The sequence below is a fragment of the Lampetra fluviatilis genome, chromosome 22, assembly GCF_964198595.1.
Source record: "Lampetra fluviatilis chromosome 22, kcLamFluv1.1, whole genome shotgun sequence".
NCBI lineage: Eukaryota > Metazoa > Chordata > Hyperoartia > Petromyzontiformes > Petromyzontidae > Lampetra > Lampetra fluviatilis.
Genome location: NC_136296.1, coordinates 13,581,538 through 13,698,887, shown reverse-complemented (window position 1 = coordinate 13,698,887; position 117,350 = coordinate 13,581,538). Strand labels below are relative to the sequence as shown.

At 56.1% G+C, this 117,350-nt stretch overlaps 7 protein-coding genes across 16 annotated transcripts; 2 read left to right on the top strand and 5 right to left on the bottom strand.

Moving 5' to 3' along the window:
• The first annotated feature begins 2,620 nt into the window (after window positions 1-2,620).
• PKD1L3 (polycystin 1 like 3, transient receptor potential channel interacting) lies at window positions 2,621-43,095 on the top strand. Its single transcript, XM_078866633.1, has 47 exons — window positions 2,621-2,939; window positions 3,231-3,389; window positions 3,797-4,048; window positions 4,157-4,267; window positions 5,221-5,371; window positions 6,214-6,446; window positions 8,417-8,682; window positions 9,304-9,448; window positions 10,298-10,519; window positions 10,840-10,925; window positions 11,215-11,402; window positions 12,141-12,610; window positions 12,945-13,134; window positions 14,154-14,274; window positions 14,455-14,584; window positions 14,679-14,870; window positions 14,975-15,120; window positions 16,835-17,005; window positions 17,243-17,368; window positions 17,487-17,687; window positions 18,365-18,483; window positions 18,894-19,008; window positions 19,703-19,840; window positions 20,274-20,493; window positions 20,762-20,887; window positions 20,993-21,081; window positions 21,246-21,476; window positions 21,648-21,749; window positions 21,863-22,041; window positions 22,231-22,377; window positions 23,119-23,318; window positions 24,101-24,297; window positions 24,409-24,766; window positions 25,988-26,246; window positions 27,311-27,524; window positions 28,228-28,318; window positions 34,660-34,809; window positions 35,202-35,390; window positions 36,412-36,611; window positions 37,879-38,027; window positions 38,293-38,426; window positions 38,813-38,940; window positions 39,638-39,798; window positions 40,351-40,561; window positions 41,384-41,485; window positions 42,325-42,456; window positions 42,995-43,095. The coding sequence occupies exons 1-47, from the start codon at window positions 2,621-2,623 to the stop codon at window positions 43,082-43,084; spliced, it is 8,310 nt and encodes a 2,769-aa protein (XP_078722759.1). The 3' UTR covers window positions 43,085-43,095.
• Window positions 43,096-46,919: 3,824 nt separating this feature from the next.
• On the top strand, window positions 46,920-56,082 carry EIF2B4 (eukaryotic translation initiation factor 2B subunit delta). Of its 3 annotated transcripts, none has more exons than XM_078866584.1 (12): window positions 46,920-46,994; window positions 49,576-49,705; window positions 50,688-51,035; window positions 51,602-51,684; window positions 51,901-51,992; window positions 52,762-52,876; window positions 53,110-53,186; window positions 53,312-53,414; window positions 53,526-53,653; window positions 53,865-54,042; window positions 54,586-54,766; window positions 55,647-56,082. In XM_078866584.1, exons 2-12 carry the CDS (start codon window positions 49,576-49,578, stop codon window positions 55,841-55,843), a joined length of 1,632 nt encoding a protein of 543 aa, XP_078722710.1. In that variant the 5' UTR covers window positions 46,920-46,994; the 3' UTR covers window positions 55,844-56,082. The 3 variants fall into 3 exon arrangements, with proteins under 3 accessions (XP_078722710.1, XP_078722708.1, XP_078722709.1); XM_078866582.1 differs by lacking the exon at window positions 46,920-46,994 and adding an exon at window positions 48,618-48,667; XM_078866583.1 differs by lacking the exon at window positions 46,920-46,994 and adding an exon at window positions 48,656-48,712.
• Window positions 56,083-56,391: 309 nt separating this feature from the next.
• AK2 (adenylate kinase 2) lies at window positions 56,392-62,714 on the bottom strand. Of its 2 annotated transcripts, XM_078866581.1 has the most exons (7): window positions 62,142-62,714; window positions 58,970-59,095; window positions 58,628-58,738; window positions 58,286-58,380; window positions 57,667-57,739; window positions 57,340-57,535; window positions 56,392-56,514 (listed from the first exon to the last, which is right to left on the bottom strand). In XM_078866581.1, the coding sequence occupies exons 1-7, from the start codon at window positions 62,259-62,261 to the stop codon at window positions 56,501-56,503; spliced, it is 735 nt and encodes a 244-aa protein (XP_078722707.1). In that variant the 5' UTR covers window positions 62,262-62,714; the 3' UTR covers window positions 56,392-56,500. The 2 variants fall into 2 exon arrangements, with proteins under 2 accessions (XP_078722707.1, XP_078722706.1); XM_078866580.1 differs by having other exon boundaries at window positions 56,392-57,535.
• Window positions 62,715-64,474: 1,760 nt separating this feature from the next.
• On the bottom strand, window positions 64,475-70,471 carry LOC144938599 (hippocalcin-like protein 1). Of its 2 annotated transcripts, none has more exons than XM_078866579.1 (4): window positions 70,231-70,471; window positions 67,829-68,231; window positions 67,429-67,534; window positions 64,475-67,093 (listed from the first exon to the last, which is right to left on the bottom strand). In XM_078866579.1, exons 2-4 carry the CDS (start codon window positions 68,204-68,206, stop codon window positions 66,996-66,998), a joined length of 582 nt encoding a protein of 193 aa, XP_078722705.1. In that variant the 5' UTR covers window positions 68,207-68,231; window positions 70,231-70,471; the 3' UTR covers window positions 64,475-66,995. The 2 variants fall into 2 exon arrangements, with proteins under 2 accessions (XP_078722705.1, XP_078722703.1); XM_078866577.1 differs by having other exon boundaries at window positions 67,829-68,228.
• Window positions 70,472-70,930: 459 nt separating this feature from the next.
• CPSF3 (cleavage and polyadenylation specific factor 3) lies at window positions 70,931-82,623 on the bottom strand. Its single transcript, XM_078866576.1, has 18 exons — window positions 82,536-82,623; window positions 80,103-80,166; window positions 79,313-79,410; window positions 78,892-79,020; window positions 78,193-78,370; window positions 77,814-77,903; window positions 76,953-77,103; window positions 76,407-76,582; window positions 76,054-76,212; window positions 75,303-75,449; window positions 74,759-74,911; window positions 74,259-74,367; window positions 73,914-74,012; window positions 73,629-73,723; window positions 72,845-72,932; window positions 72,639-72,708; window positions 72,408-72,507; window positions 70,931-72,124 (listed from the first exon to the last, which is right to left on the bottom strand). The coding sequence occupies exons 1-18, from the start codon at window positions 82,601-82,603 to the stop codon at window positions 72,017-72,019; spliced, it is 2,082 nt and encodes a 693-aa protein (XP_078722702.1). The 5' UTR covers window positions 82,604-82,623; the 3' UTR covers window positions 70,931-72,016.
• Window positions 82,624-83,816: 1,193 nt separating this feature from the next.
• Window positions 83,817-93,989, bottom strand: PPM1G (protein phosphatase, Mg2+/Mn2+ dependent 1G). The gene is made up of 10 exons (XM_078866575.1): window positions 93,711-93,989; window positions 91,880-91,949; window positions 91,683-91,768; window positions 91,210-91,336; window positions 90,191-90,696; window positions 89,959-90,096; window positions 89,039-89,276; window positions 85,972-86,101; window positions 85,264-85,366; window positions 83,817-85,105 (listed from the first exon to the last, which is right to left on the bottom strand). Exons 1-10 carry the CDS (start codon window positions 93,819-93,821, stop codon window positions 84,857-84,859), a joined length of 1,758 nt encoding a protein of 585 aa, XP_078722701.1. The 5' UTR covers window positions 93,822-93,989; the 3' UTR covers window positions 83,817-84,856.
• A 1,569-nt stretch (window positions 93,990-95,558) lies between these two features.
• Window positions 95,559-113,783, bottom strand: LOC144938596 (zinc finger transcription factor Trps1-like). 6 transcript variants are annotated; one of them, XR_013637858.1, is made up of 7 exons: window positions 113,239-113,781; window positions 105,998-106,618; window positions 102,584-103,197; window positions 101,968-102,322; window positions 101,251-101,373; window positions 98,315-101,076; window positions 95,560-97,389 (listed from the first exon to the last, which is right to left on the bottom strand). XR_013637858.1 is itself a non-coding variant. In XM_078866571.1 (7 exons), exons 3-7 carry the CDS (start codon window positions 106,577-106,579, stop codon window positions 99,544-99,546), a joined length of 3,207 nt encoding a protein of 1,068 aa, XP_078722697.1. In that variant the 5' UTR covers window positions 106,580-106,618; window positions 108,621-108,743; window positions 113,239-113,781; the 3' UTR covers window positions 95,560-99,543. The 6 variants fall into 6 exon arrangements, 5 of the variants coding, with proteins under 5 accessions (XP_078722698.1, XP_078722697.1, XP_078722696.1 ...); XM_078866571.1 differs by adding an exon at window positions 108,621-108,743 and having other exon boundaries at window positions 95,560-101,076; XM_078866572.1 differs by having other exon boundaries at window positions 95,559-101,076; window positions 101,968-102,319; window positions 113,239-113,783.
• Window positions 113,784-117,350: the final 3,567 nt, after the last annotated feature.

Here is a 117,350-nt window from a genome sequence, read left to right as displayed (position 1 = left end):
GGGGGAGATGATTTGGGGGAGATGGTGTCAGGTGGAAATCGGGTGAGAATGTCTCGGGTGAGGTTGTGTATGAGGTGAGGTTTTGGCGTGGCCCAGCGGTAGCGCATTCACCGCTTGCTGCAGAGGTTTGCGGTTCGAGTCCAGCGGCCGGTCTGGTTAATACTGCTAGTGTTTTACCCATTAAATATATGCCACCTGCTTCGCAATGGACCTTAAAGATCCCGTGACTTTGTAGAAGCGTGCCATTATGTGCCAAGGTACAAAATGTCGAAACATGAATTACTTTCATAACTCTTAATTGCATAGCAATCGTTGCACCCTACTGCGAAAACTTGGCAAGACCCTCGACAAAAGTAGCCTTGAGACTCGGTAGAGGCTTTTCTGGGTAAACAAGCGGAATAAGGTGAAAAATAAACATGAGGATCGTGTGTCCTATGCAGGAGAGGCGATCAGGGACGAGGCTTGTGGGAATGAGAACATCGCGATGCGAATAACACGAGCGGAGATGAAGGGATGCCGCTCCTGTTGGGTGAGGCTCCCTGGACAGGGGGAGGGATTGGTGCTCGCGGGACTGGACAAGATGCGGGATTGGAACGCCCAGACATGCGGATGAGAGACAAATGCGTTTAATTTCATACTTGGCACAGATGTCCCAACGCCAACGTCTTATGTGTGGAACCCACGCGTCGGAAGGCTGTGTCTGGGAATTTGGGGCGCCTCGGTAGCCAGATGTTATCTGCCTCACCGGGTATATAGGAGGTCGTAGATTCAATCTCAATCCTGGTGAGTATTTTTGGAGTTTGCGGTTTTTTTCCCGTGATCACGTGGATTTGTGTCCGGGTCCTCCAGTTTTTCACTCCATTTTTAGAAACATGCGTTTAAAGTATTTGGCTGCTATAAATTTTCACGTGATAAGCCACTTCGTTTCGCTATCATTTGTGGCCAGGTAGCTTCTGAAAAAGAGCGAGAGCTCAGTGGGCCTTAGCTGGTCCAGAGTCGACACTGATCAGATCTAAATCCCATCTCGCGTGTTCTACATGTCGGGGCAGCATGGCGACGTATTCGTTTGAACCAAGCTTCACAATGTGTTCTGTTGAGCTGTTAAAGGGTCATCGGATGTGATCCGTTTTGATCAGGACTTCATATCTCACCGAATATTTTCCAGGTCACTGGTAGACAGACTGGAGTAGGTACGTGAATAGTAGCCACAGCGAGAGGCACTCTTTACACGATGTCGCGGCATCCAGAAATATTTTCCTTGAGTAACCAACCCGAACAGACCCGAATTGAGTCCCTGGTGGTAACGAGAAACCGGGTCGGCGATGGTCGCTCTGCAGCAGGCTCCACTATCTGTCACAGCCCTTTTGTGGCTCTTATCTCAGCCGCCCAGGCCTGCGGGCGGCTCATCCTATTGTCTAAACAGCGGCTCTCTGACTGCGGACAGCAATTACAAAACAAAGGCAAGTGGAATCATGTGAGTCACCTGGACAGTTGGTTACGGTGACGGGGCCGTCTCGGATGAGTATCAAGAGGATCGCGTAGAGGAGCTGCAAGCCACGTGAATGGGGAGAGGTGAGAGTGGAACGTTTCCTTTGGAGGGGTTTGGTGTTTGTGCCCTCAACTCGGTGAACATCGGCAGCTGATGAGGTCCCCTCGTGATCGTCCCCTCGCTGTGTGCCCGGCCGGTGTCCTGGTCTCGACACATGAACCCGTGGGTTGGTAACTCAAGCAACGAGGGCCTCAACCACAGATACACTGCACTCCTGGGCTCTTTCGGTAAAGTCACGTAGATATAACAATTAATAAATAGATCACGACGTTTCGATCGCAACAACAGCAACCGTCTTCAGGTGAGAGAGAGATTAAGCTGCTGTGACGGGGCATTGTGTAGATCCGAGGGGGGAGGGGCTCGCCCGTTTAGTGAATTCCTGCAGTCACGAAAGTTTAAAATCAACACAGAGACGCTATTTTATTTTAACTAAACAATTTTTATTTTACCAGGTAAGGACCACGGAGCTATAAGCTCAATGAAGTGGCTTTTCATGTGGACATTTATCGCAGCCAAATACTCTAAACGCATGCACACTCGAAATATACAGCATGCGTCAGGGTCGGAATTGAACCCACGAACTCCATACGAGGTAAGGGAGTAGTTAGCATCTCGCCACTGCGGGAGTGTTCGTGAAGTTCTCATGGCGCCGCCCGATGTTGTGTCGCGGCGCGGCTCACAGCAGCCGGCCACGGCCTCGAGTCAGACTGCGTGGGTTTCCTGAGCATTGGGGCAGTGCTCGTGTCTTGCAGCCCTGAGCCAGAAATGTCCACTTTCCTGTTTTGACTTCCCCACAAAGTGGTGCTGATTTTATTGACCACAGATGGATGATGGCCTGAGTCGAACCCCTAACCAGAATTGGAACTCACGACGTTCAGATTGTGGGCCAATCGCTCTACTGCTGAGCCACCCGGCCAGTTTGGACAATTCCTTTTATGCCAAATGCAGGACCCTCCAAATGCAGGAGTCTTGAGACAGAAAGTTTTCTCTGCATGAATCTCTCTACTCCAGGTTGTTGCTGCTGCCACAAGGAGCCAGCCCCCTTCTCGGGGGTGGTTGGATCTCCCCGCGATGGGAGCTCGTGGCGGCCTCGTGCCCACGCAGCTGTCGTTGCTGCTCCTGCCGCCGCTGCTGCTTTTGCTGCTGATGGCGGTGTCCACGGCTGCGTGCCCCGCGCCGCAGTTCCCGGCCGGGAGTTCGTGCTTCCTCCCGGTGACCGCGCCGCCGCTCTCCTTCTGGGGGGCGCAGCGCGAGTGCGAGCGGGCCGGGGGGCTCCTGGCCACGCTGCCCGACGCGGTGACGCGGGCGGCCACGAAGGAGCGGCTCGTCGGCGAAGCCGAGCGCAGCTGGTGGATCGGGCTGCTGGCTCGAGACGACGACGACGGGCCAGGTGAGCGAGGCCGGCGCCGGCGCATTCCCTCAAACGGAAGTGGCTCCTTAGACGTTGAGCAGCAGACACTCAGTGTGCCACTCGGGCTCACCTCGTGCCGCATTCACACAGCAGTGGCTCACCCAGTGGCATGTTCCGTGTCACACGAGGAGGCGAGGCAGATGAGGTGGCACAATGGCACTGCTCCCTCCCGGCTCCTCCCGTCTCTCTGTCCCGCACCTGCTGACAATGCACTCCCTTGTCCCCCCACAGAGTCCCCGTGTCTCTGTAATAGCGTGTCTCCTGTAACAGCAGGGCCTCCGCGCTGGCTGGACGGCGCTAACGTGACGGAGCCCGACTGGGCCCCCGGGGAGCCGGCCGGCCGCTGTGGCCTCCTCTCGGCGGAGGCTGCATTCCGCTGGGCGGCCAGCGATCGGTGCGAGCAGGAACGGCCTTTCTTGTGCCAGATTGGTGAGGCTCCCAACCACCCTGACCCCACCAGCCCAGTTTCTCAATTCCCCCCACTACCTCTGTCTGCCCAGCAGTATAGTCGACTGACATGTCACATGCGGTTGGGTAAAGTGTGGGTAACTCCAATCATTTCCAACACGTCTGGTCACCGTGGTAGAGTAGCCCAAATGCTCTCGAGTTCCTTCCAATGGAGCCCCTTCCACCAGCAGTGGTTTTAGCGACACAGTTGCAGGGTTGCGCCTGCACCTTCTATTCAGCCCAGACGCGGAATGATGGCACCCCGTGTACAGAGCGTGTCCCCGTGACGCGTGGTGCCGCCGCCGCAACCCTGCATTGGTCACGCCGTGTCGCCTGATGGCCTCGTGAGACCCAACGGGGCCGTCTCTAACTCGGTGTCTGCGCCGCAGACCCGCGCCAGGCGCTCGCCTGTGCGGGCACCAACGCCACGCTGCGCTGCGGCTCGGCCCGCGTCGTCACGGTGGAGGTCGCCACCTTCGGCCGCGGCAACGCACACTTCTGTCGGCTCAACGCCAGCAGCCCCGATGGCCTCGGCCCAGGAGCCTCCGCGGAGCCCGACACCCCCGGGGGCCAAACGGGCCCCGACGGACACACGCAGGAGGACGGCTGCTCTACGGTGAACGTCACGGACCTGGTCGCAGGTGCGTGGCACTGCACGGTGGCAGGACACGCAGCCGGCAGTCGCATCCACGCTGCGTGAGGGGAGGGGTGCAGGTGTGCAGGTGTCCCCGTGTGTCGCGTGTCTCCAGGTCTCTGTCGCGGTGTGCAAGTCTGCCAGGCCGGAGCTGACCCGGCCCTCCTCGGGGACCCCTGTCCCTCCAGAGGCAGCTACCTCACCCTGTCATACAGCTGTGTGGAAGGTGAGGCGTGGTGAGGGTGAGGCATGGTGAGGGTGAGGCATGGTGACGGTGAGGCATGGTGAGGGTGAGACTGTGGTGAAGGTGAGGCATGGTGAGGGTGAGGCGTGGTGAGGGTGAGGCTGTGGTGAGGGTGAGACTGTGTGGAAGGTGAGGCGTGTTGAGGGTGAGGCATGGTGAGGGTGAGACTGTGTGGAAGGTGAGGCAGGGTGAGGCGTGGTGAGGGTGAGGCGTGGTGAGGGTGAGGCGTGGTGAGGGTGAGGCGTGGTGAGGGTGAGACTGTGTTGAGGGTGAGGCATGGTGAGGGTGAGGCGTGGTGAGGGTGAGGCGTGGTGAGGGTGAGGCATGGTGAGGGTGAGGCGTGGTGACGGTGAGGCGTGGTGAGGGTGAGACTGTGTTGAGGGTGAGGCATGGTGAGGGTGAGGCATGGTGAGGGTGAGACTGTGGTGAAGGTGAGGCATGGTGAGGGTGAGGCGTGGTGAGGGTGAGGCTGTGGTGAGGGTGAGACTGTGTGGAAGGTGAGGCGTGTTGAGGGTGAGGCATGGTGAGGGTGAGACTGTGTGGAAGGTGAGGCAGGGTGAGGCGTGGTGAGGGTGAGGCGTGGTGAGGGTGAGGCGTGGTGAGGGTGAGGCGTGGTGAGGGTGAGGTGTGGTGAGGGTGAGGCGTGGTGAGGGTGAGGCGTGGTGAGGGTGAGGCATGGTGAAGGTGAGGCATGGTGAGGGTGAGACTGTGGTGAGGGTGAGGCGTGGTGAGGCTCTGTATATGTGTAGGTGCACGTGTGCTGGGTTTTCATGCGATGGTATTGTCATGCATCTGCCAGTCATCTCAGCCCTATCACCAATAACACTCGGCCCTCTTCCATGTCCCACTTGCCTCAAAGTGGACCTAACCTTGCCCAAGATCCATGGCCATGTCACCGCTAACATCGGTTGTTGTTCTTGTTGTTGTGCGTGCAGCATTGAGGGTGACTGTGGGGGAGGTGTTTGCTGTGGGAGACACCGTCCCCATCGCCATCGAGTGGCTGCTGCCCGAGGCGCTCGGCGCCAACTTGAGCTGCAGCGTGAGCCTGGGGGACGGGCGACTCATCGAGGCGTCCCGCCTGAGCGGGTGCACAGCGCACAACAACAACAACACGGCAACAACACGGCAACAACACAACAACAACACGGCAACAACACAACAACAACACAACAACAACACTGCAACAACACAACAACAACAACACGGCAACACAACAACAACACGGCAACAACACAACAACATAACAACACAACAACACGGCAACAACACGGCAACAACACAACAACACGGCAACAACACAACAACACGGCAACAACACGGCAACAACACAACAACAACACGGCAACAACAACACAACAACAACACAACAACACGGCAACAACACGGGGTAGCAGCGAGGCAACATGGCAACATTTTAGCAACACGGCACAACAACAACATCATAACACGGTGAATCACGGCGACATGGTACAGCTACAAAGCAAAGTAGGTCAACCAAACAGCACAACACAGCAATGCGCGTGTGTGTCCACGTTTGTGTGTGTGCGTGAGTGTGTGTCCACGTGTGGTTGTGACGCCGTGTGTGTGACGCCCTGTGTGTGTGTGACGTGTGTGTGTGACGTGTGTAGGGTGTTTGTAGTGTGTGTGTGTAGGGTGTGTGTGTGACGTGTGTGTAGGGTGTGTGTTACGCCCTGTGTGTGTGTGACGCCCTGTGTGTGTGTGTGACGTGTGTGTAGGGTGTTTGTAGTGTGTGTGTGTGCAACGTGTGTGTGACGTGTGTGTGTGTGACGTGTGTGTGTGTGTGACGCCCTGTGTGTGTGTGACGCCCTGTGTGTGTGTAGGGTGTGTGTGTGTTGGGTGTGTGTGTAGGGTGTGTGTGTAGGGTGTGTGTGTAGGGTGTGACTCCCTGTGTGTGTGTGTGACGCCAGGCTGCTGAGCGAGGTGTCGCACCGCTACTCGCTGCCCGGCACCTTCACGCTGCAGGTGGAGTGCGCGGCGGCCGAGTGGCACGTGACGGCGCGCCGCTCGCTCGCCGTGCAGCAGCCAATCAGCGGCTTCTCCCCCGCGCCGTGCCTCAAGCGGCCGCAGCAGTGGCAGGTGGAGGCGGAGTGCGTGGTGCGCTTCGGCCACGACTTCCCGCTCCCCGTGTCCCTGCTCGCAGGTGAGGCGGGGGGGGTGCTGGCCTGGGTAGAGGCGGGCGACACTGGACGAGGTCGTTTTCGGCGACCCCAAAGCTGACCGCCCACTTGGCTACTCGCACACCGCCGCCCGCTTTGGCTGTAACAGGCTGCTGGGGCAAGTGCTACTCGCGAGAGCCTATAGAGGCTGGCAAAGCACACGAGGGGGTGTGTTGCCAACGCGACGCCCAGCCACCTTTGTCTCCCTCGTAGTGATTTTTACACACAGCACCAGGTACTCAATTAAGGCTGAGTCGATCTCGGGAATCGAAGTGGTGTTGGTCGTGAGCGGGAGTCGAACTCAGGTTGCCGATTTCGTAGCGCAGCGCTGCACTACCGCTCCCCGCGCGGATGAGACACACACACGCGCACACACACGCACACACACACACAAACACACACAAACACACACGCACACACACACGCACACACACACACGCGCACACACACGCACACACACACGCACACGCACACACAAACACACACACACAAACACACACGCACACACAAACACACACGCACACACACACAAACACACACGCGCACACACACGCACACACACACACGCACACACACACGCACACACACACACAAACACACACGCACACGCACACACAAACACACACACGCACACAAACACACGCACACACAAACACACACACACGCACACACAAACACACACGCACACACAAACACACACGCACACACACACGCACACACACACGCACACAAACACACGCACACACAAACACACACACACAAACACACACGCACACACAAACACACACAAACACACAAACACACACGCACACACAAACACACACGCACACACAAACACACACGCACACACAAGCACACACAAACACACACAAACACACACGCACACACAAACACACACACAAACACACACACAAACACACACGCACACACACACGCACACACACACGCACACATAAACACACACGCACACACAAACACACACGCACACACGCACACATAAACACACACAAACACACGCACACACAAACACACACACACAAACACACACACAAACACACACGCACACATAAACACACACGCACACACAAACACACACGCACACACAAACACACAAACACACACGCACACATAAACACACACAAACACACACACACACGCACACACAAACACACACGCACACACAAACACACACGCACACACAAACACAAACACACACGCACACACACACGCACACATAAACACACACAAACACACGCACACACAAACACACACACACAAACACACACGCACACACGCACACTATATCTATGTTTATATTCTGTGCGTTCGTGCTGCTTAATTGTACTCTGCAGCCTGATCGAGCATCACAGACTTTCTTATTTTTATGATGATTACCGGTTGTTTATTCAGAAAATCTCAGGACTCATTTTCAGGAGGGTCCTGCCAGGTTTCCTCAAAAGAGGGTGATGATGGCTACGTGTTTCAAAATTGCGTCATTTGCGGTGTAACTTTTCTAATTTGTCAAGTTTGTACCGTGAGACTGGCACGTGATGTCCAAATCTTGTTCGATTGACGTCACGAGATCCCGAACGTCCACTTTGAAGCAGATGGTATATAAAGTGTTTTATGGTTGAATGCACCCACAGTAAATGCTTACCAGGGCGGGCTGCTGGATCTGAACCGTGTAGATCTATTCACCACGATTGGGCAGTTTACTTTTTGTATGAACCGAGCAGGATGGAGCGCTGATCGTAGAAAGGTTTGCCTGCTGGGTCGACTGCCGTGGCTGCGTTTGTATCGTCCGTGTTCTGCATCCGCTCTCACGAGGCGATCTGCACCGCGACCTCAACCTCCTTGACGGCCGCTCTGTCCGTAAGACCCGGACGCCGGGACCGCCGCCGCACGGCCCCCACCGGCACTGAACAGAACCCCCCTCCTCCCCACCGGCTCCCAGGGACCAACGTGAGCTTCCAGCTGGTGGCGCGCGACACGGTGCTCGCGAGCTGGACGGCGGCCGACGGCGCGGAGACGCAGAACGCGACGCTCACGGCGGCCATGCAGGAGCGCGTGGGCGAGGGCGAGCACGTGCTGCGCGTGCTGGCCACCAACAACGTAACGGCGGGCGGTGCCCCCGTTCAGGCGCCGCTGCTGCTGGCACTGCGCCGCCCCGTGGGGGACCTCCATGCCACCGTCACCACGCCGCTCGTCGAGGTCGGGCAGGTGAGAGGCTTCGGCGCGCACGACGCGTCTCCGCTTGGTCTGCCGGCTGGACGGAAAATATTTCCGCACCCGGCGGAACGCATCCAGGAAACCTCTCGCTGTGACGGAGCACGCTGCTAGCCACGCGCTACCTCTTCTGTCGTTTACCACCTGGCCTCCTTCTCCAGGCGGCATATTGGAGGAACAGTCCCCCCCCGAGCCTCCACTCCTGCTCCCCACTCCTGCAGCTCTGCCCTCGCACAGCACGCATGCTTCTGCGTACTTGTGCGCACGTGTGCACGTGTGTGTGTGCACGTGTGTGTGTGCGCGTGTGCGCGCGTGTGCGTGTGCGCGCGTGTGCGTGCGCGCGCGTGTGCGTTCGCGCGTGTGTGTGTGCGCACGTGTGTGTGCGCGCACGTGTGTGTGTGTGGAGAGCGGTAGTGTAGCGGTTAGCGCTGTGCGGTACTAACCCGGCCATCTGAGTTCGATTCCTGCTCACGGCCATCAACAGTAACAATTTTCTGAATCAGTCCTGTGCCTCCCCTTGGTCAACTCAGCCTCAAATAGTGGTCATCGCTACTCGGGAGACAAAATCTATTAAGGCTACTCGCGGGATCTTTTGTCTTCGTCTTGTGTGAGTAGGAGATGCAGGTGGAGGTGCGTGTGGAGGCTGGCACCCCAGAGCGTGTGCTGTTCGAGCTTCTGGGAGTGAAGGGACTCGTTTCGGAAGAGAGGGAGGCGGCTAATGCCAGCCACGCGATCTACCGCATCCCCGTCAGCCAGCAAGGTGGCACAGACACACATCCAGACTGACGCGTACACACGCACACTTTCCTACACCAACAGACTCACCCGAAGCCACCAAAATCCTCCCAGTTTCCCACCCAGACTCACTCAGACTCCCTCAGATTCACCCAAAGCCACGCAGACTAACTCACACTGAGCCAGACTAATATGTGGATATGATTTGGCAAAAATGGCTGCACTGGGTGGGACGCACGCAGGGATGGGTGAGGGCCCGTGGAGCGGTCCCCACGGGTCTTGCGACTCAGGGCCAGGACCTCACAGCGGGTGGTGGGAGACCGTGAGGGCAGATCTAGGAGGTCGCCGCGTATTAACCTTGTAGTAGCAGCAACAGCTGTGAGATCTGGCGGAGAGGACAATGCGCTGATAACACAGAGTGATTACACAGAGTGATTACACAGAGTGTAATCAGCGCAAATTGTCCTTGCAGGACTGGAACGCTTGATGTGTACTTGTCTGTGCAAGTTTGTTTGCATGTAAATGTTCATGAGCTTGTTGGTGTGAATGTGTGTGTGTGTAAGGGGCAGCGGTAGTGTAGCCGTTAGCGCACTGTGCTACCAACCCGGCGATCCGAGTTCGGATCCCGCTCATAGCCAACACAAGTGATGATTATCTGAACCGGTCCTGGGCCTCCTCTAGGTCGACTCGGCCTCAAATGAGTGCCTGGTTCTGTCTGCAAACATCAACACTGGAGAGACAAAGGCGGCTGGGCGTGGTACTGGCCACATCACCCTCTCGTGCACCGTATCGGCCTTCATAAGATCTCACTAACAGCAATTGCCCCAACGGCCTGTGTGGGTTACACGGGGGTCTTTGTGTACGTGTGCGACAGATGTGTTCTCGGTGCGCGTCACGGTGAGCGACCGCTTTGCCAACGTGTCGGCGCTCGCCGGGAACGTGACGAGTGTTTGGGGCGTCGCCGAGCTATCTCTGGACGCGACGCTGACCGTCACGGCCCCTCCGGGCCGCGCCGTGTTCCGTGCAACTGCCCGTGACCGGGACCACCTGCCCCCCGACGTTCGCTACAGCGCCAACTTTGGGGACGGTCGCGCAGGTGAGCACGACACCCTGGAGCGGTGAGGGTGGCGTGGGGTTTTCCTGACTCATCTCATCTCTCGGGTGACTCACACGAGGATCACTCGTAAGAATCGCGTTTGAATGACCGGCGTTAGTTATGTGCGGATGCGCCTTTCGGTTAATGAAAGGAAGCAGGACGGAACAAATGCATGCATAACATCTGTAGCAATGAAGTCGCCCTGAATCATGACAACTCGTAGATTTACTGCGGTGATTGCTCGACGAACGTCACTGCTCAACCATGGCCGCGTGGTAACGGAGCGATGTGGCTGATGCATTCTGGGTCACCTGTGCCAGGTTCCAGTCAACTGAGGGACCTGCAGATCCGGCACGTTTATCGACAACCAGGGACCTACCTCGCCCAGTTCAACCTGAGCAACCAGGCACGCCCTGTCCGCACATGCACCCTGCACCTTACACCCTGCACCCTCCACCCTGCACCGCAGTGTTATCTTATATACAGGGTGCATGCACTGTGTGTGTAATGTAACTGAGGAATGTCTCTCATGTTATTGACGCTGTAGGTGAGAATTGTGTCTCTCTGGGTGTGACGCTGTAGGTGAGCGCGGTGAGTGTGGTGACGGGTTGTGACGCTCTAGGTGAGCGCGGTGAGTGTGGTGACCGGTTGTGACGCTCTAGGTGAGACTCGTCTCTCTGGGTGTGACGCTGTAGGTGAGCACGGAGTCGCTGGAGGTGAGGGTGCACGTGGAGCCGGGCGAGGGGGCCGACTGTGGGATGGTGGGAGTTGCAATCGCGGGGGGCGCAGCCGCGCGCGCTGACGCTCTCCCCCACGCGCTGTGGCGGCCGCTCACTCTCCGTGCCATCGTCACGGCCAACTGCAGCCGCACCGCCTCACTGCGGTAAGCCACAGGCACTCGTTCCCTTCAGCCGTGATGGCTGCAGTCACCCCGGATCACTTCAAGTTGCACGAGCGTCACTGTGGCCAAAGCCGCCAATGCCACCACCACATCTCCTCACCAGCACTCCCTCCCCTGCGCCAGATCCCACAGCTGCTCCTGCAGGGTAGAGACGCAGCGACCTCCGACGTCTGCCCTCACAGTCTCCCACCGAATCGTATTTACAGCGCTCACGGCCATGTTCTCTTGCGGACATCTGTATTGCTTCTCCTGTCTTGCCACGAACTCCCGAGCATCTGTCTCAGAGCCCTGAGTTCAAATATCAGCGACTTCATTTCGGGCTGCTTAGTTCGGGTCCAGTTCAGGAATGCAGATCCTCAAAGTACCCTTCTCTTTGCACTCGGACTCACGCCACTCCTCTCGCAAAGCGGTTTCCCCAGGCATTCACAAACCATACAAACCTGCCCTGCTGAATGGGCACGCCTCTTGACCACCTGCTCACAGCGCCCCCCCCTCCCTCCCCCACATGATGGACATTAATGCCTCGGTACACAAAGTTCAATCCCACCCCGACCTCCTCTCCTCCCATCCACGACTCGCGATCTGTCCACAGGAAGCCATGACCACCGCAGATGGCCAGATTCACGTGCGCATTGAGGAGCCCACATTCTCAGAGCGGCTGCCAATGGAATTTGCATTTGACGCTCGTGACCACGTCGGTTCCTCGCGTTTGTGTTGAAGGCTTCTGCGCTACAAATGGCGGCTGGTTTCCATGGAGACAAATGATGCCATCCGCTTTCCCATCTCCGTGGAGACTCACCACCCCGAGCTCACGGTGCCGGGCCGGACCCTGGCACCCGGACTTCACCGCGTGGTGTTCACGGCCTGGATGGGAGGAGGAGGAGGAAATGTGGAGGAGGAGGAAGAGGAGGACGATCGCTGGGAGGGGGGCGATGGCTCTGAGCCGCCTGACTCGGCACCAGACTTTGGCCGCGCCGAGGCATTTGTGTCGTTGCGCCCAGGGTCGCTGGTGGCGGCTATTGTGGGTGGCGCGGGGCGCACAGTGAGCAGCGGCCGCCCCGTTCTCCTCGACGCCTCTGCCTCGCACGACCCGGACCTGGGCCCCACGGCCATCGAGGGTCTCGCCGTTCCCACACGGAACCCCCAGGCCGTCGCTGCGCCGACCGCTCTCAACTTCTCTTGGGCGTGCGGTGAGTGGCTCCCACAATCGCGATGCCCATGATTACACACGACGCTCGCACCCTGTTAGCGGTAGTCACGCTCGCGCAAGTTTGAACGCGAATCGGCACGCTTAGTCACACATTTTGGCCAATGTACAGGAGGCGTCCGCCGAGCTCCGTGGCGTTATGCTCAGGGAAGTATTTGAGCGTTCGCGCTGTCGCTGCCCGTGGTCGTGAGCTCGAGGTGCACACACAGCGGTGTTCTGTGTCCCGTGCGCACGCGAACCGAAGCCCGGGCTGAATGGGCAGGCTTCCGGCCGGTTTGGACCGGGAGCCACTCGTGCTCTGGTCTTGATCCCTGCAGATGCTTGTGAACCCTCGTGCCTGGAGGCCATCTCTCTGAGCCGCCCGGTTTTGGAGCTCCCCTCCGGCTGCCTGGTGGCGGGATCGGAGGTCACGGTGAAGGTGACGGTCTCCGCACCAAGCAAGCCAAGTGCCGAGGCTGAGCAGATGCTGATGGTGGTGACGGGGACCGTGCCAAGAGTGGAGATCGGGTAGGGCATGCTGTAGTTGTGTCATGCTTTGATTTTGTCGTTCTTGAAAAAAGCTTCTTACGTCAATGGGCCTTACTCGAGCAATAAACTTCTGATTCTGGGAGGCACGGGGCCCACGCGGGGGGCACGGGGTCGGAGCTTCGAGTGTCCAAGCGCCGTCTCCTGCTGCATCGCTCCCATCCGCCCTTCAATTCACGGCCGGGATCCGCAAGGCCCAGGCAACTTTTGAGATCGAGGCCACTGCCAAGGTCGGATCCTCCAGGCTGGCTGATTAGTTATGCTGAACAAAGCTCATGCTTTGAAACAAAACCGATAAATTGACTCTGCATAAACGAATTAACCCCTCAAGTCTAATTGGACCTCAACCAAGCGGTTCGAAAAGGAGTGTTGGCACACGCAATAAGACAAATGCTGGGAATTTCATAGCAAGGCAGGATAAGAAATGCAGAAGTCAATAAGAGAACGAGGCTGATGAGTGCTGTAGATATGATAGAGCAAAGCCGCTGTGCTGGGTGGGAGAGGGCCGATTGCATTGGAGCGGTCTTCACGAGTCCGGCGACCTAGGGGGAGACCTAAGAGTGGGTGGTGGGGGGAGACTGTGAGGGGAGATCTCGGAGGATGCTGTGTAGCAGCTGTGGGATCTAGTGGAGGGTAAAGAGCATTGGTGAATCATGGGACCTCCTTTGCCAGTACCAAAATATGAGAATAGGTTTTCCCCTTTTTTCTGGCAACAAAACAGCTGTGTTAAGATGTTAGAACACCAAACTGAAACCTTTTGCAAGGGATCATGTCTGCATTAACCACAATACGTGTGGTCTTTAGACATGTCATGAAGGTTATCATTACGAGATGTATTACATGTATCCCGTTTGAAACACAAGCCAAGTTCTCAAAGTTCCCGCACTCCGGGGCCAAAGGCAAGAGGTGAGAACAAATCCTGGAGTCGGCCTTGTGGCCAAGCGCAGCTCCCGGGGACCCTAGACTGCCCCTCCTCCCCAACGTGTCTCCCGTGTCCACAGCTGCATCTCGAACTGCGGGGCCAAGGTGATCCCGGGTCAGCGGCTGGCGCTTCACTGCACGTGTCACGACTGTCAGGGCCCAGTGTCCTACAACTGGTCCCTGAGACAGCGAGAGGAGCAGGTACAGATGTTCGAGTGCGAATAGAGAGACGTCGTGTGTGGAGACCTGGGTCCGTGTTAATTGATGGAAACCTGGGTCAGGGTTAACTCACGGAGACTCCTCTCCAGCAAGCCATCGCCACGCGTTGCACAAATGCCACGGTGCAATTACGGAGACTGTATGGTGGTTGTGGATGCTTAGGATGCAGCACTGGTGGAACGGGATGTGGACTGGGCAGCGGTGAGCACCACGGGACGGGAGCAGCCGTACCTCGTGTTCACGCCGGGAGCTCTGAGCAACCACACGGGAAACGGCATCATCCGGGTCACAGGTGAGACCCCACCTCGTGCTCCTGCGTGCTCCTGCGTGCCGCTGTTTGCTCCTACGTGTTGCTACGGAGTGACACGTATCGCCTTCCTTTGCAGTGTCCAACCAGGGCGCCGTGGCGCTGGCTGAATTTGCGGTGGTGGTGGTGCCGCCCCCGCGCCGCGGCCGCTGCTCCGTGAGCCCCGATGCAGGCTGGGCGCTCTCCACGCGCTTCTCCGTGCTCTGCTCAGAGTTCAGCTCTCCTGAGCCTCCGCTCGTTTACTGCTTCACCGCCGAAGACGGACACGCGTGTACGCACGCACGTGCATCCGCACGTACACACACACTCGCACGTGCTCGCGCGTCACCTGCTCGCGCGCGCATGCCGACTGACGTGTCTCCTGCGGTGTCGCAGCCTCCCTGCTGCAGTGCGGAGCGGAGCCCATGATGGAGGCCGTGCTGTTGCCCGCGGGGGACCCAGCGCATGGCGGGCGCCTCCTGCTGCGTGTCTCCGTGACGGACGCGCTCGGAGCTGCGCTCTCCCAGCTCGTGTCGGTCACGGTGAGACGCCGCCGCCCCATCTCGCAACACGTTGTCCGGTCTGTCTCCTTGAGGCACGTCGCCGCTCGTTGCAGAGGTTCACGGTTTAGATCTGGCAGGCCGCCCTGGTTAACACTGCGATTGTATTAACCACAAAATACTTTGGGCCGTCTGCTTCGCAGGGCATGTTAAAGATCTCGTGACATCATTTGAAGAGTAGACCATTGTGTACTGGCGTCACGATAAAAAAAAATACCAAATTAAAAAATTCCACGCACACTCACACGAGTGAGCGAGTGAGTTGGTGACCTTCAGCGTACTGGTTGAACAGTGTGGATGATGACATGAACCAGTCTGGTAAACCTCAACACGGGAGGAGGAGGAATCAACGAGTGAAGTTCATGGGAACAGTGACCATGGCAGTAGCGATAGAAGTGTGAAGAGGAGCCAACTGACTGCCAGTGGAGTGAGCGAGGGACCGGAATTAATTGGTGCTGAACCCTCACCTTGACGGCTTTACCTGCTGAGATCACGGGTGGTGGGTTCAGGGTAGGATTACAGTTGGTGGGGTGAATGTGTGGTCAGTGTGAGGTTAGGGCCAGTGGGATCAAGATTTTTGTGATGAGAGGTGAATGGTGTGTGGTTAGGTGGGTGGCCTTTGTGGTGTGGTGAGGTGCGTGGTGTCTGTATGTATGTGTAGTGGTGATACGTGCTGGCAGGGGGGATCGTGAGGCAGCGCGTGGTGGGTGGTTACATCACGGTCCGCAAGCGGGTGCTCACATCGCGGTCCACATAGGCTCCGCCCCCTCGGGAGCGGAGGGCTATGTAAGGCGATGTGCGCAGGCACTCGGGGAGTTGGTAACCGGTGAATACAGAAGAGGGAGGAAGAGATAGGCCCTGGGACCCCTAGCCCCGCTGCCCTTGTAAGGGCCGGGGCTCTGAGAGGCTCAGAGGCGAGGCCTTGGGATTCACGGTCCGACGCCCTTGTAAGGGCTCGGGCTGTGTAACTCAGTGGTCGAGACCCGTGGCCTGACAAGGCGGGTCTGATAGCTCCCCGTGGGGAGAGCGTAGCCGGAGAGCCTGAGGTGAGGCAGAGATAGGTACGCGTACCCCACGGGGGAGACGGAGTGCGTGGCCGAGTCAGGCACGTGTGACATAGGTGTTATCTCGGTTGGGACTGTTACATGTGCAACCGTTGTGAATAAACAGTGCTGCCCCGTCAACTCGTCTCCCGCCATTATTGAAGATACTACATATGCACCGCACGTAGCTAACCATGCAATCGAAGGTGCGGGGGAAAGACAACAAACTAAAGGCAGAAAGTAGTTCTAAAGAAATTAGTTTTCAATCTAGATGTGATGAGGTGAGTGACATGTGTGGTGAGGTCAGTGGGATGAGTGGGGTGGTGAGTGGCGTGGTGAGTGGGGTGGTGAGTGGCGTGGTGAGTGGTGTGGTGAGTGGGGCGTGTGGCGAGGTGAGTGGGGTGTGTGGCGTGGTGAGTGGGGCATGTGGCGTGGTGAGTGGGGTGAGTGCGTGGTGAGTGGGGTGTGTGGCGTGGTGAGTGGCGAGTGTAGCGTGGTGAGTGGTGAGTGGGGCGTGTGGTGTGGTGAGTGGGGTGTGTGGCGTGGTGAGTGGGGCGTGTGGCGTGGTGAATGGGGTGTGTGGCGTGGTGAGTGTGGTGTGGTACGTGGTGAGTGGGATGAGTGGTGAAGTGAGTGGTGTGCTATCCACGTAGGTGGGCGTAGCGCCGGCGGAGGGTGGCGTGGGCCTGGACGTGGGCGACCCACTGGCGCTGGTTCACACGGAGAACGTGGGCGCCCTAGCACAGCTCACCAACGCCGTGGCCTCCGTGCTCAACCAACCCAGCAGCCAGGAGGAGGGGGAGACCCCCCCGCAGAATGCAAAGGTGGGATGGGCACGGATGGGAACACGAGTGGGAACGGGAACGGGAGCAGGGAGAGACACAATGCCGAGCAGGCGCACACGCCGGTTGGTTCTGTCTGCATCCTGACGTTTGCTATTTCTTCCATTCTGTGTGATAACTGATGCATCGCTGCTTGCTGCGTCCTGTGTGCTGCCTGCTGTGTGTTCGTCCGTTGTTCACCGTGCACCGTGCGTGCGCCGTGCGTGCTGGGGGCTGCAGCTGAGGGAGAAGATGATCGTGGCGCTGGGCGAGATGCCGGTCCGCGGGGTGCAGGGTGCTCAGCAGCTCTCGGAAGCTTTGAGCCAGATCACCGCCCGACCCAACGAGCTCAGCCACCGAGCGCGGGTACCAGCGGCACGGCCGCAACTTGCACCGATACCGCAACCCTCGACCGTGACCGCGAGCGCCGCCGCTGCCACGTCACCACCGGCGCGCGTCCGTGTCGTGCGCGTGTCCCCGACAGCTGCGAGCCAGCGCTACGCTGTCCACGCTGAGCGCGTCCCTCCAGGGCGCGGCCGTCCGGGACGGGGAGGAGCGGGAGCGGGAGCAGGGCGCCGCCGGCATGGAGCAGGGCGCCCGGTGCCTCGTAGCCGTGGCGAGCAACATCCTCCAGGTCACCGGGGAGACGGCTCACGGCCGAGGAGAAGACCGCGACGCGGGCCAGGTAGCGGCGCATCTGTGCGCGCGCGTGGCCCTCGCCCCACCCCCTTGTGCGCCGTGCCAGCCCTCGGGGGCACTTGCCCCAACAACCTGCGTGGGCTCCACGGGATTCTTTGTCTTGTGTATGCGTGTGGCTCAGCGGTAGAAGGTGACATCTCGGTTGTTGAGGATTGACTCGGCCAATCGGCCAACTCGGGCCAATTTGTGGGGAAGTCGACAACAGCTCACCTGTGAATGGATTCACCCCCCACCAAAGGAATGTGGAATTTCCTTGACTGGCTCAGGGTAGCAAATCACTTTGACTCGTGTGTGTGTGGGTGCGTACGTGTGCGTTCACTCGCGCGTGTGTGCACGTGTACTCGTGCGTGTGGGAGCGGTAGTGCAGCGGATAGTGCGCTGCTCTACAAACACGGCGATCCAGGTTCGATTCCCGCTCAAGGTCAACACAAGTGACGATTATCTGAACCGGTCCTGGGCCTTCCCGAATTAGACTCAGCCTCAAATGAGTACCTGGTGCAGTGTATAAACATCGCCACTGAGGAGACAAAGGCAGCTGTGCATCGTGCTGGCTACCCACCCCCTCACGTGCCATTCCGGCCTTCATAGGTGCTCGTTAACAGCACTTGCTCCTCCAGTCTGTTAAGGCTATACATGGAACTTTGTCTTTGTGCGTGACTCAAGGTGTCGAGGCAGGCTCTGGAGGCCCTGGACACTCTGCAGGGTGTGCTGCTCTCAAAGCGGGTCCCAGGGGAGGGCACGATGCTCGTATCCACGCCGGCTCTGACCCTCGCGATGGACCGGTGCGTACCGACCATGCACACCACGCGACCACGCACACCGCCCGAACCACGCAATGCAATCCAAAGCCTGTCCACGTTCGCATTAGACTCGTATATCCGTGTCTGTTAACTCATCAGCACAATAGTCACCCTATATATGTTGAATGTTCCTCTAACTTGATTTTGTAATTGTACGATGATCAGTCTAAAATAATCTACTGGAGCCGACTCGCGCTACAGGAACTATATCTCATTTAACACTGATTTATGCTGATGCAATATTCTCGATTTTTAATGTGACACAGTTTTTTTTGTACTGATTTCTATTTGCTTCGATGGTGGTTGACGTGGTTGTTGTAGTTATTGTGGTTGCTTGTGGTTGTGGTGGTTGTTGTGGTTGTCGTGGTTGTCGTGGTTGTTGTGGTTGACAGCCGTTCTGGAGACTCGATGTCCGGCTTCGCCATTGGAGGATCCCAGAGCTCGGAGGCGGCCTTCACCCTGCCCAGCACGCTGCCTCTCCCCTCTGCAGAGCCTGTCGATATCCAGGTGGCCCTCACCTCACCCTCGCTGATCAAAACTCAACAAGGGCAGCCTCACTGAGCGATATGGCTCTCTTTCAGAAGTGATCCGGCGACAAATGATAACTCGACCAGGTGACTTGTCGTGTGGACATTTACGGCGGCCAAGTGCTCTAAACGCGTGTTGATTCTAAATATGGAGGGAACAACCGGAGGACCTATAGAAAAAACCAGACGACAACGCGGAGAACACGCAAGCTCCATAGATGCCGCAGGCGTCAGGGTCGGGATCCAACCCACGACCTCCAGCATATCGGGCGAGGTCGTGAACATCTCGCCAAAGCGGTGCCCCACTCTCACCTCACTCGACTCGACTGTTGCGCTGTTTCTTTGTACGCTGACCACCAAACGCTCACGTATCCATGAACCGGTCCTGGGCCTCCCCTAGGTCGACTCAGCCTCAAATGAGTACCTGGTGCAATGTGTAAACATCGCCACTAGGGAGACAAAGGCGGCCGGGCGTGGTGTTGGCTACCCACCCCCTCGTGTGCCGTGCCGGCCTTTATAGGTGCTCGCTAACACCACTTGCCCCTACAGTCTGCTAAGGCTACACGGGTTTTTTGTATTTGTATCTGTATGTGCGTTTGTGTGCATGCGTGTGTGCGTGCGTGTGTGCGTGTGTTCGTGCGTGCGTGTGCGTGCGTGTGTATGTGTGCGAGTAGATGGTGAGCTTCGTGTCGAACCCGTTTGCCTGGTCGGCGGAGGGAGCGGAGGTGAGCGGCCCGGTCAGCAGCCTCTCCCTTCTCTCCGCCGTGGACCGCGCTCCGATCCCCGTGCACAACCTGAGCCAGCCCATCGAGGTGAGGGCTCCACACAGCAGGGGGGAGGTGCCAGTGGCCAATCCGAAGCATGGGCCGTGGATATTCCCCGGAGAAAACGGGTTGAATATTTTTTTATTGACGTGAGGACCAATTTAAAACGTTTAAAATATCACGACTGACGTCCCACCTCTTGGAAAGTTTCACGAGCGGCCTCTGGGAGATGCCGTGTGAGCCCTGGGTTCGCGACAATGTCACGGGATATTCAAAGTCCGCTGGGAAGCGGTAATACGCTTTAGTTAATGCACACCCCGGTATTAACTGGGGCGGCCCGCCGGAACGGCTGGGCTATTGCTCGGCCGCGTCACGGCCCACGACGCCCCGAGGTGACGCGTGCGGTCGCGCACGCGTCACCCCGGCGCTCGTGTTGTTCAAACCCCGTGCCATCGTCCGCCTCGCCCTCGCGCCGTTGCAGATAATGCTGCCGCAGGCCGCTCCCTCGGAGCCGAGCCGTGCGCTGGTGCCGGGAGACGGGCGGCTCACCCTGCTGCAGGTGAACGTGACGCGGGACGACCTCACGCTGGTGGTCACCGTGGAGACGGGCGGGCAGGCGATGCGCCTCGCGCTCTTCCTGTCGCAGGGAGAGGAACCGACAGAGCGGCGGCACAACCTGAGCGTGTCGGTGGACACGCGCGGTGAGGCACGGCGGGGTAACGCGACAACAACAACCGCCATTCGCCACTAAGTGGCGGTGACGTCACCACGACGCTTGTGCCAGGCCATGTGCACCTTGAGGCCACGTGAAGTGTCGAACGCCCGCTGGCAGGAGTAACACGCACGCGTGCACACACGCGCATGCACACACGCGCATGCACACACGCGCATGCACACACGCGTGCACACACGCACGCGTGAGGCGCAGGATCACGCGCCGGCACCCCCCTCCCCGCTGTCGCCGTGCAGGCACCGAGTACACGTGGCTCGTGGAGCCCGAGGAGCTGCCGGGCGCCGGAACTTACTACGTGGGCGTGCAGGCAGAGCACGTGCAGGCAGAGCACGTGCAGGCAGAGCACGGCGCCGATGGCACAGGTGGGGGACCCGCTCGGCAACGTGCGGAGGATGCCGTGGTTTGGGGGTGCGGGTTGGATGGGGTTTGTCTGACGCGGCGGCTGCTGCTGTTGTGGTTTTTTGCAGGAAACGCGTCGTTCTGGGTGGGAACGTTCGCCACTCGCTGTCTCTACTGGCACGAGACGCAGCGACGCTGGGCAGGGGATGGGTGCAGAGTGGGTGCTTCCCACGCCACGCTGCGTCACAGCACGGACCACTTCATCACCCCACACCATACCAGAGCGCATCGCATCTCACCAGATAACACCGCGCCTCGCTTACCCCCAGCACGGCACAATACACCGCAACCGCACCGCGTGACCCGCTGTGTGTGTGTCAGGTGGGCCCCCTCACCACCGCGACGCTCACCCACTGCCTGTGCTCTCACCTGACGTCGTTCGGCGCGGGCTTCCTGGTGATGCCCAATGTGGTGGATGTGTCGCGCACGGCCGAGCTCTTCGCCACCGTGTCGGAGAACCCAGTGGTGGTGAGCGTCGTGGCCGCCGTGCTGCTCCTCTACCTCCCCATCGTGGTGTGGGCACGGCGCAAAGACCGCCAGGACCTCGCCAAGGTGCATGCGCGGCGCGAGCACGTGCACACGTCCGCAATAGTATCGGCGTGCGGATACGTGCAGATACGTGCAGATACGTGCAGCCTCTCGGAGCGTTTGTTGATGCGCAGGCGGCGGCGCAGGCGGCATCCCTCGCCGGAGAGTGACGCTCCCCCTGGCTGTCGGTCGCAGGTGAAGGTGACCGTCCTGGCCGATAACGACCCCCAGGCCCGGCAGCGCTACCTCGTCACGGTGTACACGGGCCACCGGCGCGGGGCCTGCACGACCGCCAAGGTGCGGGGGCCGGGGGTGGCGCGGCGGGGCGGTGGCGCGGTCGCGTCGGTAGAGGCGGGCGCACGTGCGCAGGCGGAGGGGAAGAGCGAGGTGTCGAACCCGGGCGTGGGCAGGTGACGCTGACGCTGTACGGCGCCGACGCGGAGAGCGAGCCGCACCTGCTGGCGGACGAGCGCAAGCCGTTGCTGGAGCGCGGCGGCGTCGACTCGTTCCTGCTCACGACGCTGGCGCCGCTCGGGGAGCTGCAGGCCGTGCGCTTGTGGCACGACAACTCGGGGAAAGACCCGTCCTGGTACCGCACCGCGCACCGCACGTAATACACACGGAGCGCCACGCCACGCGCACCACGCAGCGCCCCACGCACGTCTCGTGTTCTGTACACACGCGTGTCACGCCGCGTGTCGTGTCGCGTGTCGTGCCGCGTGTCACGCCGCGTGTCGTGTCGCGTGTCGTGCCGCGTGTCACGCCGCGTGTCGTACAGGTACGTGAGTCGCGTGGTCGTGCAGGACCTGGAGCAGGAAGAGCGATTCCACTTCCTGTGCGACGCATGGCTCGCACTCGACGTGGGGGAGGGGTCGCTCGACCGCGTCTTCCCAGCGGCGAGCACCACGGATCTCAAGCAGTTCCGGTGACGCGCACACTCACGCACACGTTACACAAGTGCGCGTACGCACACAGACAAGCACGTACATGCAGCATGCATGTACGCACACACGCACAAGCATACACGCACAAGCATACACACACGCATACTTACACACACATGTGCGTGCAACACGTGTGTATGCGTACCCGTGGTGTGGCCAACGCGGTGCATGTACACATGGCACGTGTGTGCACGTGGGCACGCAGTTCGAGGAGCGCACACCTCATGCTCACCGCCCAACGGCTCCCCACTCACCCTCACCACTCTGCACACTCACCCCTCGCTGACCATTCCAAGCACATGCTAGTCGCCATTCACCCTCATCCCTCACATCTCATCATCACCTCTGCATGTATATTTGACACGCAGCTGCATTTGTCACGTGTCCCTGTTCACACACCAGTGCAGGAATCACCCTAAATCTATTTTGCTGTTCTATAACTTTACTGTGCACGGCCGTAAAATAATTGATTTATTTAAAGTCACATCGATTGATGTTTGTGTACTGCTTGAGATTGTTTGCGTAATACGGTGGTGTCTGCCCCGATTTGTATTCGGTTGTTTTTGCTCCGATTTATATTTGCTTCATCGCTGCACATTATTCAATGTTATTGCTTTCGTCAACGTTGGTGACCAAAGTTGGTGACCTTGCCTGGTGAGGTCTCGCCCGCCGGTGACACCAATTAACCGTGCAATTCCCCGGCCCTGGCATCGCCTCCCCAGGAACCTCTTCTACCAGAAGACCACACGAGACTTCCGCGACGGACACCTCTGGTTCTCCGTGCTGAGCCGCCCACCCCGCAGCCCTTTCACCTGCGTGCAGCGCGTCTCCTGCTGCCTGTCCTTGTTGCTGTGCACCATGCTTACCAGCATCATGTTCTGGGGCGTCCCCACGGGCCCGCCAAATGCCAAACTCGATCTTGGTGAGCAGCCGCCTCACCGTTCCTCTCCCCCCGCCTCACTCCCACAGGGCCCCGTGTCTACAGCTGCGTGGATCTGCGTGGATGAGGAGAGGTGGCGCGGTGGTGGTCGGCCACGCACCGTGTGACGAACCCGGTGACCCGAGTTCCATTCCCGCTCACGGCCACCAATAGGTCCTGGGCCTCACCTAGGTCGACTCAACCTCAAATGAGTACCTGGTGCGATGTAAAACATCGCCGCTCAGGAGATGAAGGTGCCAGGCGTGGTTCTGGCCACCATTACCCTCGTGTGCCGTGCCGGCTTTCATAGATGCTCGCTAACAGCACTTGCCCCAACAGCCTGTTAAGGCTATATGGGAGATCTTTGGGTTTTTCTGCCTGGGGAGAGGTGGCAGAGTGGTCAGCACGCTGTGGTACAAATTCAGTGACGTGAGTTCAAGTTTCAGCCGCGGCTAACATCAGTGGCAAGCGATATCCGAACCGGTCCCGCACATGCCGTAGGTCGACTCGTCCTTGAAAGAGGACCTGGCGTGGTGTCAACACCAGCGCTGGGGAGACAGAAGTAGCCAGCTCAATGGGTACTCGCTGGCAGCGTTCGGCCCAACAGCGTATTGTAGGCTAAGCAAGGGATTTTTGTATTTGGTGATGATGAAAATGGTCATGATGGTTGTGATGTTATTATGGGGGTGGTGGTGGTGATGATGGTAGTAATGGTGATGATGGTAGTAATGGTGATGTAGATGGTAATAGTGGTGTTGGTGGTGATGTCGGCGATGTCGTCACAGGTGGGATTGAGATCACGTGGACAGAAGTGATGATCGGCATCGAGAGCTCCATCCTTATGTTCCCTATCAACCTCCTCATCGTGCAGTTCTTCCGCAACGTGCGCCCCAAACCCAACCGCCTGTCTCCAAGGCAACCGGCCCGATCCGCCCTCCCCGCCAAACCCGAGCCTCCTATCAACAAACCCGCGAGCGTTCAGGTGAGAGGAGAGCCCCATAACCAGAGCCGGACTCGGGGTCCGTGGCAGCGTGGCCTGCATGCTGCCGCGTGCTCTTCCGTGCCTCCCCTCCCCCCTCCGCGTCGCGAGCAGGAGCTGCGCAGGCTGGCACGCCGTGTGCTGCGGGCGCTGTGGCCCCGAGACGCCCCGAGGGTGGCGGCCGCCGTGGCGGACGAGTCGGACGCGTGCCGCCTCACGGGGCTCGAGATGAGGACGCTGGCGGCGCCGGAGCGGCGCGTGGCGCCGCTCGGCCGGGGACGGGGCGCGCGCGAGCGGCGCGGAGAAGAGCGCGGGGGGCCGCCCTGCGGCGCGGACGGGGAAGTGTCTCGGCTGCTGGCGCTGGTGTCGGACGCGGCACGGGCGCCGGCCTCTGCCAACGGCGACTTCTATGGCCCGGAGCGCAGGCACCTGGACTCGGTGTGCCTCGCCCTGGAGAAGCTGCCGCCCCCAGGTGTGAGAGCTGCACCCGCCCGGGGTCTCCACCGTCTCTCCCGGCGGATCCCCACCGCCGCAGGGCGATCGCAAACTCCTCCCAACTGAGGGCGAAAGCGTCAGCTCCCTCCGACTGTTTGTAACACGGGGGCATGATAACTTCTGAAGATCAAAGGTGAAGATCCTCGTGCAGGATTGTGTTGCTATTCAGAACTCGCCCTACTGAGAAGGGAGAGGCAGTGGCAGGACCATGAAGGGTCTGCAAGATGAGATGTTTGTGTCATTGTGTATGTGAGTCGTCGTGTAGGCGAGTCATCGTGTAAGTGTGTCTCGTGTAGTGTAGTGGTTAGCGCGCTGCGCTACGAACCTGGCGACTCAAATTCGATTCCCGCTCACGGCTAACACCAGTGATTATTATCTAAACCGTTCCAGGACCTCCCCTAGGTCGACTCAGCCTCAAATAAGTACAGTTGCCTCGCGTTTTATGCGCGTTTATGTAACGCGATTTAGAAATAGCGCGTTAGATTAGTTTACACTTATTTTTGTTATGCATGCACGGTTATTGAAATAACGTGTTCCAGCGCGTTGGCCACGGTGTACGGAACGCACTGCGAGACTGCCAGTACGCTCACCAGCTTCAAAACCAGGCTACAGTCTACATTATAGACTGCCAGTACACTCACCAGCTTCAAAACCAGGCTACAGTCTACATTAGTGGTTTTTTTATTCACTTTATTTTGTATTCTTATTTTTCTTCTATTTACGTGACTTTACCAAAAGAACCAAAGAATATGAATTCCTGCAGTCACGAAAGTTTTAAGTCAAAATTAATCTCAATGTGTTAAAAAAAAATTTAAACTTTATTTTCCTTTATTTAAATAGGCTATCTTTATACATGTATGGTAGTATTGTAAATATGTTACTGTAACCAGTGAAATATGTAGACGCAAGAATGAGGTTCGATAGCGTGATCTCCCTCACCCCAACCATTTACTTTATTGATTATGGGATTTAGAGTTACACGCTGTTTTTTTAAGAATACACCCCCCCCCCCCATGTAAAACGAGAGGGAGCTGTACCTGGTGGGATGTGTGAACATCGCCACGAAGGAGACAAGAGTGACAGAGCGTGGTGCTGGCACCCACCCCTTCGTGTGCCGTGCCGGTCTTCATAGGTGCTCGCGAACAGCACTTGCCCCAACAGTCTGGTAAGGTTATACGGGGGATCTTTGTCTTGTCAGGCGAGGGTGCGGGCGCCGACTCGGCGGAGCTGTGCGTGCATCTGCAGCGCGTGCTGCACGGCCTGGACGCCGGTCGCTACGGCGACGTGATGCGGGAGGTGGACGTCCTGGCCGGGCAGCTCGGTCGCTACGACAACGCCCTGCGCGAGGTGGACGTGCTGCCCGGGCGCTTCTATTACCGTGGCGACGCAATGCGGGAGGTGGACGTGCTGCCCGGGCGCCCCGGGCCCACCGCCCCTTCTGCGGCCTCCGGGACCTCGTGAGCACCGCGTCCGGCCCTCTCTGGAAGCGCATATATTTCGTTCCATTTTTGTCAATTTCCTCCCAATTTATTTCATGCCAATCGTGCATCAAGAATCCTTTCGGATCTCACGCAGAGCGGTGCAGCCCTCCGTGTTGAAGACCGGCCCGTGGAAGAGGATAACACCGAGCTACCTCTAAGAAGTGACCTCTGGTCCACACACAGTAGGGGGGAAGCTCTTTCCACTCGCTCTGCATATGAGATTGTTGTCTATCACGTGACGGTCAACATATTTTAGCTGCAGTTTAGCCATGTTAAGTGCAAATGCAAATTTAACGTGGATTTTTTTTGTGCATTCACCGAACTTGAAAAGCCAGTTGAATCACAGGCAGCTGAAACTTGGAACTCAGGAGTTCAGTGGTGCCGGCTCAGCGCTCTGACCTGCTCATGTCACCCAGCATTAATGCCAACACTGCGTTGGCATTAACGCTGGGTGACATGAGCAGCCACACAACATCGACCCTGGTTGCCAGCCCATGCGGGTAGCAAGGTCACACAGGACATGGTGTCACGTCGTAACCAAAGAGCGACAACTCTCAACGCCGAAGACCCTCGGACCTTCAGCTGCGTATATATGAATATGCGTGAACATTCGCATCTATGTTGCGTGAATTCATGTGTGTGTAGGCTGGTCAAAGTGCACATAGCCTGGCTAAGCTCTGTGGTGACATCACTGCCATTTTATGAGTTGTGTATATTGAATGAACATGCGTATTGTGTATTTTCTGAATACGCGCGTGTGCGTCTGTGTGTGTACCCCTCTGTGGAGAGCTGTGGCACACTGATCAGGGTGCTGCGCTGCGAACCCAGCAACCCGAGTTCGATTCCCGCTCATGACCAACAACAGTAATGATTATCCGAACCGATCTCGGGCCTCCCCTAGGTCGACACCACCTCAAATGAGTGCTGGCCACCCACCCCCTTGTGTGCCATGTTGGCCTTCATAGGTGCTCGCTAACAGCATTTGCCCCAACAGTCTAAGGCTACACGGGGGATGTTTGTCTTTGTGCGCGTCTGTGAAGGATGTTGCCTCACGCTGGCACGCCTCCCAGGCGAGGCGGGCTGCCCTGGTGGTGCGTCTACGTGGGCTGGGCCTTGGTGGTGGCCACCAGCGGCGTGTCGGCCTTCTTCACCATGCTCTACGGCCTGCAGTATGGCCGCAAGCGTTCGCTCGAGTGGCTCCTCACCACCAGCATCTCCATCTTCCAAAGTATCTTCATCACTCAGCCGCTCAAGGTGCAGCGCGGGCGACATGACTTACAATTTTTATCCGGTGGAATTCGGATCCCGATTTCAAATCAAGATCCAGGTGTCACCCTGGCCAAAGCCGCTCATGTCACCACCGCACCTCCTCGTCAGCGCATTCTACCCTCTGCCACATCTCATAGCTGCTGCTGCTGCAGGGTAGAGAGGCGGCGAACTCCTAGATCTGCTCTCAGTCTCCCACCACCCGCTGCGAGGTCCTGGCCCTTGGTCGCTGGACCCGTGGAAACCGCTTCAATGCCCGTTTCGGCAACGGGCCCTCACCCATCCTGCACGCGTCCCATCCAGCGCAACCATTTTTGTCAAATCATATCTAAAATACTCACCTGCCATGTTTTCTTATAGACTTCTGCATTGCTTCTCTTGTCTTGCCACTAAATTTCCAGCATCTGTCTCTCAAATGCCGACACCTTCTGTTTAAGCTGCAGTCAGGGTCCAAGTGCTGTGATCTGCACAGTAAAGCAGCTCCTCAAACGCCCTCTCCTCCTAGCACTGGGACTCGTTTCACTTCTCCCACACCGTGTCTGTGAGTCGGGTTCACGAGGGGGCTGAGCCTCCAGCAGGCGAGCTCGGCTCCTCTGACGTGATGGGGCTGCGATCCACTCCTGAACGCAGTCCCCTCAAACTTCCACAATCAACTGTCCATGTGCGCCCGCACCCTATGGCTCGCACACAGGTGCTGGGCTTCGCCGTCTTCTTTGCTCTGGTCCTGAAGAAGGGCGACGAGGTGGAGGATGGCGAAGAGCAGATTGAGGACGCCATCGCCGGTCAGTCGCGGTGCCGTGCGTGCACGTGTGTGTGTGTGTGTGAGGGTATGTGTGCGAGTGTGTGTGTGTGTTCAGTGTCCGGCAAAACAATCCCCTAACTCCTTGTCGAGCCGGATGGGCAACACTGTCATGGGCAGTGCTGTGGGGGGCGGGCCAATTCCCATTGGCCTTTCCCCTCATGGCGTTTGTGACCACCACAGCGGCCAAAAGGGGGCTCTGGACGGGTGCGAGGGGCTGGTAACCCCTTCAATTAATTACCCCTAAACCACGATGGAAATGTTTAATTAATAAGCTTGTGCCGGAGGCCCTGGGGGGACAGGCGTCTATGATGCCTCCTGGCCAAACCCCATTTGGCAGAGCCAGGAGACTGAATCCTTATCCTCGGGGCTCCTCCAGAAACAATAAAAAAACACTACGTGTGGCCACGTAGAATGTTCGAATGCTCACTGCGGAGGAGAGGCTGCCACTCCTCTGTCGGGAGGTGGACCGGTACCGCCTGGATCTCTGGTATTCAGGAGGTCCAGTGGACCGGCTCTCGCTCCTGCCACCATGAGGGGTGGACAGTCCTCTTCTCGGGGCAGGAGACTGCCAAACAACAGGGTGTGGCTCTTCTTCTGAACAAAAGAATGAAGGGGGCGTGGGAGCGTGGCGGTGAGGTGTGGGAAGCTGTAAGCCCCAGGCTACTTTGGTCTCGCCTTCCCATCAACCAGAGGCAAGGAGTGGTGGTCGAAGTTACTTATGCCCCCACTGAAGACGAACATCCGTGGAGGGATACAGGTGTAGTGAGTCCAACTGAGTCGCAGATGTTGTCTTGGGAGCAGCACTATTTATTCAATAACTCAACATAACATAACACAACTTACACTTGGGTGTTGAATGCTCATCTAGCCACGCTACGCTATCCCGGCCCGGACCACAAGCTGGGTCCCGGACCGCGTGGCTAGAGGCTTCTTTTACCCGACGTGGATCTTCATCACCAGCAACACGAAGAACCCCGAGCCCCTCACGGGGCCCCCGTGAAATCGGCCTGGGCTGGGGCTGGCTCCGCCCCTCGCCCTGCCCACCTCCTAGATCTCTCGAGCTCTTTCCCGAAGGCTCCCCAAGAGCTCTTTTATACCACGTGACCGCCCAGCGGCCCCCGTCCACAATATCATCCCGTCACGTGTCGGCAAGTCAACCAGCGTATCATGCCACAACGCTGGCTGACACTTCCTCTCGCTCCCTCACCGGGAGCCCGCACCGCACACTGTACGTGGTGCCTCCGCGCTGACCATCGCTCACCCAAGCCCCGCTAGGGCTGGTACTATGCCCAGTAAGCGGGCTACACATAATGCCAAGACATTATCCACCCGGCACCACACAGTGATAATCACAGTCACTACACAGCCAAGGCCGATGAGTGAGATGCCTGTCACAGGTGCTAGCTAAAGTGGCCCCTCGGGATAGAGTCATCTTGTTGGGTGACTTCAATGCCCAAGTTGGTCATGATGCTGGCACCTGTTCTGGAGTGATTGGAAGGCATGGGCCAGATCAGTTCAATAACAACGGCAGGAGGCTGCTAGATTTTTGTGCAGCCTATGGGCTTGTAATTACCAACACGCTGTTCTGGTATCGGCGCATCTACACAACATCATAAATGCATGCCGGGTCCAAGCAAGAACATCTGCTGGACTACATAGTGACGGAACAGCTGATGTGGGCCCATGTCCTTGACACCAGGACCTACCGTGGAGCTGATCTGCCCATTGACCATCGACTTGCCATCCGTAAGATGCGCCTGCTATTCTTCCACTCCGGTGGTGGGTGTACACCCAGGACCCCATTCAAACCCTTAGTGGCATGGTCTCAGCTAGCTGATGAAAGTTGCAAGCGAGAATTTAATCATTGCTTGCGGCTGAAGTTGGCATCGTCCCCCACTTCTCCTGATGTCGAGGGGAAATGGGCGAGGTTTAGGACTGTGGCTCATGCAGCTGCAATGGCTGCTTTGGGTACACGGTTCAGACCTCCCTAGAGACCCTGGCTGACAGAGGGAGGTGTTCAAGCTGGCTGAGAAAAAGCGACAGGGCCACTCTCATCGGCTACAGCATCCCACGTCGGAGAATGAGGAGGCTTACCGCAGCCTTCGCTCGGAGGTTCGGAGAGCCGTGAAGCGCTGCAAGGATGGGTGGTGGTCGTGGGTTGCTGAGGAGATGGCCTCAATGGCCCGCGATCACAAATCGCTCTTTAATTCCATCAAAAAAGTAACCTGCAGCGCCACACCTATTACCATCATTAGAGGAAAGAACGGTGATCAAATCTCCGACCCCTAGAAACAGGTTTGCAGATTTGCTGAGCATTTCTGTGAAGTCCTGGGGGAGGGGAAATCCCTCGACATAGAAAACATCGTAGGTGGCTGAGGTGCCATCTGTTGAGGAAGTTCTAAAGGTGATCCAGAGTCTGAGACCAGGAAAGGCACCGGGCAGAGATGATCTCCCAAGCGAAATGTTGAGGGAGGGTGGCGTTTGTGCACAGAGTGCCCTACATGACATCATAACAACAGTCTGGATCACTAGACGGGTACCACGGGATTGGAAGGATGCCCTTGTGGTCCTCCTCTTTAAGAAGGGGGACCGCACACACTGTAACAACTACAGGGGCATCTCACTCCTGAGTGTGCCAGGAAAGGTCCTGGCAAGGATTATTCAACATCGCCTTGCCAGTCACGCTGAGGAGAGGCTTGCGGAGCCTCAATGTGGTTTCAGGAAAGGACGGTCCTGCACAGATGCCATATTTTCTGTCCGTTTGCTACAGCAGAGGTGTAGGGAATTCCAACAAAACCTACATCTCTGCTTTATTGACCTGGTCAAGGCCTATGGTACCATCAGTAGGCCTCAGCTCTGGGTTGTTCTTCGTGCTTTCGGAGTCCCTGACCTTCTGCTCATGATCATTAAGGACCTTCATGATGGTGAGCGGGCCTGAGTAAAACTACATGGCCGGGAGTCGGAGTCATTCCCTGTTCACCTTGGGGTGCGACAGGGATGTCCTCTGGCTCCCACATTATTTAACATCTATTTTGACCACGTAGTTTGTGAAACCTTCAATAGCTGTACCGGGGGAATTTCCATTTGGTACAGATATAATGGGAGGCTGATCGATGCTCGGGTGCGATCAAGGGATGGCTCCCTATTGGTCAACCACGTTATGTATGCCGATGATTTGGTAATAGCTGCTCATTCAGAGGAGGAGTTGGAGATGCTGCTGCTGAGACTGGAGCATGCCACTAAGAGGTGGGGCCTTACCATCAGCCCCACCAAAACTAAGCACCTGTCTGGGTATTTTGTACCATCGGACACTCCACCCCCACAACTCCCAATCGGTGATGGGGCAGTAGTGGAGAGAGTGGAGAGTTTCCCATACCTGGGCAGTGTGCTTATGACCGGCTCCAGTTTAACAGCAGAGGTCTCACTCCGAATCAGTTGAGCGGCAATATCTTTTCATCGGTTGCGTAACGCTGTGTGGAAGCTACCTGGTCTGTCGCTCCGCACGAAGCTTCAGGTCTTCTCGGCCACAGTCATTCCCTCCCTTCTCTACGCTTGCGAAACGTGGACCCCCCTAATGGAGCATCTTCGCCGGTTGGAAACATTTAGGCTGGCCTGCCTACGATCCATCCTGGGTTTAACCAGGCTGGATTGTGTGAGGAGCTCACAAATCCTTGAAAGATCTGGTCAAATTCCCATCGGTGAGCTCCTCCGGCAGGCAAGGCTGCGTTGGCTGGGTTATATAGCCCGCATGCCCAGCCACCGTATGCCTAAACAGCTTTTGTTCGGCCGGATCGAGGGGGCTAAACGGGCGCGGCACGGGCTAGAGAAGAGATGGAGTGATGTGGTACAGGAGGACGTGGAGCTGAGTGGACTTGCCGATGACTGGTATCAGCGGTGTCAAGATCGGCCTCAGTGGACGAGGCTCGTGAAGGACGCTACTGGGCAGTTGGAGGCAGTCGCCCTCCAACAACAACGGAGGGCGGAGGAGTGGCGCTCACAACAACGAGCGGAGCGACGGGTGGCTAAAGCACAGCAAGTTGGTACAGTCGGGGGCACAGGTGGTGCATCAGCCGGTCACCTTGGTCATCTCGGTCAGTCGACCCGTGGCACCTGCTGGGTCTGCCCCGTGACCTCCTGCCAGCGGGCGTTCGACACTTCACGTGGCCTCAAGGTGCACTTGGCCTGGCACAAGCGTCGTCGTGGTGACGTCACTGCCACTTAGTGGCGAATGGCGGTTGTTGTTGTTGTTGTATGAGTGTGCGTGTGAAATTGTAGTTTACGAGTGTGTGTAGTTGTGTATACTGTATACGCAGCACTTGCCCCCAGTCTGTTGAGGCTGTATGGAGGATATTAGTCTTTGTACTCGCGTGTGGAGGTGTTCCCGGCTGTATGGGGGGGGTCTTTACCTGTGGGGGGGTCTTTACCTGTGGGGGGGTCTTTACCTGTGGGGGGGTCTTTACCTGTGGGTGCATCTGCCTAGGGGCGTTGTTTGTGTTGTGAGTGTGTGTTGTTAGTGCCCGTTGTTAGTGTGTGTTATCGTTGTTAGTGTGTGTTATCGTTGTTAGTGTGTGTTATCGTTGTTAGTGTGTGTTATCGTTGTTATCGTTGTTTGTTATCGGAGCGTAAATTGTTGTTTAACGAGTTTCTTGGCGGTTTGTTGCGCGTTTTGTTCGTTTTCGCGCGCGTGCGATTCAACGTGCGTCTGTGTACAGTGTTTGTATTACTTGTGTTCTTTGTCCTCGTGTGTGTGTGTATCTGTGTGCGTGTGTGTTTGTCTTTGTGCATGATTATGCGTGCATTGTGTTAATGTGCAGCCTTGTGTGTGTGTATCTGTGTGGGTGTGTGTTTGTCTTTGTGCATGATTATGCGTGCATTGTGTTAATGTGCAGCCTCGTGTGGCTTGCTGCGCAGTGTTTAGTCGCCTGGTGCACGGGGGGGGGGGGCTTGAATAGCGGCGCAGGCGCTCACTGCGAAGCGCCCTCCCCCTGGGTGGTTTGTGCCACCAAACACTCCGCTCCCTCAAGTTCGCATTGGCGATGGGGAAGTTGTGGAGAGAGTGGAGAGTTTCCCCCCATACCTGGGCAGTGCGCTCATGACCAAGCCCAGTTTGACACCAGAGGTCTCACTCCGAATAAGTCGGGCGGCAATATCTTTTCATCGGTTGCGTGACGCTATGTGGAAGCTACCTGGTCTGTCGCTCCACACGAAGCTTCGGGTCTTCTCGGCCACAGTCATTCCCTCCCTTCTCTACGCTTGCGAAACGTGGACCCCTCTAATGGGACATCTGCGCTGGTTAGAAACATTCAGGCAGGCTGCTTTGGCTGGGTCATGTAGCCCGCATGCCCTGCCGCCGCATACCCAAGCAACTTCTGTTTGGCCAGATAGAGGGGGCTAAACAGGCATGACACGAACAACTATCGTGACTGCAGGAATTCATGTTCTTGGTTCTTTTGGTCAAGTCACGTAAATAGAAAAAAAGGGGAAAAAAAGGAAAAAGATAAAATAAAAAGCGATCTTCATCAGACGGATGAAGATCGCTTGTGTTGTGATCAAAACGTCGTGGGTTTTTTGCTTTTATTACTTTCAATTTATTATTTTATTTTATTATTTTAAATTCATCTTATAATTGTTTTATTTTCATTTTTTTTATTCTATTTACGTGACTTTACCGAAAGAACCAATAATAGGCATGACACGGGCTGGGGAAGAGATGGACAGATGCGCTACGGGAGGTTATAGAGCTGAGTGGAATTGCCGAAGACTGGTACCAGTCATATCAAGATCGACCTCTGTGGAGGAGGTTCGTGAAGGACGCTACCGGACAGTTGGAGGCAATCGCCCTCTAACATCAACGGAGGGCAGAGGCTTGACACTCACAACAGCGAGCAGAGTGCCGGGGGGATAAAATGTAGCAAGTTGGCACAGTAGGGGGCACAGCTGGTGCATCTTCCAGTCAGTCAGTCAACCCATGGCACCTGGGTCTATCCCGTGACCTGTCAGGGAGGCTTCAACACTTCACGTGCCCTTAAAGTGCACCTGGACTGGCACCAGCACTGTGTTGACGTCACCGCCACTTAGTGGTGAATGGCGGGTGTTGTGTGGGGGAGTGGCAGTGCAATGGTAAGTGCACCCCACGACGAACCCGGCTACATGAGTTCGATTCCTGCTTATGACCTACATCGGTGACATCTTAACTGGTCCCGCCCCTCCCCTCGGTCGAGCCAGCCGGGCGTGGTGCCGGCCCCCGCCGTGTGTGCTGTGTCGGCCTTGATAGTCCGTCAAGGCTACAGGGGATGTGTGTGTGTGTCCATGTCACTACAGACCAGCGGAGCCGAGCGTTGGAGCCGGGTGCCCAGAAGACAGAGCGGAGCCGCGTGGTTTACACTCCTCCATCGAGCACACGCATGGAGCAGCTCAAGAGGCAACACGAAAAGGAGCAGCGCATGTATGGCCTACTCCGGGAAATCCTGGGTTAGCTCTCCCACTCGCCTACTCGCACCCTCCCTCTCACAGGCACTTCCTCGCACTCCTCTCTCTACCGGGAGAGACCCTAGCAGAGTTATTTTGTGTGCGTCCTTACGTTAACGCCCTGCCGTTCGGTGGGGCTGGGAATGCTGAGCAAGCCACGTGTCGGCTGGGATCTGTTTGCATTACTCCTGCGCCAGTCGCTATGCCAATCTCCATGCTAGTTTCTTTCCCAATTGCCATCTTTATGCTTTGCAATCGCTGTGCCAATTACTGTGTTAATTGCTTTGTTGATTCTTGTGCCATGCACCAATTACTCTGCCAACCTCTGAAAATTGCTATGTCGATCTCCGTGCCAATTGTCACACCAATCTGCGTTGTGATCGCCGTGCCTGCAGTGTACATGTGCTTTCTCTGGATGCTGCTGCTCGTGGCGTACGGCCAGCGTGACCCCCACGCCTACCACCTGAACCGCGCGCTTAGCGCCAGCCTCGTTGGGGAGCTGGGCAAGGGCCCCGTCAGCCTCCGGGACGTGTTCTCCTGGGCCAACGCGACGCTGCTGCCCTCGCTGTTCGCGGAGCACCCAGGTGAGCGCGGGCACCCTGGTGCTCATGCGACGTCACTGTGGCCAAAGCCGTTGATGCCACCACCGCACCACCTCGCTACGGACGTGTTCTCCCCTCCACCAGATCCTGCTGCTGTTGGGCAGCGGACATGCGGCGACCTGCAAGATCTGCCCCGATAGTCTCATCCCACCATCTGGCCTTAGGTGTTCACCGAGGTCGCCGGTTTTATGAAGACCGGTCTGATGCCCGTCTCGGCAATCGACCTTCCCCCATCATGCACACGTGGCTCCACACGGCACAGTTGTGTTTGACTGATCATACATACGACACTCACCTGCCATGTTGTCCATGTAGCGCTACGCACACCACATGGACGTCGTGCGGTCAGTTGGCGCCCGCGACTCGTGCACGTTCTTCTTTGGCAAATGTCAGTGCCCATGTAATCCGTCAGCAGGCGCCTTCTCCCCTGGTACTTACTGTCGCACTGCAGACAATTCTAAGTATTTCAGGCACTTTACCACGGTCCTGGGACAGCTATATTTGAGCTCATTCAGGATCCGTGCACGACGAAATGTGCCCGCAGTTGCGCAGTGCCAAATGCTCATCGCACTCGGCCAATAGTGACATTGATATTGTTTTGACTTCCTGTTTGCTGACCTGAAGATGCTCAACGCAGCTTCAAGTGAAACCTGCATCTAATTGCTCAACTTGTGAGGATTGCTCTTCCACTGCAGGTGTGATCTTAAAGGATAATAATTGGCACATTAAATGTGTGTACACTTCGTAATTGTGGCCGAGAGTTTCACAACAAAAACTTGGCCAGACCATTACGTGGCCCAACCTTAACACCAACAATGGTTCGTGATGCTGGCTGCGTTCAACAACAGTTCTACTGAATCCGAAATCAGATTTTTTTTTATCTGACACTCATCTTGAGTCCGTTTTAATTCATGACCACACTCGGAGCCTAAATCGGCACTCGCCAATAACCACGGCACCGCGCTAACCGTAGGTGGTGTCGTCCCCGCGGCGTGGGGCACAGGCTTCCTGGTGGGGGGCACGGCGCGCCTCGTGGGGGCCGTGAGGCTGCGCCAGCTGCGTGTGGCGCCCGGGCGCTGCCGCGTGGCGCCGCCGCTCTCCAGCGTCAGTCCCCCGTGCCGCGCGCTCTACTCCTGGGAGGACGAGGACACGCAGCACTACCACGGGGCGCAGTGGGCCAAGCAGCCGCAGCTCAATGCCACGGTGGCACCCGCTCACCCGACTCTACCCTCCTGCTCCAAATCCTCATGCCCCACCTCCTCCCCATCTTCCCCTTTCCCCCCCCCCCCTCTTCTTCCAGTGGGATAATAGACACGCACTCTCTGTGGTCACAGACAGCTCGATTAACATCCACCACAGCAGTGGTCCGTGTGTGTGTGTCTGGTACGTAATGGTGTGTGATTTGTGGAGTGGTAGTGTCGCTGTTAGTGCACTCCCCTATGAACCAGCGACCCGAGTTAAATTCCTGCTAACGGCCAACACCACTGACGATTATCACGGGTATTGGGCCTCCCCTAGGTTTACTCAGACTCAAATGAGTACCTGGTGAAATGTGTAAAAACATCGTCACTGGGGAGACAAAGGCGGCCAGGCGTGGTGCTGGCCACCCACCCCCTCCCTCCCTCGTGTACCGTGCCAGCCTTTATAGGTGCTCACTAACAGAATTTGCCCCAAGAGTCTGTTCAGGCTATACGGGGGATCTTTGTCTTTGGTGTGTATAGTGTGGTGTATATGATGTGTGGTATGTGTATGATGTGTGGTGTTGTGTGTGTGGTGTGTGTCTGATGTGTGGTGTTGTGTATGTGGCGTGTGTCTGATGTGCGGTGTTGTGTGTGTGGTGTGTGTGACGTGGTGTGGTGCTGTGTGTGTGGTGTGTGTCTGATGTGTGGTGTTGTGTGTGTGGTGTGTGTCTGATGTGTGATGTTGTGTGTGTGGTGTGTGTGTGGTGTGTGTGACGTGGTGTGGTGTTATGTGTGTGGTGTGTGTCTGATGTGTGGTGTTGTGTGTGTGGTGTGTGTGTGGTGTGTGTGACGTGTTGTGGTGTTGTGTGTGTGGTGTGTGTCTGATGTGTGGTGTTGTGTATGTGGTGTGTGTGACGTGGTGTGGTGTTGTGTGTGTCGTGTGTGTCTGATGTGTGGTGTTGTGTGTGTGGTGTGTGTCTGATGTGTGGTGTTGTGTATGTGGCGTGTGTCTGATGTGCGGTGTTGTGTGTGTGGTGTGTGTGACGTGGTGTGGTGCTGTGTGTGTGGTGTGTGTCTGATGTGTGATGTTGTGTGTGTGGTGTGTGTGACGTGGTGTGGTGTTGTGTGTGTGGTGTGTGTCTGATGTGTGGTGTTGTGTGTGTGGTGTGTGTCTGATGTGTGGTGTTGTGTATGTGGTGTGTGTCTGATGTGTGGTGTTGTGTGTGTGGTGTGTGTCTGATGTGCGGTGTTGTGTGTGTGGTGTGTGTGACGTGGTGTGGTACCCTCAGGGTGATGACGCCGGTGAGCTCTTGGCCGGTGTGTGGCGCTACCGCAGCCAGGCCAAGTCGAGGTCATTCCCGTTGTGGGGCCGCCTGGCGTTCTACCGCGGCGGAGGTTACGTGGCTGAGCTGGGCACGGATCGTGGCCACGCTCAACGGTGCTGCCTCTAGCACCGCACTCAGCACCACACTCACCCCAACCCTCAACACCACTCGGCACTGCACCAAACACCACACATAGCATCGCACTAATCCCAACCCTCAGCACCACATTCAGCACCGCACACTAATCCCAACCTTCAGCACAGAACTCGGCACCACACTGGGCACTGCATGTGACGCATCAGGTGTGCCGTGCATGAGTTCTGACACGTGCTGTGTGTGTGTCTGCGCGTGCTGAATCTCTCCGCGTGCTGCACTCAGGCTGCTGCAGCTGCTGTTCGACAGCAGCTGGCTGGACACGCGCACCAGGGCCGTGCTGCTGGAGCTCACCGTCTACAACGCCAATGTCAACCTCTTCACCACCGCCGCCGTCGTCATGGAAACCAACGGCCTGGGTGAGTAGAGAGCGCCAGAACAGCCGTCATTCTCGCTTCGCTGCTGGACGAAGCCTCTAGCCTGAGGCCAGTCGAGCATGGGACCGATGAGTGTTCATACACGTGTCTGCATCATCATGCAATGCAGTAATCGTCATTTCATAGTCATCGGCCGTGGTCAATCCACTGCTGGCTGAAGGCCTCCGATGGCTCATGATGACTGTGTTGCATCATCCAGCTATGTGTATCCCATGTGCACTCCGTGCCACGTGTGTTCCGTACAGTTTTTACTCTGTGTCGCGTGTACTGTGCACACTGTGTATCACGTGCACTCCACAGCACGTGCACTCCATGCCACGTGTATTCCACGCCACGTGTACTCCACGCCACGTGCTATGTTGTCACAGGAGGTTTCCTGCCCTGGGTGGAGCTGCACAGCCTGCGCCTGTATCAGTACACGGGGTCTCTGCACATCTTCGTGATGATGGCTGAGATCATCTATTACCTCTTCATCATCTACTACATGGTGGTGCAGGTGCGTGGCAGATGCCCATCGACATAAAAGCAAACGGTCCCTCGAGCGCGAAGAGCCGGGTGGCTGTGTGGTGACTCGCTAGGCCCGGTTCACTCCGCAGCTACTGGGCGACATCGGCAGCAATAGCAGCAGCAGCAGCAGCTTCTCTGTGAACGTCTCTCACCGGAGCGAGTGATCGCGCAGCTGGTTGCTCCCCTGGAGACGGATTCCACCGTCACGCATCGATCGGCTCGGATATTCGTAACGACGCATTTCATCGCTTTCACATTCGTGAAACTAAGATCGGTTGTCACGATCTTGAACGTTGACCGTTGGAGTAAACTGGGGAGAGGAGGCCACTGCGTGCTTGGCAGAGTTATTGTGATAGAGATCAGCGATACATAAAATGTAAAACACAGCAATGGATGAGACAACTTTTACAGCTATTCACCAGTAACCAATGCAGAAGCAACGGCACCGACGGAGCGAGCCACCAGCGCAAATTCGCTTCTGAACCGGAAATCGTGTTGCTCAACCAATAGCTCAGATATGGACAAAGCCGCTGCGGGAGGTAACGTGGACAACACTCAGGTGCGGCGGACCGTGGGGACACGCGCCGGCCCAGGTGGGGGCGTCCATCAGAAGGTGGCCCGTGTACCTCCCCGTGTACCTCCCCGTGTACCTCCCGTGTACCTCCCGTGTACCTCCCTGGCCGCAGGTCAAGACGGTGCGCAGGCTGGGTTGGCGCTACCTGCGCTGCCGCTGGAGTCTGCTGGAGGTGGCCATCATCGTGCTGAGCTGGGCCGGCCTGGCGCTCTTCACCAAGCGCCTGCTGCTGGGGCAGCGCGACGTCGCCCTGCACCTGAAAAACCCCAACAGGTGGGCACGGGTGGACGCACACACACACACGTGTACACACACACACACACACGTGTACACACACACACACACGTGTACACACACACACGTGTACACACACACGTGTACACACACACACACGTGTACACACACAAGCGTGTAAACACACAACACAGGCGTGAGCAGCTCACAATACAAATGTTGGAGTTCAAATTCTGATTGCGGATTGATGCAGCCCATCATCCTTCTACAGTCAATAAAAGGGGTACCACTTTGTGGGAAGTCAATAGTCGTCCTATAGATAGACTCACTCCCTCTACATACGCACATACATATGAGCGTGTGTGTAAGTATATATGGATAAACACACGCAAACGCGCACTTCCACATGTACACCCAAGTAGATGCACACACTCCCGTACTGACGACACCCACATATGCACGCACACAAGCACATGTACACATGAACGCACACGTACGCAAGCAGCGACGCACATCCAAGCTACACTGGAGCCTGCGTAGCTCGGGGTCAGGGTTCATTGATGCCGATGCTGCTTCGGCGTTCTCTCCCAGGTTCGTGAGCTTCTATGAGACGGCGCTGGCCGACTCGGCACTGGGCTACGTGCTGGCGCTGCTGGTGCTGCTGGGCACTGTGAAGCTGTGGCGGCTGCTGCGCCTTAATCCCAAGATGTGCCTGCTGACGGGCGCACTGGCACGCGCCGGGCGCGACATGGCGAGCTTCCTCACCGTGCTGCTCGTAGTGCTGGGGGCGTATGCGCTGTCGGTAAGCACAACGGCGAAGATCCCCCGTATAGCCTTTAACACTGTCATCTATTAAGGCCGGCAGAGCACACGAGGGGGTGGGTGGTCAGCACTGTGCCTGGCCGCCTTTGTCGACCGAGGGCAGGCCCAAGACCATTTCAGATTGCAGCCACTCTCATTGGTTGTGAGCAAGAATCACACTCCATTATGAGGCCTCCTTTGCCAGTAGCGAGATATAGAAATAGGTTTTTACCCTTTCATCTGGCACCAACACTGACACCATTATACAAGGGATCATGTTTGTTTGCATTTTGACTGCTTGTGTTGTGGTTATTGCTAACATGATCCCTTTGTATAAAGGTGTCAGTTTTGGTGCCAGATAAAAGGGTAAAAACCTATTACTAGTCACACTCCACTTACTGGTTTCGAAGCACAACTCGCTCACCACTGCGATCCACAGGCATGCACAAATTCTCACACATACACTCACACATACACATACACATGCACATTCACACATACACATTCACATACACATGCACATTCACACATACACATTCACATACACATGCACATTCACACATACACATGTACACTCACACATATACATTCACATACACATGCACATGCACACATACACATGTACATTCACACATGTACATGCACATTCACACAAACATGCACATACACATGTACACTCACACATACACATACACATGTACACTCACACATACACATGCACACTCACACACATGTACATACACATGCACACTCACACATACACAGGCTGTGGGAGACGAGCGTGACGGTTCGTGCTCCGCTGCCACCCACGTGTTGTGCGCAGTGCCACGTGATGTTCGGCCGGTGCCTGGAGAACTACAAAAGCGTGTGGGATTCACTCCAGACGCTTGTCAGCCTCCAGCTGGGGGCATTCAACTACCGGGAGGTGAGTCACCCTGTGAGGTGAGCCACCCTGTGAGTCACCCTGTGAGGTGAGTCACCCCGTGAGGTGAGTCACCCTGTGAGGTGAGTCACCCTGTGAGTCACCCTGTGAGGTTAGTCACCCTGAGGTGAGTCACCCTGTGAGTCACCCTGTGAGGTGAGTCACCCTGAGGTGAGTCACCCTGTGAGTTACCCTGTGAGGTGAGTCACCCTGTGAGGTGAGTCACCCTGTGAGGTGAGTCACCCTGTGAGTCACCCTGTGAGGTGAGTCACCCTGTCCACCCTCTGGAGCTCACCAGTCAGGGTTTCTTGTTCAGCTGACACAGCCACTACTCTTGCTCAGTGGTGGTCGTGGTGATCAGCTTGACACGGTCACTGAAGCACACGGCGAGAAGACCAATGGGCCTGGACGCCGATCGCCGAGTCTCTGTTATTGAGATACGTTTGAGGTTGTCGCCTGCCACGACATGCCAATCAGACGCGTGGACGTGGAGCAAAATCTGCAAAGTGCACAAATGAGCGCAGAGTGGCCCATGATTTTAGTTTACACCGAGAGGAGGAGCACGCGGTTTGGGGATGTGCGCAGGACGCGCTGTGACCAGAATGGACGATGGCCAGTGGGCAACGCTAACAGCAGAGTGCCAGCCAAAGGAGATAATGTAATGCATTCGACATAACGTCTTCCAAGGAAATGGAGCCATGAAGTCGGCTCGCACGCAGCTGCTTGTTAGATTTTTAAGTTGCGGCACTGCGAGAGGTCTTCATCCAGCGGTGGATAGATCATGGATGGTGTTGAGATCATTGCGAGGGAGAGTTGGGACTGACGTGGCGGTGTCTCCGCAGGTGATGGAGGTGAGCCCTGTGCTCGGACCCCTCCTCATTGGCTCCTGCATCATCTTCATGAGCTTCACCCTCCTCAACCTCTTCATCTCCGTCATCCTTGTCGCCTTCGCCGAGGAGCAGCAGTTGCACGAGGTGAGCGTTGGTGTCCCACAAGCCTTGGGACAAACCCGTTCCCTCCCCCTCACCTCCCCAGTTCCTCCCTTGCGTCTCCCCAATTCATCGCTCTTATCTCCCGTTACCCTCCCTCCCCAGTCTCCCACCAGTACCAGCATGATAGCACGTGTGTTCGGAAAGCGGTGGTGTAGTGGTTAGCACACTGCTATGAATCCGGTGACGCGAGTTCGATTGCCAACCACGGCCAACATCAGTGGTGGGTGATATCCGAACTGGATTTGGGCCTCTCCTAGATCGACTCAGCCTTACATTAGTAGCTGCTGCGGTAAGCATCACTGAGACGAGAATGGTGGGCTGGTGTGGTTCTGATCACACCAACCTTTCGTGCACTATTTTCACCCAAATAGTTTCTCGCTAATAACTTGCCCCAACAATATGTTCAGGCTATTTGGGTGATCTTGTATTTGTGAGAACACATGTGTGAGCATGTTGTGTGTTACCATGCTTGTCTGGGTAGTGTTTTTTGTGAGCACACGTGTCCCGCGTGTCTGCCCAGGCCTCGGAGGAGGAGGAGATCGTGTCTCTGCTGCTCGCAAAGATCTACAGCTTCTGCGGCATCCGGAAACCAGCGAGTGCTGCCGCCTGATTCGCTCCCCTGTGCTGACCTACTCTCCCACGTGCACCCCCACTCCCAATAATCCCCCACTCACTCACCACTCACATCCCATATTCACTCATCACTCACATCCCATATTCATCACTCACATCCCATATTCATCACTCACATCCCATATTCACCCCTTACCCATCACTCACATCCCATATTCACTCACCATTCACATCCCCTATCCACCACTCACATCCCCTATTCACCACTCACTCATCACTCATCCCCTATTCACCACTCACTCATCACTCACATCACCTATTCACTCACCACTCACATCCCCTATTCACTCATCACTCACCACTCACATCTCATTCACTCACCACTCACATCCCCTATTCACCACTCATTCACCACTCACATCCCATATTCACCACTCACTCATCACTCACATCACCTATTCACTCACCACTCACATCCCCTATTCACTCATTACTCACATCCCATATTCACCACTCACTCAAGCTACCACATTTCTGGCTGAACTGGGACACAGTGAACCGGGAGCCCCTCCCTCTCTTGGTCAGCCACACCCCACGTTACATGGCCACGCCCACAAGCAACACCACCCGCAGGCTCCGCCCACTAAAGGCCCAGCCCATTGCTCACAGGCTCCGCCCACTAAAGGCCCAGCCCATTGCTCACAGGCTCCGCCCACTAAAGGCCCAGCCCATTGCTCACAGGCTCCGCCCACTAAAGGCCCAGCCCATTGCTCACAGGCTCCGCCCACTAAAGGCCCAGCCCATTGCTCACAGGCTCCGCCCACTAAAGGCCCAGCCCATTGCTCACAGGCTCCGCCCACTAAAGGCCCAGCCCATTGCTCACAGGCTCCGCCCACTAAAGGCCCAGCCCATTGCTCACAGGCTCCGCCCACTAAAGGCCCAGCCCATTGCTCACAGGCCCCACCCCTGACACGGGTTGCTCCGCCCCTTGCCCGCGTGGGGACCAAGACGTTTTAAACCAGCAAGCACGTGGGGAGTGAGACACCGGGACAGGTTTTTTGAACCGAGACTGTCCCAGCCAAACCAGGACGTATGATGGCTTTACTACCCTCACTCCACCACTCTCCCCTCACTCCACCACACCCGCCACACACCACATATATGTTGGAAAATAATCGCACGAAGGTGTGTGTACCCGCGAGCTTCACCGGTAGTCAGCTGTAGTTAGGGGTAGTTGACCGTAGTTGTGGGCAGTCGGGGGTAGTCATTCGTCTGTGCTGTTCTCTGAAGAATGAACGGCGCTCGCCCCGGGTAACATCCGGAAGCGTGACTTTCCGCTACCCGCACCGTGACAAGGTGCTCCGACCGATGAGCCCACGCCACCGCGTGATCACGAATAATAAATCACCACGTGCACCGTGACCCAGCGTCCGTCTCCCTCGTGTATTTCCTGCCTCCCTCGTGCTCGAAGTGCTGAAGTCCCCTAAGCTGGGGTCATGGGGTTGGGTTTCTAAGCTGGGTTCCATAATCACGAGTTTGTACTGGTGAGTCTCTCGGTTTCTCAGTGACCAAAGTCTCCCAAGTTAGGAGCCTGTGAAACTCCCGAGTCATGAAATCACAGAGTTTCTCCATCTGCTCCTTTGGCTTCTGTTTCTTGGCCGGAGACTGTTAACAAAGCCCTGTGGGTCCCAGGAAATCTGGGCCATAATTTTTGGCAACTGAACGGGCAATCAGGGCTTGACCCTGGATGTGGGTGCTGCTGGAGGACCCCTCGCTGTGGAGAATATTTTTCGAGAAGTCTCAGAATCGAACCTTATTGGCGCTCATCAACATTCACAAGCAGCCTCCCATAGTCCTCTCAGCTTCACATTGTGGCGTATCAGTGGGGAATCCTACAAAAGAGTGAGCATGGGATACCAAGAGCTGCCTCATCGGTGGCATGGGCCAGGAACGACATCGGCCCCCTGTGGTCTATCCGTGCTCACAACGTGGCATATTGGTGGCAAAGCAATTCCGACTGCAATAACTTCACGTTGCCGCGATCCCGAGTCTCAGAATTATGCCGCCGCCCTGGACAAACACGTGCATAGCTCTACCATGTGTGTTCCGAGTGTACCGCATTGTTTGGCATGGTGTCCAACGTTTCGTTCCACGTATTGGGGAGCTTATTCAGGAACTGAGTGGAGCGGCTGGAGCTCTGTGGGCGGGGCTACCCGAGTCGTGGGCGGGGCCAACGTCAGAGCCGGGAGGCTGCCCCCTCCCCGTGTGGGTTGGAGCGAGTGGCTGAGTGGACTTGGCTCTCCGTCCCAGGTGAAGTCTCCCAGACACGTGGTCACCTGATTTAAACTATCTTAGCTGGTCACGTATACTACACACGTAGACATAGGTACTGCATCCCTGGAAAATGCCGTGTTAGGCAATGCCGCGTTCGCCAAATAATAGGCGGTATGGTAAAAACAGGGTTGCGTTCCTGGATTGTAGCCATTGGTGTTGTATTAAAGGACACTGAGTCGCTCTCCCTTTCTTGTGTGTGTGCAGTTCACTGTTTTTCTATGTCACCTCAAGTCCTCAACATTAAAACCTTCGTCTCCAATAACGTCACTTGAACGTCACTTGAACGTTCACGATTCGCCATCCAGATGTCCGTATAACGTCCTCAATGATCGGACGGCTACAAGCATGCGGCAATGTGAACATGTGTTGTGCGCGATTTACTCACAAGCCGATTAATCTCTACACCTTCCAGCGAATACTGCGCCTCACGACTCACTCAGGACAACTCAGGACTCTGCGTTAACCGTGGAAACATCACCCACGTGTTTCTGAAATACTACACATCATTACACTTTGTGCGGCATAAATCTTGACTTAGCGCTTTCGTGGCTGTAGGAATTCATATTCTTTGGTCTTTTGGTAAAGTCACGTAGATCGTAATCTGGATTTGAAGTTTTCGTTCTTTTTTCGTTCACGTAGATAGGTTCAAAGAAAATAACAAAAATAAAAAACTACGTTTCGATCGAAACACGACGACCGCTTGTGTTGCGATCGAAACGTAGTTTTTTTGTTATTTTTTGTTGTGTCCTTTGACCCTATCTACGTGACTTTACCGAGATAATATTTGTACGGCATTGCCGCAACACGCGGCCACGAAGCCAGGCGACAAAGCCCTCTCCTGGTGGCCGGACCCGACGTCTCACGGGGACAGACGCGGGCCCTGTGGTAGCGGCGTCTGCTGCCACCTCGTGGCTCAACGTGGCGCAATGACAACCTGCGGTGTATATTCACCTGTGGTGTGTGCCTGCCCCGTCTTTCACTTTGAAGACGTTTATCTAACCCCGACTGAACAAGTCGACAGAATGAATAGCAAAGTGCCCGGACGAGTGTCGTGGGGGTCACTCGGCCACGCTTCTCGCTGGTTAGCGTCGGTTGCTGAACGAATTTAGATGTTTCCGTACTTCCCAAATCCAGTCACGGAATGTCCACAGCAGCCGGCATCTCCTGCCGTGCTCATGGTCGTGTGCCGATAGCAGTAAATATATATATTAAATATATTGAAAAATATCACAACACGTCCAACGGAAACAACACTCAGGCAATACCCGAACCTTATATAAATACCATGGAATTACACTCAGAAAGCAGTGGATTATAGAAGCCACACAGGGTAGAGAGACGTCATCCCAAGAAGAGAAGTGGGCGGCAGGGCCAGGAGGGACGCTGGGCCCCGACGGCCGAGACGAGTGACGGAGCGGCAGCCAGAGGATGCAATCATTCAAGGGGCCGACTCCCGAGGAGATGGATCAATGTTGGTGGATTATCACATCCCAGGATCGTGAGAGGTTGTTGGTGGCTAAGGGAGGCCATCATCCAGCAGTGGTTAGATCGTGGCTGATGATGCTGAAAATTGAAAACACGGGGCACATTTGACTGTGTGATGTTCGCTCGCTGTGAGTATTTTGGTGTTCGTTGTATTTTAGTGATGTCGCTATGAGTATTTTAGTGATGTCGCTGTGAGTATTTTAGTGATGTCGCTGTGAGTATTTTAGTGATGTCGCTGTGAGTATTTTAGTGATGTCGCTGTGAGTATTTTAGTGATGTCGCTGTGAGTATTTTAGTGATGTCGCTGTGAGTATTTTAGTGATGTCGCTGTGAGTATTTTAGTGATGTCGCTGTGAGTATTTTAGTGATGTCGCTGTGAGTATTTTAGTGATGTCGCTGTGAGTATTTTAGTGATGTCACTGTGAGTATTTTAGTGATGTCGCTGTGAGTATTTTAGTGATGTCGCTGTGAGTATTTTAGTGATGTCGCTGTGAGTATTTTAGTGATGTCGCTGTGAGTATTTTAGTCATGTCGCTGTGAGTATTTTAGTGATGTCGCTGTGAGTATTTTAGTGATGTCGCTGTGAGTATTTTAGTGATGTCGCTGTGAGTATTTTAGTGATGTCGCTGTGAGTATTTTAGTGATGTCACTGTGAGTATTTTAGTGATGTCGCTGTGAGTATTTTAGTGATGTCGCTGTGAGTATTTTAGTGATGTCGCTGTGAGTATTTTAGTGATGTCGCTGTGAGTATTTTAGTGATGTCGCTGTGAGTATTTTAGTGATGTCACTGTGAGTATTTTAGTGATGTCGCTATGAGTATTTTAGTGATGTCGCTGTGAGTATTTTAGTGATGTCGTTGTGAGTATTTTAGTGATGTCACTGTGAGTATTTTAGTGATGTCGCTGTGAGTATTTTAGTGATGTCGCTGTGAGTATTTTAGTGATGTCACTGTGAGTATTTTAGTGATGTCGCTGTGAGTATTTTAGTGATGTCGTTGTGAGTATTTTAGTGATGTCACTGTGAGTATTTTAGTGATGTCGTTGTGAGTATTTTAGTGATGTCACTGTGAGTATTTTAGTGATGTCACTGTGAGTATTTTAGTGATGTCACTGTGAGTATTTTAGTGATGTCGCTGTATTTGTGATGTCGCTGTGAGTATTTTAGTGATGTCGCTGTGAGTATTTTAGTGATGTCGCTGTGAGTATTTTAGTGATGTCGCTGTATTTGTGATGTCGCTGTGAGTATTTTAGTGATGTCGCTGTGAGTATTTTAGTGATGTCGCTGTGAGTATTTTAGTGATGTCACTGTGATTATTTTAGTGATGTCACTGTGAGTATTTTAGTGATGTCGCTGTATTTGTGATGTCGCTGTGAGTATTTTAGTGATGTCGCTGTGAGTATTTTAGTGATGTCGCTGTGAGTATTTTAGTGATGTCGCTGTGAGTATTTTAGTGATGTCGCTGTGAGTATTTTAGTGATGTCGCTGTGAGTATTTTAGTGATGTCACTGTGAGTATTTTAGTGATGTCGCTGTGAGTATTTTAGTGATGTCGCTGTGAGTATTTTAGTGATGTCGCTGTGAGTATTTTAGTGATGTCGCTGTGAGTATTTTAGTGATGTCGCTGTGAGTATTTTAGTGATGTCGTTGTTAGTTCGTTGATCGCTGCGGCCACGCGAGACGCGACGCTGACGACAGTAACAGCGTGAGGCGCACTGTACGTGCAGGGTGCGCCCCACTGCGCATGCGCCGTAGGCCACGTGACGTACAGTGCTGTTGCAGCAGTCGGCAAGGCTCCCAACGAGGTGCGAGGGTCCCCCTCTCCCCGCGTCTCCCTCCTCTCTACCCAGGTCCCCTTTCTCCCGGTATCCCCTTTCTCCCGATCTTCCTCCCTCCCAGAGTCCCATCTTACCCAAGTCCTCTCTGTCTTCTGGTTCTCCCACTCCTTCCCCCCCTCTCCCCGTGTCCCCTCGGGTCCCCCCTCTCCCCCCGTCCCCTCTGCGTTGTCCCCCCGCTCCCCGTGTCCCCCCGTGTGCCCCCCTCTCCCCGTGTCCCCCCGCTCCCCGTGTGCCCCCTTCTACCTGGGTCTGTCATCTCCCCGTGTGCCCCATCTCCCTCCCTCCCTGTGTAATTTTCCTGAAGCTACCGGGTCCATCCCGATTCGTCCGGGATAATCGCGGTAGTTTAAGAAAGTCTGCTCCGTGTTCGCTGTGAAGCTTTTGCGAGATTCAGGATTTGTCTCCGTTTACAAACGCGTGGCCTCACCCACTCCACGTTCCCGGTGCCGCGCCGCGCACTTCACGCACATCCAGGGCCCGCCCGTGTGGGCGGGGCTAGTGCGTGAGTGGGCGGGGCTAGTGAGTGAGTGGAGGGGGCTAGTGCGTTAGTGGGCGGGGCTAGTGCGCGAGTGGGCGGGGCTAGTGCGTGGGTGGGCGGGGCTAGTGCGTGAGTGGGCGGGGCTGGTGCGTGAGTGGGCAGGATAGATGGGGGGGCTAGTGCGTGGGTGGGCGGGGCTAGTGCGTGAGTGGGGGGGGCTAGTGAGTGGGTGGGCGGGGCTAGTGCGTGAGTGGGCGGGGTTAGTGTGAGTGGGCGGGGCTAGTGCGTGAGGGGGCGGGGTTATATAAAACTGGGCGGGGGAAGGGTTACGGGGTCCCCGCGTGTCCCGGTCGAGCGTCCCAGAAGTGTGGTGGCGTCGCCCTCCCGCTCCCCGCAGATGGAGGCGGTTCCCGAACTCTCCAAGGAGGAGAAGCAGAGGCTACGCAAGGAGAGGAAGCAGCAGCAGAAGAAGAAAAAGAATAAGGAGGAAGTGCACGGGGACACAGGCGACAGTGGGGGAGGTTCAGGTTGGTGCGGTGTGAACGTTGCATGGGTGATCTGGTGATTGCTACTCACTCTGAGAAGGAGTTGGATGATCTGCTGCTGAACCTGGAGCTTGCCACCACGAAGTGGGTCCTTACCATCAGCCCCACCAAAACCAAGCACCTGCCTCGGTATTTTGTGTGAACAAACACTCACGCCCACAAATCCCCACGGGTATTGGGGCAGTTGTGGAGAGAGTGGAAAAGTTTCCGATACTGGGCAGTGTGCTTATGACCGACCAGCTTCGGTTTGGCAGCAAAGGTTTCATTACGAATCAGTCCATTGGTGTTATCTTTCATCAGCTGTGTAACGCTGTGTGGAAGCTACCTGGTCTGTCACAACACACGAAGCTTCAGGTATTAGCGTTGAAAGATCTCGAAACAATCCCATCGGTGAACTCCTCCGGCAGGCGAGGCTGCATTTGCCGCATGCCCAGCCACCGTATGCCCAAGCAGCTTCTGTTTGGCAGGATAGAGGGGACTAAACGGGCGCAGGACGAGCTTGAAAAGAGATGGGAATGTGGAGTTGAGTGGACATGTCGGTAACTGATACCAGTGGTGTCAGATCGGCCTCGTGAAGGATGCAACGCTCACAACAACGAGCGGAGCGTCGGGCTACTAAAACGCAGCGAGTAGGTACAGTGGGGAGCAAAGGTGGTGCACCTGCCAGTCATCTCAGTCAGTCAACCCATGACACCTGGGTCTGTCCCATGACCTGCCAGCGTACCTTCGACACTGAACTTGGCCTCAAAGCACATCTAGCCTGGTACAAGCATGGTGATGTCACCATCACTGAGTGGCGAATTGTGGCTGTTAGTGTAGTTGCTGTGTGGGTGTATCTCTGTGTGTAGGCGTGTGAGTGTATCTCTCTGGGTGTAGGTGAGTGGGTGTAGGTGTGTGGATCAGTAGTGCCTGGGTGGCATAGTGAGGATTCGTTTCCCTGCCACCCCGCGTTTCCCTCTCTCAGAACCGGCACCAGCGGCGCCACCCATCCCGGCCGCGGCTACAGCGAGTGGCGATGGGAGGGATTGTGGGGTCAGGGTGACTGCCCCCCCCACCCCCTCCCCTCCCTCCACCTCCACTTCGGCCCTTACGAACGAGAGGGGAGCTCCGGGAGAAGCGAGTGGGCCCGGCAAGAGCAAGGCGGAGTTACGCGCAGAGCGGCGCGCACGCCAGGAGGCCGAGCGGCTCGGCAAGACCTCGAAGCGCGGGGGGGATAGCGGTGCCCTCGCCCCTTGCGCCTCTGCCAAATCTCGGGGAGCCGGCCCAACCACCGACCCGAAACCCAAACCCCCTGGGCTGGACGGGGGCCCCGGTGAGAGCAGTGGGGTCGGCACCCCCTTAACCGCATGTGAATGTCTCACGTGCCCCCCCCTCCTCCCACCTCGTGGTGATGCGCAGCATGTGGGGTGAGGTTTGCGTCCGGCAATGTTGCGTTCACTTGTGTTGGGCTGTGATGTGTTAAGTTTTCTTAAATTGTTGCATAATATCAGGATATGTCAAGTAGGTATATGTGTATCCTGAAATTGTGCTGTGCTGTGTCATGTTACGTTGTGAATTGTTCAGTCACGTGTTGTATTAAAATGTGTTAAGTTGTGTTGTGTACCAGGTGGCTCAGCGGTAGAGCGAGTGGATTGCAACAAGGTTGTGAGTTCAAATCTGACAGGAATGTGGAATTTCCACCACTGCCTCTGCAGGACTGTAAAGAGATAAGCACTGCCTCAACGACCATTTAGCAAAAACTCATATTTATTTGTTTTGAGTTGTTACTTTGTGTTGATTTTAGTTTAATTACGACTAGTTGTGTTGCGATGCGATCTATTGAATTGTGTTGTGGCCCATTCTTATTGAGGTTGAGTTGAGTTGCCGGTGTGTGCGCAGTGGTGAAGCGTGTCTCGGAGCACATGCAGGCCGACGACCCGGCCGCTCAGAAGAAACTCGCCAAGAAACTCGAGCGGCAGCAGGTGCCACTCACCTCGCTCGCCACGCTCGCCACGCTCGCCACGCTCGCCTCGCTCGCCACGCTTACCATGCTCACAAACTCTCACTTTCCTCACCTTACTCGCCACACTAAGCTCACCTCGCTCACCCCACTTACCTTGCTCGCCCCACTCACCTCTCGCTCTGCTGACCATTCTCACTCAGCACGCTCATCACTCTCACCACTGTCACTCACGCAGGTGCCACAGCGAACGGACTCGACACGCAAGGTCACTCTCTTCTCCCACCTGCACCAGTACAGCCGGCAGATGTCCCTCACTCACTCCCTCAGGTACCTCACCCCGTGTCTCACTCGGGTACCTTACCCCATGTCCACTCACTTCCTCACGCTGTGTGTCATTCACACTTTGACCCTGTCTCTCACTCGGGTACCTCACTCAGGTTCTCACCCGTGTCCACTCATTCACCCAACCGTCACTTTGTGTCTTAATCACTCAGGTACCTCATCCCGTGTTCACTTACGACCTCGCCCTATATCTCAATCACACCCTGTGTCTCACTTACGCTGGCACTCTGTGTGTACCGTGTACTGTGTAAGCGATGTGTTCCCCCTCTGGCACCGCTATGTAATCTGTGTGTGTACTGTGTATCCTATGTATGTACTCTGGGTACTTTGTAACCTATTTGTGTGTACCCGAGCTGCACTGTGAAACCTGTGTGTGTACTCTGTACTGTGTAACCTATTTGTGTGTGTACTCTGGCTGCTCAGTGTAACGTGTGTGGGTGTGTGTATTGTTGAGAGTAGTAGCACAGTGGTTAGCGCTCTGCCCTACAAACTCGGCGACCCGATTTCGATTCCTGCTCACAGCCAACACAACTGACGATTATCTGAACCAGTCCTGGGCCTCCACTAGGTCGACTCAGCCACAAATGAGTTTGACATCACCACTGGGGAGACAAAGGTGGCCTGGCGTAGTTCTGGTCACCCACCTCGTCGTATTCCGTGCCACCCTACATAGGTGATCGCTAACAGCACTTGCCCCAACAGTCTATTAAGGCTATACAGGGGATCTTTGTATTTTAATTTATTCTGCACGCAGCCTGTCTTCGTGTGTGATCCACCCGTCCGTGCTGCGGCTGGGCCTGCAGTACTCCCAGGGCCTCATCACGGGCTCCAACGCGCGTGCCGTTGCGCTGCTGCACGTGTTCAAGCAGGTGCCGCCACACAGCAGCGCCCGACACGCGCACGCACGTACTCACGCGGGGCACGGCAGCCGTAGCCGGCAGGGGGGGCCCCATACCACTGAGGTCGCGGCACTGCTCAGGCCGCGGTACCGACACCATTTCTCCATCGCGTACTGGCATTGTAGAGCGATTGTGGTGATTGTGGATTGTCGAGTGAGCGATGGCGTTGCGATCCTCCTCCTCCGTGCTCTTGCTGTGCGCAGGTGATCCGTGACTACTCCACGCCCCTCAACGAAGACCTGTGCCGCGACCTGGTCAACAAACTTAAGCCCGACATCAGGTGACTCGCCACTCACCCTGTGAAGCCTAAACCCAGCCCGCAGCCAATCTTTGGACTGGAGATCGGCGCTGGGCTTGAGGAGGAGTTGAGAAGCTGAGCTGACCCATGTCTACTCCTCCCTGCAGCTTCCTGAATCAGTGCCGACCCTTGGCTGTGAGCATGGGCAATGCCATCAAGCATCTCAAGAGCTGCATCAGCAGCATCCCTGCCGGCACTCCCGAGAGACAGGTGTGTGTGCATCTAGAGACAGATGCCTGTGTGTCTTGACAGGTGTGTGTGTGTCTAGACAGTTGTGTGTGTGTGTGTGTCTAGACAGTTGTGTGTGTGTCTCTCGCTCAGGCCAAGGAGTTGCTGTGCGATTGGATCGACAGCTTCGTACAGAATAAGATCGAGCTGGCGGCCAAGGCCATCGCAGACTTCGCCATTCAGAAAATCAAGGACGGCGACACGATCCTGGTGTACGGATGGTACGAGCTTACCCAGTCACGTACACACGCACACACGTGTATGCACACTGCTCGCCTGCACCATGTGTACGCGTACAGACACGTCCTAGACACTTCGCACATACATTCGCCATGGTCAAGGGATAGGCCCGGTGCCTATGCGTTTTACTGACCGAGATGACTGACAAGATGACTGAATTTCACCACACACGCTCTCACCGCCACGCCCCAGCTCGTCGCTGGTGAACAGGGTGCTCGTAGAGGCACGAACGCGGGGCCGCACGTTCCGTGTCGTGCTGGTGGACAGCCGGCCCCGCATGGAAGCACGCGAGGCGATGCGGCGCCTGGTCCGCCACGGCGTGCCCTGCACCTACGTCCTCGTCACGGCACTCGCCTACGCCATGCAGGAGGTGAGGCCCGTGCCGTCGCACCGCGATTGGCCGCCCCCACTTCCCAGGACCCCCCCCCCCCACCCTGCGAGGCACACCCTGCGTGACGTGGTCAGTGCTACTGATGACGTCACCAAGCCTTGCCGGTCACCTCCCGTCCAGCGGCACACGTGCGAAGACGCACTATTTTTGTATTTGCCGATTGGTGGAGTGATAGAACCGATGGTCAACCGTGATGAATTATGGGAGAACTCTGAACAGATATCCTATTACTTGCAACTCAGATTGTTTACAGCTATAGGGCCATGGATACTATTGTCCTTGGCACTATTGCTATTTGTGACAATCCACAGTTTTCCCATCCTTCTTTGCAGAACTATTTTGCTTTTCGCATTTTTGCAGCCTAGTTGAGTGGCACATTCTACTTGCGATTACCTGCAATTTGTTTTCCCATGGAATAAAGCCACACATACTAGGATTCCCCACAGCACCACAGATACCAAGAATCCTCCTGTACCTAAGTGTATGGACAAACCGAGGTCTCGTTGGTGCTGTCGCTTCCAGGTGTCCAAGGTGTTTCTGGGTGCCCACGCTCTCCTGGCCAACGGCTACGTGATGTCGCGCCTAGGCAGCTCGCAGGTGACGCTGGTGGCCAGGGCCTACAACGTCCCCGTGCTCATCTGCTGCGAGACATACAAGTTCTGCGAGCGCGTGCAGACCGACTCCTTCGTGTCCAACGAGCTCGGTAATCGGCGCCCATCCCCGCTCACTAAACACTGGCCATGGCGTGGCCATCAAGATGTCTCATTGCTACCAATGCTTTCTTCCCTCTGCCAATCACGCAGCGACTGCACCACACAGACCTCTTAGACGAAACCCGTAATTCTGCCTCAAGTCTCCCACCATCTGTTCTTAGGTTTTCCACTTGGTCGCCGCACTCGTAGAGACCGCTCCGATGCTGGTCTTGGCATTATTACATTTGGTATTTGCCAACGATGTGAATAGCAAATGCTTGAAGTATCTCTTCAGGTAATTTCTATTTAGCGTTTTTATTGCTGGTGGATTTCCTTCTGCTGGGTGCATTATGTTAAAATGACGACCCTTTCCTTTTTATTCAACATTTGATGCAGCACATGTCAAAAGGCAGCCACATGACCCTTATCATATTTTTGGTTCTTTCGGTAAAGTCACATAGAAGGTAAATAATAAAGTAATATAAATATTAAATTTTTATTATTTAATATTTAAATATTCCCATTATTTTATTATTTCCCTTCTACGTGACTTTACCAAAAGAACCAAGAATATGAATCCCTGCAGTCACGAAAGCTTTAATTTAAAATCACCCTTATTGTCAAACCTAAAAACGTGATCATGGTCACTTCTGGTTTTGGTCAATAAGGTTAAATTGGGCATGTATTTTTGTGTCTGGTTAGACCTTAAATGGTTACCTGATGCGGTGTGAACATCAGCACTGGGCATGGTGCTGGTCATCCACCCCGTCGTGCCACACTGTCGGCCTTCAAAGGTGCTAATCGCTAACAGCACTTGCCCCAACAGTCTGTTTAAGGATATATGGGGGATCTTTGTCTGTGTGTCTGCACGGGAACTCTGCGTCCCCCAAGACGACCCGGACAACCTGGTGTGCTCACGCGGGGACGAGACTCCCCTGAGCGGCTGGCGCGACGTGCCCAGCCTCAAGCTGCTGAACCTGGTGTATGACGTGACGCCGCCCGACTTTGTGGCCATGGTCATCACGGACGTGGGCATGATCCCCTGCACGTCGGTGCCAGTCGTGCTGCGTGTCAAGAGCGACGACTGAGGGCAGCGGCGCAGTGGTCTACCCCGCTCCTGTCACCGTGCGATTTTTGCTGGGCCTGTGCATCTCTGCATAGGGAGCTCGCGTAGTGGCTTTGGTGAATGGGTGACAACCTTGCTCTGCTTGGTAAATGATTCCACCACAGCGCACGTGCACCCAATTACCTGCGATATTTGTGTGTGCGCATAATGAAGGGTGAGAATAAACGTGTGCTGAACTTTTAGGTGCTCGTGAACAGCACATGGAAGTTACACTTGTGTCTTTGTGTGCAACTGCGTTTTTGGTTGGGAATTATATTTGATTTGGTCAGAAACTGCAATTCCTTGTTTACATAAATAGGTTGCTCAGCAGGCACAATGTTTACCTATTTCACTTTCAAAGTGTTAATAGTAAAAAAATGGGCAAGTCCGTGCCACTAACACCTACAGGTGTCCACATACACAAAATGCACATGTTTGTATTCCAGGAGAATGGTTCTACATTCAGCGTGTGTGTTGTGCTGCGTGCATTCATTACTGGAGCCGTAGATGAGTGAGGCAAGAGGATGCTGGCCAAGTGAAATGTTTATTGCTTCAGTAATGTGCAGCAATGACTGTAAACGGTGGGCAAGGAGGCACGCAGATTCATCTGCAAGGCAGCAGAGCGAGTGGAGGCTTCAGCCTAGTGACCTTGTTCTGGAACAGAAACATTTGTGCAAATTAAACTCCGAGCCAGCAGCAGCAGAGTGGTCAAGGGCGGATCTCCCAGTGCGACCGTGGCTGCTTCGTTTCACAAATCCACACCATCGCACACCCCCACAATTGTGATCAAGCACCCAGTCGGTGATTGTCAAGAGGTCATGTGCGGTCAGCTCGGAGCATAACCTCTGGGGCACAAAGACACCAAATTTACCATCCTAGTTTACCAGTCGTAAACGCACCGAATTTACCGGCCGAGTTTACCAGCCGTGCAAACCGAAACGAATTTACCGGCCGAGTTAAACGTCCGTGCAAAGACACCAAGTACAGCTAATCAGCCAAGTGCAACTTCGTGGGTAGAGATGCCGAATAGAATCTGCAGCGGCAGAAAGCAAGAGGAGATTGAGGACAGAAAGAAAGGAGAGAGGTCAGGTGGGTGACAATGCCTTCTGGGGAGAGGCACCAGCAAGAAGAAATCTGTGTTAAGTGGCATAAAACGAGTAAAATTGTATCCAATTTCCCTTGTCATGGACTGCCTCATGAGGAGGGGTGGTGTATCACCAAGAGGGGATGCCACAGTCGTTTCACCTGGGCAGTCAGCCCAGCTCTTGGAGGGTGTGGCCGGGGTCATGAGCCCCAGGGCAACAGGATGACCCGAGCTGGGTTGGGAAGAGATCAGGAGGCAGGAGAGCGTCCACAGGGGACGGAAAGAAGAGCCCCGAGCCAGACCCTCGGCAAAACCCTGATGACCCTCGGAGACACCAACCGAAGCGGGCACCTCGGACCCCACGAGACCTCAAAGGAACACGACCAGGTCTTTACTTTCTGCGCGAGCGAAGGCCGCCTGGATGCTGGCGAACACCACGTCGGGAGACTGTGCCGCGTCCACCGCGGTGTGCAGCCCACGCCGCTGATAGTAGCCGACCAGAGGGCTTGTTTGCGTGTGATACGACGCCAACCGCGACGCCAGCGCCTGCTCGTTGTCATCCGAGCGCCGGATGAGAGGCTCTCCCGTCACCTGCATCGCCACGGGGAAGAAACACGAGGCAGACGCTCAGGACACCGCAGTGGAGCGATGGACCAAACCACTCCACAGTAGCGCGAGCAGAAGAAGCAGGCCCAGAAGGGCATGGGGAGGGTGGCACTCACGTCATCACGCATGGGCACAATTGGGGGATTGAACTCCTCGTGGTAGGAGCGCCCACTCTCTTTGTGAATCAGCCTGGAACACACGACGGGCAGACAAGACAGACATTACTGGGGTCTGGCACAGCATTGAGCTGTTGTGTGTTTAATGGGAGAGTGCTCTTACAGTGTTAATGATTATGGCTGTAGCTATATTTGCGACTGTGGGATAGTGGTGATGTGGTAGCATACTGCGCTACAAATCCAGTGACCCAAGCTTAAATCCCAGCCATGGTTAACACCAGTTGCTAGTGATATCCGAGTCGCTCCTCCAAAGCATCCCTCCCCAGGTTGACGCAGCCTTAAATGAGCACTCTGCGTGGTGTGTCATCATCAGGACTAAGAATAAAAATATGGCCGGGTGTGTTGCCCACCACACCGCCTCCCCGTGCACTGTACCGGCCGTCACAAGTGCACAGCCGGTACGCTCGCAGCACTTCCCCCAACAGCCTGTGCAGGCTACGTGGGGTAAATTTATGTTTGTCGTCATAACTGTCGCTATGAATGTGGTTATAACTGGCTGTAACTATAGCGATGAACGTGGCTATGATTGTGATTTTGTGGTTGTGGATGACTCCCATACCGGCCACAGATGCGACGGATGAGCAGGGAGTCGTCCACTTGGAACTCGACGACGGAGTTGAGTTTCTCTTTCCTCTGATCCAACAAATCATCGAGCTGTGTGATACAAGCCACTTTATTATAATACTCACCCCCTCATCACATAATACAACCATTCACCACACACTCCCTCGTCACACACCCCTTGACCACACCACACAACCCGTCATTCATCACTCGCCCACTCATACCACTTACCCACTCGCCTACCTCATCCGGTCACCACACCACCTTACCCCCTCAACACACTGCTTGCCACCTCACCACGCAACTCGCCCCACTCACACAGGAGACCCCCGCTCACCATCTCGGCCTGGCGCACAGTGCGTGGGAAACCATCCAGCAAGAATCCCTTACTGCAGGCTGGGCTGTCCAAGTTCTGCTCAATCAATTCCACCACCATCTCATCGCTCACCTGCACAAAGACAAACACAGATGCACAGACACATGGACACAAGGGCACGTACACAAACGTGCACACACGCGTACAACCTCATAAGTATCTGGTCATTGTGTAAACATCGGCATTAGGTAGATAAAGATGGCCACGCACCATGCCAGCCTTCATAGGTGCTTGCTAACAGCAATAGCGCCACCATCCTGGAAAGCTACTACGAGGGGTCTGTGTGTGGGAATGAGCGCCCACCAACTTTCCGGCGTCCATCGTCTCCTTGAGGCGTCGCCCCAGCATGGAGCCGCTGGACACCATGGCACGCAGCATGTCCCCCGTGGACAGGTGGCAAACGCAGTACTCCTCCGCCAGACGTGGGGCCTGGAGTGCACACACGCACACACCATATGCGACACATTTATCACAAACACGTCATACACGACATCTACTACACATCCGCAAACATAAATCATACACTATACATACATAGACATACATGATACACAGATCATCCATATAGCCTGAACAGACTGTTGGGGCAAGTGCTAGCACCTATGAAGGCCGGGACGGCACACGAGGGGGTGGGTGGCCAACACCACGCCCAGCCCCCTGTGTACCCCGAGTGGTGATGTTTACACATCCCACCAGGTACTCATTTGAGGCCGAGTCGACCCAGGGGAGACCCAGGACCAGTTTAGATTGTTAAAGGTGTTGGTGGCTGAGCGGGAATTGAACTTGGATTGCCGGGTTCGTAGCGCAGCACGCTAACTGCTCCCCACCATGATACAGTATACACACACACAGCAGATGTCATACACTACACATGGGGCGGTGACAGTGGTCGCGGGTTAACCATTTGTGGGTCAAAATCAGCAGGCCGCCGTGGTGAACGCTGTAACCGTAAGATTTAGTCATCCAGTGCGCCAACCTGGACTGGCCTTTAACCTCACGTGAATGTCCGTATATGGTGGAAGTTGGATATTTTGGGTTAAGGTTTCACAATGAGACTGTCACCCTGTAAATAATCCCACTGATGCTCTTCAACAGACTGTTGTTGGGGAAAGTTGTTTGGGTCAGCACATAAAAGTTCAACACACACCCTTGATTCACACAAACCTTCACACCCATTATGTACAGAGACAAAGATCCCCCGTATAACCTTAACAGGCTGTTGGGGCAATTATGTACACACCTTTACACACGCATTATGTACAAATTCACGCATTGTACAAACTTTCATACACATCCAGAGATGCAAACTCTCCCACAAAACATTATCACACAGCAACAGACGTGCAAATACACAGATAAGGCAGCATCATAAACACCGCAACCACCACCACCACCATTCGCCTCGGAGAGCCAGCCACGTCCACACAGCGATTGTGCCAGGCGAGGATTGTGCAACGCAAAAAACACAAACATCACCGCCATTCACCACTAAGTGGTGGCGACGTCTTCACGGCGCTTGTGCCACGCTGTGTGCACTTTGAGGCCACGTGAAGTGTAGAAGGCTCGCTGGCAGGTCACAGAACAGACCCAGGTGCCATGGGTTGACTAAGAGACAGGCTTTCACACACGCACCTTCACAAGCACACACACACAATTGTGCACGGAAAGACGCCAGGCGCACACCTTCACACACAAGACAAAGTTCCCCTTTATAGCCTCAAAATACGTTTGAGGCAAGTGCTGTAGGCGAGCACCTATGAAGGCCGAAAGGGTACACGAGGTGGGTGGCCAGATCAACGCCCGACCGTCTTTGTCTCCTTAGTGGAGATGTTTACACACAGCACTAGGTAACTGACTGAGGCCGGGTTGGCCGTGAGCTGCGCTGCCGCTCCCCGGCCCCGCCAGGGTGGGTGGAGCCGTCGTCCCGCGGCCCTTTTCCGCCGTCAGGAATCCGGCCACACAGCGTCCCCGCTGCAGGGAGGGGGCACCCGGGGCGGGGGGGGTCCTGCTGCCCCAACCACCGCCCCTCACCGGTGACGTCTGCATCGCCCGAGATGGAACACGAATTCCAGGGCCTCCCCACCCCTCATGCCATGTCCTCGTAACACACCTCACCACGCATCCCTCTCACCCTCCCCGTAAACCCCCCCTCACCCCCACCCCACCTCACCTCCACCTCACCCCCACCTCACCTCCACCTCACCCCCACCTCGCCCCCACCCCACCTCACCTCCACCCCCACCTCACCTCCACCTCACCCCCACATCACCCCCCACCTCGCCCCCACCTCACCTCCCCTCGCTCCGTCTCTTCCCCCCCAACCACGGTACAGTTCTCACCCGCGACCTCCATCACCTCTCACGACCCTTTCTCTCCCCTCCCTTGTCGCCTCACCCCTCTTCCCGTCACCTCTCACCGTGCCCGCCTCAAACCGATACCTCCCCTCGAGCCCGAAGTCTCTTTAGCTCTCCTGAATTCAATTAAATCTCTCCGTCCTCTGATCCAATCATCACTTCATCTTTCCCCACAAACCTCTACCCTCAACCCATCTCTTCACCAAACATCTCTCATCACCTCCCCTCACCGCGACCCTTCCCCTACATTCACCCGTCAACTCACCTTCCTCTCCTCTTCCATCGGGCTCCCTCCCCCACCCTTGACCTCACCTCCCCCACCCCTGACGGTCCTCACCTCCCTCACCCCTCACCTCCCTCACCCCTCACCTCCCTCACCCCCCTCACCTCCCTCACCTCCCTCACCTCCCTCACCCCCCTCACCCACTCACCCCTGACGGTCTTCACCTCCCTCACCCCTCACCTCCCTCACCCCTGGCGGTCCTCACCTCCCTCACCCCTCACCTCCCTCACCCCTGACGGTCCTCACCTCCCTCACCCCTCACCTCCCTCACCCCTGGCGGTCCTCACCTCCCTCACCCCTCACCTCCCTCACCCCTGGCGGTCCTCACCTCCCTCACCCCTCACCTCCCTCACCCCTCACCTCCCTCACCTCCCTCACCCCTGGCGGTCCTCACCTCCCTCACCCCTCACCTCCCTCACCCCTGGCGGTCCTCACCTCCCTCACCCCTCACCTCCCTCACCCCTCACCTCCCTCACCTCCCTCACCCCTGACGGTCTTCACCTCCCTCACCCCTCACCTCCCTCACCCCTGGCGGTCCTCACCTCCCTCACCCCTCACCTCCCTCACCTCCCTCACCCCTGACGGTCCTCACCTCCCTCACCCCTCACCTCCCTCACCCCTGGCGGTCCTCACCTCCCTCACCCCTCACCTCCCTCACCCCTGGCGGTCCTCACCTCCCTCACCCCTCACCTCCCTCACCCCTCACCTCCCTCACCTCCCTCACCCCTGGCGGTCCTCACCTCCCTCACCCCTCACCTCCCTCACCTCCCTCACCCCTCACCTCCCTCACCCCTCACCTCCCTCACCCCTCACCTCCCTCCCCCCTGACGGTCCTCACCTGGGTCCCCTTCCCGGCCCCCGGGGGTCCGAGCAGCACCGCGCGGATCCCGCGGCGCATCTCGGCCGCGAGCCCCGCGCTGCGCCCCGCGTCGCGCTCCGCGTGAACCTGCGGCGCCATGAGGAGGTTGAGGGGGACGATGAAGAGGAGGGTGAGGAGTAGGAGGGTGAGGAGGACGATGAAGAGGAGGGCGGTGAGGAGGAGGAGGGTGAGGAGGACGATGAAGAGGAGGGCGGTGAGGAGGAGGAGGGTGAGGAGGACGATGAAGAGGAGGGCGGTGAGGAGGAGGAGGGTGAGGAGGACGATGAAGAGGAGGGTGAGGAGTAGGAGGGTGAGGAGGACGATGAAGAGGAGGGTGAGGAGTAGGAGGGTGAGGAGGACGATGAAGAGGAGGGCGGTGAGGAGGAGGAGGGTGAGGAGGACGATGAAGAGGAGGGCGGTGAGGAGTAGGAGGGTGAGGAGGACGATGAAGAGGAGGGCGGTGAGGAGGAGGAGGAGGCGGCGACGCGTGCGAGGAGAGGACGCGACCCGGGACCGGAAATTCCACGACTCGCGATGCACGGAACCGGAAAAACGTCATTGCGACTGTGACGTCAGTGCATGACGTCATGTTTTCTGTTGATGACGTCATCTGGCTGCGATTCGGTGACGTCATTTAACCACGTGCATCTTTGGGGGACGAGGCGGTCTCCGCGTGATCGAGACCGCGATCAGAAGTCCTGCCTCTGTGGCAGGTCGGGGGTCTCTGTGATGGGGCCCCCCTGTGCCCATGGCCCGTGGTGGTGGGGGGCTATGTGGTGGTGGTGGGCTGCGTGGTGGTGGGCTGTGTGGTGGTGGTGGAGTGCTGTGTGGTGGTGGTGGAGTGTGGTGGTGGTGGGCTGTGTGGTGGTGGTGGGCTGTGTGGTGGTGGAGTGCTGTGTGGTGGTGTGTGGTGGGCTGTGTGGTGGTGGTGGGCTGCGTGGAGGTGGGCTGTGTGGTGGTGGGCTGTGTGGTGGTGGTGGTGGTGGTGGGCTGTGTGGTGGTGGTGGGCTGTGTGGTGGTGGGCTGCGTGGTGGTGGGCTGCGTGGTGGTGGGCTGAGTGGTGGTGGTGGGCTGTGTGGTGGTGGGCTGTGTGGTGGTGGTGGTGGTGGGCTGTGTGGTGGTGGGCTGAGTGGTGGTGGTGGGTTGTGTGGTGGTGGGCTGCGTGGTGGTGGTGGTGGGCTGTGTGGTGGTGGTGGTGGTGGTGGGCTGTGTGGTGGTGGTGGGCTGTGTGGTGGTGGTGGGCTGTGTGGTGGTGGTGGTGGTGGGCTGTGTGGTGGTGGTGGTGGGCTGTGTGGTGGTGGTGGTGGTGGGCTGTGTGGTGGTGGTGGGCTGTGTGGTGGTGGGCTGTGTGGTGGTGGTGGGCTGCGTGGTGGTGGTGGTGGGCTGTGTGGTGGTGGCAGCAGCAGCAGCAGCAGCGACCCCGCTGGAGGGAGATGACGCGGCGCTGGGAGCCGCTTAGGTCGTCGTGGCCACCGACGCGGCGCCGCGGCTTTATTCCGTAATCCGCCCCGGATTGGGTCGCGATGGCCCCTCCGAGGCTCCCAGCTACACGCGAGGATTACAGACCGAGGTCGCCCATGACCCCCGCTGCGAGCCTCGTAGAACGGGACAGGGACGGGGGGAGGCGTCTACACCGCCGCCGCCACTCGGCTGATGCACAGCGGAGATTGCGAAACGCCGGTGGATGTCGAGCATCAGCTGCTGATTAGTGCGGTACGATTGGGATTAGTGTCGCTTCATAGTGCAACCGCATTGAAATACAATCTGCTGCATCTGTGGACATACATTTTGAGAGCGGGGCAGTCGAGCAGAGTAAAAAGAAATTAAATCCTTGAGCTTTGACTACGGGGGTAGCTGGGGGGAAGAAGTTTCAGACAATGGAGGCAGCAGAAGAGAATGAGCGAACTACCCCCCCCCCCCTAAATATCCACTAACAGCTGATGTTCACATCACATAGTTGATGGTAACATTGAGGTTCACACATCTGATGATTCTACAGCTGGTGTTAACATACAGTCGATGTCCACGTGTTCGCCAAGTCACTGTCCCCAGCCCCACCGTCCGCCGCTCAGCGCCGTTATTTTTAGTCGCATTGCCCCGCGCCCTTCACGGAGCAAACGTTTACGCAATTCGCTGAGCGCCCCTTGGGGGGGGGGGGGGCAGCTGAAGCCCTCCCATCTTCCCCACTCTCACCTGGGTCAAGCTCTCGCACTCGTCCACCCCCACTCCCCCCAGGTATAGGGTAGCGGTAGGAACAGATCGGACAAGACACCAAAGGAAAGGACAGACGGGATGAGACGAGGACCAGACAGTACAATAGTCCAGGGTGCGTTTAATGGCCACGCTGCGTTTATTGCGCCAGCGTGGGACGGAATGCTATAGAAGAAATGTTTACAAATGCTTCACTGTAAACTGATCATGCACAACACCTACCCAGCCCCCCACAACCCACACAGGTGCCCCCCACCTCCGTACTGTGTGCGGACGATACCCCTCGTGCTCTGGAACCTCCCTCGTTGAGTTATTTACTCATTCCAGGTCACAAAACCTCCAAACCACCCTAACCCAAATTCAATCCCCACAGACAAGACTTCCCTTCCACACATGGATATTGAGTGCTGTCCACTCCAGTGCAGAATCCAACAACGACGCAGGGATTTGTCCCCAAGCAGCCCGAAACACATTCTCACAGCAAACCCCATTGCGCCAAGAGAACCAGGCTTGGGGATGCCGACTTGGAGAAGAATACTGGATGAGGTTGTGGGAGTGTGGAGGGCCTTACATTACGGACATCACTACAAAAATTGTTAAAATACAAAACCACCTCCACAGCCTCGTTCTTCTTACACAGGATGGGGCCGTTCCCCATATGCATCATGGCAGTCCCACTCTTTGGCCTGGAGGCCACGAAGGTCGGCGTGGCTTCACGTGGTTCCATGCCACTCACCGTGCCCAGCACGGAGCGCCATGCCCTCTGGCACACGTGGGCTCACTAACAACTCCAAATTCACAAACAACTCCAAGTTCAATATGAAAGACCAGATTCACCGTTGACTCAAAGGTCACAAGTGCCTCAGGGCTCACCAATGATAACCAGGTTCAACAATGACACTGGGTTCACCAACGACTCCACGTTCAACACTTAACACCAGGCTCACAAAGAACCCCTGGTTCAACAGTGACCCCAGGCCAGAACGTCCCCCCACGGCACCATCATATGGTCAAGATGCGTCCCAAAGTGTTCCCTTTGCTCACATAGCCCCACACGGACACACGACCGCGACGTCACGGCAACACAAAAGCAGCGAACGGAGCTGCAGGTGAGGCCGGTGTTTGGGATGGTGGTGGGGCCTGAGCTCGGGCAGCCATTGTTCTCCCCAGCCAGCACCACCTGGCAATGAGCACCAGCACTCACTCCGACTCATCTGAACCCCGACAGTGCAAGGTGGGGCTAGTTCAGATGACAGCTGGGACGATTAGTTGATCAAGTGAATTGATTAAACGTCGTCTGTGCTGAAGTGACACACGTGGAAACTGAGATAAACATTATTCCAACTATGTTGGTATTGGTCGAGTAATGGGACTGGCAATTAGGAGAGAAATTGATTGATTACTTAAATAATCGGTTATCCCAGCTCAAGTTCTGAGCTAGCCGTTTAAGACAGCAATGCTTTCTGGGCCCTTTATCAAGCGAATCAAAAAAGGCAGCAGCAGCAGCCACTCTCATAACCTCCACTGGAAGAGTAATTATAAATAATCTCTTGAAATTGAACACATTAGGAATGTGAGCAGCATCCGCCAAGACCCCACAGGGCTAGAGGCGTCATTTGGATTTCCCCGGATATCCCCCGTGCTGGAAGTTTCAGCATCGCCCGTGCCACCTGCAGCTCCTCACGCTGCTCCCTCAACACGAAACGGATACACGCGCAGGCAAATTACACTCACACACCTAAGACAACGCTATCGACTGAACCTCAGGACTGCCGAGGACAAGTAGCGGTGGCTGAGCAAGCACTTCCTGCTCCACCGGATGCTACCGTGGTCCCGCCGGGGCTGTAAGAAGCAACCAAAGTGGTGGTGCCACCCAAGAATGGTGCCTTTAACCCCCACCCCCCCTTCCCGCCACCGCCCAGATATTCAGGGAGTGTCCCGCTGTGGTGCGTGGACACCAAGTGTCGCGTGGTGCATGCATAACACGGAATGTCATTTGGTACCCAGAGTATGCTGTGGTGTGTGCAATACATGCGGTGTGGGTGTAGTGTGTCTGGTACATGCGGAGTGATGTATTCAGGAAATGTCGTGTAGCGCATGCATATTGCGGAATATATCATTTGGTATACACAGTGTGGTGTGTGGTCCACAATGTGTGTGGTACCTGTGAGTTGTGCGCCGACTGTGGTAATGTGAGGTTTGGTGCATGACATACATCAGACATTGCGCGGTGAGTGTGGTACATGTGATGTGGTACTTGAGGTGTGATGTTGTATGTGTTGAGATACATATAATGTGGAATGTTTTACGTCACACGATACGTGTGGCGATGTGTGGTGCGATACACAGTGGAATGTGTGATATGGTACACAGGGTGTGAAGTGTTTGGTGTGGTACACGTGGGATGGTATGCAAGGTGTGCTGCGCTATGTGTGGTGTGGTAGCTGCAGCATTGTACACAAAGTAGGGTACGATGCGCGTGGTGTAGCATGATGATACATGCGGTGCGATTGGTACACTCATTGTGGTACGTGAAGTGTGATATGGTAAGCGAGGTATTGTGAGGTACACGGGACGTCACGTGCTCCGTGCTTTGGTGCCGCTGGATGAGCGCTCGCCTCCTCAGAACTGTGTGGCGCCGGACGGGTCGCACTGCAGCAGCCGAACAATGGAAGGGTCATTCTTGGCTCCAGCAATGAACTCCTCTAGGGAGAGTTTGCCTGTTGCACACAGACACCCAGTTACAAACCAATAGACACACCAACACACAAACAGCAATACACACACCAATACACAAACAGCAATACACGAATATAAACATTAACGCACCTATACACACACACCAACCCACACATAAAAAAAGAGCGACAGGCACGTACACACACACACACACCAATAATCACAGACCATCACAAGAGTGCACTCATACTCTGACACAGCGGTTTTGGAAGGGGCTGCCCACTCAACTAAGCAGCTGAGCCTAATCCCTCATACCGCATTGAGGCTGAGTGCAAGGGCTGGGGGGTGGAGCATGTGTGATGTCACTGCACCATACCGTCGTGGTTCTTGTCCATCTGCCTGAAGATCTTGTCAGTGCGTTTCTCAGGTGTCGACTCATCCTCCGGCATCTTCATCACGGAGGAGACCATCTTGTAGATGGCCTAGAGATGGATGTAGTGTGCAAGAGAATCCCACAAACACTGACTTAGACGACATCACCACCTGCACCCACCACCCCCTCACCTACATTACCTCCATCTCCATTACATCCATTCCCACCTTCTTCACTTCCTCAGTTACAACCCCCCCCCCCCTTTACCTCTTCTGCCTCACCACCCAGATCACTCCCTCTCCATAACCTTCGTATTCACATCCATCACCGCCTCACCTATACCACTTAACGTACACCCTCCTCACCACCTCCACCATCTTTCTCACTGCCGCCGCCCACTCACCTGTACGATCTCCAGCATCTCCTCCCGACTGATGTAGCCGTTGCCGTCCAGGTCGTACATGCTGAAGGCCCATTTGAGCTTCTGCTCGAGCTTGCCGCGCGACGTCACGCTCAGCGCCACGATGAACTCGCGGAAGTCGATGGTGCCGTCGCCGTTGGCGTCGAAGGTGCGGAACACGTGTTCGGCGAACTTGGATGCGTCGCCGTACGGGAAGAAGTTCCCATAGATCTTCTTGAACTCGTCCACCGTGAGGCTGCCCCCTGGACAGTCCTTGAGGAAGCCCTTGTACCACTCCTGCAGCTCCTGCTCCGAGAACTCGGTGCTCTCCCGCAGGTCCTGCAGCGCCTCGGGCCGCAGCTTGCTGTTCTGCTTGCCCATGCTGGCCCCAGCCCTGCACCTCCTGCTAGGAGAGAGGGGGACACCAAGGGGATATCAGAGCACATAGGGAGTGGACAACCACGGTCGAGACCACGGGGACACCATGGCATATCAAAGGGATAGCAAGAGGATGACCATGGGAATGATCATGCGGGGATGTCAAAGGAAAAAACGGATAGCAAGTCGATAACCATTGAGAAGACCGTGTGGGCACCACGGGGATAGTAATGACAAGGGGACTCCCACAGAGAAAGAAAAGGTTTGATATCACGGGGACACCATGGAGACAAAAGGGGACAGACAGGATATCAAGGGAATATCAAGGGGACACCATGGGGACAAAAGGGGACAGACAGGATATCAAGGGGGCACCATGGAGACAAAAGGGGACAGACAAGATATCAAGGGGATATCAAGGGGACACCATGGGGACAAAAGGGGACAGACAGGATATCAAGGGGATATCACGGGGACACCACGGGGACACAGAAGTACTATGGGACCACAAAGTGTAATAAAGGAGCCATGATTCACCAGTCTGGGTTCCCGCACTCACCGGGTCCACTCACTCACTGGGGTATGCTGACTCAGTAGGTCCACTCACTCACTGGGGTATGCTGACTCAGTGGGTCCACTCACTCACTGGGGTATGCTGACTCACCGGGTCCACTCACTCACTGGGGTATGCTGACTCAGTGGGTCCACTCACTCACTGGGGTATGCTGACTCAGTAGGTCCACTCACTCACTGGGGTATGCTGACTCAGTGGGTCCACTCACTCACTGGGGTATGCTGACTCAGTGGGTCCACTCACTCACTGGGGTATGCTGACTCAGTGGGTCCACTCACTCACTGGGGTATGCTAATTCAGTGGGTCCACTCACTCACTGGGGTATGCTGATACAGTGGGTCCACTCACTCACTGGGGTATGCTGACTCAGTGGGTCCACTCACTCACTGGGGTATGCTGACTCACCAGGTCCACTCACTCACTGGGGTATGCTGACTCAGTAGGTCCCCTCACTCACTGGGGTATGCTGACTCAGTAGGTCCACTCACTCACTGGGGTATGCTGACTCAGTAGGTCCCCTCACTCACTGGGGTATGCTGACTCAGTAGGTCCACTCACTCACTGGGGTATGCTGACTCAGTAGGTCCACTCACTCACTGGGGTATGCTGACTCAGTAGGTCCACTCACTCACTGGGGTATGCTGACTCAGTGGGTCCACTCACTCACTGGGGTATGCTGACTCAGTGGGTCCACTCACTCACTGGGGTATGCTGACTCAGTGGGTCCACTCACTCACTGGGGTATGCTGACTCAGTAGGTCCCCTCACTCACTGGGGTATGCTGACTCAGTAGGTCCACTCACTCACTGGGGTATGCTGACTCACAAGGTCCACTCACTCACTGGGGTATGCTGACTCAGTGGGTCCACTAACTCACTGGGGTATGCTGACTCACCAGGTCCACTCACTCACTGGGGTATGCTGACTCAGTAGGTCCCCTCACTCACTGGGGTATGCTGACTCAGTAGGTCCACTCACTCACTGGGGTATGCTGACTCAGTAGGTCCACTCACTCACTGGGGTATGCTCACTCAGTAGGTCCACTCACTCACTGGGGTATGCTGACTCAGTAGGTCCACTCACTCACTGGGGTATGCTGACTCAGTGGGTCCACTCACTCACTGGGGTATGCTGACTCAGTAGGTCCACTCACTCACTGGGGTATGCTGACTCAGTGGGTCCACTCACTCAAGGGGGTCCCTCAATCACTGTGATATTGGTAACCTCACTCACTCAGCCGGGTCCCCTCACTCAGCCCGGGCCCTCACTCACCGGGGTCCCCTCACCGGGTCCCCTCACTCACCTTGGTCCCCTCACCGGGTCCCCTCACTCACCTTGGTCCCCTCAGCGGGGTGTGGGTCCCCTCATCGAGTCCCCTCACTCACCGGGTCCCTTTACTCAGCCGGGCCCTCACTCACCGGGTCCCCTCACTCAGCGGGGTTCCCTCACTCACCGGGGTTCGGCTCCCCTCGCCTCCCCCGCCTTCCCGTGTCTCTAGGCCCCGCGCCGCCTCCGCGACCCCCCGAGTCTGCGAAGCCGCGTTCTGCCGTGCGCTCGAGGGGGTGCTGAGGGGGTGCTGAGGGGGCTGAGGGGGTCGAGGGGAGAGGGGGACGAAAGGGGTCCGTGGGGATCGCAGGGGTCGGGCTCCGCGCTCTGGGATCAGCGGCGGCGATTCCATGGGGCGGGGCCAGCGGGCGGGGCGGGGCCAGAGGGGCGGGGCGGGGCCGAGCGCGTGACGTCACGGGGATGGGACTGTCCGAGATCAGTAATCAGAATCTTCAGACTGGATGGATAATAATCATAATCACCACACGTGATGCATCATAATCCTCACGGAATAGTTAGACTAACCGAGTCGGTCAATGATATCAATTGTAATTCGATCAAACGACGAATGGATGCACGATCTGGTGAATGAGTGGGTTAATTACTCCGTGAATGAATAAGCTGGTAGAGATAGAAAATGTTTCATTTAGTGAATGAACGAGTTTATGAATGCGCAAGTGGAAGAATGAATATGCTGGTGAATGAATGAGTTCTGGAACAAAGTTGTAATGTTACACGTGCTTGTGAATTTTAAATGGAGAGAACGCCTACCTCAGGGTCACACCGTGCTCTCCACATACTCGCACACAGGATGAAACCTCAAACCGTTTCTGCAAAATACGTTTATTGGAACACATCCCATCCCGATGGCAGTATCCTGTCCAGACACATCCCAGCTCGGGACAGTCCCAAGAAGTGTGCCCAGCACGTGTGGTGCACTGGGCAGCACCGAGGGCAGCCCCCAGAGTCGCTGCTCCTGCAAGGTGCCACCGGCCCAGTGCCACGGAGGGGCTTGCAGAGCACACGAGCGGATGCGCTATCATGGCGAAACGGGCACATTCTCACCAAAGATCATCTATTCGGGTTTAGTTTGTTGCTCTTCAGCCGCACCTCCGATTCGTGCAATTGGCTACATATGCATGTTGAACTTCTTTCGCACTATACGTTGCCAACTGTGCTAATTGGAGGTGTGCGAGGGAAACTAAACACAAAAAGCAGTTATTTCGCATGGATGGTGCAAAAGAAGTTCATCGTACATACCACACGTGTCATTTTACGTCGACTGCCACTGCACGCGAAAGTCTGGCTCCACACATAGCGCAGCTCCACAAAGACAACAGTTCCACGTGGAGGATTGCTCCATTAAGACCCGAGGTCAAATAATTATAATAACCAATTGCTATCACTGTAAATAATTGTAATGTTATCTAACAATGCTATAATTGTAATTATAATTGACCACAGCTCTGGTTCCACGTAGAGCCTGTGTGTGGAGCCGCTCCAGGTGGAGCGTGGATGCACTGCTCACATGAGCGTGGGCTCAGGGCCGTGCGTTGTTGAAGCGCACGGATCTCACCACCCTGGCTGGCACACTGCCCAGCCCAGCTCCAGGTCGACTCAGAGCCTCCTCCTCCCAACTATCACCCTCGCCATCACAGCTTCGCTGGTAAGAAAACGCAAGTGCTGGAGAAACGGTGGCAAGGTCATGGTGCCAGGAGTACGGGATAGCGAGTTCGTAAAATTTACTGGGTGGTGTGGGTCAGTATCATCAAGTTCGAGACCGAGCTATGCTCACGCCTGCAACTGGTGTCACAAGCTCTCCCCGTCTCCATCCGTGCTTGTTTCCGTGGGCCTCCGTGTTCCTGACGCGGGGTCCCGTGGGTCCCCTGGCAGGGCCCCCCCCCCCATGCTTGTCACACAATGACAGGCGCGAGCGAGCGGAAGAGGCGAGTGACGCAGCTCTGCAGCATCTCCCGCAGAACCTCATCCTCCTCCTCGTTCCCCTCGGCACACTCGGCACGCTGAGGACAAGGAAAAATTAGCTAGAAAGAGAGCGTTACATGAACACACACAATCCACTATCCCAGGCATCTCACTTGTCGGTACCAGTTGAGGAGGTGTGTCCTCAAGTAGTTCCAATGGATTTGACCACTAACAGTGATTCAATGTCATAACCTTTTGAAACGAGTGGGTTACTGTATATTCACTCACACAAGTGGCCTCGTGACCCACAGAAAGGTGAGAAGGGTGAGACTCACACACATGGCCCCGTTACCCACAAGGAATCAGAGGGGTGAGACTCACACACGTGTCCAGGGAGACGTTGACCGTGCGTCCGTCCACGCTCACCGAGAGGGCATCCCCAGCCTGCGACAGCGACACCGAGTCCTCTCCGAACATGTCGCTGTGTGGGGGTGGCACACAGCTCTGGTTAAACTGAACCACAAAGTCAAAAATAACTGAACCATGGCATACCACAACCGAAGCACATGGAGTGAGTAGCGCTCATAGCACCACGGGTCGCAGGCCACACACCTAAGCATGGTGAGGACCCTCTGCAGGAACACGGCGCTGTGCGTCTTCTCAGGTGGTCCATGGTGCGGAACTGCACACGGCAGAGGGTGGTCAGAGTCAAGACCAGCACTACCAGCACCTCCACCCCCCCCCCCCCCCCCATTACTGCTGGTGCGCCCCTCCCACCGACACGGCACCGGCTGCGTGCCCATATGATGGGCTGTTACCTTTGCAGAGCTTAGGGTTGGATTGAACTTCCAGTACTACCGTGACGACGGCGTCGGCGTACATATCACTCACGGGGTTGGCGACCCACTGCAGACGATACACAGGGCACACGCACAGTACCCGAATGCAGCGCATACAGCTACATACAGATACACAATTATACAAGCAAGGGAACACTAAGCATACACACACAATACACACACGGATACACACAGCACAGGCATCCCAGATTGTTATTGCAAGTTCTGTTAGTGAGCACCTTATTCAGGCTGGTATGACACAAGGGGGTGGTGTGAGCAGTACTACACCCTGCTGCCTTTGTCTTTCAAGTGCCGATGTATACACCACACCATGTTCTCATTTGAGTCGACCTAGGGGAGGCCCAGGACTGATCCAGATAAGCGTTACTGGTGTTGGCAGTGAGCGGGATTCGAACTCGGAACACTGGATTCATAGGGCAGAGTGTTAACCACTTTCACTACACAAAGCACACAACAATACATGCTTGGCCACACATAACACAGGCATAGTACACAAACACAATGCACGTACATACACGGGCACAAACATGATGCACACAGCACAAACACAGCACTGCAAAAACTCAGCATTTAGCACATGTAACTACACACAGCACATTCAAAGTGGTTAACACTCTGCCCACATTCAAAGTACACACACACACAATGTACAGTACTCAAATACAGCACACATGGGACATCAGGTGGGAGGGGGTTTGGGGGGCTCAGGGGGAGGGGCTAGAGGGCTTTGGGAGAATGTCACCTCCAGGACCACCATGCCAGGCTCCTGGATGATGGTGACGGCACGGAACACAAGCAGCGCTGGCTTGTCCCCAACCTCCACCTCCTCCACGTCGCCTGCACACACACGGGTTACACAGGCACACATCATATATACACCACGTTACACAGGCACACACACAAACCGCGTTACACAGGCACACAGACAGCATGGTCGTGTGGTAAGGGTGAGCATGATGAGGTTGAGAGCAGCGGTGTGGTGAGGTGAGCGTGGTGAGGGTGAGTATGGTGAGGGTGAGTGTGGTACCAGCAAGCGTCTGGAGGTGATGGGCCAGCAGTGTGAGAGGCCCCGTGTACGGCACCGCCTGGCACTGGGTCACATGGCTCATCGTCAGCTCCGTGTAATCTGAATCACAACACAACAACTCATCACCTCTTCCTCCTCACCATCCTCTCCTTTACCCTCCTTCTTACCTCCAGTTAACCTCAGATCCATACTGACTCCATCACTGGTATCAATGGTGGGGGGCAGAGAGGGGTTGTGTGAGTGCGTGAGGGATAGCGTGGTATGTATGTTGAACTTCTTTTGCACCATATGTAGCGAACCATGCTAATCGGGGCTGGTGGCAGTAGGGGGGCAGGGTGAGCTCACTGGACAGGTCGTTGGGGGCCAGGATGTGGTAGTTGAAGTTCCTCTTCACCAGAATCCCTGAAATCCTCTGCCCCTGCTCGGCCTTTCTCACCGCCAGCATTCCCATCACCTGGGGAGGGCGGCAGCAGCACACTGTGACCCACGACACCACGCGTGCTACAGCCCCACCGCTGTTCGGCACGTGACGAGTAAAGCGTCATAATTCAGGGTCACAATTAAGGTCCCGAATCGATTTCATTTGGCTCCTCTCCATCGTCCATCTCATTTCTCATTATCACAGCGGTCAAGATCAAGATGTAATCAAGCCCACAGCCATCAATGCCACCAATACACCTCCTGCTACCAACGACTTCTGCTTTCCACCAGATCCCACAGTTGCTGCACAATCGACATTCAGAAATCTCCACGATCTGCCCTGACAGTCTCCCACCATCTGCTATTAGGCCTTCCCTGAGCCGGCAGACTCGTGGAGGCCGTTCCAATGCAACGGAACAACTGACCTTGGCAAGCTTCTCTCCGCGGAAGTGCAGCGCGACGGCTTCGGTGTTGCGTGGGTTGTGAACCTCCATCGACACCTCCTTGTTGTCCTCGTACTCACGGATGATGGCCGCCTTGAGCCGCCCCATCTCGTTCTGCTCCCCGTGCACCAACACCTGCGCTCAACCCACCCGACGATAGCGACTACAGTCACAGAATGTCACCCACGACAACCAACCACGTATTCATACGCAGCCAGTCACCCACAACTATCAATCACGACCACAACCGCAACCACAACCATAGCCACAACTAGAGTAATCTGCAACTGTCGGTCATGACCATCAGCAGGCAACCATAGCCACAGCCACCACACGCCACCTCCACACGTGGAGCAGATACACGTCTTCACTCCAATACAACCACAGCTACACGTGTCCCCATGTCCCAGTGCCTCTCTGTCTGCATGTCTCCCTCTCTCTGTGTACCCGTGCCTCTGTCCCCATGCCTGCCATGTCCCCGCTTCCAAGTCCACATTCCCCCACGTCCCCCCATGTCCTCGCATACCACGTGTGGGGGTTTGAGTGCGCGGATGAACTCGCTCGTCTGCTGGTAGTCTGTGTGCGCCGAGAACGAGATGTAGTCCACCGACATCTTGAGTGGCAGCTTGAGGCCGGACATGGTCATGATCTCCTCAGGTTCCGACATGATGTGCTGAGGTCACATGGCACACAGTGGCGTTAAGACACCGGCGACAGGGCAACAGGGCAGGGTCGCAGGGAAGGCAGAGGATGTGTGACAGCAGTGGGCAGGAGTGGAGGAGTCCAGGGTAGCCAAAAACAAATGTAGTTTAGGGGTTTAGGTTAGAGGTAAATAGTCGGCTTTAGGGTTAGGCATAGTTTAAACCATATCACATTCCACTTGTTTATTCAGGATGGTCCTGTTAACTTTTCACAGGAGGGAGCAACAATTGTTGCGTCTCAAGAATTTAGTAATTTGCAAGTATTTTTTTTATTTTGGCAAATGTGGACCATGACACTGGCACACATTGGTCTACTCTTCCTTGAATGACGTTACGATCTTTAACATCCACTGTGAAGCAGACAGTGCATATCTATGATTAATACACCCAAACCATTAGCCAGGGTGGCCGTTTGTTCAAACCGTGCGTTCAAACTACAAGCAAGCGGCACACGTACTTATGCTTGACCACGTCACCAACCTGGTTAGGGGTCATGGTGAGATACAGGCACGCACGATGTGTAAGCGTTAGGGATTATGTGTATACACTGGGGGGCCTGTGTATGGGAAGCGGCACCTTGGCGAGCGTGCCCTCCACGCAGTAGCCGGCGATGATGACACCGTTACGTTTATCCGTGCACCAACTCTCAAAGAGCTCGCGTGAAAGCCCGCTCTGCATCATCCCCGGGGAGGCCATCACCACACTGGGCCCGATGTCATCAAAGTGATCCATGCTCTGTGTACGCGCACCATAAGACCACCGCACAAGGTTACGCAGCCCGACACATATCCACGCAGCTCAAAACGAACCCAAGCAGCTCCACACAGCTCCATGTGACAGCACATTGCTCGACACTGCTCCACGTGACCCAATGACCCCACGCGACCACGCATCGCATCACGCAATCTCACGTGAGCCTTCACTCACACCTTGAGGTTGCTGATGTGCTTGAAGACGAACGGGTTGCTGATGCTGATCTGCTTGCGGATCTTATCGTTCATGGCGTGCACATACGTCTGGTACACGGCCATGCACTTCTTGGCAAGGGAGGAGGCATAGTAGATGGGGATGTCGTGCAGCTCCGGGTGGTTCCCCCAATATTCGTCTGCGTGCAGCAGCACAGCGCAGGGCAGGACACATTAGACAGTAGAAACAGCACAGCACATAACACCACACAGCACAGCAGAGGACACAGCACAGGAAAAATCAAAGAAAGATGCACAGCAAAGAGGATAGGACATATCAGCAGCTGTATAAATACAGCACCAATAGCTGTGAGTCCATTCACTAAATGTTCATCAACTCAAGCCCATGACCCATGTGCTGTGAATGTCCACCCTTGACTGACTATGGCAGGAGGATCAATCAGTGTCACTGTGTGGTGGTAGCGGTGATGCAGGAGTGCTGTGTAGTGTTGGCAGTGCTGCCAGTGACACGGCGCCAGCGGCCATGACGCTAGCGCTCCGTGCTCTCACCCAGGATGAGCAGCAACTCCTGCGCCCGTCCTAGCGCGAAGACGGGGATGAGGCAGCGCCCCCCACGATTCACGATGTCCTGCACTGTGTTACAGAAGCGCGCCTCGCGCTCCTCGCGCTTCTCATGGATGTGAGTCCCGTACGTTGACTCCTGAGTAACGATGCACACAACAACAACACGTGTGTGTTACTACGATCATCACTACAGCAACGACATGTGCCACTACCACCACCGTCACCACAAGGTGTCACCATCCAAGACAAAGTTCCCCCGTGTAGCCTTAGCAGACTTTTGGGGCAAGTGCTGTAAGTACCACCTATGAAGGCCGGCACGGCACACGAGTGGGTGGCCAGTACCACGCCCAGCCCCCTTTGTCTCCCTCGTGGCGATATTTACACACTGCACCAGGTATTCATTTGAGTCCGAGTCAACCTGCGGGAGGCCCAGGACAAGTTAAGATAGTCGTCACTGGTGTTGGCCGTGAGCGAGAACCAAACCCAGGTCGTTGGGTTCGTAGCACCGCGCACTAACCTCTCCACTATCGCTCCCCGTACCATCACCATAGTAATTATCACTGTGTCACAACCACCACAAGTGTAACCACAGCACGTGACACCAACTACACAGCCGCACCATGCGGCACTACAAAACTACACCCGTCTCGACCTCCATATATCACTATCACCACACGCAGACAGCATCACCACCATACATCACACACACACCTATCACTCCCAGGCCACATGCTCACTCCTGCACCCGATATTGAGTTAAACTGAGGCACAGGTAGCGAGCGGTAAGTAATTCACTGTGTGGTGAGCGACAGCTGTAGTGGTGAGGGAGTAGTGAGTGTCACTCACGATGATGAGGATGTCAGGTTTGACACTGGGGATCTCGGCGGCCATGAGATGTCGGTCTTCCTGACGCGAGAAGTCACCTGTGTACAGCACCTACAACAACAACAACAACTCACCATCACAATAGCACAACAGCAATATATCAAAAACAATTCAACAACATAACAAAACTCAACAATATAACATTAACACATCAATACCACAATATTAGAAATGCACAATCACGGCAACAACACAGCAATACAAAAACCAACAACCCAACCACAACAACATCTTGTTCTGTGCCACAGCGAGTCTCACTGTGGAGCTGAGGCTCGCTTCGCAGCTGGGCTTGCCCGGCTGGTGGTGCGTGTGCGTTTGAGACGCCACACCCCTTGCTCACCTTCACTCCCGCGATCTCGATCATGAACATGGCGGCGCCCAGCACGTGCCCCGCGTTGTAGCACCAGAACTTGACGCCGGCCACCTCCTTCACCTCATGGAAGTTGATGGTCTCGATCTTGTCCATGCTGTCCTCCAGGTCCTGCTCCGTGTACAGCATGTCGTCGGCCGAGATGTTACTGGGAGCGGCAGAATGCACGCACGCACGTCACTCATGTCATCATCATCATCACAAGCCATTATCTATCCACTACTGGATAAAGGCCTGCCCATGCTGTCGCCATCCCCCATGGTACAGTGTTGTTACCATGCATCTCACTCCTGCACATGAACTATAGTAATCTCATCTGTCAAGCTCCACGGTGATCATCTTCTTAGACGTGTTCTTATTTTTGGTTCACATTTGGCTTCCAGCACCCAAGAGAGCATGGGTTCGAATTTGAGTTTCAGTCACCCGTGAAAAAGGGGGTTTGTCAAGTGCAGGCAAGTCTCAGTCCTGTCACCAATGACTGCACACTGTAAAGGAGACTGTTTGGATAAGAGTAGACTGCTGTGCTGGGTTATGGTTGGGGTAAGAGACCTCACATATAGAGGAGCCCTCTTTCTAAGCTGTGTCCATCTCGACTGGGCCAGCCAATGGGGGGACTGCACGGCCCGTCACTCACTCCGCGTCATTATCACAAACAACCAAGCACCTCACCTGACTTTGACGAAGTCGGACAGCAGCCAGCGGTAGATAGCCTTGGTGGCGTGGGTCATGAAAGTCCTGCCCTTAAAGCTGGTCTTCTGCAGGAACCACGGCAGGGCCCCACAGTGATCCAGGTGGAAGCTACGCTCACACACAGAGGTCGAGGGTTGGTGTGACAGCAGTGGCTAAAAGCGCCACTGGTGCCACAAGGCTCACTGGCTTGCCAGCGAGCCCATTTGCTCAAGCATGAGCCTGTCTGCTCATCCATGTGCATGTCTGCTCACCTGTATGCATGTCTGCAAACTTCTCTATCCAATTTATGTCTGCTCAATCCTTTTCCGGCCCCCTTCACCCATCTGCATCTGCCCATGTGCAATAGCCTTTTGACCATCTACCTGTCCATCTGTCTGTTTATGTGCTCGCCCATGCTCACTGGCTGATGAGCAGGAGGTCGATTTCGGCGGGGTCGATGATGTCAATGTAGGGCAGTGCGTCCATTCCGTCCAGTCCCGGGTGGATCCCACAGTCCAGCTGACACCACATGGAGGGGGCACACAGACACCGCACTCTCATAACATGCGCCCGAGCCAAACAGTTCACCACCTGGCCTCCTGGCCAGATGCTTTCAACAGCAATGCGCTCGTTTGGCCGACATTTAAATGATTGTGTAGGAACTTTGCTGTGACCAAATCAGGTTTTATCTTGGATCGTGTTAGGATGGGTGACCGCCTTGTATAAAAGAGGTATGCTGCTGCAGTTAGCTTTATTGTGGGGCAATGTGGTCCAATCCATTATTGTACTGTAAAATGCTTCAACGTCTATGCTCCCCGTATTCACCAACCCGCACCGACCAGCCTTATTAAGTGGGGTCAAATAATGCCCATGACCAACACAGCGTAGGAAGGTCCTCTTTCGGCAGTGCACTGACAAGACAGCTGCATGTGTACATGCTCTAGTAACACAATGCGTCCCAGCAGCAGCAGCAGGCAAGGGGCCCGACTCGGCTCGGAGACATTTAATGGCGACACCGGTCCAGGGTTTGCTTTCTGAAACAAATGTCGAGAGAAAACACGTTGGTCCGAAGGGCCGATGGGCAGATGGGCATGAGTTTATAAAAGAGACACGCAGACGTTCGCGACTGCTGTTAAATTCTGATGATTGTTCTCGAAAGGCACGAACATCGATCGAGTGGAGATGCGCGCGAAGGACACTGCGAGCCTCACCATGATTTTCCTTCCCTTGAACTCGAGGATGATGCAGGACCTCCCGACCTCCTGCCCCGCGCCTCTGTAACGACAAGCGCAGCGTCAGCCCCGAGCGGTGGCCTCCTGTCTCGCCGGGCGGCGGTGGCTGTGCCGCTTGCAATCCAGCGCAATGATGGCGAGGGTTGATGTGTGGTGCCACAGCGACGGGGCCGCTCTGCCGAGCCAGGGAGCCGCCCGGCTTCCACCGCCGCACTGCCCCCCATCACCCCCCCCACATAAACACGCACCCGCACCCACGTAGGGCCTCGTGGTCGGGTCACCTACCCTGAGTTTTCACCCGAGGGCCCCCTAGGGGGGTTACCCCACGGTTTCTCAGGGCCAGGGAATTGGACAGGACCCTTCCCAGGCCAAGTAACACTGCGGCGCCGTGGGCGGATTTGAGATCGCACGACCACGGCGAGCTCAGAGAGCCCCGCAGTTAGAAACGCATACAAACACAAACACGGGTCAGCAGGGTAGATAGCTGGGATCAGGACCTGGGACGACTGATTGGTCGAAAGGTCAAAGGCCGGCGGGATCGCAAAAGAGCGGGAAATCCTAGGCTCAGGATTGGTCGAGAGACCAAGGCGGTCGGGACGGGGGCGCCTAGCCTTTGATGTGAATAGTTTAAAAGAAAACGCAGGGGCAGTAGGGAAGTCTCTTCTTCTGGAGTTTGGACACGGAGTCGGCGACAAAGGAGTCATCGGGCGAGCCGCTAGATTGTCTGCAGGACGATCTGAGCGCCGCAAGGTCACCAGGGACTACAGACGGTATCGTGTTGCGCGCCTTACAACACCTCAGAGCGGAGAGTAGGATCCGTGGGAGAGGGTTAGTTCGGGGTAAGGACGAGTAGGAAAGCGGTTTAGCAGAGAGCGCGGCATAGAGTAGGGCTGCACGCCACCAAAGAGTGGGTTAGGAGCGCCTTGCTGGCCCGTACACACACACGGGTGGCTCGGTGGGTTAACAAGGGCTAATAAAATCTCGAGCGTAGGAACGGAACCGTGTTGTTGGGTGTTTTTGAACGTGGTATTAGCGTGCACTGCATTTGCGGGTGTGTGGTCGTTGTATGCGTGAAGGCCGTGGTCTCTGTACGATTGTGCGGGTACGGAGGTGTGTGGGTTAACGCCCGGGGTTAGCACTTTTGTGTGTTGGCGTGACTACGCAGCCGTGTGAGAGGAGAATCGTCCTTGTACGATACTTGTGTTGACGTGCACGCGTGAGTGGGGGAGGGGACGAGTCGTCGTGTCGGCATGTGCCCCGCTTGCGTGTGCTCGTTACTTGCGTAAAGTGCGGCGCGGTGGTGGACCCCTGACCCCCGACCCCGCGGCTCGAGCGCGTAATCGGCTGCGCATTGTTGTACGGTTTGTCTCGCGCGCACGGCGGCGGCTTGAGTCGTTGTGTCGGCGTGTGCCCCGCTTGCGTGTGCTCGTTACTTGCGTAAGCTCTCGGCGTGCGTAATCGGCGTACCCCAGGTGCGCGATCATAACGCGAGTAGTCAGGGGTAAGTGTAGTGCTGCGGCTCGCCTCGGGGGAGCGCTGCGCAGAGCGGCGCGAGGGTGGGTGTCGCGTGTGTTCACTCCGTGTGTGATACGGGTGCGCATTGGTAACGTGGGTATTCGACGTGGAGGCGAGTGCCGCCCAGGGCTGTAGACGGGCGCACGCTCGCAGCGTGCGAGAGCTGTATGTAGCGGCGTAAAGAGGGGGAGTATGGCGTTCGATTGATGATGCCGTGCGCACGTATGCTTGCAGCGTGGGAGCGCTGCGTGAAGCCGTATGGGTAAGGGCGTCGCGTTCGAAGGCCGGCGAAACCCTAGCGGGTATTAGGGAGGTGGGGTAACAAACGGAATAGGGGATGATGGAGGGAGGGACCACGGGGGCTAGCGACCCCCACAGATGCATCGCACAAATGTGAACTCCATTCCCGTGGACGTCGAGGGGGTGCCAAACCCTGGCTCGACAGAAGGCAGTACAGCAAGTGGACTAATCGCCGTCGGTTTCCATCCGTACAGCGACAGTTTCCACCTTTATCCAGGTGCTCCAGTTTCCTCCCACGTGTATAACGCACACATTATTAATTGGTTAAACACGCCTCGATACAACAAACACCCCAATGTAGCAGGGCCCTTCCTATCCTGGCTAAATAAGTCAAATCAAGATGAGCGCTCACGTCGAGACATGGGAGCTTCTCACCAGAGCTGCTGCCTGTAACTTGGGACCTCGTGAGTAAAACCAGGAGCCCCAGCCAGGAGCAGCGGGGGCTGCTCCTGGCTGGGGCAGGAGGAGCACCAGCTGGGGCAGGAGGAGCACCAGCTGGGGCAGGAGGAGCACCAGCTGGGGCAGGAGGAGCACCAGCTGGGGCAGGAGGAGCACCAGCTGGGGCAGGAGGAGCACCAGCTGGGGCCGGGCACTCACAGGGGACGGATGAGCAGCTGGTCGCTCTCCTCCGCCGGCACGGCCGCGTCCGCCTTCTTGGTCGCCATGCCGTCGACTCCTTTCACTGCCGGGGCAAAGGTCGACCTGGCTCGCCACTTCCACCGTCAATCGATTGGACGCCATGTTGCGTAGGGCCCCGTGTCGACTGTCGATGACGTCAACATCCGTTGCTCAATCCCCACCCAAGATGGCCAAACGGTGTCCATAGCAACTGCGTCCCGGTGTCTCAACTCGCCGCAATCTCCAACTCGCGTTGTTTACCAAGGAAAGCCTCAACGAGTCTCGCTCGGCTCTTTCAGGAGGTTGCTCAGTTTTCACTCGGAGGCGACGATGGCTATTGGCACACGATGGCCTCATATCGCGTATTACGTGACAGGATCGTTAATGTCGTTGAGGGGTGGGTCCGGTGCAGACGAGGTGTAGGTAGACGAGGTGAGATACGAGGTGAGTGGCGTGAGGTGTGGGTGAGTTACAGACGAGCTGTCAGTGAGGTGAGCACACTGTGCTCGTCTCACCAGGTCCCTGGCTCGGGGCTACCCTCTTCCTATGGAGATGGGGGCGAGTGAAAGAACGAGCGAGTGGTGGAATGAACAAGGGCCACAGGCCCCATGTCTGGAAAGGAACCGAGAGAACGCGGCGGAGTAAAAACACGAATCCTTTATTGACGAGACGAGAACCGGCCGAGACACACACCTGGTCATTCCTAGCGGAGACTTTGGAATGGGATCATCGCGAGTGGAGGGAGGAGCGAGCGCGCTGCCTTCATCCGAGGGCAGTGGCGTTAACGCCATCACTGCCACGATCATAGAAAACCGGTCCGAGGTCAAACACAAATCTGCAGCAATGAGACAATGCTTCATTGCAGCCTCAATGAAACCTCAACAAAATGCCGACCCCCTGGGACCACGACCAGGGCCTAATTTTTCACCGAATATTTTCCAGGTCACCGATAGACGAGAGAAGGCAGGCGACTGGGAGCCACATCCTTCACGAGAGGTATCCTGGATGTGGTGAGACATTCCATGGGTCGCCGGCCTGGAGAGACCCAGCTCAAATCAATCCATGGGCCATCGAGAGGTTCCTCGTCCCAGCGCCTAACCCAAACTTATTACCCCACCAGCCTGGTCTGGGTTTTTAAACCTCACTTCATGGGAGCGTTTTCCACGGAAATGGGCTGCGGTGTTTGAGCGACATGAGGGTAGCGACAAACGGAGTCTGCGGAGTGAAAACTCCATCCATTCAAACGCAAGGCAGGCAAAATACACTCAAATTACAATTTACTGGAGGAAATGTGATGTAGATACAAATGACCAATTACTTTAACGTGTGTAATTTAGATACCAATTACAAATGTAATTAAATTACATATTTACATTACATGTAATTTAGAAATGTTCCATCTCTGCCCGACAGGCCGTAATGTACCGCATGGACACACTCGCGCCACACGAACACCACGCAGATACCAGACACCACTCAACCGGCATACACCACACACGGACGCCTAACACACACCACAGCCTCCCTGTAAAAACTCGGGTGAGGGTTCGCCCCAGCACTGTGCCAGGCTGGAACCGCACAGCCAACAATGCCACGGACTTGAACACAGGCTTTCCTCGTGAGGCTCACGTTTGGCCTGAGGCATCTGTTCAATTATCATCAGAAACCCGAGTAATTAAACCTTGTGGTGAATACTTGGCACAGACACCGACTTGCCAGGAAGGCTCAACTGCTTATCAGGGTTACAGGGAGTGGGCATGGGGTCAGGGGGTACGAGATCACAGGCCAGAAGGCAACAAGAATTCTATGCCAGCCCAGGTAAACGATCACAGGGAGACAGAGCGGAGAGCTTACACTGCTTGGCGTAGATAAAGTGGCGATGACAGCGTAGGGTTTATGAGATACATTACAAACCGTTAGCCCGCATCTCACAGTCTGCACTCACGGCGACACACAGGGGACGCACGGGGAGACAAGGGGCAAAGGGGTGTTGGGTGACCCCGACGCATCAACCGCCAAGGCTCTCCTGAGCAAGGTGCCTGGACCCTGCACTAACCCTGTGAAGGCTCCCACCGACATCGTGACTCCTCGGCATCAGGAATCAGCTAACGCTTCCACAACGCACGGACGCAGCCATTCAAAAACTTTGCGCGCGCAGCCTCAATGCAAAATGGATGCCTCACGATGGTCAACGGTTTGCCTGGACCCTTGTGTGTGTGCACGACTGTCAATTCGACCTCTGCTCCCTCCTGCCTCCTCCCCCCTCGTGGCTGAGCACCTGCACAAACCGCACGCTCACATCATGCCTCTGTACGGGCCCTCTTCTCTTTTTGTCGCACCTCCCCATCGCTTACTCTCTCCCCTTCCTCCTCCCCATCCACGGATGACTCCAGCTTGTGCTTGTTGCTCTCCTGGAGGGGGCTGGCAGGAATAGCAGCACTAGCAGCAGGGCAGCCAGGCCGCAGGGTGAACGTCACGATGAGGCACGTCATGTTGTCACAGCCGGTGCCGTCGCCAGTGTTGTCTGGAGCCAGGCACTGGTCCAGCAGCTTATGGAGCATGGCGCAGACAGATACACACACAAACGCATGGGTGAGCGAAGGATGGCAAGCTTGCTAAGAGTGTGCCTTGTTGAGTGTAAGGGGAATGTGTGTATTTAAACAATTATGTGTTTGTGCACGCGCGTGTAGAGGCAGGGTACACACACCTCGTCCGTGATGGCCGATAGAGTCAGCAGGTTCCCTTGAGCATCGCGCCGGTGCAGGCGCTCGGACACAAAATCAACGACTTCCTGACTGCTCAGCACATTCCTGGCAGCATCCACATCAACAAAAAACATCAGCAACAAGCACTAACATCAAACGACACAAATATCATACATTAACATACAGTAACATCAATACATACCACCACTAGTGCACACTACCATCAAGAGCACTAGCACACACGCAGCAATACACAGCATCAGAATATGTATTACTGGAGGAACCCGATGAGCTATTAAGCTCTTTTTCACAAATGTCCAGTCGGGGCGGGTCAGAAAGTTACAAACCCCACACCTCCTGTCGTTGTTTTTGGCACGATGGATTTTCATGGTATGCTACTGCTGCTACGTAATTGTACACGCATGCGCACACATGCAGACGTGCGCACACACATGGCAAAGATCCCTCCGTATAGCCTTAACAGACTTTTGTAGCAAGTGCTGTTTGCGAGCACCTATGTAGGCCGCCACAACACAGTCGGGAATGGGTGGCCAGGACTTTTTGGTACTTATTTGAGGCTGAGTCGACCTAGCCCAGTACCGGTTTAGATAATCGTCACTGGTGTTGGCCATGAATGGGAATCGAACTCAGGTACATAGCGCATTGCTCTAACCACTACACCCACACGCGCGCATGCCAGTGCCGTTTACCAGATGCCATCGCAGGCAATGACCATAAACTCGTGCTCCTCCGTCAGCGTGAGGCTCCGTACGTCTGGCAGTGCCGAGATCATCTGCTTCTCTGGGGGCAGCAGGGCGTTCTGCTTGTAGAAGTGGTCCCCTACACCAACACAGCGACACATTCAAACAGATCTCCTGTGGATCCTCAGACTGCTGGGGCGAGTGCTATTAGTGAGTACCTATTAATACCACAATTGCCAAGAAGTTATGGTGAGGCACACCATATGACACACTATGACATACGTTGCAGAAAATTTTAAGAACTTACCAAAAAAGGCATTTTTTGTCTGTCTGTGTGTGGCCAAAACTTGCGAAGGATTTGGCTCGCGAACCGTGGGGTACACGGTTTTACAAAGTACACAGGTAGCACGCCATAAGCCCCGTGCGGATCCAGCGCTATTCCGATTTCACGTCCGTCACATTTAAAGTAGTTTAATTAGCGATTTAGTGCTGTTTTGGGTTATTAATTTCTTGCATAGCACGTGCTCGACCCTACCAACTCGCAGGCATTTGGTGGGGGGGGGGCCCTACCAAGTCACACGCGTTCCGTGGGGGTGAGAGGGGAATTCTCTTTCATGTGGATACTGCACAAGGTAACACACAGACTTGCAGCTCCCTTCAAACATTTATTACCATGACTGTTGACTCATTATAAATTGCCTTTTATAGGCAAGATTTCATGACAGGGATGAAGCAATGTTTATGAAGAATAGCCTTTTTACACGCTTTCTTTTAACTCACTGTTGTTGTCGTATCCTCAAATCTTGTAACTCAATTTTAACCCACTTCCCAATGTGGTATCGACTGCAAACTTGGTATACTTATGTCATATTGATGACAATACTATATTCTATCATAAAAAAAATAATTTAAACATTATTTTTTATATGTTATGTTTCGGCTTGGGTCTAATTGTCCACGGTCAACTGACGTTGGCTGTAATTGGCCACGGTGCCTTACGTTGTGGCAAGCTTCGGGGCCACTTCCTGGAGTCGTGGAGTTCTGCCATTACTAGTACATTTCATAAAAGCGTGTTTTTTAAAAAGTTTTTAAAAATATTACTTATTCTGTACTCGAGGCATAAGCAATATCACTTACTGCACAGGGGCAAACCAATATTCTCAATTACGTCTTCATTCTATATTTACACTTGGCCCCTCAGTACGGGGTTGAGCAGTGACGTTATGTTAATTAGGCTTGATTGGTGCGCACCTGCTCATAGTTACAGGTGGGTGAGGTTCGTTTTGTATTTGTCGACTTTCATTAATTTGCCGCTCTTGCTCCTGGCAAATGTTTACACCAAAATGGCAGAACACCCTCGCAGTCGCTCCTAATTACTTACTTATTATACACGCGTGCATTTCCCCTCTCCCTTGCTTCTTTCGCTAAAGTCACGCACATAGAAAACTATTATTTACAAACTTATTTAGTCTATATAAAAGTTAGAGTGTGCGTGCGAGTCCATATGTGTGTGCGTTGTGTCTGTGCGAGTCCGTGTGTGTGTGACAGTCGCTGTGTTTGTGTACATCCATGTGTGTGTGTGCGGTGTGTTTAAGTCGATGTGTGTGTAAGTCCATGTGTGTGTGCGTAGTTCCATGTGCGTGTGAGTATGTATGTGTGTTAAAGTCGATATGTTTGTGTGTTAGTCGGTGTGTGTGTGTGCCCATGTGTGTCAGTCAATGTGTGCGTTTGTAAGTCGACATGTGTTTGTGTAAGTCGACATGTGTTTGTGTGTGGGTCGATGTGTGTCAGTTGATGTGTGTGTGTGTTGGTCCATGTGTGCGTGTGTGGCTCTATGTGCGTGAGTCGATGTGTGTTTGTGTGTGAGTCTATGTGTGTAAGTCGATGTGTGTGTTTTTGTCCATGTGTGAGTGAGTCGATATATGTGTGTGGGTCGATGTATGTGTGTGTGAAAGTCCATGTATGTGTGTGAGTCCATGTGTGTGAGTCCATGTGTGTGTGTCTAAGTCTATGTGTGTGTGGGTCGATGTGTGTGTGTTTAAGTCCATTAGTGTGTGTGTGCAAGTCGATGTGTGCAAGTCGATGTGTGTGTGTGGGGTGCGGTGGTGGAGCGGTTAGCGCGCTGCGCTACGAACTCGGCGACCCGAGTTTGATTCCCACTCACGGCCAACACCCAGTGACGATTATCTGACCCAGTCCTGATCCTCCCCTAGGTAGACTCAGCCTCAAATGAGTACCTGGTGCAATGTGTAAACATTGCCATTGAAAGTCGCTGTGTGTGTGTGTACGCGCGCAAGTCGATGTGTGTGTGTGTGAGTCGATGTATATGTGTGTAAATGGATGCATTTACGTGTGTGGGTCCATGTCTGTGTGTGTAAGTTGATGTGTCTTTTTCACCCAGGCAATGCCGGGTACTTCCCGCGAGTCCCCTATATAGCCTTAACAGACTGTTGGGGTAAGTGCTGTTACCGAGCACCTATGAAGGCCAGCACGATGCACGAGGGGATGGGTGGCGAGCACCACGCCCGGCCGCCTTAGCCTCCCCAGTGCCGATAATTTTACACACCGCAGGTACTCATTTGATGCGGAGTCGACCTAGAGAAGACCCCGGTTCAGATAATTGTCACTGGTGTTGGCCGTGGTTGCCGGGTTCGTAGCGCAGCACTCGAACCATACACGACCACTCCCCAACGAGTGCAGCACACACACAAGCACAGGCACACCATAACAGTTGGCTCAGTGGTAGAGCAGCTCACAATTGGAAGACTGCGAGTTCAAACCCTGTTTGGGAGGTGACTCAGCCTATCACATTGCGAGATTTTAAAAAATCTATCATTTTCTGGGAAAGTCAAAAGTGGTTGTTCTATGGAGATACCCCTGCCATGAGAATGTGGAATTTTCACCGCTGGCTGAAGACTGTAAACAGATGAGCACCGCCTCAATGCTCAAATGAGCAGGAAATAACTTTGACCTTGCGTAACACAAACACCACAACTCGCACACAGCAACATGCACATAAGGTACCATACCACACATTGAATCACATAAGGGGGCTTCGTTTTTTGGGGGCCCATACCGATGGCACGAGAGAGGTTGAGCCCCCCATTGACTCGCCCATCCATCGTCACTTTGCCCCCCGCCGCACAGATTCTCTCCAGCTCGGCCTGGTCCTCAGGTTTGTGGTCGGACGACATCTCCACCGCCTTGCCGCCGGCGCCGCTCACCACGCAACGCGAGTCTCCTGCGTTCGCCACCACGAGTTGCGACCCACGCAACAGCGCCACCACTGCCGTGGTGCCGCTGTCGCAGCCAGGCTGGGAGAAAGCAAAACATAGAAACGTCGTGACACAAACGGTGACAAAAAGGCACGGCACCGTCGTGATGGTGCCATTACAGCCAGGCTGGGAGACAGCATAGAACAGGACAGGTTTCCCTCTCTTTATGCGGGTTAGGTTTCCGTGATTTCACGTAAATGCAGTTAACCTACTTCTACCCTAAATTCGTTACATGTGGTTTGAAGTCACTCAGATGTGGCTATACAGTCAGACGTGGGACATTGTTGTTGTACTGTATGCACCAAGCAGGCAGCTGTCCGGTGTGGGGCATTATGGGTCGGGTGACGGAGTTCGTTTTATGCTATTTGGGTTCATGCGCCTCTTTTTGGAATGCATCTCCCGCATAAAACCCACAGTGACATCATCGCCATAGTGCCGCTATCACAGCCAGGCTGGGAGATATATGCAGTGACACAAACACTCAACCGTCACTGTCGTGCCACTATACAAATGTTGCAGTCCACGATAAACAAGAACAAGGACATTGTTGCTGCCAATATTGTTTCAGTAAAATTGCTCCAATCAACTTGAGCTTAGGACCCAAGGCTCATTGTGAGAGGAGCTTCCCAGGCCACCTTGGGCTGGACACCATCCCGAGGCCATAAGAGCCCCTGGGTCTCCTTGATTGGAAATCTCCTCGGTCCCCTTGAGCCCTTGTCACCTCCTCCCTGATTTCCATTCCTGGGATCCCAACGTCCTCTTCATCAGGATCCTCTTCATCCTCGCTCTCCTCCTCACTCTCCTCCTCCTCGCTCTCCTCCTCTTCCTCGCTGCAGCTCTCATCCTCACTGTCCTCATCCTGTGACACACGTACAGACACAGACGCTCACTCTCACGTATAGACATGGCCACTCGCCCTCGTCATTGGCTCCCCATCACTCCCCTCGTCTCACCTCGTCGCTGCTCGCTTTGTCCGCGTCCGAGTCGTCGTCGCTGTCCTCAAAGAACACCGGCTTGGTGGCGGAGCGGGCGCTCCGAGCGGCCGCGCCGGCACCCTTCTTGATTGCTGCCGACGATGATGGTGCAGCCGGCGGTGCTGCCGATGTGCCCGATCGGTCGTCCGTTGACGCGGCGGTGCTTCCCCCACCGCCACTGCTTTCCGAACGGCCGGCACTACCCCCCGGGGACGCGTCTGCTGCGCCTGCCGGTTCTGGTGCCGATTTTTCCGGGACGCCGTTGCCGCCAGCGGCGGCACCGTGGGGTTTCCCGTCGGACGGCGCTTCCTTCCCGGCCTCCCCGGGGCAGCTGCTGCCCTCCCCGTTGAGACCGTCGTGCTCTGGCTTGGGAGGGATGCCCTTGCGTGCCCGGGCGGCGCTGCCACCCTGGCCGTAGCGCCGCAGCAGCTCCTCCATCGTCATCGTGGCCTCTTCATGGAGGAGGGCAGCCTCCTCGTTATCAACTGGGGAAGGGCCAGAGTGAGACACGGACGCGTATGGGCACTTACACACGCAATTCCATACTCTCCACATATATACGACCACGTATCACACCATACGCACTCCACTCATATACGTAATCTCGATACTTCACCACTCATCTACACCATGCAAGCAGGAATTACACCGTACACTTCACTTTAATATATTATATGCAATAAACCTCCGATTAGCATGGTTGGTTATGTGCGGTGTGCAAGAAGTTCAACATACATACACACCCACTTCAGTATAATACACGCTTCATACAGGCACTCACACATGCAGTACTCGCTCTTCACTTACATTTTTCCTTCACACGGGTGCTCACACATACAGCACTACTCATACACAAACACAAACCGAACACATTCGTCAATAAAACTGTAGTCTTAAAAGGAAAAATAGGTGACATGTCAAGCAATGTCCCTTTATAACACGTAATTACCACCATCCTCACATCACCACAATGCACCTCACCCTCAGACCCTTCTTACCATCGTCCTCGTCGGCCATTTCAGTGCCACCCTTCCCCGTGTCGTGCACGGCCATGGCCTTGAGCTCTCGGATGACGGCAGCGTCTGTGAGACGCGCGTCCAGTGCCAGGAACGCGTCCTTGAGCGCCTGCAGACAGCGACATTCTCAGTTACACGGCAGTGACCCCGAGTTCCTGTGTCCCCTTCCCCTCATGTTCTCTTGCTCCCGTGTCCCCGTGTCCCCTTGTCCCCTTGTCCCCTTCCCCTCATGTTCTCTTGCTCCTGTGTCTCCGTGTCCCCGTGTTGCCACGTCTCTGTCTCGTACCCCACGTCTCTGTGTCTCCGGTTCCTCATGTCCCCGTGTCCCAATGTCCCATGCCTTGTGTTTTTTCACTTCTCCATTTCACTGTCACCATGTGTTCATATTCCTGTGTCCCTGTACCCCATATCCCATGCTCCCAACCCCCCTTGTCTCGTGTGTGTGTGTCTCTCACCTTGTGCAGCTTGCCGTCCCTGTACGCCGCTTGCTCCTTGATGACATCCGGTAGGTACTTGGCACAATACTGTGCCACCTCGGCACCTGCGCAAGACGCAATCACACACCAGGAGGTGCTGCTGAAGCCCTGCGTCTCGCGTCACCGTCAGAACCACCCCCTCCCCCACCACCACCGTTCGTGCCTCCAATCCTTACCTCCGTGGCCGTCGTAGACAGCAAAGAGCGCCGTCTCAGAGTCCAGGTCCGGCAGGCAGCTGTGCGCGTCCTGTGAGGCGCGCATCCCGGGCACACGGACACCACCCACCAATATAACAACACACACCCCGTCCATACTGCCCACCACCACCACCACCGACACAGGCTAATACCATGGCTACTGCAACACACCCCACAACCCGGCACATCAACACACCCCATTAACGTGCACCGCTAACACACACATCGAAACCATCTACACGTTTCTCGATACATTAATTAATTGTAATATATAGAGGAAAGCATCGTGCCCCACAGAAAATGTGGTCGGATCCTCCTGAAACAACCACTCGCGACTCGGCGAGGCTTTCCTGGGTAAACAATCTGAAGAATAGTAAACATAAAAGACACGAACCACCACCTAAACTCGCACACTAACGCGCTAACATGACATTAATTACAGCACACGCCGTCAACACATCATTAGCATACCTTACCAACATAACGCATCACAATGTTCACAACTGATACCATCAACACACACGGAGCAGCATGAACACACCAACAATAACCACGAAACACATCGCGGCAAACCCCCTGTGAAGGCGCCATACGCACACACAGCACGAGCACCCCCCCCCCCCCATTACCACACCACGAGCACAGGGGACCCAGAGGGGACCCCGCCAGAGGGGACCCCGCGAGACCCCCTGGCTGATCTCGCAGACTTAGACCCCCAGGGCTCCCCACGTCCCCCAGGGCCCCCCACGTCCCCCAGGGCCCCCACGTCCCCCAGGGCCCCCCATGTCCCCCCACGACCCCCCATGTCCCCCCACGACCCCCCATGTCCCCCCACGACCCCCCGGGCTCCCCACGTCCCCCAGGACTCCCCACGTCCCCCAGGGCTCCCCACGTCCCCCAGGGCTCCCCACGTCCCCCAGGGCCCCCCACGACCCCCAGGGCTCCCCACGTCCCCCAGGGCCCCCCACGTCCCCCAGGGCCCCCCACGTCCCCCACGTCCCCCAGGGCCCCCCATGTCCCCCCACGACCCCCCATGTCCCCCCATGTCCCCCCACGTCCCCCAGGGCCCCCCACGACCCCCAGGGCTCCCCACGTCCCCCAGGGCCCCCCACGTCCCCCAGGGCCCCCCACGTCCCCCAGGGCCCCCACGTCCCCCAGGGCCCCCCATGTCCCCCCACGACCCCCCATGTCCCCCCATGTCCCCCCACGACCCCCCGGGCTCCCCACGTCCCCCAGGACTCCCCACGTCCCCCAGGGCTCCCCACGTCCCCCAGGGCCCCCCACGACCCCCAGGGCTCCCCACGTCCCCCAGGGCCCCCCACGTCCCCCAGGGCCCCCCACGTCCCCCAGGGCCCCCACGTCCCCCAGGGCCCCCACGTCCCCCAGGGCCCCCCATGTCCCCCCACGACCCCCCATGTCCCCCCATGTCCCCCCACGACCCCCCGGGCTCCCCACGTCCCCCAGGACTCCCCATGTCCCCCAGGGCTCGTCACGTCCCCCAGGGCCCCCCACGTCCCCCAGGGCTCCCCACGTCTCCCAGGGCCCCCCACGATCCTCAGGGCCCCCCACGTCCCCCAGGACCCCCCATGTCCCCCAGGGCTCCCCACGCCTCCCAGGGCTCGTCACGTCCCCCAGGGCCCCCCACGTCCCCCAGGGCTCCCCACGTCCCCCAGGCCCCCACATGTCCCCCAGGGCTCCCCACGCCCCCCAGGGCTCGTCACGTCCCCCAGGGCCCCCCATGTCCCCCAGGGCTCCCCACGGGCTCCCCACGCCCCCCAGGGCTCGTCACGTCCCCCAGGGTCCCACTTACCTCCATGGCGACGCGCCATCCCTGCATGGCCGAGACGCCGAAGGAGAGGCGGCCCGAGCTGCGCTCCCACGACTCCTTCTCCACGTTGGGCTGCGTCAGGTAGGCGCCCATGGCGGCGGCACGGAGACCGAGGGGGGGACTTGGGGGGTCCGGAGCGGGGCTCCCTGGTCGCGGTGCACGTGGCCGCTCCTCGGTACGGGGCCACAAAGCCGAGGCGGCGGCGGCGGAGAAGGAGGAGGCGGCGGTGGGATCAGGACGTGACGTCACTTCTTCTAAAGGGCGTCACGCGGTGTCTGGATTTGGTTCCATGACGTCATGACACGTGAGGAATCAGTATCGCGACGTCACGCTGTGGCAATAGCCGGTGGTGACGTCAAATGTGTCATGCGAAATGACGTAGCCGTCCCCAAAGGTGTTGGGGGGAGCGAGTGGGCGACACGTCAACAGGTCCACGCCCTCACGTGCAAGGCGGCGGTGGTCAAGGCACAACTCTGCAACGTGGAGATGCCTCCACTAGGGGGCGCCTCCACTAGGGGGCGCCTCCACTAGGGGGCGCCTCCACTAGGGGGCGCCTCCACTAGGGGGCGCCTCCACTAGGGGGCGCCTCCACTAGGGGGCGCCTCCACTAGGGGGCGCCTCCACTAGGAGATGCCTCCACTAGGGGGCGACTCCACGTGGGGCGCCTCCACCAGGAGCTGTATTGGTTCTTTCGGTAAAGTCACGTAGAAGAAAATTTTCTTGCTGTGGATTTCACACCTGATGATGATTGCGTGACTGTACCGAAAGAACCAATAATATAAATCCCTGCAGTCACGAAAACGTTAAATCAAAATGTATGTGGAGCTGGTTGAAACTCTGGTGAAGAACTACGGCACAATGGGCTGTAGGATGTCCCTCAAAGTCCATGTCCTTGATGCTCATCTTGATAAATTCAAGGAGAACATGGGAGCGTACTCGGAGGAGCTAAGCGAGCGCTTCCACTAGGATATACTGGACTGTGAACGCCGCTACCAAGGACAGTACAACGAGAACATGATGGGAGACTACATTTGGGGGCTGAATCATGAAAGTGATTTCCAGTATGATCGTAAATCGCGAAAAATTACTCACTTCTTAATCTTTTGTAGTAATTTTTGGATTACTTTAGTATAAACACATGTTAATTTGGATCCATATTTTTTTCTGACTTTGTGAACGAAAAGAGACACATTCGCCCGTTTTCTCATTAAAAATAGGTCAATTTCTAAATATCACTGTCCTGGTCACAAAAGCAAAGTTTGTGGGGAATAATAGCAATTTTCTATACTTGTTAGGCATAAGCAATTACGAAATAACACTTACTACCCAGGAACAAAAATTGTATGACATAGTGATATCAGAGACCCAGATCGAGAAGTCATCATGTGCGGCTAAAGTCGTTGATACAATCGAACCTCCTCGCCAGCGCGTACGAGCCTTACAGCTGCTGCTGCTACAGGGTAGAACACGCGGCGACTTCCGAGATCTGCCCTCACGGTCTCCCACCACCCGCTGAGGTCCTGGCCCTTGGTCGCTGGGCACGTGGAGACCGCTCCAATGCCCGTCTCGGCAACGGGCCCTCACCCATCCTGCACGGGTCCCACCCAGCGCGGCCGTTTGTCGCATCTCCAACTCACCGGCCGTGTCTTCTTGCGGGCTTCTGCATGGATTCTGGCACCCGTCTCAAAACACCTGTATTCCTCAAATGCCATTTGTTCTATATACACTCAAACTCACCTATCCTCTCTTACAAAGTGGTGTCCATAGGCGACGCGGATTCCTCCACCTGTGACGCGCGACCGCACCTGTGCACGTGCAGGCATCGGGACAGATGCGACCACGCGGGTGAAAGTTCATCCGAGTTTATTTTCCTCCATAGCCAGGCCACAGAGTCCGCTCATGGCACAAGGACGGACAGCGGGGACACGGGGATGCAATTAAAACGAAGACGAAGATAACGATAAGAGACGCCCGGAGCAATCCGGGAAAACCCGCGGCAGGGAGAGAAGGGGAAGGGCAGCTCAAAGGCAAGGGCAGCTTGTATGTAGGCAAGGGCAGCTTGTATGTAGGCAAGGGCAGCTTGTATGTAGGCAAGGGCAGCTTGTATGTAGGCAAGGGCAGCTTGTATGTAGGCAAGGGCAGTGCATTCCGGGGAAGGGCAGCTCGTACCAGGGAAAGGCAGCTGATAGCACATAAGGGCAATCCCTTACAGGGAACGGACACTGATGTCATGGAAGGACATTCGTACAAGATAAGGGCAGCTGGAAATGGCAGCTCACACGAGGCAGGGAAACCACGGTATAGTTGTGCAAAACTCTGAATGATTGAGCCCCACATTCTCGTGTTACCCATCGTCGTGACGCGGTCATTGCAGCGATCGCGATGATATTGCAGCGTGCGGGATGAGAGGGGCACTCACGTCTTGACAGGATGCAGGCCCCCAGCAGCATCCTGCCAACCTCACCAGACATTCACCACTCTCACCAGATTCTCCGTATTCGTACCACTCGCCAGCATCTCACCGGATTCTCACCACACTCACGCGACCTCTCCTGCTAGCGCGTAGGGACTGCACTCGTGACTCGGGTATCACGGCACCGTCACAGTCGTGCGACTGACGTCAACGCGAACTTGGCACCAACTGCGGGGCGAATGATTCACTGGGCAGAGAGGCAGTTTCCTGCTCGCGTTGAGCTTTGACGTGGGACTCAAGGCTCGTTTCTATGGCGGGGGCGAGGCTATCCAGCGGACAACCACTGTTGACTTTCTCACTGTGTGGTGCTCATTTCACGGACCTCGTGGGTGCGAGACGCTCGCTCGACCGCTGCGCCACGGGGCCGGGTTACGACACGACCCGGCGTGCACCGATGTTACCACTAGATGGCAGACACATCACGCGTTTCAATCTGCTGGCATGGCACCTTTGCAAGATTGCACATACAGTACTAGCAGCAAGTTGTTGCTGTTGTTTATGTTTCGTCGTGAGCGTGTGGACAAGTGGAACGGAACAAAGAATAAAGCCCCAATACAGTGACGACTGCGAGTTGTGCAGTTTGTGAATGGGTGGATCAGATGCAATCGGAACATGTGCCAAGATGACAGATGTGCGAGTCCTGGTTGAGACAAACTCCGGGCCACACGACTCGTGTTGAGCCCTGAGTATAGACAACAGGCGGGTAACAATGTACGCACGATGATGGCCACGTTGGGTAAGCTGTTAACTCCTGCCTCGCCCTCCAGACTCCTGTGTGGAGGCAGTGAATGTCGCCTCGTCCCGCATCACCACCGCCGATGAAACCCGGATCAATCCTGATCCAGGAGGCGAGTGCTTGAACACCGAATGGAAACACCCGGGCTCTCCGGCAGGGCTTAAAACCAAGTCCCCTGCTGGAAACTTTAGAAAATAAAAAAATATGGACATGCAAGGCGCGATAGAATTTGGTTTCCAGGAAAGTCAACAAGGTGCAGTCAGCATCGTGATCTGTCCGAGAACCACAGGCTGACATTTGTCAGAAACCCCACGAGACTGTCGAGGAGGGCAGCGGCGTTCAGCACGGGAAGATCTCGGCCGTCCGGCACACAGCATGGAGCCAGCCCCTTCGCACTGCCATCTGTGGGGACCTCCGAGACAGGCGGAGGAGCGTGGACAGCGGTTCGACAACTGCTCACTCCCAAGAAAGGCAACGTCGTCCATTGCTATGTTCAAACTCGTTCGCCTGCGAATGGCTAAGCTGCCATGCAGCGGATTGCTTCCATGCCTCTGTCGTATCTTTGACAGTGAAGGGGCGGGAAGGAAGCGATGCAGTCTTGACTTGGGCACCAACCACGCGGCTTCAATGCATGAGGAATTTCGTGGCTGCTGGGACGAGTGCGAATGCTCGTGTTTCTTAGTGAATGCTCGTGTTTCTTAGTGAAAAGCCCTCACATCGATTGGCAGGTGCGTGTCGGTGTCGTTCACGGCACGGTCAGTGTGACCGGTGTCATGGCCCGTATTGAAGGTGCGAGTGGCACAGAGCGATGCGTGTAGTGACACGTGTAGTGAGTTACACGTGTAGTGAGGGATGTGTAGTGAGTGATGTGTAGTGAGATACGTGTAGTGAGGGATGTGTAGTGAGGGATGTGTAGTGAGGGATTTGTGTAGTGAGGGATGTGTGTAGTGAGTGAGGGACATGTGGCCAGTGGTGGGTGGTAGAGTGGCTCGAATCATCACGCTTCACACAATATTTAATGCAGCTTGGCTCAGCCTATCATCATTGTTTTGGGGCCACTCAAATGAGCACAACGTTGTACACATCATGGAATCCTATAGACCGGGCTTCTCCACAGCAACGCGGAAATTCCTCCGGTGGTTCTGTATAACGGACGTGAGCGTGGAGCCAATGAGAGCGACCCAGCTGGCGAGAGTGACTTGAGAACCGATGGAGTCCATACTGCACTCTCACCCTACGGCTGCCCCTCGTGCGGACTCAAACATTGAGCGTTAATCAGTGGCATGCGACTGCGTGTCTCCATGTGTCATCGTGCGTGTCTGTGTGTCGTGGTTGACACACAATGCGCTACATTTTTGCCCATCGTGCACCACAAACCTTGCCCGACCTCTCTGTGGTCCGGCACGAGTTGTGTAAACGTCGGCACTGGGGAGGCCTTGGTGGCCGAGCGTGCATCGTGCCGACCCCACCACATCGCGCCTTAGTTGGCGCTCGCCGGCCGTGCTCCGTAAGGCCGGCGGGTGTCTGTGAGCGTAGCCACGAGTCTCTCTCGGCCGAGATCACCGTCGCGAGGCGTCCGCTCTGGAGACTCGGGGAGAGGGGGGGGGAGCTTCAGTGCAAAGTTGGGCCCCGGGTGCTGGGGCTCGGAGGTTAAGGCAGGGCCCCCACGGCTCCCTGGCGCACCTCTTGGAGGCGCGCCGCACGCCTCGTCTGTGGCGAATGCGGCCGTAAACAGTGGAACGCGTACAATTTGCGTAAATAAAAAATATACAAATATATATAGAGAGAAAGAGAGAGAGAAAGAAAGAGCACTTTCGTGTGAAACATACTCGGACACAAACAGTGCAGGCAAAGGTGGTGGCTGTGCAGCCTGAGAGGGAGGAGGGGGGCAGAGAGGGAGGCACAGAGATGAAGGGGAGGAGGGAGGCAGGATCCATCGGCATCCCTCACAGCGAGACGCCTCCACCACTTCGTGTGAACGGCTCCTGCTGCTGCCACTTCGTCGCGCTCTGCAGGTGTCACGGGGGGCTTGTGGTGACGGGGGCAGCCACGGGGGGAGGGAGTCTGTGAGCCAAGGCAGATATCTCACTCGTTGGTACACCACCAGATGTGGAATAGCTTTAGTAACTTTAGTAGTTCCAATATATGTACGTGAATTACTCGATAACCGTTTGATATGAGTGGGGTTATCAGGTAATTAACTAGTGTTTGCGGTACGTTTTGATACCTAGGGTGTTACCGGTTTCTGATTTGGCTCACGGACCAAGGGGAGAGGAGGCTGCGTCACTCACCGCACACCCCTCGGGGTGGTTTCCCTTTCGACGCCTCCCGCTCCGCGTGACCGACGCGGAGGCGTTTCACACAGCCAAGTGCAGGCGGTGCCTGGGTCACAAAACATTTCGGACCTCGCGCCATCCTGCCGACCCTGCTGGCTGACACGGCGGTGGGCATGCAGATTCTTAAGCCCGGTTACCGCATTCTAATTAGCGAAGCCAATTTAACGCCGCCGGCGAGCGTGCTCCCGGCTCCGAGCGCAGCCCTGTCCTCGCACGCCGGGTTCCGCGAGGGGGTCACCGCCCCTCTGCTCAAGTCCCCGCTCCTCGCACCTAGAGCTCCTCGCGGCCACCCGGGTCGGTCCCCGAGGAAGGCCTCTCTTCGACGGGCGACCCAATGAGTGGGCCGTCTGGCGAGCCGGCCGATGGGCAGGTGGATGGACTGCTGCGCTGGCTAGAGGCTGGAAAGCCCGGGGGGCTGGTTCGTAGGCAGGCTGGTGGGCTGGCATGCGGACTGATGTAGAGGGCGCTTTGTGGGCTAGAATAGGGACTGGAGAGCTGGCTGCCGTGCCTGTTGGCATTTGGGCTATCGTGCGGGCTGGCGTGTGGGCTGGCGTGCCGGTTGGCATTTGGGCTAACACGAGGGCTAACGTGCGGGCTGGCGTGCAGGCCGGGAGGCGGGCTAGCGGGCGGGCTGGCAGGCGGGCTGGCCGGAGTGGCGGGCGGAGGGCGGTGCAGGCCGCGCTGGATGTGGGTTGCAAAGTCGTACTTGTCGGCGCAGGCGTAGGCGCAGATAGCGCAGTGGAAGGGGCCTCCGTCACCGTGGCAGCTCATGTGCAGCGCATGCAGCACAGCATCCAGAAAGAGGACGCCGCAGTGCGGGCAGCGGGGAGCCTCGTCCTGCGTGCCCCTCTCCACCGTCGTTGCGCCGCCGTCGCCGCCGCCGTCGCCGCCGCCGCCGCGCAACCGTCGTCCCGGCGCCCCGCCACGCCCCTCCGCCTCCTCCGCCGGCGCTCGCTTCACCGCCAAGTCTAGCGGAGCATTGCTGATGCCGCCACTGGTGCTGGCGTCGGGGCAGGCGAGCGCCTGCGGTCCCAGCGCATAGGGGGGGTACGCCGGGTCCCAGGGCAGGGACCCCGTGGGCTGCAGCACCAGCAGCTGAGCGGCGGGGCCCCCGCTCAGCGCCGAGCGGTACTTGGACCAGAAGCGCAGCCACTCGCTATCCGGGTAGGCGTAGGGTGGTGGTGCGGCGTGGCCTGGCGGGGCCGGCAGTCCGAGCCCCGGGAACTGGTACTTCTCTATGGGGCTGCCGGGCGGGGTGGCGCCCGCCCGCGCCGGTGGCCTCAGGTACTTCTCGATGGGGCTGCCCCGCTCGGACGAACCCCCGCCGTCCTCCGGGGGGCTGGTGCGACACAGCTGGTCCCCGGCCCGAAGGCCGCCTGGCCCTGCCGCCACCTGCGGCTGCTGCTGCCGCCGCTCCGAGCAGGGGCCGCTGCGACCTTCGGCCACGGAGAAGAGCGGCCTGGGCGGGCCAGGGTGGCAGGGCGGCGTGGCCACGCGGGGCGGGCGATCACCGTGTTTGCCGGGCGGGCCCTTGGTGGCCGCAGCCGCGCCAGCCCCGCCGGCGCCGCCGGCACCGCTAGCGCCACCGCCAACGCCGCTGCCGCCGCCAACACCGCTGCCAACGCCGCTGCCGCCGCCAACGCCGCTGCCGCCTGGGCCTCCGTCGTCAGTGGACGTCCACTTGAGTTGCCTGGCGGCGGCGGCGACGACATCCGTGGGCTCGGGGTGGACGCGCTTGCGTGTCCTCCGTCGGATGATCTGCTCACCGTTGCTGTGCTTGATGATGTTGAGGGGCCGTGGCGTCTGCGGTGGTGGGAGGGGTGCGTCGAGAGGGGCGGGGGCGGGGGCAAACGCCGGTGAGATTAGGCTCCAGCTGCCACGCGAGCGGATAGGCCCTCGTGGCGCGAGTGGGGCTGCCGGGACGCGAGAAGCGGGGGGGACCACGCCGCAAACCTTAACCGGCGCGGCGCCGCTCACCGCGTGCAATTTCTGGTAGAGGCCGCAGGCGTTGCACACGTAGCCGCCGCTCGCGTTCTTCCTCCACAGTGACGTCCGCGTCGTGAGGCAGTTGGCGCACGACACGCCCGCCCCGCGCCGCCTCTGCACCACGCACACGGAACCAGAGTCTCAAGGGGGGATGCCGGGGACCGTGGTCTGGGACCGCTGTTCCAGGCATCGCTGGTTTACCGGAGTAGGGGGCACATTACCTGTAGCCACAGCCATCGTGAGCAGTATTCTGGACATGGTGTGCCGGGTGTGGAAATGTTTTCTGGGTCACCAAACCTGGACAAACCCGGCTGGAATTGAGCCCTTAAGACAACTGGCAACCATGGTAGCCCTGTAGAGAAGATGGGAGACAAGCAGAGATCACAAGGGACCGTGTGCGATTTCCGACTACCACTGGGGACAACCTGTGGTCACGAAAACCAAATGAGGACCAAAAAGAACCACCAGGTGGCCGTGGGGCACCATGGGGACTACATGTGACCACTGAGCTTCGTGGGGTTTTCCAGGCCCCATGATGGAACCTTGAAGGCCACAGGGGCCCACTGAGAACCACGTGGACCCAACCAGGGACCCTGAGAAAGCACGACTCATCGTAGGGACCTCAGGTGTACCACAAGAGGCTACAGAGACCATGGGCGTCTACAGGGACAGTGGGGCCCGCAGGCACCACGACCCGCCCAGCCGTACCCTCATGAGGGAGGGCAGCTCCTCCTTCATCTTGTGCTGTGGCTGCTGCTGCTGCTTCAGGTGCTGCTGAGTGCCAGCGATCGGCCGGTTGGCAGAGGAAATAGGCGGGGAGTTGGGTCCTGGTCGCTGCCGGGGCGGCTGTTCAGGGGTCAGAGTTAGGGGTCCCAAGGCCTCGTGGGGCCTCTGCAGGGCCCTCAGGGCTGGCTGCGATGCGAGCGGGGGGTCCAGGCCAGCGTTGGGGCCCGAGCGGGGAGGCCCGTCCACCTGGTGGCCCTGGGATGCGTGTTCCTCCAGCTCCGCCGAGTCATCCGTCACGAAGTCACAGTGGCCGCACTGCAGCCAGGAGTGGGTCCTCCTGACGAAAACATCACCACCATCACCACCCCCACCAACACCACTAATCTCACCACCACACTACCTCACCTATAGTCAGACCACCGACACTAACAGTGCAAACATTGCTAAGATCAACACCACTCCAATTAGCACGGTTGGTTACGTACGGTGCGAAAGAACTTCAACATACATACATACACTGACACCATAATCACAATCACCGACACACCACCATCACCACCACCTCACCTGTGAGATCTCCACCCATGAGGACCCTCACCTGTAGTGAGTGGTGAGGGCAGTCCTGTCGGCTGTCCTGAAGGCGCACTCCCGGCAATCCAGCAGGCGGCCCCCTCCTCCGTCTCCTCCGCGCGCGTCCCTGCCACCCCTGGGCTGCTGCTGCCCCCCGGGAGACTCGAGGCCGCCGGGGCAGCGGATCACCGAAGCCTGGCCCTCTCCACCCGCCGCACTCCAGGCCATCAGCTCGGCCGCCTCGGCCCCTCGGGGCCCCTCGGGGGCCCGCGGCGCTCCCCGCCCAGCTTCGGCCTCGCCGCACAGGCCACAGAGGCCGCACCACACGTAAACGGCGCCCGGCGTGCCGCCGTGGCCCGGGCAGGGGCCTCGCGTCACCGCCCCCTGGCCCTCGGCGTCGGCGACGGGGGGGCCGCGTGGCCGGACATCCGAAGAGGAAGAGGAGGCGTCCTTGCCACCGACGCCGGGCCCCGAGCCAGCCTTCACCTTGCTGGGGTGAAGCGAGACGGCGTGGGCCTCCAGCTCAGCCGGGGAGCTGCCCAGGTAGGTGAAGTTGCAGAACTTGCAGCGGTAGTACTTGGAGTCGCCCTGACAGTCCGGGGTCTTGCGGCCGATGCCCACGTGAATTCCTCGGCACATCACCTGGGCAGGTAACGGGCGGGTGAGGGGCGGATGAGAGGTGGGCGAGAGGTAGGTGAGGTGTGGGCGAGTCAAGCGGGAGCACCGACGGAGCAGTGCAAATAGGGAAAAGGAAGCCATTCCATACACCTCTTCTGTAGCAGATGGACAGATAATATGCAGTCTGTGCAGGACCGCCCCGGCCCAAAACCACACTTGGGCTCTGCAAGCCTCTCCTCAGCACGCTGCCCTGCAAGGCGATGTTGAATAATCCTTGCCAGGATCTTTCCCGGCCTCACGTTGAGGGAGATGCACACAGCCCCGCCTACCCTGCTGCGGACCCCACCCACTCCTCAGGGAGCCACGCCCTTTGCCCGAACCGTGCATGAGGCCAGAACATTTTAAACGACTGACCAAAATCCGATTTTCGCAATGATGTTCGTATGTTTAACTTCTTTCGCACAGTACGTAGCCAACCGTGTTAATCAGAGGTGCGGAATGTGCGGCTGATGTCACATGCAATGAACACGTCGATTTGCAATGTAGATGTGTGACAAATTGCATTCGCATTGCCCCTGGCCCTGCTCGGCCCCAAGCCAGTGGACATTGTTTTCTGCGACAGGGACCCTGCATGTGTCTCCTCGGACCCCGTTTTCTTTAGAAGTCCCCTGGAGGTACATAAACCTCTAGGTTAGACTCGCTCTTATATTACCTCTATTGCCCGAGATGTTTTATGTCAAATATCGTGATAATTGATGATACTTTAGTACATTTGGTATTCACGCCATTCTTGCAGCGCAAGGTGAACACAAAGGCGTGATGTTTCACAGACGAGTATAGTTCATGAGAGAGAGTGATGATGTTTTGTAGTTTTACCAAATTAAGAAATTTGAAAGTGTTTTTTTTATTTGGCAAATTTTAATGGTGACGCCAGCTCCTTTTCGAATGACGTTACATAATCTTTAACGTCCACTGTGAAGCAGATGACAAGGGTGAAGCTTCATACACGCGCAGTATTACCCAGGGCGGCCACTGGGTTTGGGTTCAGGTTAGAGTTCATACACGCTCAACATTAACCAGGGCGGACACTGGGTTAGGTTTTGGGTTAGGGTTCATTCACGTAAGTATTAACCAGGGCGGCCACTGGGCCTCGTGAAGCGGAGCCTGCATCGCCCCAACCTCCTGTGATCGCTTACTGTGCTCCATGACAATCTTGATTTGTACACCACTGCTGGGCATAGGCCCAAAATGTCTTGCTTAGCGCCTTAATCCACGGTACTTTCAAACAATCATTAAATTGCAAGCAAGATTATAGTGGTTAAAATAGTGGGGTTGTTATTTAAAGTGGTGTAGTTATGGTGATAGTTAAGAAGACAGGTAGGAATGGTTAAGGAGGGGTTGGGGTAGTGATAGTGGTTGGGGTAGTGATAGGGCTGGGGTAGTGATAGGGGTTGGGGTAGTGATAGGGGTTGGGGTAGTGATAGGGGTTGGGGTAGTTATAGGGGTTGGGGTAGTGATAGGGGTTGGGGTAGTGATAGGGGTTGGGGTAGTGATAGGGCTGGGGTAGTGATAGGGGTTGGGGTAGTGATAGGGGTTGGGGTAGTGATAGGGGTTGGGGTAGTGATAGGGCTGGGGTAGTGATAGGGGTTGGGGTAGTGATAGGGGTTGGGGTAGTGATAGGGGTTGGGGTAGTTTTAGGGGTTGGGGTAGTTTTAGGGGTTGGGGTAGTGATAGGGGTTGGGGTAGTGATAGGGCTGGAGTAGTGATAGGGGTTGGGGTAGTGATAGGGGTTGGGGTAGTGATAGGGGTTGGGGTAGTGATAGGGCTGGGGTAGTGATAGGGGTTGGGGTAGTGATAGGGGTTGGGGTAGTGATAGGGGTTGGGGTAGTGATAGGGGTTGGGGTAGTTATAGGGGTTGGGGTAGTGATAGGGGTTGGGGTAGTGATAGGGGTTGGGGTAGTGATAGGGCTGGGGTAGTGATAGGGGTTGGGGTAGTGATAGGGGTTGGGGTAGTGATAGGGATTAGGGTAGTGATAGGGGTTGGGGTAGTGATAGGGGTTGGGGTAGTGATAGGGGTTGGGGTAGTGATAGGGGTTGGGGTAGTGATAGGGATTGGGGTAGTGATAGGGGTTTGGGTAGTGATAGGGGTTGGGGTAGTGATAGGGGTTGGGGTAGTGATAGGGCTGGGGTAGTGATAGGGGTTGGGGTAGTGATAGGGGTTGGGGTAGGCCTGGTCATAGGGGCAGGAAGTAGCAGTAGCAGGATGGGCAAAGAAGAAGAGATGAGTTGTTTAAAGGAAGGAATGGCAACAGATTAGTGAAGATTATTGTTGTATGTGCTGCAATGGGAGTTGGTTCCAGTGAGGGGGAGCAAGAAAGGATAGAAATGAGGGAGTGAGGCTGGGCGCAGCACGAGGCAAGCAAGGAGAGGGGCGGTAAAGATTGGGAGCGTAGAGGATGGGATGGGGCACAGTACGGTATGAGAGAAGCAAGTGGTCAGCAACAACAGCACTATTAAAGTTATAATATATAAGAGGCAACACGCATCTTGAATCAAGCAAAGTCCTAATAAGTAAGGTAGTTGGGTTTATTTATGTTTAGCGATGAGAAGAACAATAAGGAGACGACTGACCACCGGTGAGCATGTGATGAGAGTGATTGGTTAGTGCTGTATTATAATCGATGGCCCTCACTGCTGCTTTACACTGAATGCGACTGGGTGCAGTCAGCACCAGCAGGATCCCAGCATCGGTCGAGCGTGGCCTCTGTTAATTGTCAGCGATTGATCAAAGCGAAATAATTTAGGAAAGAGCCATCGCCCCTACCTGGACATCATGGGCCCCCGGGCCCATGATGGCGCGTGGCCCGGTAGGGCCCACCTCTGGGACGCGGCGCGGGGCGCGGGGCCCCGCCGCCAGGACCCGGCTCCCGTCGGGGTCGGGGTCCCGGCCACGGGCGTGCAGGCCGAGGTGGAAGCGACGCACGTGCTTCACGAGGTCGGAGGGGTCACCGCCCAGGTAGCTGTAGCCGCAGGCGCCGCACGTGAAGTCCTGCAGCCGCGGCGTGGAGGCCGCGATGGCCGGCGCGCCCGCCGCCGGCGACCCTCCCCGGGCCTTCGCGTCGGGACCTCCCGGCGAGGGGCCACCCCCGGCGTCCTGCCCGGGCGGGGCCCCCGCGGGGTCGGGCCCGGCCTCGTCCCGGGACCCGGGCCCCTCCGGGGAGCCGGGCCGGTCGAGTTCGGGGCTCCAGGGACCCCCGACGCCACCCCGCGGGGCCGCGTCGGCGCGGTCGGCGAGGGGGTCCGAGGCCTCCCCGCCCGCGTGGCCCGGCTCGGCTGCGGCCTCCGGGTCCTCGGGGCCCGCGGGGGCCACCACGGTGCGCAGGGGCAGCGTCTTCTTGCGCACCATGGCCCCCCGGGGCCCACGTGGGGCAACTCAGGGCAGTGCCTGGGCAGGGGAGAGGGGAAGAGGGCAGTAGTGAGGGCCTGTGACGTGACCCCAGGTGGTGATCTCACTCGTGAGAGGCAAGGGGGGCCCCGATAGGGGCCCTCCAATCCCACATGACACTCCTAAGGCCTTGGAGTAGGGGACAGGGTCACGGTCATAATCTGGGTCGAAACGTTCAGGTCAGACTAGGAGTGTATCAAGCGGCTTCTCTCCCGTCCTCACCACCTCCTTCCTTGACTCAGCTCCTTCCTGTCTCACCAACTGGTTCCATCCCTCCCTACCCCCTCCCTCACTATCTCGTTCCTTCTCTCACCTCTTCCGCATATCAAAATATGCAATTGCACGATGACAATTGCATATTTTGGGAAAGAGGAAGAGAGGGTAGCGGTGGAGAAAGAGGAGGAAGATGAGGAAGAGATGATAAGGAGGAGGATGATGAGGAAGATAGGAGCAGGAGGAGGAGGAGCAGCGCTCTCGGGATGAGTGACTCAATTACGGGGAGGGTGCTTCTCTCACAATGGCCACCGCGTTGGTATTCAGGCCTCGCCTGCCCTGACATTCACGGGCGCTGCCGGGGCCCCGGGCCTCACAAAGGGCTCCTTATAAACACTGACATTAGCTTGGTGGCATGTGCGATCGCCTGCACCGCCCTCAAAGGAGACGAGCACCCCCCCCCCCCCCCCATTCTAGTGCCATGAAAGCGCGGGGGGGGGGGGGGGCGCTCCATTACGTGCGCACCGGCTTCCAGCCTCCCCCGGCCCAGGTCTCAGATCCTACATCCCAGTTCCCGAATGACGGATCATCACCTTGGGTCCCAGATCCCGAATTCAATATCCCACGTGTATTATGGCAGATCCCAGGCCTCAACATTTCAAATCTCAATCATAGGGCCTAGATATCATATCCCAGGTTCACAATCACTTGAGATTGTGTCCGTAGTAGTGAATTACAATCGCAGTGTAATTGTTATGTCAGATGACAATACCGCTGTGATTATAATTCCCCCCAGGTCTGAATTTCAGAATGCAGCTTTAGATCCTCAATCCCAGATTCACCACCCAGGTGCCAGATCCCAGTGGCAAGCCCACAGATTGTGAATATCGCATCATAGTCAGCAGCGTGAATCGCTCACGGCGTCCATTGCTACCGGGCACAGCACCTCAGTGCCAGATTCAGAATCCCAGTCGAAGATCCCCAAATCACCGGGACCCCTCTCACTGCGCAACATCACCCCACATCACGGGCAGCAAAGGGAAGGAATAAATTACGGTTGAGGGCTCCAGATGAATGATTGAAGAAGGCAGGGAATGAGTGGAGGGAATGAGTGGATTGGAGGAGGGAGGAGCCCCAGGTGGAGAAGTGAGTGAACGAATGGAAGGCATGAATCAGGGTGTGTTTGCCTCGTGAGCGTGCATCTTGTGTGTTCACCGCTTCCCCATGGAAACGGCACAAGAGGCGCTTTGTGGCGCCCGGGCCGAGAGAGAAGTGGGGAGGGGGACATAAACACACACAGGAACACACATAGACACACACACACCCACATATATACACCGACATATATACAGAGACAAAGATTCCTCATATAGCCTCAACAGACTAGGGACAAATGCGGTTGGCGAGCACCTATGAAGTCTGGCACGGCACACGATGTGGTGGGTGGTCAGCACCACGCTCGGTCGCCCAAGTCTCCCTAGTGGCGATAATTACACACCGCACCAGGTACTCATTTGAAGCTGAATCGACCTAGGGGAGGCCCAGGGCCCGTTCAAATAATCGTTACTGGTATTGACTGTGAGCAGGAATCGAACCCGGTTCACTGGGTTCATAGCGCAGCACGCTAACCACTTTGCGACCGCTCCCCGCTGACATACACACAAAGAGACACCCACCCTGTGCCCTGCACTGACAAACTGACGCCCTGTACCGAGACACAGACTCCTAAAGACAAAAATCCCCGTACAGCCTTCAGCAGAATGTTGGAGAAAGTGCTGTTAGCGAGTACCTAGAAATGCCGGCACGGCACACGAGGGGGTGGGTGGCCAGCACCACGTCCGGCCGCCTTTGTCTCCCCAGTAGCGATGTTTACACACCGCATAGACTCCGTGCACTGAGACACAGAGACACCCTGCACAGAGACACAGAGACACCCTGCACTTAGACACAGAGACACAGAGACACCCTGCACTGGGACACAGAGACACAGAGACACCCTGCACTGAGACACTGAGACACAGAGACACCCTGCACTGAGACACAGAAACACCCTGCACTGAGACACCCTGCACTGAGACACTGAGACACAGAGACACCCTGCACTGAGACACTGAGACACAGAGACACCCTGCACTGAGACACTGAGACACAGAGACTCCCTGCACTGAGACACAGAGACACTGGACACAGAGACACTGGACACAGAGACACCCTGCACTGAGACTCCCTGCACTGATACACAGAGACACTGGACACAGAGACACCCTGCACAGAGACTCCCTGCACTGGGACACAGAGACTCCCTGCACTGGGACACAGAGACTCCCTGCACTGAGACTCCCTGCACTGGGACACAGAGACTCCCTGCACTGGGACACAGAGACTCCCTGCACTGAGACTCCCTGCACTGGGACACAGAGACTCCCTGCACTGGGACACAGAGACTCCCTGCACTGAGACACCCTGCAGTGAGACACAGAGACTCCCTGCAGAGTGAAGCCCGACAATGAGATACCCGCACCCTCCACTGTCACACCCTGGCCCTGCGGGGCCCGGAGTGAGAAAGAGAGACGCCCTGCCCTGAGACACAGAGACACAGAGACGCCCTGCACCGGGACACCCCGAACCCTGGCCACGTCAGCGGCACCTGCTGCGAGACGGGGAGGGAGCGTTGCGGAGACTCGGTCGGTGTGGGGAGTGTTGGGGGAGTGTGGTGAGGAGGGAGCGATGGGGGGCAGAGGGAGTGTGGTGAGAGGGGGGTGTGTGGTGGGGAGTATTGAGGGAGTGTTGGGGGGGGGGTTCGTGCGGCTTGCAGGGGAGGGGGTGTGGAACAGAGGGAGGGAGGCAGTGGGGGAGGGAGGGGGGAGCGGTCCACACGCCGTCATTAAGACTGACGTCACCATCAATATGCTTCTCGCCGGACCCATTCATGAGCAGTGTCACGCACATTCGCACGCACATAGAGACACAACAACAACAACCACCGTTGGCGGTGACGTCACCACGGCACTTGTGCCAGGCTAGGTGCACCTTGAGGCCACGTGAAGTGCCGAACGCTCGCTGGAAGGTCAAGGGACAGACCCAGGTGCCCTGGCTTGACTGATTGAGGCGACTCGCAAATGCATCACCTGTGCTCCCCATTGTGCATAATCGCTGCAATCTTGTGACCGTCACTCATCTTCCCTCTGTTGTTGTTGGAGGGCGACTGCCTCCAACTAACATCCTTCACGAGCCTCCTCCACAGAGGCCGATCTTGAATCAGCTGGTACCAGTAACCTCCTAGTCCGATCAGCTCCACATCCTCCTGTACCACATCAGCACATCTATTCTCTAGTCAGTGCCGCGCCCGTTTACTCCTCTATCCGTCCAAACATCAGCTGCCTGGGCATTCAGTGACTCGGCATGCGGGCTACATGACCCAACTGACGCAGTCTCGCCGGCCGGAGGCACTCACTTGATGGGACTGTGACAAAAACTTTCAAGGATATGTGAGCTCCTCACACAATCTAGTCTGGTTAAACCCAGGATGGATCGTAGGCACGCCAGCTTGAACGTTTCTAACAGGCTCAGATGCTCTATTAATCGGTCCATGTTTCGCAAGCATATATAAGAGAGGGCATAGATGTGGATGAGAAGTCCTAAGCTTCGTGTGTAGCGAATGGGCTAGATACCGTCCACACAGCATTACGCAGAAAAGATAATACCGCTCGACTGATTCGGTGTGAGACCTCCGCTGCCAAGCTAGAGCTGGCCATAAGCATGCTGGTCAATACACTTCTCAACTCTCTCTAGAACTGCTCCGTCACTCATGGGGAGTTGAGCTGGTGGAGTGATTTATGACATAGAATAACCAGGCAGGTGCTTACTTTTGGTTGGGCTGATGGTAAGATCCCATATATTAATGGCATGCTCCAGGTTCAGCCTCCGCAGAGTGCGCAGAAATTACCAGATCATGAGCATACACCACATGCATCTGTACCAGATAGGAATTCCTTCTCGAACTACGTGGTCGAAAAAGATGATTCACACTCATAGAGACACACAGACACACACACATGCATCCAGACAAGAACCAAAGATCCCCCTATAGACTTTAACAGACTGGTGGACAAGTGCTGTAAGCGAGCACGTATGAAGGCCGACACGGCACACGAAGGAGTAGGTGACCAACACCATGCCCGGCCACCGTTGTCTCTCCAATAATGATATTTACACATGGCACCAGTTACTCATTTAAGGCCAAATCGACCTAGGAGGCCCAGGACCGGTTCAAATATTCGCCACTGTTATTGGTCGCGAGCAGGAATCGAACCCGGGTCGCCGAGTTCATAACGCAGTGCGTTAACCACTGACCTAGCGCTCCCCTTACACACAGACATGCAAATGTAACAAGATACACACGCGGGCACGCACTCACCACACGCACAGATGCACAAACTCACAAATATACACTGACACACAGATACTAAGATACACAGATAAAAACAACACACATATATAGATACACACTCGCATACATATACTCTCACACACACACATATACACATCTAAGTATACACAGAATCGTGCATAAAGGTCCCCTTATAGTCTGAACAGACTGTTGAGGCGAGTGTTGCAAGCGAGCACCTCTAACGCCTGGCACGACACACGAGGGGCAGGATGCACAGCCCCACGCCCGAGCATATTTGTCTCCCAAGTGCCGATGTTTATACAGCGGCTTCTCATTTAAGGCTTAGTCGACCTAGGGAAGCCCAGAACCGTTTCACACGCAGATTTCCAATGATTTCGATTTAAAGCTTTCGTGACTGCAGGGATTCATCTTCTTGGTTCTTTCGGTAAAGTCACGTAGAAGGGAAGTAATAAAATAATAAAAATAAAACATAATAAAATAATTCTCACGACGTTTCGGCTACAACGCAAGCAGCCGTCTTCAAGCTTGGCAGTGTCTCATTCTTCACATGAAGACGGCTGCTTGCGTTGTAGCCGAAACGTCGTGAGAATTATTTTATTATGTTTTATTTTTATTATTTTATTACTTCCCTTCTACGTGACTTTACCGAAAGAACCAAGAAGATGATTTCCAATGATGTTAGCCGTGGCCTGGAATCGAACCCAGGTCACCGGATTAATTGCGCAGACATACACGTGGTGCATATAAACAAGCGCACAAGTGCATCCCAAGCACAGGTACACGAGTGGCTGATGTCACCACATCCCTTGTGCCAGGCTAGGTGCACTTTGACGCCGTCATGTGAAGTGTGAAAAGCTCCCTGCTGCGTGTAAGCAAAGGTCACGGGACAGACCCGGGTGCTATCGGTTGACTGCTGTGCCAGGCGATATGCAGAAGGTCACGGGACAGACCCGGGTGCTGCTCTAGGTGACTGGCAGATGCACCTCCTGTGCTTCCCATTGTGTCAATTCGCACGCACACACACAGCATACTTGACATCACCCGCCACTTCTCCTCACCACATGACCCAACACTCACTAGATCTCTTAACAACATCACTCACTACCGCTCAACACTCACTATATAATGCATGTATGGTGAACTTCTTTCGCACCGTACGTAGCCCACCGTGCTAATCTCACCACGTCACTCACTACCTCTCCTCACATCACTCACTTTCATCTCCCCACCACATCACTCACCACAACCTTTACCACATCACTCACCACCTCTCTTAACGATGTCACTTACGACATCGCACGCTCCCCCTCTTCACCACATCACTCACCACTCACTCCATCTCCTTCTCACATCACTCACTGCCATTCACGACAGCTTCTCAGCACTCCGCTCGATACACAGACGTATCCCTCCCATAGCCTTCGTAGACTGTTGGGCTGAGTGCTGTTAGCGAGGAACATCTTTGAAGGCCAAGACGACACACGAAGACGCCTTTGTCTCCCTGACAGTGACGTTTTCACATATTGCACTTGGTACTCATTTGAGGCTGAGCCGACCTAGGGGAGGCCTAGGACCGGTTCAAAACATCGTCACTGATTTTGTCCGCGAGCGGGAATCGAACTCGGGTGGCCGGATTCGTAGCGCAGCGCGCTAACAGCTGCACTGCCGCTCCGACATCACTCACCACATCACTCACCACATCACTCACCACATCACTCACCACATCACTCACCACATCACTCACCGCAGATCCTCACCACAACATTAATCGTATCACTCACCACTCACCTCACCAGACCACTCACCACCTCCCCTCACCACACTCCTCACCACTCACCACCTCCCCTCACCAGACCACTCACCACTCACCACTCCCCTCACCAGACCACTCACCACTTCTCCTCACCACTCGCTCACCACTCACCAGACTACTCACCACACTACTCACCAGACCACTCACCACCACTCCTCACCACTCGCTCACGACTTCACTCACCGTAGGGACGAGCGCAGGAGTCGGTGTCAGGAGCCGAGATCGGGATGATGATAATCAGGGACGAGATTCGGGGATTCGGGAGGAGGGAGTCGAGCGGGAATCAGGGAGCGGGGCTCTTGCGAGAGGAGCGAGGGAGCTGCTGTCAGGATCGGGGATGGCAGCTCGGAGCCCGCGGACCGGGAGACGGATCAGAGGTGAGGGATGAGGGATCAGAGGCGAGGGGTCGGGGATCAGGGAACCGCTGCGGAGACGCGAGCTCATGGCGGGGGCGGCGGTGGGGGCGGCGGAGGGGGTGGAGGGATCGTGGGGGGAGGGATCGGGGGGGGAGGGATCGGGGGGGGGGGTGGTCCCGTGGCACGACTCGAGACGAGAACTGCGGAGAGAGGGGATCTGGGACTGTCGTGGAGAGGGGATGGAGATCGGGGATGTAGAGAGGGGATGGAGGCCAGGGAGGCGGCAGTCGGCGCGGCCTCGCCACTTTAAAGCGAGAAGAGAGCGGAAGCGCGGGGATACGCGACTCGGGCAGAGGCGGCGCGGGGGCGGAGAGGGCCGGGGGGGGCGGGGGGGGCATTAGTGAGTGTTGGGGGAGGAGGAGGAGGGAGGGAGGGAGGAGGAGGGGGGAGGAGGAGGGGGGAGGGACCCATCCCACACAAGGGACACAGCCTCCTTAATGGGGTGGGAGGGGTGGACCCATCACAGCCTCTTTAATGAGCGGGGGGAGGGTGATGGAGGGAATCAGTTTTGCGGTGGGGGGGGGCAGTCGCCCCCCTTCCCCCCCGAGGGCAGAACACGGGGACCCGGCTCACAACCACGCCTAGGCCGCGCACCCCGACCAACACCTCGCTACTCACCACTCGCCTCGCACACCCCTCCACCACCACTCACCCCCCTCCACCACCACTCACCTCACACCCCCCTCCACCACCACTCACCCCCCTCCACCACCACTCACCTCACACCCTCCTCCACCACCACTCACCTCACACCCCCCACCACCACCACTCACCTCACCCCCCTCCACCACCACTCACCTCGCACACCCCTCCACCACCATCACTCACTTCTCGTCCTCACGCACCGACTCAGCTCGCTCACAACTCGCCGCGTCAAGATCGGGGGCTTAGTCGCCCGGGCGCGGTCCTAGATGAGAGCAGGAATGTTGATCACAGTACACACAATACACACCACACATAGTGCACACAATGCACACCACACAGTACACACAGTACACACACCACACACAGTACACACAATACACACCCCACATACAGTACACACCACACAGTACACACAGTACACACCACACAGTACACACAGTACACACACCACACACAGTACACACAGTACACATAGTGCACACAGTGCACACAGTACACACAGTACACACAGTCACACCACACAGTACACACAGTACACACCACACAACATGCCCCGTTTGTGTAAACAAGTGCAGTCTCCAACTCTGATCATCCCCTGGCTCTCTCTACCGGCCTCTATGTGTACAGTGCTAGGAAGAAGGGCCGTTTCCCGAAGCGTCGCCTCGTTTTTTTTCTCTTTGAAAGACCGCGGTGTTGTTATTAACGAAGGCGTCAACTGAGAGTTGAGACGCCTCTCATCGAAAGCCCTCAACCCCTCCCCCCTCCCTGTCCTCTTCGCTCCCCCGCCCGTTCCCTCCCCGCCACCCCGCGGGGCTGGGAGGGGCCACCGCGCCCTCTCACGGGGGCAGCGCGTCCTCGTGCGGACACACACCTGGCCCAGGGGCATCGGGGACACGCACACACACACACGCACCTGTACACACCTGTACACACACACACACGCACACACCTGTACATACACACACACACCTGTACACACACACACCTGTACATACACACACACCTGTACACACACACCTGTACATACACACACACACCTGTACATACACACACGGACCTGTACACACACACACACCTGTACTCACCCCTGTACATACACACACACAGACCTGTACACACACCTGTGTGCACACACACACCTGTACACACACACACCTGTACACACACCTGTACACACACACACCTGTGCGCACACACCTGTACACACACATACACACCTGTACACACACACACCTGTACACACACACACCTGTACACACACACACCTGTACACACACACACACCTGTACTCACCCCTGTACATACACACACACAGACCTGTACACACACCTGTGTGCACACACACCGGTGTGCACACACACCTGTGCGCACACACACCTGTACACACACACCTCTGTGTGCACACGCCTCTACACAATACGTGTGCACCCACGAGTGACGGATTGCGGAGATGATGGTGATTGATGATGGTGATTGATGATGATGGTGATTGATGATGGTGGTGGTGATGATGGTGGTGATGATGGTGGTGGTGATGATGGTGGTGATGGTGCCACACGTGTACGCGGTGGTGCAGCGGTTTGCGCGCTGTCCTATGAACCCGGTGACCCGAGTTCGATTCCCGCTCTCGGCCATCATCAGTGACGATTATCTGAACCGGTCCTGGGCCTCTCCTTGGTCGACTCAGCCTCAAATGAGTACCTGGTGCGGTGTGTAAACATCGCCCCTGGGGAGACAGGCGTGGTGTTGGCGACCGACCCCTTCGTGTGCCGTTCCGGCCTTCATAGGTGCTCACTAACAGCACTTACCATAACAGTTTGTTAAAGGCTATACTGAGGACCTATGATGGTGATGATGGTGGTGGTGATGATGGTGGTGGTAATGATGGTGGTGGTGATGATGGTGGTGGTGGTGATGATGGTGGTGGTGATGATGATGATGATGATGGTGGTGGTGGTGGTGATGGTGATGATGATGGTGGTCGTGGTGATGATGACGGTGATGATGATGACGGTGATGATGGTGGTGGTGATGATGGGGGTGGTGGTGATGGTGATGATGATGGTGGTGGTGGTGATGATGATGATGATGATGGTGGTGGTGGTGGTGATGATGATGGTGGTGGTGGTGGTGATGGTGATGATGATGGTGGTCGTGGTGATGATGACGGTGATGATGATGACGGTGATGATGGTGGTGGTGATGATGGGGGTGGTGGTGATGGTGATGATGGTGGTGGTGGTGATGATGATGATGGTGGTGGTGGTGGTGGTGGTGGTGATGATGATGGTGGTGGTGGTGATGATGATGGTGGTGGTGGTGGTGATGATGATGATGGTGGTGATGGGGGTGGTGGTGATGATGATGTTGGTGGTGGTAATGGTGATGATGGTGGTGGTGGTGGTGGTGATGGTGGTGGTGATGATAGTGGTGATGGAGGTGGTGGTGATGATGGTGGTGGTGATGGTGGTAATGGTGATGATGGTGGTGGTGATGATGGTGGTGGTGATGATGATGGTGGTGATGGGGGTGGTGGTGATGATGGTGGTGGTGATGATGATGGTGGTCGTGGTGATGATGATGGTGATGATGGTGGTGATGATGGGGGTGGTGGTGATGATGATGGTGGTGGTGGTGATGATGGTAATGGTGGTGGTGATGATGGTGGTGGTGGTGGTGGTGATGATGGTGGTGGTGGTGGTGGTGATGGTGGTAATGGTGATGATGGTGGTGATGATGATGGTGGTGGTTATGATGATGGTGGTGATGGGGGTGGTGATGATGATGGTGGTGGTGATGGTAATGATGGTGTTGGTGATGCCCCACGCGTCTGCACGCCTGCGTACACGTACGTGTACACGCCCGCCTGCTCCCGCCCTGGAAGCTGCACACACCTGCGCCTACCTGCGCATACCTCTCCGCTGACTCAGCGGCCAGCAACGTGTGCACACGAGGGCGTATCGGCATTTCGACGGACGGTACGATGTCGAACGATACGACGATTATCGCGATGTGTCTCCCCATACACATTGCAATTGATGACATTTGCGTTTGTCTTGTGTGTAATGCTTTGCTGCCCTCCCAGGTCGAATGGAGACCGCCTTAACGTTACTCAACCGCACAAGCTGGAGGATGCCAGGATGAGCGGCATAGCCGCAGTCTGACACGTGCAAGGAGCCGCTCGCACAGCGGCGATGAAGCAAACCACTCGCGTGATGACGTCTAATTGTCGCC

Bases quoted from the DNA above. Each gene is read 5' to 3' on its own strand.
- PKD1L3 (XM_078866633.1), top strand. From the start codon at position 2,621: ATGGGAGCTCGTGGCGGCCTCGTGCCCACGCAGCTGTCGTTGCTGCTC. The intron at 19,009-19,702 runs GTGGCCCTCACC...GTGTGCGAGTAG, and splicing joins CAGAGCCTGTCGATATCCAG to ATGGTGAGCTTCGTGTCGAA. The intron at 42,457-42,994 runs GTGAGCGTTGGT...GTGTCTGCCCAG, and splicing joins AGGAGCAGCAGTTGCACGAG to GCCTCGGAGGAGGAGGAGAT.
- EIF2B4 (XM_078866584.1), top strand. From the start codon at position 49,576: ATGGAGGCGGTTCCCGAACTCTCCAAGGAGGAGAAGCAGAGGCTACGC. The intron at 53,187-53,311 runs GTGACTCGCCAC...TCCTCCCTGCAG, and splicing joins AAACTTAAGCCCGACATCAG to CTTCCTGAATCAGTGCCGAC. The intron at 54,043-54,585 runs GTGAGGCCCGTG...TGTCGCTTCCAG, and splicing joins TCGCCTACGCCATGCAGGAG to GTGTCCAAGGTGTTTCTGGG.
- AK2 (XM_078866580.1), bottom strand. From the start codon at position 62,261: ATGGCGCCGCAGGTTCACGCGGAGCGCGACGCGGGGCGCAGCGCGGGG. The intron at 59,096-62,141 runs GTGAGGACCGTC...TGTGCACTCCAG, and splicing joins GGGCCGGGAAGGGGACCCAG to GCCCCACGTCTGGCGGAGGA. The intron at 58,739-58,969 runs GTGGGCGCTCAT...GTCTTTGTGCAG, and splicing joins CGATGGACGCCGGAAAGTTG to GTGAGCGATGAGATGGTGGT.
- LOC144938599 (XM_078866579.1), bottom strand. From the start codon at position 68,206: ATGGGCAAGCAGAACAGCAAGCTGCGGCCCGAGGCGCTGCAGGACCTG. The intron at 67,535-67,828 runs GTGAGTGGGCGG...ATCCATCTCTAG, and splicing joins AGATGCTGGAGATCGTACAG to GCCATCTACAAGATGGTCTC. The intron at 67,094-67,428 runs GTATGGTGCAGT...TGTGTGCAACAG, and splicing joins GATGGACAAGAACCACGACG to GCAAACTCTCCCTAGAGGAG.
- CPSF3 (XM_078866576.1), bottom strand. From the start codon at position 82,603: ATGGCGACCAAGAAGGCGGACGCGGCCGTGCCGGCGGAGGAGAGCGAC. The intron at 74,013-74,258 runs GTGAGCTCACCC...GTTGTGATTCAG, and splicing joins GGCCCCCAACGACCTGTCCA to ATTACACGGAGCTGACGATG. The intron at 72,125-72,407 runs GTGAGTCTCACC...CCTTGTCCTCAG, and splicing joins ACGTCTCCCTGGACACGTGT to CGTGCCGAGTGTGCCGAGGG.
- PPM1G (XM_078866575.1), bottom strand. From the start codon at position 93,821: ATGGGCGCCTACCTGACGCAGCCCAACGTGGAGAAGGAGTCGTGGGAG. The intron at 91,769-91,879 runs GTAAGGATTGGA...CGTCTTGCGCAG, and splicing joins TGTCTACGACGGCCACGGAG to GTGCCGAGGTGGCACAGTAT. The intron at 90,697-91,209 runs GTAAGAAGGGTC...GCCCTTCCCCAG, and splicing joins AATGGCCGACGAGGACGATG to TTGATAACGAGGAGGCTGCC.
- LOC144938596 (XM_078866571.1), bottom strand. From the start codon at position 106,579: ATGGTGCGCAAGAAGACGCTGCCCCTGCGCACCGTGGTGGCCCCCGCG. The intron at 103,198-105,997 runs GTAGGGGCGATG...TTACCTGCCCAG, and splicing joins CGGGGGCCCATGATGTCCAG to GTGATGTGCCGAGGAATTCA. The intron at 101,374-101,967 runs GTACGGCTGGGC...TGCGTGGTGCAG, and splicing joins AGCTGCCCTCCCTCATGAGG to AGGCGGCGCGGGGCGGGCGT.